Here is a 139,396-nt window from a genome sequence, read left to right as displayed (position 1 = left end):
ACAGACCCAACATTAAAAAAAATAATCTAAGTTATTACCAATCAAAATCAGACTTGAGCAATGAGAAATAAAAACAAATCTTAAAACACCTCCCTTCACCCTTTCCTTCTTCCCAGGCTTAACTTCCCTCCCAAATTCTCTGTGTACCCCCTGCCCACAGCACAGGAGGATGGGCAATGGGGGTTGTGGTCAGTCCGTCAGGCATTGTCTCTGCTGACCCTTCCTCCTCAGGGGAGGACTCCTCATGTTCTTCCTCTGTTCCAGGAGGCAGTCCTCCATGAACTTCTCCAGTATGAGTCCTTCCCACTGGCTGCATGCACCAACTGCCCCAGCATGGGTCCCTTCCATGGGGTGTAGACCTTCAGGAACAGACTGTCTCTCCACGGGCAGCAGGTTCCTGCCAGGAGCCTGCTCCATCTCGGCCTTCCCATGGGGTCCCAATCTCCTTCATGTGCCTCCACCTGCTCCAGTGTGGGGTCCTCCACAGGTGGAATCGGAGGCAGTCCTCCATGAACTTCTCCAGTATGAGTCCTTCCCACTGGCTGCATGCACCAACTGCCCCAGCATGGGTCCCTTCCATGGGGTGTAGACCTTCAGGAACAGACTGTCTCTCCACGGGCAGCAGGTTCCTGCCAGGAGCCTGCTCCATCTCGGCCTTCCCATGGGGTCCCAATCTCCTTCATGTGCCTCCACCTGCTCCAGTGTGGGGTCCTCCACAGGTGGAATCTCTGCTTCTCACCATTCTCCATAGGCTGCATGGGAATCTCTGTTCTGCTTCCTGGAGCACTTCCTCTTTTCCCTTCTTCACTCACCCTGGTGTCTGCGAAGTTTCTCACATCTTCTTACTCCTCTCTCTGGTGGCAAAAAACTGCAGCTAGGTTTTTTTTTTTTTCTTCTTAACTGTGTTACCCAGAGGCAGTACCACCGTCTCTGATGGGCTTGGCCTTCACCAGCATCAGATCCGTCGTGAAACCGACTGGTATTGATTCTGTTGGACCAAAAGGAAGCTTCTAGCAGCTTCTCACCGAAGCCACTCTTGTAGTTCTACTGCTACAAAGACCTTGCCTAGCAAACCCAAAATAGCTTCTAAAGGTAAAATTCTCCGCTGTCTTTCATGATAGGAGCTGAAGACTGGAGGATAGCCAATGTCACTCCAGTCTTTAAAAAGGGCAAGAAGGAGGATCCCAGCAACTATAGGCCAGTCAGCCTCACTTCTGTCCCTGGAAAGGTGATGGAACAGCTTGTTCGGGATGCCATCTCCAAGAATTTGGAAGAGAAGACGGTCATGAGGAGTAGTGAGCATGGATTCACCAAGGGGAGATCATGCTCGACCAGTCTCATATCCTTCTATGATCTCATCACCGGCTGTGTGGATGGAGGGAGAGCAGTGGATGTCATCTACCTTGACTTTAGCAAGGTTTTCGCTACTGTCTCCCATGACATCCTGATAGCAAAGCTGAGAAAGCATGGGATAGATGAGTGGACAGTGAGGTGGGTTGAGACTTGGCTGTTGGACTGAGGTCAGAGAGTGCTGATCAGTGGAGCAGAATCTGACTGGAGGCCTGTTACTAGCGGTGTTCCCCAGGGCTGTAGGGTCCAGTCCTGTTTAATATCTTCATTGACGACCTTGACGAGGGAATAGCATCCACCCTCAGCAAGTACGCCGATGATACAAAGGTGGGATGATACAATGGCTGACACGCAGGAACACTGCGCTGCCATTCAGTGAGACCTGGACAGGCTGGAAAGCTGGGCAAGGAGAAAACAGATGAGGTTCAACAAAAGCAAGTGTAGAGTCTTGCACCTGGGAAAGAATAACGGCTTGTGTCAGCACAGGCTGGGGGATGACCTGCTGGAGAAGAGCTCTGAGGAGAAGGACCTGGGGGTCCTGGTTGATGACAGGTTGGCCATGAGCCAGCAGTGTGCCCTGGTGGCTAAGAGAGCCAATGGGATCCTGGGGTGCATTAGGTCCAAGGAGGTGTCCTCCCCCTCTACTCTGCCCTGGTCAGGCCCCACCTGGAGTATTGTGTCCAGTTCTGGGCTCCCTGGTATAAAAAAGACAGGGATCTCCTGGAGAGATTCCAGAGAAGGGCTATGAAGATGATTAAGGGCCTGGAGCATCTCCCCTGTGAGGAAAGGCTGAGTGAACTGGGACTGTTCAGCCTAGAGGGGGAAATGGCCAGCCGCTTTTCAGTGGTCTGTGGAGACAGGACAAGGGGCAATGGCTGCAAGTTGGAGCACAGGAAGTTCCACACCAACATGCGGAAAAACTTTTTCACAGTGAGGGTGACAGAGCCCTGGGACAGGCTGCCCAGGGAGGTGGTGGAGTCTCCTTCACTGGAGATATTCAAGACCCGTCTGGACGCCTATCTGTGCAATATGTGCTAAGGAGCTGCTTTGGCAGGAGGGTTGGACCTGATGATCTCTCGAGGTCTCTTCCAACCCCCGTGATTCTATGAGTCTATGATTCTATGATTCTATGATTGGCACCTCAAACCAACAGAGGAAGGTAAAAACCTTTTGCAAGTGCAGGTACTTTTGAAAACTGATGTATAAATCACATTTCCTGTGGCTTTACCACAAATGTAGAAGCATACCCTTCTCCATGCACTCAGTCTACAGGTGTAACTATTTATCTTTGCACTGGTCAAACACTGCGTCTGTTTTGCTAAATCAGAAGTTAGTGTTACCATCAATGTACGTGTGCCTGTGCGCACACTCACGCACACACAGAGCGGTTGTGATGTGGCAGTCACTGCATTTCATTCTGCAGTCTTGACAGCCTCAGCCTCGTTGTCTGCAGTAGGATAAACTGCAGAACACTGTTGATGTTTGTGGACTCACACTGATAGAAAACAAGGACAAAAGAGGAACCAGAACCCTCTATTTTTTCTATTTTTCCTATGGATAATGGGAAAAAGCACTAAGAAAGAAATTTTGTCAAAGCATATACTTTAATTCAGTGACAAGTTACTGCAGTTATGAGGTTAATTCAGAAAATCTATTCCAGTCACCATCTAATATCCCAGGCAGCAGACAGAGACGTCCCTGAGCACCCAGGAGCATCACCCACTTTGCTGAAAATGTACATACATGTCTCCTGTGTACGATCATTTTGCACTTCGTACAGTCCTGAAGGAGACATAGCTGATAGAAGTACACGATATTTCTAGCAGTAAAAATAAATTAATGATTAGAGGCATCAGCCACAACATGGAATATGTGTGTTCCAAAAGCTGGTTTTATTTGAATCTATTTAGATTACACTAATTCAGATGAAGAGAGTATGATATGATTCAGGCTATCCAAATGAAACTAAAGCTCTGGAGGAGGATGATTGCTAATCCCGAAAGATGAAGGGATCTTGGCTCTACTTTGGATACTGGTTGTGACAAAAGGGTCTTTTTTGTGCTGGTTTTAATTCTTACTGGGTTAAACCCAGAAATACTAAACCCCAGAAACTCTTAATCTCCTTTTATAGCCTGCAGGAACTATAACACAAGTGCTAAATGCACATCCTTAAGGAAGGAGAAAAATTGATTACTTTTTGGAGTTTAGATTATCTGTTTTTTTAGGACACCAACTTTTATGAATGCAGATGAAGAGACACATTTTACCCTGTGTTTCACCTGAATTCCTTCTTGGGGCCAAACACTCCTTAGGCATTGCAGCACTTTTGAGTACTTCTGTGTAATGCTGCTTAGACCTTGAAAGAGCTGTTTTGTCTGGAATAACTAAGTGAAGAGGCTGGAAGTCCCTGACATGTGATCAAGTAGTATCTTATATCTGTTTATTCACTAATTGCTCAAAACTGAATCTTATTAAAATTCTTACATTTAACTGAGACAGAACTAGTCAGATGAGTTTAAACCAATTGTGGTGGTACTACCTTGACTTTATATTTCAAACTCTCTGATGTAGCAGACACAGAAGATAGCCTAAGCAACTACTTCTGATCAAACAGATCTGAGCTGAGACTTATTAGAGGGTTTTATGAATGTTTAAATCTTTGTCAAGGGGTTAAATTTATCTGTTTGGTCTTCATCTGAAAGATGCACAAACAATAAGGAAATAGGTTTATAAGCACAAAGATTTATTTGTGGGGTCTCTAATGTGTGTCATACAGCAACTGCAATAGTAACTCTTCAATTTGGGCAAAACAAATAAATATATAAGGGAATGAAAGGGAACAGGGAGAAGGAAAAAAAAAGGAAATGGAGTCCCTCTAGATGGCTATCCTCTTTGGGACATCCTCTACAGTGAAGCATTGCCTGCAAATACCATTTTCAAAGTGACTGCAGTTATATCTTGATCTTGCCATTGCTTTCCCTCCCTTCTGTATTGACTCACAGAGTCCCTCATAGACTTGGCTGACACGTGCTTCAGTCAGGAAAAAATTTTGCAGCTCTAAATGGTTGCTGAGCCTTGTGTGCATACATTACTGAAAATGTTAATTGTCTATCTGAACACTCCTATTTACTACGCTGGGTTTGCTCCCCAAGATATGGCTTTAAAGTTAAAATTTTGAAGTGGGGAATGAAACATCAAGGAAGAAAGGAAAGGTAGGTCACATGACAATGGTAATGACTTTTGACAAAACCCCACTGAAGAGCTCTAACAGCAATATCTGAGTCCCCCATGCAAGGCAATGCGGGTAAGAACAGTCTGGAAGACCAGGACAGGGAGAACTGTGAGCTGCAGGTGCAGGTTTGGGGCACCAGGAACAGCATCTCAGTAGAGAGTTTGTAGCTCACCATCCCCTGAACTGAGCACTGCTGATAGCCTACCAAGTGTGAGTGTGCACACAAAGAAGCAAGCCAGGGACAGCAAGAATGCTGTGAACAATCTCACTCAGTTGCCCAAATATATAAGCACAATATATCTCAGGAAACATTTTTTTTCTTTTGTTTTTATTAGCAGCTATTTTAGGAAGGCCTGAGACTCCCACAGAGTCCACATCATACCAGTCATCGCTCATCATACCAGTCATCTCAAATGTCCCAGAGACTTAATGTGATAAGTCTTGCTAGATCATTCTATAACTCCTTTCCATAATTTCATTTTTCAGAACTGGGTTCTTTAATACCAGTGCTGGGCTGAAACCAATGCATAAAGGAAGGTCACAAAGTACAGAAGGCCACAAAAGTCAGGAAGGAGGCTAGTTACCAAGATATTTTGGCTAGCTTCGGCAGAGTTCCTCTGAGACTGTGGCCTTTGTATATCCCAGTCTAATCCTTCTTTGCTGAGAAGTTGAGCTACTTTATTCACAGACAGAGGACTAGATACTTAAGAATTAAATCATTTTCTTTTCTTGCTTCACACCTGAGCCCTTTTATGGAACCTCCCTTAATACTCTTTGTAGGCAGAAGAGAGAAATGAATGAAATGAATACCCATCTAAATAATTCAGTTACAGATTTCTATTAACTCTTCTTACTAATCTCTGCTATGCATTTTTGAACCATTTCTTGCATGTTCCAAAGTAGTGTTTTTTGAAATACTCTCTTGCAGCCTGAACCCTTGAATGGCGTGTTTAGATATTAAAAAGTGTATTTTACAGTTTTCACAATATTGAACTTTTTGGTCCACATGCACCCGTGCAGGAAAAATTTGGAATGCAACACTCATGCCAGAACTAGTAAAGATCAGTGCTTTACAACTCATTGAGTTGCTGTTCACAGTGTAGGAGTAATGTGCAAACCATGGAGCAATCCCAAAAGCAAACAGTGAATAATTTTGAATGAGAAATTAGAGTTAGGTATTTGCATTCAATTTGCAAGCAAATACCGAGCTGAAAGAGGAAACACTATGCAAGGCTTACCTGCAGCTCATTCTTTCCCTATTTACTGGGAGAGGCTATACAGGTCTTTTCCCTTGGGTGTCCTACACCCAAAAAAGGAAATTGGAAGGGCTGAGATCTTCAATTTTTTCTTGCTGTCCCCTCACAACATTGATTCTTGTTCCTTTAGAAAACAAGGGAATGAGACTGGAGTTTTCTATTAAGATTTTCCTGCTGAATGTTTTTTTAAAAGCCTCCTTACTTTCATACATGTGTAGTGCTGTACACTTTAACTTCCAGGCCTCGCCACGCAGTTTCTGCGATGCACACTAGATGGCAATGCAATATCTAGACTGACAAAATTCTCCAAATCTCTCCAGGGTGATACACCCTGCACCGGGATTTGGGTGGATACACTTGGATGTAGTGACACTTCAGCTGAGCCCCACCCCTTCCCCCTCCCCCCCCCCCTTTTTTTTTTATTTTGCATTAATCTGGAGCATAAAATGAGCACTGCATCACTGCCTCACACAGCTTGGTAGTGTCACATCCATTACCTAAGTCGTTCCTATGTTAGCATGTGGCTTCCACGAGAAATAGATGCTACAGAGAATGATTTTTTTTTTTTTTTTAAAGTAGCATTTCAGCTGGTGAAGGAATGGTGCAATATTTGAACTCAGAGAGATAGCTCAGATATTCCCAAGCCTGAGAACAATGTAAAAGATGCTCCACTTGCGATTTGCCAGCTGCTGCTGACCCGGGTGCCTGCTTAGATAGCCATGAAGAACATGAGAAAATGTGCAAGACTTTCATGCCCAGCAAACCTTATAGCTACCCCTGACCATACCACCAGAGCAATAACTCACATTTACCAAGAATCCTATTTTTTTAATACCCCCATTCTTCATCCAGAAAACTCTTCTTCTCTCTTCTTCCTGTGGCTATGAGGACATCTGACCACTTTCAGCATTTGAGTTCAGTTTTACTTACAGTGCTGACATGCCTAGAAATGACTCTGTATGTATTTGTTCTCTCACCATTAACTGTTACACTGCCTTTATTACAAGCTGTGTTTTGCTTGTATAGGAAGGAGGATATGTTTCTATTTTTTGCACTTGAGAAGAACACACATATTACACTTGGCTAGATAGACATGTGTTGAGATAACATGCTTCCATCAACAACAATAATATCCTGTGAACAGAGTGCCCATGGTAGCAAACCCGAATGACAGGAATTAAAAAAAGCCAAACATGTAAACTGAAAACTTTACTTTGTCACCTACCCCCAAAACATGTCTACAGGGTGTACTGTAGGGTTTTCTGAATGAGTGGGATATGAGCCATTTCTGATCCCCAGAGTCAAGCTAACAGTGCAAGCCCTGCTGAGAACCAGCACCTCAGCAAGCTGATCAGGTCCAGCTGAAATTACGGTGAGACCACTTTTTACCTGTTCCCATTATTTATGGGAATAAAGTATTTATCCATCTGTGTGCATTTATTGATTTTACTCATAACTTCCTAGAGATAGGAAGATTGCATAACAGTCTGTCTTTTATTTAGAAAATCAAAGTTATTTTAAGTATATGTTTTTCCTTATATAATCATGTTTTTCAAGCTAAAAATATTAAAAACACAGAAGGTCTTTAAGAAGACTGTTGAGAAGGGAGACTTTGAGAAGACTGATTTATCAAAAAAGTGGTTTCCTTCAAAACAATTTTTTAATAATTATTTCATATAATGATTGGTATTAATATAAATCAGGGAAAAGTAAAAAAATTCTGAGTTCACTCTGAAATTCAATCACACTAAAATCAAAGATATGATTAAAGAGGGCTAAATATGGGGATTTTTGTATTTGACCACCTTGATTTCCAGGACTGATTAGTTGTGGATGTGTGGGAGGGATGATATGTATTTATGTATGTTTTTATATATAATTACTGACCAAAAGAGAAGTGTTAGAGCTTGTGCCTGACAGTGAAATGGCATCCTAATACCTAAGTGAAAGCACTTCTTGTAACACTCAAGAGATCATTTGCAGTGATGGATGATCAGTTTATTTTTCAAAATCAAACCGCTTAAATTGTATGAACAGAGCCAGAACTAGCCTCTTAAGTTATTGCTCAGAGAAATAGGGACTAAGATGTTACAACAGAAGTTATCTGTGCTGCTGAACAAAGTGCCGAATGCTGGGCCTGTTTGCTTCCCTCTCAGTTTCTACTTGCAACATGCACATGTGTATGTCCTGAAGGTACTGTTTCAGTATCACTATCCAGCATCTGATGTGAGGAGGATATTGGGGGTGTGTGCAGTCATCACTGTACGTTATGGAACATCCTGATAACAATTTTATGATGAAGATTTCATCCTAAATTATACATTTTCTTTTTCCTATGGTCTTTGACCACTGACTGAAATTGGCATGCCTACCTTTTACTGAAGAAAAATGAGTTCCTATTATCCAAATTATCTCTGCAAATGAGCTTTGCATCAAGCCTTGCCTGACTGAAGCTCAGCACATGGTAGCTTGGTGCTCCTGATGAAGACTAAACCTTGAAGGACAGTGAGTTTCCAGGTCTGATTAGGTGCTAGAGGTGTGTTAAAATGACAGCTAATGCAATGTATTAAATTTTCTCCATTAGTTTCCTTACCAATGAAGATTTCATAGGCAGCTGCAGTTGAATGAACCCATCTCATCTGCTGGCTCACTGGGGAGCACACACAGCTGCCTTTTGCTACTTCTGTCCCCATTGGTCTGTTTCCTCCAGCCATCAGCAGTGGCTGCTGATGGTTTCTCCAGACAGGCATTATCAACCAGAGAACATGCAGAAAGCCATATTGTGAAGCAGACAGTTGCTGCACATATGACATTATTGCTACATATCGATGTAAATGAGAACAAAAAAGTAAAATTGCACCACTTGTTAAGGTTGGAACTCTCCATTACATCATCTGCAAACACACCCATGACATTGTATACTACATCACACCCTCCTCACCCTTTTCTTCTGCTTTGATAACCACCTATTGCTTTGATAAGGATTGTTTTCCAGCTCTCTGTGATAATGTATCTGAAAGCCACAACTACTCTTTTTACAGTGGCCAAGTCAGATAACTGCCAGTGAGACAATAGAAACCCGTTTGAGATGACAACAAATACCATGGCCCTTCAGCTAGGCGCATCCCCACACTCTTTACTACACAACCTTACCATCAACAAATTGAAAAGCAAACACAGAGTAGACACAGAAACACATCTTGGACATAGTCATCTCTTTTTCCTGTGTTACTCAGCCTTGTATACAGGACTAATAAAGTCTCTAAGTATCCACCAGCTCCTTTGCTTGAAGAACTCCATGCTTCAGTGAAAAAAACGTGTGTCCAGGGCTTTTCCACACAGGGTAGTAGTAATTTAATCAGTGTGTGCCAACAGTTTGGTCAGAGCAAGAGGTGACACGTTGGTGCAGAGCCTCAGGCAGGCAGCCTCCGTGCACTCACAGCCTGACAGCCCTTGGAACTCTGTTGGGGAAGAGCACAGGTATTTTCAGGTGGCATTGATTTCTGAGCTTTACAAGATTAGGAAAAGGATTTGGTTTATTGGCAGGATTTAGGTAATCCAGTAACTGTGATATCAAAGGATAAAATCTCTTTACTCTTTTCCAGGCCACAGTTCCAGTTTAAGGCGGTTGCAGGGGGACCTCAAACCTGCACTTCTCTCAGTCTAGAAATTTTGTCTTCCACAGCTTAAACCTTCACATACAGGACATTTAAACCCCAAATGTTCAAGGAGATCTGATCACTGAAGTACTGCCTACACCTATGATTCCTATTCCATGGGTCTTAAATAACACCCCAGACCTTGGGCCCAAGGCTCAGGTGGATTTGGTTGTAAAGATCACTGAAAATGTGACCTCAGGGTGATTGATCATAGGCCTATCGATACTCACCTAACCCAAAGCACAGCTGGTGAGTATAAACCAAAGCCAGACTATAATGGTTGCTATTTAAATAGCATAGGTTTAGATGGCAAACCATGGGTGAGCTACTGCAAATGGTGACCTGGTTTGCCTTCAAATCTCTGGCCCACTCCAGCTCCCACAAATTCAGTGGAAATTTTTCCATTAGTACAATCAGTGTTAGCTCAAGACATTTGCCTTAATGCTTTCTTACAAATAAAGTCATCTGCTTCCTCTTGTTTCTGTGTTCAGAAATGGAGTGTTGCAAACCAGAAGGTATGACAGCAGCAGACATTTAGCGAGGTTCCAAATAACACCTCCCAGTAAAAGTTTGTGCTTTTTGCTATATGCATTTTTTTCTACTTAAAACCAGTCATTTGTAGTCAAAAGTTAATAAATGTACCAGCTTTCAGCATCTGGAGAAATCCTATGCTTTACATATTGTTTAGTTCTGGTGTGGTCACTTGATTCCTGAAGAATGAACACATTCTGCATGTGTAGGACAAACTCTTCACCCTAAGAATGCAATCTAGCAAGCACCAGCTGTTTAGGGTTTTAGCCAATAGAACAGGAGGGAAAAAAAATTACAAAGCTAGAAAGCTGTATTTACAGCTGCATTAGCACTTAATACCATGAATGTCTTTCAGACTCATAATAAAACTGACCTTTAAGAGTAGCAAACTTGGAATATAAATGCAAAACATGGCTTGATTATGAAAGCTCTGATATAAAGCAGGTTTTTTTTTTCCTTACAGTGCTTGTCAGGCCCTCAGCTTGGAACCACAAAGCTCTTTGGTTGCCATGCTTTTCCAGGCAGACAATAAATCTGCCTGCTTTGTACAGTTTGATATGACAGCATGGCTCGTGCGATTCTTTTAAGCAATGAAAATATGCCTGAGCCCACAAGATTGTGTCACAGATAAAGGAGCTCCCTCTTGTATTGTATTTTTCACAGGGATGCTAAGGGTATTGAAATGCACATATGGTCACTTATTGATTTGCTCTCTAGATCCAGTTACAGCAAATGACATTATATGCCCTCCTCCCTAATTAGTTAATGAAATCCCCCTGGGCTGCAACAATTTCCATATCAAAGTGGGCGGTTCATGCATAATTATAATGACTGGAGCTGAAGCAATCTCTTAAAAGCAGAGGCATAAGGCCAAAGGCCATTTCCTACAATGAAATTAGGTAATTTAACATCAAGCTGGATCAGGTGGGTTGCTGTAATTGTAGAGGTGTGCTAGGCAGTTTGAGTTACTCTATGAGAAAGAGCATTAAGATTGCATATCTCTTCTGCTCACAGTAGTCTGGAGCAATGATCATTCAGACATGTCCACTTGAGTCAAGAAACTAGGTCCTTACTGCAGCCTTTCAACTGTATTGCCCTGTGACTTGTCCTGTTTCTTATCTGCCTTTCTAACCTAGATGGAGGCCATTAGAGTTAATTACATAAAGAGGCACCTGTGAGTCACGATTCATCTATGCTAAGGCTTGTGATGAGTTATACCACAAATAACAAAGCCTTATTTCTAACCCTTTGACCAAGGAATTGAAAGAAGTAGCTCAGAATGTCTCTCCTTATGATATTTGGTATGTTAAGGGTGGTCCAGCACTAGGGAGAAGGTTTTGGGGTTTATTTTGGAATGAATCTTTCAAGTTGCTGTGCATTCCATGGAATCTAGCTTCAAGAGAACTGGCTCTTTAATACATTGCATCTGGCTCTGGATGCCTAAATCAAAACTCCCACCTGACCTAAGTGACATTTCTTGGCCACAGTCAGCTAAGCATCATGTGCCCACATGCGAGCACCCAAGTTAACTAAGCTCTTGGGAGTTCTGAGGCCTTCAACAGCAGGCATTCTCCAAATTACAAAGCATCAGCCTGTTGTTGTTTTCGGGTAATGTGCAAGCCTAGTTAAACATAGGCAGAGAAAGACCCCTGTCCTCCTCCCTTTTTAGTCACAAGTCATGTGGTAACTCAAATGCCAATCCTTCCCCAACCACAAGAAGTTTTAATCCGCTCCTCTCACCAACTTGAAACAAGCTCCCTTGCTGCATCTTGGGCCGGGATTTCTGTCTTGCTGAGGTTGGCTGGCTTTGCATGGAAAAGGGAAGAAAGGAAAAAAGAATCATAGAATCATTAAAGGTAGAAAAGACCTCCATGATCATCTAGTCTAACCGTCCCCTACCACCTATATTACTAACCATGTTCCTAAGTACCTCATCTAACCTTTCCTTGATCACCCTGAGGGAAGGTGACTCTGCCACCTCTTTGGGCAACCCGTTCCAATGCCAAACCACTCTTTCTGAGAAGAAATTTCTCCCAGTTTCTATCCTGAACCACCTCTAGTGCAACTTACAGCCACTCCCTTTTGTCCTATTGCAAAAATCTCACAACCCGCAGAAACACAGTGCTCAGTGAAAGCACTGGCAGAAAAAAACCCCCCAGCACTCTCTTGGAGCACTGAAACATCCCTTTCGTGCAGACTGCACTGAAAATCCAGCCCAGAGCCTACATTTAGTTCCTACTACATGGAGCAGCCCATGTGGCCTTACACTTGCTCAACATCTCTCTTGCTCAAGAGGGAGAACTGAGAGCAGCAAATCCTACACGAACACATAAATGAGCTGTGCATTCATGTGACAAATACTTCTCCAATAAATTGAAACTTACTCCTCCAGACAGTGTGTTAATGTTTATTTGAAAGCCCTTTGACCTTATTGAGGTGTTGTTTTTTCTCAGTAAATAGGGCAATAAACAGCTGCATCAATATTTACCTTAACAGAAAATGTTTTCTCTGTATCAGTTCTCTTCTTTTTGTGTTTTCTCCAGCACATGGGCTGCAAAAAACCCTCACTGATTCTTCAGTTTTCAATTAGGAGGGTAAAGGGAATTTCCTATGATTTTGCAAACATACAACCACATTCATGGCAATGGCTGAGTTGTGATTGGCTTGCTTGTGTTGCTGGAAAATGTAGTGCAGTGGTAGGTATGATGCTCCTGCAGGCATTACAGCTATCTGCAAAGGTCTAAATGATCTTCCCAAGACTAGTTATAAAATATCAGCAACTGTTTGATTACAAGCAGAGTATGTGGGCTGTATTGGTACACATTGCTTTTATTTGCTATAACTAATTTTTCAGCAGCTCAAACCCTTTTTCAATTTTTGTGAAAAGGCCAATATGCAATTTGGGGTCAGTGGTGATAAGAGAAGTTGAAAATACTGGAGGTTAAATATCCTCTGAGACTTGTATTTTCATTTCAGCTGTTGCTGTGCTTGTGTAGCTGTCCACAGAACAGAGTGTGAGATCTGGGATGACACATACATTTTGAATTGCAACCAATTTCCTGACCAGCCAAATGAAAATATAAATTCAGGCTGTGTTCAGCCGTCTCTGCAGCTCTTCCGTATTAATTACATCACATGTTTCTTCAAGTCAGTGGACCCAAGTGAGTTACAAACAAACAAACAAAGAAAAACAGAACCACTCTGCAAAGATAGCTAGGAAGACAAGGCTCAAGATTTGTGGCAGCAAGGAAAATTAAACTGCACAACCGGTACAAATTCCTGTATTAAGGAAAACAAAATAACCCTCTGAGATACAAAGCACCAGTATATTAGCAAGCAGCTGTTCCCTGTGGCAATGGAAAGGCTTTTTAAAATTTACGTGAAAAAAAAAGATAATTCAGTCCCTGAAATCAATTCAAAATTTAGTAAATGGGGCACTGTTAATCATTTCTGGTCCAGAGCTGTACTGTAGAACTGACTCATTTTACAATCTTTCAGTGCGGAGGCACACAGTGAGACCAAGTTTTAAGTACTCTCTGATCAACTGTAAGGAGAATATGAGCCACATGCTCCTTAATGTAACACAGAAGTGTATTCTAGCACCATCTAGCCAACTTCAAAGGCAACTTCAAGTAAGTAAACAGGCCCGGACAGTCACATATCATTGACTTGGCAGTTATCGGTGTTGCTATAGTTCTGGAATAAACAGTATAGTTACATGACAGCCAGGGTTGCAAAGTCATGAATGCATCCCAGTTTGGTTCAAGGCTGCATCCACACCTGAAAAAATGTGGCTTGTCCTACAAGAGACAACTTGCAGTAAAGAAAAGGTTTAGCTCTTACTTACTACCTGGAGTGGGGGAAATAATCTTGGGATCTGAGTGGTTTGAAGTATGGAGATGATGAAAAGGAATACAATTTTCACACCTGTGACTGATATTTGTCAAATAAAATGAGTAGTGGGGTGAATTTAATTTTTTCTTTTTCTGCATGCCAGAATCTGTAGAGGATTATTTAATTCTGATTTTGGTTTTGATTTTTTTCCTTAATACTACTGAGCCCATCTTTCTCTTGTTATTGATTTTCTAAAAAAAAAAAAAATCTTCTGAATAATTTCTCATTACTGTGTTTGTGATAGCCTGACTTTGTATATGGTTACTATGGCCATAGTAACCTAAACCAAATAACACAGAAAATACATGTTCTCCTCAGTGACTCGGAATGAATTTACGAGGAGAGCACCCACGATCAGGTGGTGAGACAGCTTTCAAATGCAGAATAGCTTGGACACTGGAAAAAGGAGGATGAGCATGATTCTCAGAAAGCTGGATCCCACAGGCCTTATTCAGCCTTCTCTCATCCAAGCTGCGTAACTAACGGCAGTAGGCATTTTGAATAGGAACCTGGCTTAAAGCACTGAGAAAGGGAGTACACCGGACTGGGCTGCAATTTAATATGTCTTCAAGGAAATACTTGCTGGATCTTCCATAGGATCTGAGGATGGTAACTGCTGGATGTTGCATGAGTTAGCCAAAGAGTTTATGACATTGCACAAGATTCAGGGTATTTTAGAATGAACTGTGTTGAATTGAATTCTGATTCCTATATGAATTATATATTTCCCGCTCTTTTCCTGTAGCTAAATTTCAAATTCAAGGTATGCTATTTCTCAAGGACTGTCTTGTTTGGTGAAATGCAGTTGGCATTACAGAAACTGTTCTTCCATCTTACAGATGAAAGAGGTCACTACCAAGTGTTGTTTTAGATTACAGCTTTCCTGGTTATTACACAAACCTTCCCAGTGTTGTGTCCTTCTTCAGGATGCTGGTAAATCCTCAAGCTGTCTGTGGAACTTAGTGCTTTGTCCTGGTAAAGGGACTTAAACTAATGGCCTAGACCCCATGGTTACTTTGCAAAACTGTGGTGATGAAAAGCAGCTGTGAACTGACTTAATCAACCAGTTAAATGGTGTTTATGACTCTTTCAGCTTTCTGGGACAGCAGAGAGTAGCTGGACTGAACCAGAGGAGAGGCCCAGAGTTGCCAGACTGAGGCAAAGGAAAGGGAGTTGCACCATCTCCTCTTCCCTCACTGACAAGTAAGGCAAAACCTGGTGTAAATGGGGCCAGGGGGATGCAGCATCTGGTATGGCATGACACTGTCTGCCACGCTCAGCTCTGCCTTCACAGCCAGTAACAGCTCAGTCAACAGCAGTTACTTCAGAGGTTTCCCTCAGAGTGAGATTTATTCTTGGCATCCAAACCTGAGTGCTCTCAATGTAGGGAGACTTGTACCATTTCCAAGATTTCTGCTGGCTGACTTTACAGTTGGCTGGAGGATGCAGGGGAAGTTTCTGTTCAGCTTATATGGTTTTCACCATCGTGTCGTTAGCTCCTTTCAAAATAACAGCTTGCCTTCTTGACAGGAACGAATAAACTGGCAAGGCAATTCTTTCTTTGTTAATCTCTAACTGGTCTCCAGCAACACTAGAAAATGAACTGTCTCTAACTCCATTTAGGGCTCCTTGGCCAGTGTGCATTGCACCACAACAGCATCAGTGCAGGGAGATGACTTGCATGCTCCGGAGGGCCAGGTGGTTACCAAATGGCAGCAAACACTATTCCCTACTTCTGGATCCCTCGCTAATCCACTAGGCATGTTATTCTCTGCTTAAACTGTTTCCTGACAGACAGCTCCAGGCATAGCTAGGTGGAGGACACAGCCCAGGACAGATCCATACATAGGACAAATCTGTAATAGGTAAATACCAATATGTTTCTAATCCTTAGAAATCTTGGAAAGGGAAGAAAACCTGTGAGCTCCTTTAGTTCCATATATACAAAGGAGGCATCTGGATTTGTTGCTGTGATAATAAAGGCAATTTCTCTTCCATGGTGAAGGCCTTTTATCTTTACCCACAAAAAACCCAGTCTTAGTACGATTTTTTGAGCTCATTGCTTTGGATAGCTTGGACTAATTCTTTTGATTATCAACCTTTCTGAGTTGCAAAATAATTTAACTGAATGTATTTGACTGGCAATCTGTCAAATAGATGTGTATAATATAAACTGTTGATATTTTTCTTTCCATCCTTTATCTCAAGTTCTTCAAAACAGAATCCTTGACCTAGGGTGCTTTTATTGTCAGGCATGAAATAAAGAAGTCTGCAGTATGAATATAGTGCTGAAAAAACCAGAACAAAATATTACCCAAATGTTTTTCGAGGGTGAATATTCAACTAAGGAATCTGGTTCCGATGTCTGGTCTTAAGCTGTAAAGGCTGCCAACATCTTGGAAGTATTTCTTTGTATTTTATTTGTTCATTGACAGTACGAAGCAAAAAAGCTTGTTGAACCCAATAATGTGTGTCATCTTTTGAAGATTATAATAGGTAATATATTTGAGATTATTGGATTGAATGGGGTTTGTAATTAAAACAGCTAAATTAAAATAGCCCCTGTGGGACTACTAGCCTGAGTTCAGCTGAGGAAAGGGAATAAAGAAGAGTCCATGCAGGAAAGGAGGAATAGAACCTTAGAGGAAGAAGAGCTTTTGAAAGAGGAAATGGTTGAATTTTTAACAAAAACTGAGGGGGGCATCAAAGCTCTTGAAAGGGCTCTACTGAATCCTCGTGTTGAGCACCGATGAACTTTGACTTCTGTGATAACTGGACCTTTAACACTGAAAGAATCATATTTTCCCAACGTATAACAACATGCAGTAGCAAGTCAGAGTTACAGTATTCATATAATGGCATGTTGCATTGCTCTTTTTCTGGGGTCGTTTTCCTCTGTCATTTTGAGGAAAGTGTAAAAAATGTTGTATTTTTTTTCCCAAATATTGTATCAGTTGCTGAAATGATTTAAGCAGATAGCATAGATAATATTATATGTAATAATATTTTTACTGAGGTCTTATTAGATAAAAGGCCAGAAAGGGTGTCCTGGGCATCATGTCCTAAGATACTAACTTGAAAGCAAGTATAAACCCTATGTCTCCTAGGGCCCTTTGAAATGGAGACAGAAAGAGCAGATACTAGAAAAAGAACTACTGCAAAGAGCCAAGGACCAACAACTATCCAAAAGAGTTGTGGACCTAAGGTTAAGTAAATGTATTTTTGCTTACTCTTTCTCCATCCTACATAACGCTGTACCTGTTGCTCAGCTAGAAAACAGTCTTTGTTATTGACTCTCATTTCCCATGGACAACAATACTGGCAACTTTTTCATTTGCTTTTTCCAAAATCCTTTGAAAAAGCTCTAGTGTTTTTTAAAATGTTGAATTTTGAAATCCCTTGGCCTAAACTGCCTTGAATGAGGAACTCTGCAAACATTAGTGTTCATTTATAAGGCTGGCATTGAAATCAGGAGTAATGAAGCTGATACATTGCTAAGAGTACGCGAATGCTATTTGCTCTGTAAAGCTGTATATAGAATCCAATAATGAGTCCTGGGATACGGGACAGTCTATCACTGTAAAGTAATTATTTGTTGACTGCTGAGCCAGCTGTGTTGAATTTGCATCTTGGAGTGTTCAGAATGCCAAAGCATCTTTAAATCTCAGTCTTTAGTTTAGATTAGACATGTTAAATGACAGCACATTTTTCATTTCTTACACTGTGCTGGTGTCCTGATGTTAAAAAAAAATTCTGGTTGAGATAGTGCAGAACAAGGTAAGTTAAAAATTGCAATGATTAGAAGAAAGGAGTTTTGTGGATGAATTACTTGTCTTTCAAAATGTTCTCAGAGATAGTAATTGCTCTACCCACAAGCTGTTGATATCTTGGTACCCTGAGGTCTGATTATGCCCATGTTGAAACAGGTAAAGGACATACATTAATGTTAAAGGAAGTTAAATGGATCAGCAAATATTGTATGGAAAGAAAAGTGTCTCTGTATGCATGCAGCTGTATGTACGCATGAATCTAACTGGAACATGCTGGTGAGTATCTGTGTGTAGTTTTACTTGGGCTCATGTCTCATGAAGTCACTTCTCCTCGACCACCTTGGGGTGCATGAGAAGGGCTTAGCAAGCCAGCTGCAGTGCAGAGGATAAAGAAGTATTGGTCTCCTGAGAGCTAGTCCATTGCTTTCGGCAGAAGCCACAATGCCTCAACCTGCTTTTATGGCCTGCCCCACAGAATTACAGCTGCTGAGTCAATTCTGGAGACCACAATTAATTCCAGAGGCAACAATCAACCTGTAGATTTCTGAGCCACCCCACTGTTAGTGGTGCCTCCTGTGCACGCAACATTTTTCACTGATCCCCTCTGAGCTTCTGTGGCTGCATAGAGGAGGCTGCATTTGAGACTGCTTTCCCATAGGGATTCTGCATGAGCACATGCATCACTGCAGATTGTTTAAATGTGTGGGTTAGGCATCCTGCTTTCACTTGAAAAGAGACCTTAGAAATGGTTTGTCACCAGAGAAGAGACTTTAGAAAAAGCAGTAGCTCATGGAGAGGGGGAAAAAAAAATCCAACAGAAATTTGGAATATAATGGAGAAAGCTTAGATCTCTGGAGATCTCACATCTGATGCCCAGAGAAGTTCTGGGTCTTGTTTTGCCACTGTTTGGCACTAAGGAATCAAAGCAGTAGGTGCAGGAACATGCTGTAATCCTGCGGGAGGGGGAAAAGAGAAGGAGGAGATCAGCAGAAAACAGCTGAGGAGGATATAAAGACAGGATGAGATCTGGGAAAGGTTTCTCAGAGTGCAAAATGTTGTAAATGCCCAGCTTTTTTGGAGTCTAATCCAAACATGTGGGAGTGCTCGAAACCTTAGCTTCTGACCCAAACTGACCTGAGTGCTGAGCAGGTAACTATCCAGTGTCAGCACATCTAGGAACCAGCCAGTACGGAAATCCTGGAGTGAGGTAATATTATCCACTCACACCTCATAAAGCCTTGCAGGAGCATATCTATCTGGGAAATCAAAATCCAGGTTTAATGATCCAGAACATTGTTGTGAAGGTCAGTACTTATGGCATTTAATTTTTAATTATTATCCCGAAGAACTGAGGAGGCCCTGTGCTTTCTTGTTAAAACTCATCTGGAAAAACAGACGATAAGAAGAGCAATTACAGCACTTCTTGGATGACAGATGCAGGAGAGAGGAGCATACTGTAGGTGTCAGGCAGGTTATTTCACTCCAAGGACAAGCCAGGAAATGGGAGAGAGCTGCTTGGAGCTCCAGGCTGTGCAGCCCCATAAGCCTCCCACCCTGCAGAGCTGCTTGGAGAATGCCTTCAGTCCCCACTGGGAGGAAAAGCTGAAAGACAAAACTTGTGTCATCAGTGTGATTTCACAGAATAAACTTGCTTTTTGTCTTTGTTTGGATATTTCTACGTATTTTTCCCCCGTGAAATGAAAACAGAAAGCATTTACTCTTCACTCCCCCTTTTCAGTCAGACATTTCTGAGTGACTGGATTCTTCTAGTATAATTTTTTATTTTTTTACAATGAATAAATAATAACCTGCTTATCTGCAAGGCCTTATAAGGGGTAATTTCTGAAAGAATTCAGCTCTGACTCTTCAGGTACTCCTGGAAATCTCAGTGAGCATTCAGCACAGAGCAGGGCTCAGAGCTGATTAGCTGCAGTACCTGACACTGAGTATTTTCTTGGACCTCTGTAAGAAGGGATTGCTTTTCAGATAAAAAAATAAAGGTCCCTATTTTTTAGCATTTATCTACAAAGGGGAAAGCAAATTTATTTTTTTTTTACGTTGTTGCAACACACTTTATTTTGTCAGGCAAATAGTATTTTAGATAATTAAATAGCACTATGTTAAACTACATTTTGTTCTTTCTTACACACTATATAATGCATATTCACTGTAATGACAGTTTCATCATGCTAGGAACTTATACACATACCTACACGTTTAAAAACAAGATTTTCTTAATAAAACACGCATATCTACAGTAACAATTGCAAAGAACACATTGTTAGGTCAAGATTTCAGCAAACTTTACAAACTACACAAATAAAAATAGCCAAAAAAATATCAGTACACAGTGAAGTTCTTAGCAGAGAACATATCTTTACATTTGGTGAAGTTATGCCTAGAAGTCATCTTGCTTTTGCATTTTTAAATGAATAAAATTATATACATTATTTAGTAATCCTTAAAATAGGAAGTATTAAATAGCACAAACAATATTACAATCTTAAGTTTTGGTGTTACCTACAGAAGAGGGGCTATTTTAAACAAACAAAAATTGCATTTTGTCTATTCTGTACATTAATGGCCAAACCCTCAGCTGGTATAAAACACAGTAGCTAAATGGACAGCAAGGAACTTAGATTAGTTTATACCAGCTGAGCATCTGGCTCCTGACTACTCTATACACAGGGGAAGGCTGCTAGAGCATGGAAGCTTGGACCGGTTATGCACTGACAGAAGCTTATTATACATATGCTGAAGTTTTCATGCAGCAGGAAAAATGTTAGTTTAAGTATAATCCCTTAAACAGTCATACCATAATAATGGTATATGAAGCAGCTTTAAAAATATTATTTTATAATCATATGAAACTCTGAGCTATGCTGATTGTTTTAACGGAATCCCTTATTGCCAATATTCTATTAGAAAACAGTGTAACTATAATTTCTGAGGCCTAATGGGGGCCTATTAAAATATCACTGTACCTAACCACTTAAAGGGTAAATTGTACCCTTAAATACCTATTAATCACTGTATTCCATCTGGAAGCAATTATGATCCTCACAATAGACATTAATATCACGCTAACTCTGCAGTGAATCTGCTGGGGAACTAGGAAGAGCATGGCAGCACGCAGAGTATATGCACTAATGTCATTCTAGGAGGTAGTTCTACTTTGCGGCACTCAGTTTTTGGTTTGTCACTTACACACTTCAGAAATCAGTCATCCTCAGAAAAGAAACCATAGTTTGCTGCACTGAAAGTCAGCTGGGGGTGGGAAATCTTATTCTCCCATTTAATTTTCCTTTTTTTCCCCAGAGTCTGCCTCGCCAGCTCTTGGGGCCTGATCCAAGTTCACTCAAGTCAAAGAGAAAGTGTTACGATGGTTTTCCTGATAGATACTAGTGGCTACATATTCCAGAAATATGCATTGAGCTTTTGTTTAAGGAAATCACTTAACTAGATGGCAACATATGACCAGGCTGGCATTGCCATCCCCTTTGAAATAAGCAGGAAGCAGAGAAATTAAATTCAAATAGCTCCCACCAGTGTCAAAGGGACTTAGAGTCAGTGTTCAAGTGGTTTGATCAATCAGGGCGCATTTCACAGCTATTCTGCAACAGGTGGTGATCAAATGACACATCTAACTGGTATCAGATCAATACCAGTTATCTCCATTGCACTAGATCTTAATTCACACTGGCACAAACGTGGAGGTGTTCTCCTATGCCCTGTAGAGTTACAACCAGAGTATTCTGATAGAAGCAGAATCAAAATAATGCCCAAATAGTTTCAACAAAGACCTATTAAAGTGTTTAAAACTATGTCTAAAATACAGGCTCCATCTGTTACTGGCTGGAACTAACAACTTTTTGAAAGTTTTTTTCTTCTCTGGGTTCAGAAATTATTTTCATTGGTATGTTCTTCCACAAATTTGTCCTCTTTTTTTTTTTTGGCTGAACATAGCTCAGTTTTGAGCTCAACATTAGTTTACATTTTTTATATACTATCATGAAATATCATGGAATAAAACCACCATTTCTTGAAGGTACTCAAACACTTTTAATCCCTGTTATCAATCTCTTTTGAACAGACTCAGTGGCTTCAAAAACACTCTTACATAGTCAAATGAAGACGATTTGTCCCCATGTTTTGGCATTAGTGTTGCTCAAAAAAAAAAAAGTGATAGTTTTTCCCAGGATGGCTTGATGCATATTTACCCTATTTTCAACTAAACATAATTTATTAGACCTGACAGCTGCTTCTTAAACAAAAATATTTCTTTTTAAACTTGTCTCTCAAGTTGCTATACTTTTTTGGCTTTTGACCCAAACCCATTTTTCAATTTTTCCCTCATTCTTTTTCTTTTCCTGATCTTTTCAGCAGAAAACTGAAAATAAGAGGAAATTGTGAAAATGGCACTGAAAAGAAAAAGGGTACAAAGACTGGAAAATGGAAATGGTTTAATTTAAAAATTCTAGTTAAAATATTTGCAACTTTGAGAAAACATTTAAAAAATAATATTTAAAATTTTTCAGACACTCATGATTTGTTTCCACACTGCAGACCAGCTCCAATTTCATGATGGAACAGATTAAGGATAATCCATGTTTTTAACTGCTGCGTAAACAATATACAATATACCCATGTTCTGTCCTTTGAAAAAAAGCTTGAGTGTAATTCTTTGAAAAAATAGCTAAAATACCTAAGTCACTTAGGTGCATTTCAAAATTGCCTGTATAATGAACATTCTCTTGCTAGCTTTCTGCCATTTATAAAGCTATGTAGTGTTATAGGACACCCTATTTTAATAAAAATCAATATGAGCAGTTACATTCCAGATCTCATTAATTTTTTACAACTCACTCTATGCACAGTAATCCTCTGATAAAGTGGTGTTTTTTTGGTTTTTTTTTTTTTTTGGTTTTCTTCTACTTCTTCCTTCATTTGACCTCTGAATTAATGAAACATTTTTACTATACTTGTTTCCTATCAGCACGCATTCACATGATTTGAATGAGTGAAAGCTGTAAACGCAATGTTGAAGAGTAAACAAGAAATTCATACTGTGCAGTGCAAGGAAATTGTAGTACCATCCTACTTTGAGCATGGATCTTAACCCAGATTCTTTCACCACCATTCTGGTTGGTACAGTTCCAGAGTTGCAAGATAATGCATTGATTTTGTAAAACTTTCTATTCAGCTGTAATTAAATACTAAGATGTTAAAGATGAATCTGGTTTAACATGAATAGCCAGTTCTGCTTCTAGGACAGAGCCCAACCTAGTGTCCATAAGCATCTAGGAAAGAAAATGCTCTGAATTATTTTCTTTAGCTTAGTTACACTGCATTTTATTGGGAGAAGGATTTTTTTTTTCTGATTTTCATTTAGTTTTTTAATCAGATTTGCTCAAATTTGTTCTCAATAGACAAATATAAGCCCTCTACAGTGAGGACAAAGATATCTACAAGATAAAATTAAGATCCAGGTAATTGATTCCTTCTATTTCTACTTTTCCTGCTATTGATAAGGGCCTTTAGTTTGCTGTAGTCCCCTCTCATCTTCTGTACTTCTTCCCTCTGCTGACCTTGCTGTCTACTGTCTTTGCAGTACTGGTTAATCATCTGCATTTCTGAGTGGCTGAAAGCTCCCACAAAGTCCTTTGGGTGGAACTGCAGTGCTCGCACTGAGCTGGCCCAGGTCCAAGGAGACCACTTGTCAGTCATGATGGCCACCATCTCTGAATCTAACACTTTGAAGTTGATCTTCGCTAAGGTCTGCTTGAAGTTGTTCTCAGTTGCAATGCAGTGGTAAAGCCCCCGGTCACTATCTTGGACAGAGCGAATAAGGAGTCCTTGTTCAGTAGCTATGATCCTCTCATTCAGCTTGACCTAAAGGGCAAAAAGGCAGAAGGAACTTCTCAGAGAATGTTATGGAGCAACACAGTACTGGACCTCTTGGTAAATCACACTTCAAACACCTCTTTCTTTCTTAAAAGGTTTCTTAAAGGTACTATTTTTGCTTTATCACATCACCCAGAGACCATTGTTATTACCACTTTCTTCAAGGTAGGTAACTGTTAAAGAAAATGACTTCAATATTTTTATTTGTTATGTTACAATAGACTTGATCAAGATGAAGACAAAGATGCAAATCTGGAGACTACATGAAAGAAGAGTTTTCATCATGTTCAAAGAGCAGAGTTGTGGAAATGAACTTTTACTTGCCAGGGTTTCACACCCCAAGACTGTCTCTTCCAGCATCAGATTTCTGTGAGTCTCAATGGGAGAAAGGTGCAGAATTAGGGATTGATCTATCACTGAACACAAGGTGACTTCTTGCTAAATATTTTGACTTTGAGCAGGTTCCTGGGGCTAACTTCTTAAGAACTCTTATCTCCACTGCAGAGTCTACAGCCTGGTATAATAGTTTTCATCACAGTGTCCTAAACTGTGACTTGGCTCATGGGAAACCAAGAGCAATTCTTCTACTCTCCTATTTCCTTTCTAGCTTCACAGTCTGTATGGTCCCAGGAGATGTTCACATCATTTGAAGGAAGCAAGTTACCACAGCTTGTTATCAGCTGATTATAAATGACATAATGACAAAAATGAGCATATCAGCTGCGAAGGTAAAAAACTGCTAATTTAACCATTATGATATCAGTGCTAGTGGAATTTGAACATTTTTTCTGTTTTGCCACTGTTCTTTTCATTCTCATGGGCATTAATTTGTTTATTATGATGTTCTGTCTACTTTTATAGACATCATGGAAGTAAGATTTTCAGAAATCTGAGAACCTGAATTGTAATTAACCCTTTGATTGCTTTTGATTATCTGTTGCTATTTAAAACTGCATTGATTCTAATAAAGTTATTGAACATATGAACAAAAAAGGGAGATGTTCTGATGATGCAAGGGGTTCAAGAATTGCACCTAGATTGCCAGGACATGCCTTGAGTCTTTGAAGAGAACAAGAGAAAAACAGCATGAAAGACTCAGTGAAAGGCTTGTAAGACCTTTCTGATTTTGGATAAAAGGCCTGATATGAGAATAATGCTTTTCAATATTTATAATCTATCAACAGATACCATTACATAATATATCCTTTCAAAAGATGTTCCTTTTTATTCATATAGTAACTGCCTTGGATTTGAAATGGACTTTTCCCCCTTTTATATTTCTGAAGGAGGCACATTCCCTATAAACAATCATACTGTATATTAGAGTGCTGAAACTTGAGAGCCTTAGAGAGCGCAGTAATGGAAAATGTGATTGCACCATGGTGGGGAAATGCTTTTGTCAATACGTGTTGTTAGCCTGGACTAGTTTCTTGCTGAAGAAACCTCCGTCTTTTCTCCCACTTCTGTCCTTTATCTCTTCAATAGCACAGAAGGGCTACTGCAGGCTGACTTCTTCCTGACCTTTATATTGCTTTTGCGCCAGTTTCCTCAGACTGATAAGAAGTCCTGCAGTTTGCAATTAGTAAAGTGTGAAGGAAAAACTCATTAACTAGTTCCCTGACTTTAGCGGCTGACAGGAATTTTCTGATAGCTGTTGTGGTCCAGTCGAAATCACTGGGGTTGAGGAGTGAAGTCCCAACTATACCAAAGAGTCTGCCTTTATTTACATAAGTAAAGCCCTTATTTAGATGAGTAAAGTGCTGGCCACTGTCCGGCATCCACAGAAATTCTCCAACTTCACTGTAACCAGACTGATGAAAATGCAAACACTACCTTGCCTTGGCCTGGGGAGTGCATCAGACACTGAGGTCCCTTCCAGAGCTACTGCTCACATTACTCACCTCTTTCCTCCTGTCGTTGTCCTTCTGTAGCAGCCACTTAATAGAAGCCTGAGGAGATTTGGGCGTGCATTCCAGAAAGGTGGTGTTGTTTTTTACTCCATACTGAACTATTTCTGCAGCATTTCTGTATGCTAGAAAGACAAAGAAAGCAGGTGAGGCTCCTGTGAATGGTGATTTGATACACCTGCAACACAGGTAAAATGAAGTATATCTGATCCTGATACTGGCCAATAGGTGCAAATTTTTCAAAGAAATACAATCAAATATGAAGAAGCACATCCAGTTACAGATACCAGTGCTTTCAATCTGACATGGTATGTTCTGAGAAAGTAGGATACGTGTGAACTGGTCAGCTCTGCTGATGGAACAACTGAGCTCAGGGATAGCGTTCCCTGAAAGGATCTCACTCTCCACCACTACAAGAACGCCAGTCTTGAACTATCCAAAGGAGATTGAAGCATTTAATATATTTCTTCATGCTTTACATTTACGAGTTGGAGGAGTACGATTGCAGGACTCCAAATACAGCAGCGTGCCCCAAAGACGGCTCCGTCAATCCAGCTGCCTGCAGCCGCCTGGGAAAGCGTGAGAGGGTAGACTTGGCTCCCTCTGCTCCCCACTACTCCTGCAACACAAGGGAAGCACTTGGCTCCACATCTGAACACCAAGGAATACGTAGACAGGCCAGCAGCCGAGACCAGGACAGATTTATAGTCCTCCAACAACACCTGGGAAAGTGCTGAGTGTATGTCAGCGCTTAGAGCTGTTGTGCCCCTTTACAGTCTTGAGAGATGAATTATTGGCAGTTGCCAGTAGGAACTTTTAGATGCTCATTGCTTGGTCTAAATAATAATACTTGCCCTGAAAACAATACACTGCCAGTTTTAAAAGCTTACATCATATATGAAATAGATTTATTTTTTTTAACAAAGGAGCAATGGACCCCGAATAACATGAGAAATGGAAATACCTACAGATCTACAAGTCTAAAATCTGGATTTGTTTTTCCACAGTCCTGACTGTTTTTGCTCAGACTCTATCTCCCATTCTTTCCAGCTTCTTTCATCAACTGATACATGAAATTGGAATCTGCTCTACTAAAGGAAAGAGGTTTTGCTTGGGTTTAATCCTTCAATGTTTTTAGTGCATTTATGAGATTTCACCAAAATAATTTGTAATTTTTAGGAGAATAATGTGGGAATAATTTGCATCCAAAGACACTAAGCTAGGAAGGAGTTTATCTGTGGGCTGATCTATCTGTAGTTGTGGAACAGGGAAAATCAGAGCTAAAACACCTTTACTTTCATGTGCACTGGAACTAAGTATACTACAGAAATGTTTAATTGATTGATGTATATCTAATTTCTTACCTAATCCATAATATTTCTACTTACACACACTAAGAAAAAGATTGAGAGAACACAAACACATTTTTCTAATGGCCATAAGGGCTAACACAAGTGTTGCAATATTAAACAGCACATTTGAAAAGCAATTATATAAAAGCCCCTTAGTTCTTTTGCAATATGCCAAAATGTTGAATTTATAGGTTCTGAGAGGTCTACACCATGCAACCTATCATGTTTAAAGATTCTTTTCAAGATTATGGTTCCCTAGGAACTTGGAAGATTTCTTGCTATTGCCTGACTTTCTGCTTTTCTGTCATTTAGGTAGATTTCATTTTTTCCCCAAACATAGTATATAGCTTTTCTGTAAATGGCTGTAATTATATTTTGGAAAAGTCTAAGTTACTGTTTCTTTTTATCTTTTTTTTTCCACTGGGCAAAAAACTGCCATCTACTTATGCTATGTGCTGCTGCTGCCACCAAAACATCCTTTAAACTAAAAATACATCCACGGTAAAATAAAATTAAAAAAAAAAAAAAAAGCTTGGAAAACAAGGAACCGGTTTCACAAGACTGTCAAGGTTTAATCATTTGTTTCCCCTCAGCCCAGAAAGCAGACAGTTCACATTCTCACATTTTCCACACTGAAAGAGGAGACACCCACCCTTGGGATAGACAATGGGTAGGTGGTCAGAGCACATGCCTGCAAGGTAGGAGGAGACGCAGCTCAAATTACTTCATGATTCAGAAGCTGAGCTTTAACATGGAGCTCTCAGAGCTCAGGTGCATGCTCTAATGGTGGGGTCATCTTTCGTAATTACCTGTTCAAGCTATCAGCTTCATATAAATGGCCTGACAGTGAGTCATGGGGAAAGACCCACTGGTGCTGTAGGTTGGCAGCTGGAGCAGAATTCATCACGTTTGGGCTGAGGGATCTACAGTTCAGACAGGTGGTCTGTTTTGATCCAGGAGATTCTTCTGAGACCCAGAGACCATTTCAGTGGAATTCTTAATTAACTGAACCTTTCACATGTACCCACTAAAGCATTGTACTTTTATTCAAAAACAGTCAATCAAAAAGTTATAACTGGGTCTATTATTTGGTCTCTGGATTGTACAGGTGAGAATGCACTTCAAAATGCAGGCTCACTGAGGTGGAATGGAGCGCAGTTCTCTAATCTGTGTCCTTGGTTTGATGGTGTTCATTGCCACTGCCTACCTCAGACACACACAGGGTTTAAGAGGATTAAACTGCCCTTATTTATGTGTCTACTCTTACTGTGACTTTGGCTATACTTGATGGGTCTCCATCAATCTGGAGAAAGTGGTAGCTGAGAGGACAGAGCACTGGCTCCTTTGTCCACCTGCACCACACCTGGCTGACTAGACAGTTGCACAGCTGGAAATAAGGGACTTCATAGGGAGATTTAGAATGGTTTATTTTCCCATGGAAAGGAAGAAAGGAGAATTCATAACTCAAAAGACAAGTCGATAACCTGCTCCAAAACATAATATGGCCTCAAATATTCAGAATAATTCTGAGGCCTAAGACTTAAATGCTGGTTTCTAGTCAACACTGTCAGCTTCTCATTTCATGTATGCTGAACTATGTATTTCATGGGTCATCATTTTATAAAATATATATGCACATTTCACGTAATTGCAAGGAAATATGTTAAAATGAAAACAAAACACAGACTTGGAAAATAATTCTGCTTAACCAGTAAACCACACAGATAATGTGAGTTATGATGAATCACATAAAGGAAAGCCATGCACTCTTTATATAGCATGAGGATCTCTAAATTATAGTACCTTTCAGGTTGAAACCTCGGCACTGAGTCAGAGGGTTTCCATGTCTCACATCTTGCCTACGACTCCTCCTGAAATATTTTGCAAAAACAAAATGTTATTCCAAGATACCTACACTGCATATAAACAGTTTTTTGTTTATGTTCTGTTTTTTTGGTTTTTTTTCACAAGATTAAGTTCATGACCTACTCTGAGTGTGCTTTCCTCTTGGCAGGCTTGCTAGTGTGAGGATACTACTGAAGTTAATAACCAAAGAATCATAGAGTGGTATAGGTTGGCAGGGACCTCTGGAGACCACCTAGTTGTCCCCCTGCTTGATAAAGCAGGATCACCTAGAGCAGATTGCATGGGATTGCATCCAGGTGGGTTTTGAGTATCTCCAGAGAAGGAGACTCCACAACCTCTCTGGGCAACCTGTCTCAGTGCTGTCACCCTCACAATGAAGAAGTTTTTCCTCATATTGAAGAAAAATATTCTTATTACTCATATTCTGTTTGTTGAAGCTTATAAAATGGTTGTACTTTTGGTGGGTAAAGTAGTTTTGCAATGGAGGTATAGAGATGTAAGGGTTAGAGGTGATGCATGCAATAGACATGGGTTCACTGTTCCAAGACCTAACACAGTCCTGTGTCACCTGATCTGTCACAGCATGGTTTTGAAAGGAAACATTTGAAAAGTAATGTTTCAAAGGAGTAATTTCTGTCATTCCAAGTATATTTTTGATAATGTAATTGATGTTTACCATCAAAAATATTTCCTCTTATGCCTCGGGATCTTAACCTTTGTGAACTATTTATGTGAGTCAAAGGAGACAGTGAAGAATTTCTGAGTGGCTTTCAGGATTCCTGAGCTCCACACCACCAGAAATGGCATGTCTTGCATTAATCTGTTCTTAGAATGTAAACTTACAGCTTGATATATAAAAAAAATGGTTGAGAATGTGGTGTTTAGAAAATAAAGATAATGTTAGTTAGGTGTTTTGAGGTAAATGGGTGCTGGATGAGGAACCGCAATTATCCATGGGTGACAGAAGTGTTAGAAGCAGCCAATAAGCAACCATGTCCAGCAGATACTACTGTCTAGACTATGGGATTTGGCTCTAATTACCCATGTTTTCTCCTGCGCAATTCTCTCTTGTTAGATAAAGGTACAACTCATTTCCTCTACATACGAAAACCAGATTATTTTTTTTTCCATACAGCTTTAGGTGTTCGTTTGGTTTGATATAAAAAGAAAATTGCAAACAAAATGCCAGTGTGAAAGCAAGCCCCAGTGGAAATAACCAGGGGTGTATGTAATGGTCATGGCAAGGAATCCACTAGAAACCAGGTATACCTGACAGCTCACTGTATCTTTCAGCAGCTATGTTAGTGTAGGAGTTAGGTGACCTGAGACTCAGGGAATTTTCTTTTCTTTCCTCCCTCTGTCTTATGGCCTTTGTTCCATGGAAAAAAAAAACAAAACAGTTTGCAGACCATAGGCTGAATATGCTGAGTGAAAGCAGCAAAAACCCCAGGTGCTTTACCAATTGCTACATTGCCAGCTAGGTTGGGTTTTACCTTGTAGTCTGAAATAAGGAATGCATCGAGAAAACTTGGCAATAACAAAAGTAATTGCCTTTAACCCCAGGGGATGACATTGTCATCAGGGCCACTGGAGCAGCTTTGCCAGTTTCTGTCTACTGTCTCCCTCTGTTTAGGTAAAGGAGCAAAGCTCATTAAGTATATCTGCTCCTCTGCGTCTGCATCCAGGTGCAGGGAGTGAGCACAGCGGCACATGTGGGTAAAGGTCTGGCATACATCTCAAAGGTTTGTCTCCTCCGCAGTAATACCACATTATTCTGTAGCTTTGCTTCTACACAAAGTGAAATCTTAGTAATACAAAAGCTCACTACAGCCTCCTGCTATTAAATATTTCCCTTGGGAGCAGGAAAGAGGCTCCTGTTTTGCATAAGAATTATGAGATGGACTATTAGCTCTGTTGTAAATTAAAGAGAAATTGCTTTCCCTGTCTGCTTTAATAAATCTCATGTCAAAAAGCCCAGATCTGCAGGCATTACATGGAAATCACATTTGCCTAAAATTTTCTGAGAAATCATTCCTCTCATTTAGAAGCAAATGAGGAAAACAAAACCAAACCCAAACCAAACTGAAACAAAAACAACCCCCAAAAAAGACTATTCTTCAGACTGCCCAAGAGATATTTTGCTGTATTTAGGGCTATCATAATTACATCTGTAGTGAGCAACTGAATTTAAGCAAATGAAACGTTTCACTGATTTTGTGTGCATGTGACAGCAGGATTAATATTTATGATTAGGCATGAGTTGGTTGTTTAGGTTTTTTCTTCTTTTCTTTTCTCAGTCCATTACTTTAAGTATGAAAAGACAAGCTGTTTAGCATACACTATTGTAGCACACACTTCTAGGTGATGAACAATGCCAAGCACAACAGCTACAGGCATATTGTCTGTACATGCTCCTGAAAGGAATGACATCCCACTTCTTCATCACAAGACCCTAGGCTACATCGCAGAACAAAAGCTTTCTTTCCTGGCAGGCTTCATTGGGCTGCTTAAATGCTGCTCACCTTTTCCCGGTGGGATAGAACCTGGAGCAGGAGTTGCCATCCCAGGCGCAGTATGGATCTCGGGCGAGGCAGCAGTCCGCGCAGGCGGTGCCATAGATGTGGCAGCGATGCAGGGATACCTGGGTGACCCCTTCGTCTGAGCTCACGTATAGCTGTTGCTGTAGAAGGAAATGGAAAGATTTATTTCAGATGTGGAGAAGCTTCACCCAAGACTCGGTTAATGCACCTAAAAAGCTTTCAATTAACTGTGGAATTAACTTAAAAACCAAGAGGGGAGCCACTATTACATATAAAGCCAAGACAAACAGAAATCTCCCAGGTGAACAGGCCTGTACTATTTCCACCTTCATGTTGGAAAACACTTAGAAACACTGGGGAATGTTAATGATTTTTGGACATTGAGTGTCATTGTTCTGTTCTGGGGCAGACAGGCTAAGTTAATATTGGTCAGATTTAGGAACTGGGTTCTTGTTCAGTCACGATTATTGGCTCATGCCTTTGAACTAAGTATTTTGTATGCATATAGTCATTTCAATAAATACAGAATTCCTAGTTGGATTCTTCAGTGCCTACATTTCCAAGACATAAAACGCAGAGATTATGGTGAGGCTCGGGGCCAAATTCTGATAGCCTTATATACCTGAAAAATAAACCAGCAGAACTTTTATAATAAATGAGAGCTTTTGCAGAAGTAGTTCAAAGTGAATAGGTCATCACCAAAATCTGGGCAAAAATTGCTGTTTTCCTCAGAAATAATTATTCTTAAAATATAAACTAATATTGAACAAAATCCTTGAAACTTCCCATATCTTTTTGCAATAAAATTAAATATTACACGGAATACAATTTAGTAAATAATGTTTACTTATTACTAGCTTCATGAAATATTTAGCAACATGTTACTTGCAAAATCATGGAATATAAATTTTTAGTTTGGGTGCTCAACATTTCGGCAGAAATCCTCAGCTATTTTCATCATTCTTAACACCACTGTTATTGCTAATACACACACATGCACAATGGTACCATGGACCTGACATATCCAACACCACCTTCTTGCACTGAACAGACTTCCAGTGCAAAATTTCTATTTAGGATTTATAGAAAAAAATAGGGAAGAGTAATTTTCCTCTTGTAATATTTTTCCCTTACTTGTCAAACAAAACGATTTACACTTTCAATGAATTAGTAATTATAATGAATAGAAATTGTTTTATCTTAGTGGCTATGGGGCATATAAACAGCTCACAAAAATTTCAGTCAGGTTTCTCCATATTCATTATGGAAAATCTACTTATATTTAGTATGCTGCTGAATGATTGGTGCTCTAACATCTTTAAGTCAATTTATTTCTCAGCTAACAAGAAAGACTAAGTAAGCATTCCACTTCTCTTTACCTTTTTAGATGAAATCTTCATTGTTGTTATAGGAGAATTACTCTGAAAGACAAAATTCCAAACCACATTTACAAGGACTCTCTTGTTATTAGTGTCCCTACATTAAAATTTAAAATTCAATAAAATGTGTCATATCTAAAGAAAACTATATATTTTCATCTCTTGGAAAGGCATCACTCACTCCCACTATCTTTTTGCTATTTTCAGAACTAAGCAAATGATATAAATGAAAGTAACATCTCACCAGATGCATTGGCTAAACTCAACTGCATTATTATTACTTGTGCATCAACAATTTTTTGTACACTTCTAATTAACCTGCCTCTGTGCTACATCAGCAATATAGCAGCAATGTTTTTTGAAACGTTTACTCTCACTTTGAAATAAGAAACAACATTTATTCATTGACAATGATGATAAAGAAAAACCATACAATAGCTCATGCATATTTACAACATGATCCGGATAAGAAGATGTCTTATTTCTCCTACACATTATCTACAGTGCATACAGTTTGGTTACCATCCAGTATATACTTTCAGATTATCGAGGACTAGAATATTAAAAATGGCATGTGAGTTATTGAATGTTTCTTTCCCAGAGACAGCACTGTATACTACTGTGTGTCATCACTGCAGTCTGTTACTGTCTGCGTCCAAACTGAATGTTAAAGAGCTGGAAAAGGAATTATCACATATATTGCCTTAAGCAAGTGAGGCAATTCATTATTCTCATCCAAACAAATGATAGAATTGATGGTAATAAACATGTTCAGCATTTTTTTGAGATTAGCATTTGGTCGGTCAGAGAGGAAAGCCGTAGCAGTGGGCCAGGATTAACTGCACTGGACTACAACAGGCAGAGCAGGGAGGCCAGGGCTAGAAAATCTGGCTGCTAATCATGTGAATTGGCAAGGGTTTGAAGGAGTTTAGAGCTGTTGTAGTATTTCATAAACTGTCTGGAGACTCGAGGTCAAATGCAACACTGAATCTGATGCCACATTCTCCTTTCCTTGTATATAGTCTGGAAAGGAACCAGTGCTTTGCTTATGCTCCATATTTACCAGCACGCAGCCAGTGATCTCATTCCCCCTCTGTTGGAGAAACTCATCAAAATGCTGCCATGTTGCTTCACAGATTGCAATGGCAGAGGTTATGATATCATGATTTTTAGGGTTCAGGATAAAAAAGTCTGTACACAGAGGCCCAAAAAAAAAAGGTTTAGGGTGAAGATTCCTCACAGCCTACTACTTGCTTGCTCTGTTACTTTACCTTTCAGTAGTAATACTTGGGCGAAGGGTACTCTTTAGGTAATGTTATTCACATATATGGTTTTTAAAGGGAAGACTTCAACAAAAGCCTTGGAAGGCTAATTATGCCTTTATGAGGATTAACACAGAGTGTATTCATTTTCTTAAACAAACTGTTAATGCTGCCTGTCTAGATGAAAAAGTTTAAATTTTCCTTTTTGTATCCCCTCAGTGAAACAGAGAAAAGCCCATGACAAAACCCTTATCTCCCTTTATAGATCCATTTACCCTGAGACTACCTGTTTTAAAGAATAGCCCTTTCAAAAATTTTAAAGGCATTTTTCAGTACGAGGATGAATATTTTCTTTAGGTTATTACAAGCTGCTATATGCCAGTGATTGACAGAGGCTATTCCCTTACTTCTCCCTGCAGTTGTTTGTGTTTCTTTTCAGCTTGTGTTGTGTTAAGCCTGTAGCTTTTCTTACTCCAGAGGCATGTGGCTTTGAAGAACTGAAGTTAAGCAGAAAAAACATTAGTTTGCTTCCATTCTGCAGCTCAGAATCAGGAAGATTATCAGATAATCAAAGAAGTACAAAAATCTCAGATTCCATCTGGAAATAGCAACAGCCTCAGCACATGATGCCAATGATAAAAGTTGCCTTCTGGCAGCTACTATAATGTGACCTCGTAAAAATGTGAGTATCAAAATCCTTATAGCCAGTATAATATAGAAAATATACAACTTAAATATAAGGGGTGGGGGGGGGACCCTACCTTAAGCTAGCTACAGCCTTCATAGTGGTGGATATTTTATATTCCTCTTCGGGTGGGTATCAAGCTGACAGTACGCACATTTACTTGATCTTTTATCAAGTCACAGTTGCCCTTGCCAAAGTCTCTTAGAACAAAGTGTTTGTGTGAACATACACATTGGAAGAGTAAAAGTAGGAGCATGCCAAACCTGAAAAACCTCCAGTTCTTCTAAAATGAGTTCTCCACTTGCAGAGAAGTTGGTGGGTAGGACAACAACTTTTTGTACAGTTCCTTGATCTGGAAAAGATGAGGAAAAGTGAGACCATGAGGCAGAGAGAGAGAGAGAAAGGAAAAAAACAGATGTACTATTATCAAATTGGGAAAAGAAGCCATCAAAGCAAGTGCTGTTACATAAAGATATTAAAGACATTCTGTAATTTCTAGGGTTTGGAGTCAGAAAGAAGCATGAGATCATTCCCTCACAAGACACAGAGTAGGGATAGCTTGTACATGACTGCATATAGTGTTAGTCTCCTATGTGAACACGAAGAAGTCATGTTAAGATTGGAGTTACTACCATTACTGTTACCCTTCTACTCCAAAAGATTAATCAAAATCAGTATTTACTGTACTAATTACAGTACAGACACACAGACAGAGGCAGTATCTATCCTAATGATCATAGACTGAAACCACAGCAATATAAACAGGTAAAACAGAGTTATTGCAGAATTTAATATATAATCATATTCATTAAAAAAAATGCTAGCAACTGAAGACATGAAAGGTAAACTTTCCAAAGAATAACTCTACAGCTAAACATAGTAGGGTGAAAGCTTCTTTTTTGTTTTTGGTTTTTTTTCCACGGAAACTCAAACAATAATCAATTTCAATCAATATCCATTACATATCAGTATGAGTTAATATTTTGGTCCACAAGGAAAAAGGAAAAGCAAGGGAGATATACTGTAGCAACTTTATCATGACTGCCCTCTCAAAACTCAGTTCCAAGCCTTTGAAATCCACACAGGTCAAAGGGGTAAGAAGAATGAGGCAATGCAGTGTTTTTGCAGGTTAGAATGAGACCAATGGGATATTTTTGAGTACTCTTCCAATTTTGTTATGTCAAAACATGTGGAGGGGCCTATCTGTGAAGGCTTTTAAACCCTGAGACAGCCACTGATGTGGCAGAAATGTCAGACTGCAGGAGAATCACAAGGACAAATGAGGGGTGTTTTTACTTGGAAAAAGCACAGCACATAGAATTCGTTTTGCCTGAGAGGCCTGGAAATTAATCTGAGTAGAATAAATTTACTTGCTTAATTTTGATTCTGAGGAATAAGACCACATGGTATGGATTCTGTTTTCGAAAGTTTTATGAGCAATATAGACTTGTGTGGTTAGTACAGCACAACATAGGAAAGTATCTATGTGCATTTTTATTAATTTGTGACCGAGGAAAGGAAACCTCAGCTTCCAGTTCAGCAATTCATGATGTAGACAACATAAACTGAAAACCAGCAATTTTGCTTTTGCTTTTAAGGTCAGTGACTAAATTCCATAGCTGGAGCTGTAAGGTAAGTTGGTTACAGTAAATAATTTACATCTTATTATTTCCCTGGAGGAATCCAGAAAATAACAATATAGTTTATATAAACTTAAAAAATGAGCAGGTTTAAAGCCAGAATATTGATAGGCAATGACATGACCACACACACACAGAGCACATTGCAGTATTTTGTCATTTAAAAAAAAAGAAAAACTGAAAGCTCACAAGACTTAAGACGTGTAGCTATCAATTGTTCATGCTCAGGACACGATCGGTATGAATTTTTCATGAGAATTTTCTATGGACAACATCATTTATTCTCATTATATAATGGCATGATAAACCAGTTCCTCCCGAAGAAACTTTACTGAAACTAAATCTTGTGATAGCACAGCTGTGGTCAAGCCTGGGTGCCAGTATTAGCAAAGATATGAGAACCTGAGAGAGATTTACTAACTGCCAGGACCCACTGAAGCTTTAAACTGCTGCAGATGCATCCCTTGCTGGAGCTAAGGAGAAGCATGTGCGTGTGCATGTGTATCTGTATTTCTGCTCTTACTAAAGGGAATAACCCACTCACAAATACAGGCAGCTTAAGCCCAGTCTTCCTCTGCCTCTTTGCATCCTTTTATCAATGTCCTTCCCTCTAATGTTTAACTATACCATACATAATACTGTATCAAAAGTGCAGGAAGGAGCAGCAGCCTTTTGTGGTTTTTTGGGTTTTTTTTTCCAGCTGCCTGCAAAGTGTCAACGACCTGTGTAACCCTGACATCCAAGGCACTAAGCATGTTGACAGTGACCTTACCTGCAAAGGAATGTGAGGCTGCTGAGCCTCTGAAGAACGGGTTTATTTCAATGATCCATTAGCACATGCCACACATTTAAAATTCCTAAATTGTCTTTGGTCCTCAGACATTGCCCCAAACTGAAATCAGAACCTGAGGAGACATTTTACCCTGAGCATTGGCACAGAAAATACTGATAATGCCTGGCGCCTAGTCCTTGTGTCCTAATAAACCTTACTATTTGGAAACCAGGTTCCTATCTGCCTTTTTGTCCCACCCCAGGAAAATGCGCAGAGTTAAGAACTGTTTACCTTGGTATTCATTCCCTTTGACTGAATATTTTACCACTCACTTTGACTCATTATTGTACCATGAGGTACTGATCATGGCAGAAAGGAATGTTCCATTGCTTTAAAGGAAATAGTAAACTTAATACATTTACAATAACTATTGATATAAGGGAAAGTAGAGAATAAAAAGCTATTTATATTTCATTAAATGAAACCACTTAAAACAATGAATTCAAACAGTCTATACAGATACATATATATAATTCCAACAGCACAAGGCTTGTAGACTATAGCCCTCTGCTTCTTCTAAAGACATTTTTTCTACTTTTTCTCAGCCTGTTACTTAATAAATGAAAAGCAAATGTTTGTTCCCAGAAAACACTTCTTATTCCTTTCTCAGTAGCACTGATGTCTCCACTATAAGCACAGTAGCTGACAAATCAAGTGCTTATATGTGTTCATGTCAGAAAGCTTATGGTACATCTCTGCTTTGCTTATTTCCTTTAATGGCAAGGCAGCAAACTGAATTCCCTGGATCAGAGGGAAAGTTGGAAAGGATGTAGCACTGTGCACTGCAGGAGATACATGCAAAGTAGCAGTGCCTGAGCTGTTTCCCAGTGTATTCCATAACAGAAAACCTTTTGTGTTGTAAGCCAGGCATAAGAGATCATCAAACAAGCAGAAGTGATTTTTTTTTCATGTTTAGGTCAAGATATGAAATTATAAGTTAATTCTGTAAAAATCATAAAAGGAAACAAGATGGTTTCCTTCACTGTTTGCTTGTTACTTCCAGAAACCCACTTGCAAACGGTTCCACGCTGTTATGATTCCACAGTCAGGATAAAAGCCATTGTGTCTCCAGAATATCAGTCCACCACAAGAATGTATGAAGTGAAGAGGCAGATTAATGCTCACCACTTCCCTGACTTTTCACCAGGAGCTGTTTGCAGCCTCCCATCAGCCCAGTGATGAGAGGGCTGACGGACAAGAGAGAGGAAACCTCCCTCAAGCTAAGGGCAAGAGGACAAGGGTGACTCATAATGAATGCTTTTCTGTTTCAAACCTGCTTCAACAATTGCAGTCTCCGAGCTTGACATGGAAAACAAGGTAACTGAGACTGTGTTCCCTCTGGAGGATGGAGAAAGAGGGAACAGCAAGGGAGGGAAGTGCTACAATTCTGTAGGCTAAAAAATGGTGTAGAGAGTACACAGAATGGGAAATACATGGAGAAGGAAGGCAGTCCAATAAATCGCTCAGGGAAGGAAGATAAAACAATCATCATCATCCCACCTTCTTTGAAATGCAGAGCATGATTCTGTCTGGTATTAATCAGCCAAGTTTCATTGATATCAGTTGGAGTATGTCTGACTACACTAATTTTGATCTGGGTGACTATGGGCAATGGAAAATTTGTCTTAAGGAACAGCAATGAAAGATCTACAGGTGTTTGGCTGGAATCTGTATTTCAGAAACTGAATCTGCAGGTCTGAGTTTACATCCTGTTCTCTAGCTTTTCTTTCCCCAGCTCTAAGTGAACACTGAAGTTGTCAGCACTGTGAGCGTCAAAGAGGATCAGGAAAAATCCACATCACATGTACAAACTGAACAACACATAAAACCCCTGAGTTTTCCACATCATAAAGAAAATTACTGCAATGGACACCAACTGCTACCCTGCAAGGCGTTTCGCAGAGAAGACTCGTGAAGTAATCCCCCTCTCTGATGTGTCTGACATTGCTGGAGACCCTCTGAAAACTTTTCTCCATGTTGTGCATGACAGCCTGATGGCAGCTTAATTATTTTTGGTCTCTAATCTCAGTTAAACTTGATGCAAACAAGTAACATTACAAAGAAAAAAGAAAGCAAAAAGCTTGTAAAACGCTTAAAATCTCTGAGAAGATGTTCAGGTTCAGCAGAGATGGTGGCAGATTAGCAGTCAGGGCTGAAAGACAGATCCCCACACCCTCTGTTCTTAGGTGTCTGCTGTTTGTGAGGGCTCCCTCCACAGCCACCTAACTTCTTTGTGTTTAATTTCACTTATCTGGTGTAATATTTTTCCAGCTCATAGTATTGCTATCAAACTTTGTAAAGTCATTTCAAGCTGCATCAAAGAACAAAAAGGCAGTTACAAATGTCTAATGAGCTCACACTTGAAGGCAAAACTCTCACATAGCCCCAGCTTGGTCAGTCTCCTGGGGCATACTGTGATCTTGTTTTAACAAAAACTGAACAGAGAAAATAAAACAGGTGGAGCAATGCCCTCTTAACTTGTGTATCTTCTTAAAAGGCTGTGAAAAAACATTGGATGAGTTGGTCAAAGAAAGGTTTTGAATGACTCAGGCAGTATTACCAAGGGGAAGAAAAAAACTGTCTGCCGCCTGTTGTGACCCTGTTGTGCAACATCGTCTTCCTAAACTTACAGACATGAAGCTGCAGCCAGCAAATCTGTGGGGGGCAAGCTTGCTCTTCTGACCAGATTATCTCTCTGAAGCTCATTACATGATTTTGGCTATTGCATTACTGGAAGCTACTGCTGTCAGCAAGGGTTATTTTTCCAGAAAGACAGACATCATGCAACACCATGAAAATGAGTATTACAACCTTATGCTCTGAAGGCACTTACTGCATCCAGACTCCAAAAACAAATGTTGCATCAGAAAAGAAAAGAAACACTGAACAACCTCATGTCACATCAGATGCTCATGGCCCACATTAATCATCTGAGTAAGCCACACTAAAGTTTGAAGTGCCTTTTTGCGACTGTAAGCTAGATCTCTTTACACAAAAACATATCCTATCTTGATAGCAAGGAGCTGAAAATAATCCTTTTGGTGCCCATGGCTGTTTAACGTACCCAAGTTTGACCCAGACATTTAAATATTTTCATAACACCAAGAGCAATAAAAAATCTCATGCATAATCTTATGGTTGTGCAATCTGCGTGTACTTTGACCAAAGGCTTTTGTACTGCAAGCAGTAGGTGGCATGCTTAAAAAATAAATATTAATCTCAGGAAAATGTTCTCATGCTGTTTTACTGCTGTTCTTAAAACTCAAATGGAAAACAATCTACCAAAGGATAAACAGAAAATATTGAATGGTTGGGTTCTTTAGATATAACTGAAATGAGTAAACTAATTACAGTAAAACTCTAAGGAGAATCAAAAACTTCAGGACTGAATTCTTCTCCACCACAGAAATGGGATAATCAAAGAAGAACTCTAAGCTTAAATTCCTGAACTGAGTATGTTATTACTCATTGCACAGGGAAAACGTATCTTAGCATTTCCCTTGTCAAATATGCAAATAATTGATTACATTTTATCCAAGTAAACTATCCCTTGGATTTCTGTTTGGGAAGATCAGCTTTCTCTGGTAGTGCTGTTCTCTATCATTAAAGACCTGCTCCTTGCTCTAAATCGGCTCATTTCAGAGGGAGATGAAGAGATCCCTTTGGGTGCAGGTTTTAAGTGCTTTGGGAGTCTTCAGGTTGAAAAGTATAGAGAAAAGATGAGATCGTTATAATTTGAAAAGCGTGTGGAATGCTGAGGGGACAATGTCCCCGGGATTTATTCTGCTAGCTATGTAGGCAAGCCACTGAGAAATGCAATATATTAACTCTGGGCATAGACCAGGCCCTGTTAACTCAGCACTTTTGTCTGGGGGTGCAAAGGAAACACTACATTTAGTTCACATTCATGTTAGAAAATGATGCAGCTGCCTATACCCTCCCATGCCATGGCTACAAGATGAAGACTGCTGGTGTTCTTGCAGCTTATACCTCTGTTATTCTTCACTTGAATTCAGGAACTGATTTATTACTGAGGCTATAGAGGAGGAAAAGAGGAAAAGCTGAACATTTTGTGTGCTCTGCATCTGGCAAGACATAAAACACTCCAATTTCAAGCATGAGACAGGTCACTGACAGTGACAGACATGGCTGGCAACATCTCAGTTCAGCAGCAGTAACTCATCATCCAAGCCGACTGTAATTGTCACCAGGTGTCAAGTCCCATTGTCTCTGGCTGTGGGGCTCTAGGCTCCTAAGGAAATTATCACATGAAATTCTCCTATACAATGTGGTTTTTGCATTTTCCGGGACAAACTGACACCAAAGCAAATCCCCTCTGCATTCCTTTTGACAGTTAATATCTCTATCGAATCCTCCTGAGTCTCACAGAAAGCAGAGAAGAAAGAAAACAAGTTTCTTCTCTCAGTGGCTGAAACTTGATCACTTTTATTTAAAAGGGCTGAGAAATGCAGTAGGTTACACTGTATCGACTTCTTCTGAGGAAGACCTCGGAAGCTATTAATGTCCTATGTAAAACTGAGGAAGAATAATGCCTCCCCTCCAACTAACTGGAAAGCAGACAAGCATCCTCAACTCTCCAGTGTAACACAGAAGATAAAGCAATGGATAGAAAGTATAGAGAACTGCAGTTTGCATATTTGTCCCATAATGGACTCTGTGCTGATACACAGAAGAGGATTAGAAAATGTAGGAAAAAGCTGAAGTATCACAGATGTATGTGTGAGGCCACACTGATCTAAAAACAGACTGTATCTCCTTCAGATTTATAAAAATACTAAATATCAGTGTTGTGCATTTCCATACACATTTCAAATTTCCCATATATTTCCAATATTAACTATCATTCCTACATTAAGAATCTTATATTGTTTGGAACATTCCACTAATTTTTAGTACAATTTTCCTTCAGTTAACATTAGATATTTATAGAGCATTTGAAAACAATGGCACCACTATATTAAAAAAAAACCAACAAAAACCAAAAGAACAAAACAAACTGCATAAAAAGTTCATTTGAAAGATGTGTACTTACCTACCAAACTAAGCAGTGATTTGAATAGGAATAAATTTAATAGAAATTCAAACTTTCTCTTTTACCAGGAGTTTGTGTAGAGTTGTATAACAGTAGTAGGGACAATACTTCCCATCCTCAGGAAGAAAGTTCTGTATTTAGCTTAATTTGGTAGTTTCCAATGACTCTGCAAGCAGGGTCAAATTGCTTCAAGAACACTTTCAAACTCATTTATCTACTGCCAACCAAGAAGAAAACCCAACAACCCAGATTAAAACTTGAAATTCCTAACATAATTCATTAGCTGGAGGTTCTTCTAGTTTGATTATGCCTTACAATATACCAGGCATTCTCAGTGCAGTAGACGGTGAGCTAGTAAAGCTTTGTTACAAGAGCATGAATAAGGTTTTTCTGTTTTCCTATTTCCTTTTATTCAACCTCAGAACCCTGTAGGCTGGAAGGGACCTCTAGAAGTCATCTAGTCTGATCCCTCACTCAAACCAGGTCCAATTAGAGCCAGTTGCTTGAGTTGGGTTTTGAATCCTTTGAGTCTCCAAGGATGGAGAATTCACAGCCTCTTTGAGCCCTTGTTCCAATGTTTGATCGTGCTGGTGATGGAAACATTTTTCTTTACATCTAATTGCAATGTCCCACATTGTGTCCATTGCCTCTTACTCTGAGAAGAGCTGAGATCTGTTTTTTCCCCCTTATGTAGTTGTAACCACCCACTAGATAGTTGGCAATAGCAATAAGGTCTCCCCTTAGCTCTCTCTGAAAAACCTCAATTCTTTCAGCCTCTTCTCACACATCACATGCCACAGTCCCTCAACTAATCTTTTTCAATGTTTTCCTTGGACTGAGGAACCCACAACTGGACACGTTACTCCTGACAGGAGCCAAATACAGGGGAAGAACACCTTCCAGCAAGCCACTGGCTGGATACACTGCTGCTGCACAGTATGCAGCTGGCCTCCTTCAGCACAAGGGCACCATGCTGATTTTGACAGTTGGGGAGGTTTTACCAACAAGACCGAAGAGATCCTTTTAGTCCTGCCCCTATAGAAGACTTGACAGTTTTTAGAGACTTTTTAGTGCCAGCTTCCTAAGTCTATTATAACAAGGATAGTTATTCCCAGCCCCATGTGAGTTTGCTGGCAGATACGGTTATTCTACAAGCAGAAAACAACCAGGACCCCAGTAACATGTGAGCCATAAAAGCAATGCAAAGCATTTCTGTAATTATTTTCTGATGGTCAGAGATATATTTGTTCTCCTGGAATTCTTTTCCTTTGTTCTACTTGAAACCATCTGTAGTAAAAAAGATTAGCCTTGTGTCTATCAACCTATAGTGCCCCATTAAGCCAGCGGGAGTTTTAGATGTGAATGCATCCTAGGATCGAGCCAGAGTACCTATTCCTCTTGTCTGCTTCAATCAGAAGACTATGATTCATATCTAAGTATTTTAAAAAATCAAAACTGATCAGTACAAGAATCACTTGACCAGTTCCCTGCAGACTTCAGAAGTGTAACTCCACATTCATATTTGATGTAACTAAAAGCAAAGTATAAGTTATGTTAGACAGAAATAATTTTTGAATACATGGATCAAATTCTATGCGTCCACTACTTCTAGGACTCCAACCAATTATTTATTTTCCCCTGCTGAATACTTCCATATTTTTCCTTTTTTTTTTTCTTTTTTTTTTTTTTCCTGTGGAGTTATTATTTCTGCCTTTGTAACAGCCTGATCAGGTTGTGTTTTTCTTCAGAAGTAGCTTGCAGAGCCTGTATTAAATAATGATGACAATATAAAAAAATACAAAGCCAGATTTTGATATTTTTGCTCATGTCAGAGAGAATCAAATTCTAATGTGGAATCATGTTGCAGACAAGCCATATTCAAGGAGGTATTATAATGTAGATCAAATACACTAGTGTTGATTTTTGTCTCACATAAAATTAATGTTAATACATTTTATCTCTTCCATGTAATTAATGTACAGAAAGTAAAAAGAGCACAATGTATGTATGGATTTCTATAGACATTTTTGTAGATAGCAAATATGATTAAACAAACATTTCTGAAAGCTATAAATTGTGCAGATTGGACTTGATTGTGAATTATAATGCAATGAGGGAAAACAACTGTTGCTAAGTTTGTCTTACCTGTTCCAAGAAACAAGACGTGATATCTTCCATCAGCAGCATTTACTCGGTCCACAGCAATCTTTGTGTATTTGTAGTCAGCTCCTATCCGGATGATTAATGGCCTCTTGTGTATTGGGTAAATGGGATTAAACATCAAAGGGTGATTCCTGATGAAGGTCACCACGTCATCTGGAAACTCTTTGGTTGTCCGCATATTAGGTGTGAAGGCTCCTCCTGGACACTGTAAGAAACATGCACAGCAATGCTTAACAATACTTACCATCTTTCTGAGAGTTTTCATCTCCAAGTCATTTACAAATATTGACAGATAGTTGAAAAAGTTCCTGAAAGAGCACTTCAGACTCTGACTGAAAGTAATTATGTTCCACTAACAGGAATGAAGTGTTTGAGTAGCTACGCTTTGAACTCCCATCAATTCAGATAAAGCTAACTCAAACATATTTTTGCACTTCCAAAACCCAGCCTGATGGCAAAGATCCATACTTCTGGACCTATTTCCACATTCTTTATTCTTCCAAACTGCTTGTTTAAAAAAAAAAAAAAACAAACAAAAAACCCCAAAACATTCCACACAATTGATATGGGAAGATACCAAACTTTTGCAGCCCATTTATTATAGATTTAGTACAAAGGCAAAAGGTAAAATCTGATGTTAAGTGTAATTTGGTCAATGCCCCTCTAGTCATTACATCGATTAAGATGATAAAAGGGCCTCTGACTCATTTGAAAAAACAATAATGTGGAATGGATGAGGAGGTCTCATGACAACTCATTGACATCTGAGAAGACTGAATGATTCACAGGATTTTGTTTACTCCTTCCCCATGCCCAAGAAATAACAGAGGTACAGGAATATTCTGGATGCTCCTTTAAATTTAATGAAGAACCATCCAAACAGTCAGCCCTGAGGCATTCTGGACCTCATGAGGAAATAAAAGTAATCTTAGAAATCTCAAGAGTTTATTGAGAATAAATCTAAAAGAAGACTTGGAAGAAATCAGGAGCTATGTCAGTAACTGGTACAATATATTGGAGGTACTTATGTTAATTTATATTACTTTTTCTTTTTTTTCAGCTGCCATAACTGCACTTCTTATTGCTGCTCCTGAGCTTCCATTTTACCCCTTACCAGATTTTTGAAATGTGAAATTCTTCTTGGGAGTATTAGAGTTCTTCAGAAATATTTCAACACAAGAGTTTTCCAGTTGTAAATTGATTTGTACAATATGAAGCATTTCATGGAAACTTGTTTATTTTGATGATGACCATTCTTACATCTAGAATGGAATTTCTGGTCAAAACCACAAACACAATAGTAGTTTAGGGAGAGATTTACCTCACCTGACTTCTGCTGTCTCAAGCATTTATTCTTAGCTGTCTAGGTTTCCTCTGTAGTCAGTAATTCAGACTAGATGCTCTGCTTTTAGATGGCTAAAATTACATAAAATGAATCATTCTCTCAGAGACTAGGAAACTCGCTGGGGATATATGAGTCATGTGTCCAACCTACCTGATGAGAGCAAACAGAACTGGGGCTTCACCTCCCAGGGGATCCCTCTAACTACCAGGCAGAAATGCCCTTTCTACCCTCACTGCTAAAAGCTGTTCCATCTTCTGCACATAATAAACTATTCATCGAGCAATACCAGGAACAAAGTATAGAGGAGACTGCAGCCTAATACCAGGCTGTAGAATCCTCTTCTGGCTCAATTAGGATTTAATTATTTATACGAAGTAGAACAGCTCGGGTAGGAATTCTTTAAAAGAAAGTGCTTTGGCATCAGTTACCATTGGGAAGAAGAACCAGAACTCAGCTGAGGTATGGGTCTCTTTTCCCATACGACATACTTGACAATTGGCTCTCCTGGGCTTTTATTTACCCTGAGGATTTTGGTTTGGTTCTCATTAGAAATGACACTATATGTTAGCCCTCTAAGTCCTCACAAAAATGAATTCTGATTTTTTTGCTTGCTCTATTTCTTTCCTCTGTGGCACTTTCATCCACAGTCTTCCAGGAAATGTACGGACCTATCTGCTAAGATTAGCACAAATGCTGGAAATAAGTACTGTCTTCATAAATTTGTAGACTATTAGCAAGATTATTCTACTTGGTAGAGATCTGCCAGACCCCAGTTTCTCTCCAGAGTGATTCTGTTTCTCAAGCAGTTCAAGTTAAACTTTCCTGTTCCACACAGTGCAGTTCAAAATTACATTTTCTGATACTTTCTTTCTTTCCATTCTCAACTTGGACATCCGAAGAACTTTGTGACATCCTGCAAAAATGTCTGCACTATGGTTCACCCCAGCATGACCCTAAAAACTTACATGATATTGTCCTTTAGACAATAAAGCAAAGCTTTAACAAACATCTTTAACCAATTAATTCCTTTGCTATCCCCTGTATAAACCAATGATAAGCAAAAAATGTTACTGAAGTATCCTACAACTTCTTGCTTTCCTGGAGGGATTGAATGTGTATCCTTCACACCTCATTCAAGGACTTGGCTACAGGATAATTATGCTCACAGTTGATCACCATGCAGTTAGACTGCAGAGAGAATCAGAATTCTTTAATTTACAACGTATTCCCCAACATGCTGTAGGTACAAAAAAATATTCCTGTAAACTCTAAAATATGGAAACTATCCTGAAACATCACTGAATTTAGTAGCAAGATGCCAATTATGTAATTTTCCCCCCTTTCTTTTTCCATAAGTAAATTTTGCTTGTGGAGAAAGAAGAAACCATTGGTATTTAGTGAAGTGCAGCCAAACACTGAGATGATTATGGCCAAATGAACACAGTGCTTTATTTAATCCTGCAGAAACTATACCGATGCCTTGTTTATCCGATGTACTGTGACACAATGAACATTGATTTCTGTCCAGAGGTTTAGTATGAATATCTCTTTAAGCAACAGTGAAGTAGGATTTTCTATGTGATATAATAAGGCATCTGGGTCTAATCCAGAATCACAGGAGCTGCAAAAAGCTACGTTCTAGAGGAAAGAGCCTCATGCCCCATAGTCTGGAATGACAGTTATTCAAAATTAAATCTTTGAACACAAATTCTGATCAGCAAAAACATGCCCAATTCCTGATTTTTACAGAAGCTGTGACATAAGTGAAAAATTGAATTCGCAGCATGCATTTGGAAGTGAAACTTTTGGCGGTAACATAAAAGCAAAGATAAGTCACAGGTTAGAAAATACAGTGTTAAGATACTGTGTTGTGACTGATTTATGTGGAAGCACAGAAAAGTCAGTGATCAGAAAACCAGCAATGATCATCTTTAAAAAATCTCTTTTGGCTTCATAAAGACCTATAATCTAAGAATTTATCTTCAAATTCAGAGCTTATCGGCACATCTAAAAAATGTAGATAATTTCTGTCACCATGTTAAATCAAAATCTGCACTTTTTTTCCTCTTTCCTTTGTGCCGTCCAATTTCTTTAGTCCCATCTGGAATACCTCATAAACCTCCATGAGGGGAACCAAGAATAACATGGCAGTGGTTGAGGAAACACATACAAGTACAATATTCTGAAGCAGCAAGAAACTTTGAAATGTGACTAAGCACAGGAGTGTGGAGCTTCCTGTTTAAATGGGTCATTTATTTTCTTTTTTTTCTTGTAAAGTTTAAGCTTAAAGCCTCAGTGAATTCATGAGATCATGTACTATGTATGAATTAATTGCAAAGAAAGAATAACACTACTATTAGTGGAATATCAGGTAGTAATTAGTTAATTCTAATCTGGGAACATGAAGTCCTAAATCTTACACCTAGTAATAGCTGCACTAAAATGTCATGAAGAATTGTGTGAACAGGAAGAGCTATTCCATGTATCTGAGCATTAGTGTAAAGAACAAGATCTACAGCACAAAGATGAATATGAAACAGTGATATAGTTAAAGGTTCTTGCAGTGACTTGCAAACTTAAAGTAAAATTTAATTTCCTGTGATGACTGGAAAAGCAACAAGGGGTTCATCTAACAAAAATTGTAACTACGTAATTGAGAGATGACTTATGATGCTGTGTACATTTATTTAATTCTGACAGTTAAGAAATTGTAACAAGACTTCATAGGAGTCAGCAAGTTCACATTACTATGCACCATTTAGCAAATATGAATTTAGAGAAGATTCTAGAGAAAGTTCATATATTCTTCATTAAAACTGGAAATATTAGACTTCATACTTCTGCTAAATCTACATGAAGAGTAAATGGAAATAAAGATAAAACATCAACAGAAATTTTTTACAACACAAAGATACAAATAAAAAAATAATGATTTTATTTGAAATATTTTATGGGACATTTTTGTAAAATGTGGAACCAGCTAGCTCTAATGGTGTGCAGAATTTACTGGAAGATTATGGCTACCCCTGATACAGTGAACGAAAGTCCTGAAAAATTTTCAAGGCATGCAAAAATTGTTCTTTACAGGAGGAATGCTATGAACTGACTGGCATGAAAACTCATCTATCTCTAGATCTCTTGTCTAGGACTCAGTACCTTCCAGGGAATTAGACCTAGTCAAACAACAAGCCCCAGAAGCCTTGTTCTCCTACTACATCTCCCAGACATCCCAGTAGTGCGGCAGAAATTTAGAGAACTATGGAAAATTCATGCAGACTGAAGACAGACAGAGGTTTTAATCTGGGCTGTAGAATATACAATGCTATCTTTGTAAATGCACATGTAAAACCCAATATAACTGCTATCTAATGAAACAGTTCTTGCCATCTTTTGAGCAGAAAAAGCAAGAGCAATTAACATTTGCATGGCTTTTAATCTCTAGTTTTCCAGATACTACATGATTTGTACGTCTGGCTAAGAAGCAAATAAAATTGTTCTGAACTGTAACTAAGTGTAATAGTCACATACAGTCCATTCTTTTGGAATAAATAATATTTATGTATTAAACAAAGACAAGTAATTGGCAAGCCTGCATAAACATCTTTGTACTTACTGTGCCAGGTCGTGGGTATGGAATTCTGCCCTGATATGGAATCAGCTGGTGGTTTGGGCCCTCCTTGTGTGCAAATGGCCCATTGAACACGGTCTGGATGTCGGATAGATGATACACACACACAGCTGAGCCTTTAAATATGGAGCTGGAAGGCAGTAGGAAAAGTTAACATTGCAGTCTACCAATTTCTGCATAGCTTTTCTACCATTTTACAAGGATTAATAATGAAAGATACCTCTAAAAGAATACATTCCATACAATTTAATGCTTCTATAGCATGGATTTAATACATTTAACATCAACTAATTTAGCTTCCTAATATACACCAATAATCCTTAAGACCTAACACCTTTTTGAACAGTGAACTGAAAAAAGAGGGAAGAAGGTACTACCTTACTGGTGGAGTAAGAAAATTTCCTAATGTTGAACATCAAAGAAATATAATCTGGCCAAAGTTAATGGCAAAAATATTGCTGACTTCAGTGAAACAAGAGTTTTATAAACATTGTACTGCCAAGCTCAGCACAGGTTTCCAGAACTCCATACCAGTATATTAACCAGAAGACCTCCATGGTTCTCCTAAAATACATGACTAAATTATTAATCAAAACATCCACACAGTTACAATTGGTTGGATCATTACAGTCAGTTGCTAGCCTTTATAAAGAAAATGGGAACAGGTTGTGGCTGAAAAGGAATTACTCCTCTGCAGTCCTCAAATCCACTCACAAAACTGATCTTACAAAGTCCTTAAAAAATGATAAAGTTTGATGCTTCCTGAGGAGAATGAGAAGATAACCTATGGGAAGGGCAGGTTTTTCCACTGCTCCAGGTTCAGCAATGGTCTCAGATGTCTCCTTGGCCAGCACAAACCCTGAATGGTGTCCATCACCCTGTGATGATGGAGGGCACTAGGGAAATAATTGAAAAACTTCCAGAATTATGCTAGAGGCTGATTGGAATGAATTAACTCCTGGGTTTTTTTTTAGTTTTTCTTCTCTCACTGCATATAAGGTTTATCTTAACAAAGTGGAAACTCCAGACAGTCTGAAATCTGCCCGATGTTAATTGCAAGATGAAGATAATCCAAGTCTCCCTCTGTTTTCAATTTAAAAAGAAAAATAAACACTCTAGAAAAAAAAGTGAAAACATTGCATGTCATAGTGTCTAAACAAGGAAAGAACAATCTACATTACTCTCAGCTATATATGGGTTAGCAGGAGGAACCTTTTAGTTGGATTATGGTATTTGTGGAAATTTTAGTAGATATTAATAGATTTTAAGAAATGTATTTACTCTTTCAAGATGTTTTATGTTAGATTTACAGCAGACTATACCACCAAAATAATTTGCTTCAATATTATTTTGTTTCCTTATGAGTGATTTTGATAAAGTACTGAGTTATTGCTTGTTCAGACTTTTCTCTCTTGCTACTGTTATGAGTTGGGTGTCTACAGAGGTGAATATAAAGGAACAGCTAAGAAGTAAAAATTATTATGACTGTTGTATTTAGCTAGGTATCACATCCAATCTACAGTCAAACAAAGAGAAAGCAAGCACAGACCACGTGATTTATGATAATAGAAATGGGTGAGTGTAAAAACCAGTAGAGACAGAAAACAGCTTGAAAGCCAGGAAAATGTGATTTTGTCTCTTTGTTGTCATCTTATATGGTCTTGTGATTCAAACCTCATTTCCACTGCAGGAATACCAGGAGAATTAGGTAAAAGTGTTTCCAGTTCAGGCATGTTGCATCCACAACCTAAACACAAGTGTGGTTTTACTGCTAAATATAATCTCAGCATTTTCTCTTTCTGTGCAGTAGGAATCATAAAATGTAGACAGCACCAGATTTTTACAAGTTATGGAATTCCTTTATCCCAATTAAATACCATAAAAACATGTATTTTCTGTCTGGTTCATACATTTGAGAAAGCAGATCTCTGGATCCACATGAAAAATGACAAAGTGTATTGGGAAACAGGATTTTTTAACTAGAAACTACATTAAAGGAATTGTTAAATAATTTGTTATTGTTAAATAATTTGATAAATTGATCAAACAATTTAAATGAAATAAAAATATCTAAAAAACCTCCTTTAAGTAAAGCAGCAACAACTAAATAATACAGGATAGTGTTTCAGAAATCCTTAAGCAGCAACTAGTCCTACTCTGTATATCAGCACTGTAATAAGTGCAACAGAAAAGTGAAAAAAGAGAAGGTAGAATCTGTTGGTCCACCTGTTGCTCTCTGTGGAGATTTTCAGCATAGTAAGCCATGAGTAGCTCTTCCACTGCCCTTGGGAACTCACTGTGTGCTTTCCGAACTGGACAGTAAGTGAATACTACCGACGGATAATGAAGAGCTTAAGGCTGCAAGGAGGCGATCAAATGCCATGTAAGCATGTCTTTCTGTAGCCAGCTGAAGCTGATATGGGTTATTTGCCATCTGCGTGATCATCTGCCAGCTGAGAGACTGGAAATGATTTGTCTTAATTCATGTAAGAATTTCTAGTTTGATCTTTCAGGGTGCTGGATGTCCTTCAGGAGGTGTTAAATGCTCTCAGATGCCACATGAGTTCACTGTGTTGAAGTCATTTAGCTTTCTGCTGCTGTATGGTAACAAGTGGTCCTCCGTGGAAATGTTTTCCCAGTGCCTGCTGACAGCATGTCAGAGAGCAGTTTGCTCCAAGCAGCAGAGTTTTAACATGGGTACCAACAGGAATGCTACTGACTGTTACTCCTCCAAGCAAACGATGGCCACATGAGACATACAACATTGTACAGAATTGCTTTGACCACATTCCATTCTTTTCAGTTTTTCTTATAGAAAAATGGGCAGTTCAGAAAGGTAATATTTTTCAAATCTCCCCATTTACCTTGATGTTGTAAAAATTCCATACACGAGCGTTGTTCTAGGGTTATCTGTCTCTAAAAGAAACACATCCTCTGTAAGAAAGAAAAGGAAAAAGAAAAAAAATACATTTTGAATACTAATGAAAATTTTACTTTCCAGTTTAATTTATGGCTTTATTCCTGCTGAAGTCAATAGTAGTTTTGTCTCAGACTTGAATGGGAAAAACCAGGTTTATTGTATTAATGGATCATAGGTATAATTCCAGCATTTGTACATTCAGAAACAATTTTGGAAATTAACTACATGTCATGTACCTGTGTGAAGACAGAAGGCAATGGTTTTCAAATATGTTCAGGATCCATATTGCACATTTCTCTCAGCTGGACCTTGTTTTCAGCAGGCTGTTTAACAGTAGGCTAACATTATAATTGCAGTAGGTCAAAGACAATTAGGTGTTTTACTGTCCCATAAACACTCTAGGTGCCCTCACTAGCTCATTTTCAACATGATATGAATTACACAGAGGTTTGCAGTGAAGACACTGAGAGATACAAACCTCTTCAGCTTGTGTAGAGACTTATTGACTGCACTATGCAAAACTGAACCTACTCACTGAACTGAATTTGCCCACCTTTACATTTGATCTGGATTTTTCTTGCCATACCTAATTCATCAAAGTATGTTTCTGTTCCATCTTCATCCATTACTGAGCACACAAGTCTTGCTTTCAAGAACGTTGTCCACTTGTTCACAAGACTACGCTGACCACCTGTGTCATTCTGAAAAGGAATATTATTTTCAGAAAAAAACAAAACAAAACAAAACCACAGCTAACATTTTACTGGTCTTTATCACATTTTCCCCAGCTTAATTTGACTCATCATCTAGACAATCATGCTGGTAAATCAATATGAAAAATACATAAGCCTAAACCAAATCACATCATCTAAATGCTGAAGAAAGATACAGAAAAGATAGAAAGAAGTTTGCTGAGCAGAATTTCTCTCCAGAGCTAGTAGGCATGGGAGGGCTGTGCAGTAGAACTTGTGCAGCAGCAGTGTATGTAGATATGATTGGAAAGGACTGCATAAGTCTGTATCACTTCAAAATGTCTAGTAGTCTTATAGAGCAATGACCTAGTAAACCATGCTAGCTCATGAGGTCAATGCTCTGAACTAAATTCAGAAATGATGGCTAGCATGGATCAAGCTTGGTTTACACTGTTGTACGTTCTGCAAGCTTGGTCCAGGGCTGGGTTGGTCACAGCTCTCAAAGATCTGTCCATCTCTTTCCAGTGCAAGGTGGAAACTACAACTGCTAAACCAGCTGGTGCAGCACAGAGGTGCCTCACTGCTGGTGAACACCTTAAACAAAAGCAGTATCTTCCAAACTGCATAGCACAGTGTCACACAAGGAAAGGGAAAGGGAAATGTAGAATGTGGTTTCAATGAAATACTGTGCATGTTTCATTGGTGCTCCTGGAGCTGTCAATCCTACTTTCTGGGTGACCCATACGGAGTCTTTTTGGGGGGTGTTTTTCTTGGCACCATTGTATTAATATATTTGGCCAGTCTCAAAGGTGTTGATATACGAATATGATGCCATACAAGTATACAAATATGACTGGCTCGGCTTTATTTTCACCGTCTTTAGGATTCTGCCACTGAATGCAGTGTAAGTCTAAACAGGCTGAGGCCTTTCAGAAATCATCTGGGCTTCATTATAGCAGCAACAATAACAAATACAGCTGTAATTGTGTGAAGTGTCTTCTTGCAAAATACCCAAAAAGGCCTTTGGGCACCCTCACAAAAATACAGAAAACGGAGATTATAAAAGAGATCACATGCTTCCTCCTATTGCCAGAGGAGTTTAACACAATCCCAAACACGCCCTCAAACCCATGCACAACAACATCACAAAGCATCAAATTCTGTAGAAAATTCAGATTAGAGATAGGGAATACACAAACTTTCACAATTACCCTCCTGAGCCTTTCTAAAAGAAGGAATGAAAAGGTTAGCAGTTATTGTGCATTTATAATTTTTATCTCAGTAACAAAAATCCATTTCCCTAGAGATATTAATAGCTACTTCAATAATTTTTCATCTAAAGTTGATTACAGATACAAAAAAAGAAATAGGGAAGATCATAAATTAATTACTCCACAGGAGTAGCTGTAACTCCTGAATTTAATTTTCCTGTGCTTATTTTAAAGTTAGGCTCACATATACATCACTGCAAAAACTCAGAAAAGGTAGATAATGTAAAAATGAAAACAATATCTGAATGTTAAATCAACTAATTTAGAAGCTTGACTGTGGTATTTTCAATGTGTTTCAAAGATTTTGAGTGTGTTTGACAAACACTGTCTTGTACTTCAGGTTTTTCTATGCAAAGAATGTACTTCAGTTGTACAGATTTGGAAATCCAACAGTGGAAACTCTTCTGGCTCAGTCAGAGAAATACACAAATCCCCAGATGCCTTAATTTCCACAAGATTATAGGTATAGCCAGATATACATAACATGTTTAGACCCTACTGTGTGTTCAGCAACAGCTCTTCTTAATTATGAATGTGGATGCTGAAATAGGAAATTTGTTTTGAATATAAATCAAAGGATTTTCAATCATTTTGTCTTTTAGCTTATCATGTCACACTAGCACCTTGACCCAAAAACCTGGCAAAAAAAATAGTTCTTACTGGGCATATTCTTGCAATCATGGAATGGACTTGCTTTGTGGTGCCACTGTTGTCTGTGAGCCTCTCTTTGAAGAAGAAGTAAATTTTGGCATCATTTGGGTCAGTGCCATCTGGGATAACATGAGCATCCACAAAAACAGGCTCTGAAATGAAACAGTATAACAAAAAGATAAAATCAAATGATGTATCAATATAAGCAATTAATGACTTGACAGATACTCACTGCTTCAAGGAAATGCTGTATAATGAATTTAGAGGAACTGCTGTGGTAAGTTAAGCTATATGCTTTGGCCTCATATCTGCATATTCCAGATGTCACCACGTAAATGTCTTTGTGCTTGCAGCCTTAACTTTCTCCATCCTCGTATTTTATCCCATAGCAAATGTTTAGAAAAATTATTCAAATCCAGAAGCATTAGCATTGGATTAGTGTACAGATTCTAAGACTTGGAGGAAGAAGAGGGGTGAATCAATGTGTTATCAGGAGCACTTAAGGAAAGACTCATTGAGACAAAACATAAAAGTAAGCGGTTGAGAGACCCATTAGGAAAATTAAAAATAAGGTACATAAATAGGAAAGGAAAATAACTCATGTGACCCAGAAAAGGAATGCAGGATATGCAAATGCATGAACAAATTCCAAATTCCTATCAGATACTGATAAACATAACCAAGTGTACCTTGCAAAACATTGCAAAGGAACACTACTAAGGGACAAAAATAATTTATAACCTCAACAGAGAGCACATAATGGACAGTGGAGGAGTCCTCAGAAGACCTTCTGTTTTGTCTAAGGAAGAAGCGGACCCTAGTCTCTCAGGAAGGCCATATCTTTTGCTTGATCAGCTAAAATTCAGTACAAATCTTGAAGCAATCTGATACGAAGGTTGGATCTCTGTCAGAAATCTCACTTTAGATGGCAGCACTTTTCTATTTGCACGAGCCCATTCACAATTAATATAAAAAGTATCAGGACTGCCTCTAAAAGAATACGGCAAAAAATGTGCTTTTCAAGTACCCCTTCTGAGCATACATAACAGGTAGATTTTCCAGAAATTAGGCATTTTAATGGTTCTTTTTCCTTAATTTCTCTAATTCCAACTTTCAAGTGCACACTTCAGGAAGTGCAGATACATGTAAGAATGTATAGCAAACAAAAGAAAATTTTAGAAAGCGGGCATAGTTTCCTGTTCATAGAGAACCGTATTTATTCTGATTGCAATCGTGTGAATTCACTATAGTCACAGCCACTCAGGAATAACAAGTGTCACCCTAAAAACAGTCAAGACAAAACCCCAGTAACTTTAATATACCTGAAGGCTTTTTTAGATTGGAACGGATATATTAGTTGCTCTATAACTTCTCTGTTCAGAGTGTTGACCATTTAATTAAAAAAAAGATTAATTGGAAGGAGTCTTCTTATCAGTAAAGTCAGGGAGAATTTTACATTCATTTCAGTGAAGACAAGAGTTAAGTGTTTGCACTCAGAAATTAATTTTCCTACTGTACTTTGATAATCGATTCCTTACGACTGAAATAAATGGCAATAATTGTCACTGACTTCTCTGATAATTGAACTCCATCCTGCATACATTTTGAATGCAAGTGGTGGTGACTCTTCTTTAATGAGGTGGATCAGACTGAATTAACCGAAGTTGTTAATTCCTTAGAAAAAAACATACTCAAGCACTGTAACTCCAGGCAATGTCTGATGCAGTAGAGGTGAAGAAGGCAATTCTACAGAAGTCAGATTGTCTGAACAATTGCAATTTGAAAGGTTGTCATATTGCTTTCCCTGGAACAGTTTGGTTCAGTCAATGCAACAAAGGAGATCAAATGGAGTTACATAAGAGATTGGCTCATGCAATGAACCCTTTTTATCTGTGCATTGTCTACAAAGTGTATTTATACACATTTCTTCATCGTTCAATCTCATAAATGAAATTCAGAGAAAAACTTTAAAATACAAGATTTTGTTTGTTTGTTTGCTTGTTTTTATTGAAGAAAACAAAGCAGAATCTCTGTGAAACCCATTAAAAGCTCTAGTAAAACAAAGGTATCTCACCACTGAGCCACTTGGAGTTGTGCTGGTCAGTTCGCACTGCATTCCTCCTGGTCAGACTCCGAAAAATGGCCGCATCTGTCCCCATGAAATCAATATACATTCCTGAAAAAAGCTCTTCATCTGTAAAGAATTGAAATGGAGGGGGGAAAGCAAATACATTGTTATGGCTTCTGGGAAATTTGTATTTATGGATCTATTTTTATTTTAAACTCACCAGCTCTTTATTTACACAGGAGTTTATACAGATAAATATTGGGTAATGGGAATTGGGTTTCCCTCTGATTTATAAAGATGCAGTCTAGAATGCATGTGAATCATCAGATGTCCCTTAAAGATTTGACGGAACTGCACAATTAAATGCAACAGCAGAACTGCGTATGTGCTGAACCATTCTTTGATATAGAATTGCTCTATTTTGACTGCAAAGGATCACTGGAAAATCAGGCTAGTGTTACCAAAAAGAATCACATTCAGTTTTTTAAGTATGTACTTCAAAAAGCTTTTTTTTTTTTGTTATGGGAGTAGACAAAATGACTGGGCTGAATTTACTGCTGGTGTAAACTGGCACAACATCTATTGCAGTCAACGGATCAGTGCCAACTTTTACCAACAGTATTGTCAAGGCTGCCCCAGGCAGCCTCAAGCTCACTTCAGTACTGCAGGGGCCAGACAATCATATTATTGAACTTTATGCAGAGTAATAAGGAGCAATAATTGTCCGCTTTTATGTACTTGATTCTAAGTATAGGGTCATTATGCTTGAAAAGAATTAGGCACGCAACTTTTACGTTAACAGAACTATGAACTTCTGCTCCCTGTGGAGGACTGAAAACGCAGTCCATCTATCAGGATGTGCATCTGTGTTTGTGTGAGTCTCTGTGTGCATAAATATACGTATATGTAATTATAATTCTAATTACATATACTATCATTTTCTACTCCGTGAATAACCAAGCAATTTCCACTGACTAATGACAACGAAACCCCAGAGTAGAAAACAGTAGCTAAAATAAACTCTAGCTCTCAGAGTGGGAGTGGTGGCTGAATACATTCCAGTACAGCTGGGTCCTTTGATTGATGTTTTTGTCTGAATTCCTGGGCTATCCAGAGAGTGTGGTCAAGCTGGCAAGAGTCACAGGTTCAGAAGTGCTTGAGGCTATTTTTGTGCTCTCTCTCTCTCTCTCTGTATGTCTGTGTGTGTGCGCACGCATCAATATGGAAGACAATTGGCTCACAAGATAATTAAAACTCTGGAGATTTTGTTTTTCTGCTGCTGGTGAGAGCCTGAACTGAACCCCTTCAGAGTAGCCAGCAGCCACTCTTGGGCTCTCATCTTTCCCAGTGATGACAAGACTCATAATCACGGGATTTAAACAAGGCGTTCACTGCATGTTTGTGAAGTATTTATTTCCTGACCATGTACTGACTGAATGATGTTAGATCTATACTGATTTTGTAAATTTGATTCATTGCCTCAGAGCTTTATTCTCATTACGAAATAAATTGGCTGAAAGAGACCAGATTTATAGTTCTCACTAAATGTTATGCATAGTCCCATGCATGTACACACACACTTTCAAATAGTATTACACTATGGAATGGTAATCTTGTTACATATCAAAAATATTAGTTATATCTTCCTAAGCATTCCTGGTGTCTGCTTGTTAATCATCCTTCAGATGATATCCATAAGCTCCACTTCCTTTTGGTTAAAAACGTAAATTACATGCTGCACTTGGTCTGTACAGCAAAACTAGTTCACGCTACAGCTTTTTGTTACTGGGGAAGAATTACAGAATCAATGAGGTATGTCTGCTTTTACAAATATTTAAGAGTCTTGGTGGGAATAGAGGCACACATCCTGCACAGCAGTTATGCCAAGCTTCTTCAAAGAACGTTTTTTCATTACTTTGATGCAAAAGTATCTTTGTACAATGGCAAATTCTACCAGGTTCAAATTTGGTTTTACAACATCACATTCCTGTGAAGGGTGAATCAGCTTTCCTGCTGTATTCTAGGCTAGTGATGCCCCAAATTGTGAAGAAATTGCAGCTATATTTAAAAATGGTTCCTTTGTTGTGGAAGATTTACTTGGTCTGGCAGTATATCCCATCTTCTGAAATGAGAAGAAGGAATTTCTTCCGCAGAAGAATGCTCAAAGGAGAGCCCAGTACATGGATCAGTTCTTGCATTTTAACTGAAGCTGTGATTTACAAAAATCTTCCCTTTTCTGGCATGGGTACTGAAGCTAAATTCATTCAAACTTTAAGTTTTTTAAGTGAATGGACTATGTAGCAACAGGGAGAAAATATAAAACTCAACCTATGGGACTCTCTTAAAAAATAATGTGACCTTTACAGAATAATTAAAAATTTCTAGATGAATTATGTCATGAAAAATTCGTCAAAGACTAGGGAAGGTCTCTTCAGTCACATAGCTGAGAGATCAAAGAAGTTAACATGAAATCTACTAAGATGAACAAAGCTGCCATAGACCTATTGTAGAAAAAAATGAGTTTACTGTAGTTACAGTAATTTAGAAACTATGTACTTTTATACTACCTCATAAAATCTAGAAGGAACAAGGAAAGGAAACTTTTTTATAACGATGGCTGATTCACTTAATAAGGCCAGAACAGCAATGAGTAGCAGTGAATTAATCCATCACAATGTTTGAACAAACGTTTTCTTTACAGTGTCTGTAAACACTGACTATAACTGTAAACACTGATGAGTTAAAGACACAGGTGCAGCCAAGGTTTGGAGAGGTACCTAGGTTGCATTTGCTTGTGTTCTAAAGGTGCCTCAGTTCATACCTCTGCAAGTGGAATTGTCCTTTGTACTAAATATATTTGCAATGAGGAATCAAAAATAAAAGTTGATTTATGTTTTGAACAGACTGTATAGAAGAGACCATATGACATTTCCTCTCCATGAGACTCAAACTTTAAAGGGAATATCTGGCATAATAATCAATTGCCATTGATTTCAGTTGAAGCCAAATGGAGAAACACCACACATTGTTCCCTTGTAAACCTTGGATGAAAAATGCAATACTCGTGTGCACTAAGTTTTATTTGCTAAGCAAGTCTGAAAAATCAGAGCAACTGCTGTTTCCTTCATAGCCAAAAATATAGCAAGGAGTAGGCACATGCTGAAAACTTAAGGCTTTGGCACTAGAAGTCTGTGAACATGCTGCATACATGAACGGCTGGGTTACACTAAGTATACATAATGTGTCTCCTGGTTGGGAAAAAAGAAAAAAAAATCTTTTACTTATGACTTAGGTTGCACAGAGCATATGCCCCATTTGAGTTTTCATTTCACATTTGAGGTGTGCCTTAGGCACTTCAGTAATTCTTTGTATGGCCTGTATCTCACAGAGTGTATAGGCACCACCAATTCATGAGAATATCTGAGGTGTGTCAATTGTATCACTTTCTGGCCTTTCAAATAGAATAAAATTGCAAAATTTGTTGGGTATAAAGCCAAGTGAAGAATGAAGAGCCTTGCAATAGCTGGTGGGCTCTACAGCAGAGATGACAACAAAAATGAAATTCATTGTAACGAAAGTCTTCAGGCTTTCTTTCCCTGGGTACTCCGAGATTTTACAAGTAATTAAAGGAGACACAAGTGCAGTCTAGGATGAACAAGGTCAGAAACTGTTCAAACATAAAATGTTAGACAGGGTAGCGTAAAGTTGAAACTAACCCTGGGAAAAAATGTGCAAGCTGGAAAAGGGACAATCTTTTGTTTTCTCTCTCTCTCTCACACAACTTATTTCTGCATTTCATTTTACACCCACCTTTAGGTTCAAGTAAACCTTGAACCAAGGATGGAACCAACCCTTGTGCCCATCAGCCTGACACCAGGTACTGCTCCTTGGAGGCTGAATTCTGTGTTCAGCTCATTTCAGGCATCCTGTCAATACACACCGTGCGTGACCATGAGGATTTAGACCTCAGCAACTTGAAGTATCTTTACTTACTGATCATAACAGACACCGTGTTCACATTTGGGTTGAAAGAGCAGCGTCCCTTTCCTGATTCACACTTGGAGTCGATCTTGAAGATTTGTTCCTGCAATGTAGATTTGTGTGTCACTTCTCATTTCAGAAACCATCAGATGTAAAGTGATTTTTATGCTTGGCCGTTTCCAGCATTAACAATGCTCAGCACTGCTGGGCATTTTTACTGTACTATCAGCAGTTTAGTTTTTCTATTCAGAATTTCATCATCTTTTCAGACAACTTTTTCACCAGTTATTTTCAAGACTTTTGTTATAAATTCAAGACACTGAAAGAAAAAATGTTTCCCTCTAGCTCAGTTATGCTTTCGAGAAGTTGACTGATGTCTGTAATAACATCTGTAGAGATTACCTCTGTGTTTTTCAAGTTATTTATTGTTTATTTGCTAAATGCATTGTGATACTTTTACCAGTTTAGGACTTTATAATAAAGCTACTAGAACAATAATACATATTAAATAAAAAATATTTTATGACAACAGTCATAGTATGAATCATTTACTCTTTACTGAGTTATGAGACCTCCAAACATCCCCTAAGTCATACTTATTTTCTTCAATACCATCTCTTGGATTATGTGCACAGCTCCAATTCCATAGTGGTAGATGATTTATTCATATCGCTTGCCATAGCCTAAAATGTCTTGGAAAATTTTTTGCTGTTTAGAAATCTTGGTATGTGTATTTCTCTGTATTTTGTGTGATTTATAAATAAGAAATACCTTTGACAAAGTAGAAGCAACCTGGACTACAGCTTGAAATTGAGTCTGAACAACTTCAGAAAAATTCACCCATCTTGGTGCATGCCTTCACTTCTCGGTTCCCAGCAATACTGATGAGCACAGGATGTTGAGCAAGAAGGGACTTGAAAACTGCAGCCAGTAATGGCAGAGACATCGATCCAGAGCACACTGACTCACGTACCATTGTCTACCAACAAACTACTTGTTCCTAGCCTCCTACAGCAAACTTCTTTAATAAAAAGCCAAAAGACACAATTGCAAGGAAAAAAAAAAACACCAAAACTTAAACCATTTCTGTTTCAACAGAAAAAGGTAGATGACAAAAATTTCAAAGAAAGGGTTCTGTGATGTAGATGCCAATGTATTAGTTATTCGACTAAGGGCAGCAACTCTTTATATTCCCTTTAACAATTAATGTTCATCACAGGGGAATGCGGATGCCACAGATCACTGAGCAGCCATTTGGCAACAGTGAAACAGATACTCCACCAACCTGAAATGCTCTGCTACAGCAGGAAGTTTGCATATCCATTATCCCCTATCTCTTTCCCCCCTCTTCTGTTTTGCCTAATTTAATCACAGAGATCTTATCTATTGTTTCAGTAATAAACTCCCTAAACAATGTTAAAACGTAAGTATGGAGTTTCTAATATGATCTTGGCTTTTGTGTTGTTGTTTTACATCTAGATTAATATGCAGCTTGGTGTTAATCCATATTTACTACACTGTACCACTATTTACCAATTCAAAATGCCTATTATGGCACTATTAAACTAGCTCCAGGATCACACTTGATTTTAATATATATTAAACTACTTTTTAGTCTATAATTAATTCACATAGTGATTACATTTCCTTCTGTTTGCATTTACTTTGAAATTAGAATGTATTTGAGTGACTAAGAGAGTCATTACCAAACACCAAAGTATCAAATGTGCCAAGCAATAAAAATAATTATTTTAGACCTCTATTTCAGAGAAAAAGGCAGCATTCCGCTTCTTCAATACAGCCACCTCTTTTTTTTTTTTGTGAGTTTATGCTGAATTCTGGAGACAAAAAAGCAAAACAGGCCCAGTTCTTGTGATTGTTGGATCTGACTCTTATTGTCAGGCTTCACATCTTCTAGAGAAAAACAGATGTGCTTTCTAAAATATCTATTCTGCACGTGGAAAATCAGTCTTCTGTGCACTGAAAACCATACACTAAATTAAAAGTGAAATGATAAAGCAGGAAAAAATCAGTTCTACCCAATCCCATCAGCACCTTCTGCTCTATTAATTAGTCATGTGCTGATATATTGCAATGAATTCAGAAGGAAATGCTTGGTTTTAAACTGTTGTGCTATTGTTGGCCTGTACAGTAATGGCTTTGAGCATGCGATGCCTACAGTCAAGTGTCTGCCAGACTCCAGACGCCTGAAACAGCAGTTTATTTTATCAATTGATTGTAGGCATGTAGCTATATAGACAGGCTAAGTGAAGTCACTTCTGCTTTTCCAAGACTTGTATCCTTATTTTTAACTTAAGAAATTTAACATTCTTGCATCATTCAAAGATGCCATTTTCCCACCTCCCCTCTAACCCCAACCTTATTTACAAAAAAACCCAACCCCCCTAAAATAATGAGATTGAGAGTTCTCTGAGCTACAGTACTACTAGTTAAGATGATAAAGGAATATTGCATTAATTAGAAACTTTCCATGTTTTAAATAATTTGTCAAGAAAGCTGACCTCAGTTTTAAAATACACCAAAATGGGTTAATGCCGACTCTGTCAACTAGAAGGATGGATTAATTTATTCAGTTCTACTTGCTTGTGCTTTTAAATCCAGGCCTATGAACCTCTACATTTAGATAATTCATTAGGACTGAAGATGCAGTGATTCAGACTGCATATTCTATCAAAGAGGCTGGAGCCAGGTAGGGATCTACCAAAAGTCACTGAGATCATCTCATGCAAACCTACCTGATGAAACAAGAATTTACGACCTCCCTGGCAATCTCTTCAGTAGTCTTGGGTTTTGGCCAGAAATCCCATCCTACTGCCAATGAAATCAGTGATGAATTTTCCAGTCTCTTCCTAGGAGCCAGCCCAGCTTTTAAAGCTGCCCTCACATGGCAAAACTCCAGGCAGCATGCTCTGATCTTCCGTTCCAATACATCTGCTTCCACATTGTACAGGAAAATATACTGCACACCTCTCTGCCTCCAGACATGAATCTGACTCAAAAGCTACTGAGGTGCTGGGTCTCAGCTAAGTGCTTTTCTTTCTCCTCCTGGCTGCTTAATTTATTACCTATTGCATTTGCGCATAAACAAACATTACCCTTTCAAATCAGGAAACTTGGACACTATACTTACAAAACACCTGCTATGTTGCATATTGAAAATACACAGTGAAACTGCATATAGAAAAAACAGAAATTTATATAAAGAAAACAAGATCTCCACCCTGGAGCATCCCACAGTGATGAGAAAACTTAGCAACTTTATCACAGCAGAATCTACCGAGGCAAACTTGTGCAGTAGGTGAAAGTTACCTGTACTGGAACTGTATCTAGTGAGTATTAAGCTGAAGTCCAGCAAATTTTCACTTGCCTGAATAGTTAGTCCACCTAAGGTCTTCTCCCAGGAATCAGTAACACATGGAAGTTCTAAAGAGAGGACTGCATATTTTACTTTTTATCTAACTATTTCCTGGGAATTTTTCAAAAAAACCCCCAGTAGTAGGAATGAATTCACCAGACAATGTCAAATAAAAAGTAGTAGCAAATGCAGCCCAGCATTTGGTATAACCATGTACTTCTGGACAGATATCACATTTGAGGTATGGCGTTTGATCATGGCTTTTCTTCTTTCATGTAACAGCTCTGAAAACATTGACCTTTGTTCTTTTTCTACTTAAAATGTGTGAGGGAACCTTTTGGGGTCATCGATTTCAACATTTTTTTTAAATGTCAAGTTTTGTGTGACACGAGTAAGATCCACCACAAAACGAGTGGAAAAATGAGGAGAGACTTACCTCGGACCTGCGCCCTCGGTTTACATACACGCACACCGGGCTGAAGGCACCGCTGCCGCACACGTACAGGTGCGTGCGATTGTACGACTGTATCACACGCACAAAATTTCCACAGCCGTGCTGCAGGGAAGACAGGAGAAAAAACAATTTCACGTTGGCAATTTTTTTTTTGTAGTATCATGAAAACAGCTGCTGAGTTTGGTAGTCTCTGGATGTGCACAGCTGTAGACTTCTGTTTTCTTTTCATGCCATTATGCCCTGGGAACTGGGCATTGATAGGACACTAGAGAGCAGTTATAGAGGCGTGCATGTAGCTTTTCCATTTCCACACAGCAATCTAATTTTCACCCACAGTCCTCTATATCTTGCACAAGAAGAAGATGGGACTTTTCAGGGAAGCAAGAAGTAACATTATGGAATTTAGTACACCTCCATAACACTCTTCCCCCGAACCTTTTTCTTTATTTTCATTATAGCTGGTGACAATTAAAAACTAAATTAAGCCCAAATCCCAGATCCTATTATTTGTGTAAACAATTTATCTCAAAAACATTAAAACTCTGAACAACACAAAACAAGTTTGCAGTGAATTATTGCTTTGTATTGAAGATCAATGGTAGCATCTTTAAATCAGCATGAAAATTAAACGAGAATGTTAAGTGTCACACAGTTTCACACTATTGGATTTACAGCTTTTTCCTTTCATCATACCCATTCCTTTTCTTGCTTTCTTTTTTTTTTTTTACTATGTTCAACTGTTAATATATTTTATATTGAAAATAGACTTTATTCTGAATATTTTTCTAACTTAAATCCCAGAACTGCCTTCATATTCAACCATTCAAATTTTCACAAAAGATAGTGAGAATTACATGTGTTTTGTGAGCACAGGATTGGAAACCGTGTCATAAGTCATCTTCATGAAAATCAGTGGAGCTAACCCTTGTTCAGCAGACAGCACAGAATATTTATATTTAAAGGCATTCATATTTTTGGTTCATCAGTAGTTGGTACTGTACTACAACATCTGAAATACTTGTAGTGCTCAGAGTTTGTTGAAGGAGTTTCTCTACAGGGAACACTGCATGCCCTTAGTTAAATATTAGCTCTAGTGATATCAGAAAAATCCTTTAACCTAGTCAAAATATACCCTTTCTCTAAAGTTGAGGGCTATTCCTAAATGTTTGCATTTTCTCATATCTGGCTATCTCAGTTTGGCTTTAGTTATGTCTTGCTATCAAAGTCAGGTTTTTCTCAGCAGTACTACCAATCTGCGTTATGGCTGTGGAAAGGGAAGAAGGACAGATGAGGGTATCCTACTAGTTTATATATGCCAGAGTATAAACTGATGCTTCCTTTTCTAGCTGTTAGCAGAAAATTTTTCTGGAAGATTCCTAGATAAAGGATTACATGCTAGGAAATGTCAGAGTGAAAGTCTTCAGGGATCAGGACCAGAAAACGATGCCTACATGAACAGTACTGGTGCGTGGAACTTGTTACTCTTCATCAGTGGCACTTGCATCAGTACCATGCCATGAGCTTTCCAAAGTGTCTATGGCACTTGGGGTGGTTAGACTAACAGCTCTGTTATTTGAGGACAGCCTGATACATATGGTGTCTTTATGTTTCTCTACTGCTGACTTACAGACAGGTAACACAAGCCGGCTCAATACAACCATTCTCGTATTTTAATGCTGTCCAGCAGAAAGACTATTTTATCATCTCTGAGACTGTCCCGACCTCTCTGAAGTTGAACCACTGAACTCCATTTGCATATTTCTACATTACTAATGTAGGTGCTGTGCAGTGACTCCACAACAAAGAACAAAGCACGAAATTGTAATTTCAGAATATATTCCATGGGACCACATCCAAGAGCACCTATGCTTAAATTTATTTCTCTTTCCTTTATATTGGAGTACCTTATATTTTTAAATCAGTGTCACCTGAGGTAACATGAAATACTATTCTTTAAGATGGATATTTGTCAAAGACAGCAGCTAGATATTCACATGCTGTTGGTATTCTCTTGGAGCCAATGCCAAATCTCACTCAGTGTCCGGGAAATTGACTTACTGTAAACATCTGGAAGTCAGACACCTATGCCCTAGGATCTTACGACGGTAAATGAAGAGAAATAGATGTCATAGTAATGTAACCAGTCAAGTTAGCCTGGTGAACATACCATTTAGTGGTGGCAATTTTTTTCAATAAAGATGAAAAATTCAGATACTGGTGTTTTTCTACTCATAGGTCAAATGAAACCCCCCTCAAATCCCCTTGGAAAAGAATGTGCTGGTGGCATAAGTCCATTACTGGCTGCTCCAAGTCTATCTGTTCCTCTTTTACCTTGTGCTAATCGTTAGTCTCTGATAGGCCAAAAATTATCACGTCTTCACTCTCTTTCCCTCCCCCCTTCTTTTTTTATTTGAAACCCTTAATTCTTCTGAACACATTCTTTGCTTCTCCCATTATTATCAGGAATGAAATTCACAGGGATGCTGTTAAAATTGAGCTATAAATTTAAAGTTGCAAACAGTGATTTAGCATTGGGTTCTCCTTTTCTCATTATTTCAGTGAGCTTTCAATAAGACACATCATTGATTTTAGTGGGAGCAGCAGCTGCTCGTCAGTTGTTTGGGTCTTTTTTTCTTTTTTAAACTTTTGAGGACAAATACTAAGAAACTCAATGCAAACTTCTATTTTTAGAACTTAGTTTTTTCTTCTGTAATGGACAGCTGGGATTAAAAGAAACAGTTAAAGATGAGGCAAAGGGGAATTCTTAATTAACTATGTTACAGGATATTAGCTGTACTCACAATTAAATTGTGGTAAAAAACAGAAGTTCTATCCAGGAATCTAATGCAGCAACATTTGAGTACTTCATTAGGAATAAAAGCTAGGGAAGTCTCACCACAAAAAATACAAGGCTAAAAGTTCTCTGGAGAGTCCAATAGTGTCTGGTTTTTTTCCAGCATGGATCGCATAGTTTGCATACTGCTTTCTGTTAGCTCATTTATATCTATTTTCTATAAAGAATGTATAGAGTAATTGCCAGCTGATTTAGGTCCTTCGGAAGGTGACTGCATTTAGATGGTAGAATAATCAGTTGCAGTGGAAAAAGACTCAACATCACCTTCCCAGGGTCTGTGTTACCTGTGATTCCCGGGAATCCTCTTTGCCTCTTTCTAGTAAAGCATGCTGGTTTCCAGATACTTATTTGGGCATTGGTTTATAGAAGTAATGCTGTTTAGGGAAGTAGGTGTTTAAGGTGCTTGTGGTGTTCCTGAATCTGGGGTCTTCAAGCTGCAGATGGTGGGTACTACCCACCTGCAGAGTCTGTTCCTGGGGTGAGCAGGCAGACAGATCACTTCCCTGCCCCAAACAACAGCTCAGCAGGCTGTTTAGCATCATCCCAAGGACATAGCTGGAAAAGTGCTATTACCTAATTTGACTAGTAACAAAAAAAAAGGGTGAGGAAGTGGACAATGTGTATCTTTTTCCATCTGTCAAAGTCTGAAGGTGTGTTTTGTTTAGATAGCCTGTTTATACATAATTTATCTTCATCATTTGTCCTGCAGAGCATTTGAAAAGCAAAACAGACACTTCTTTCATTTTGTTTTGGCTGCACTCAAGGTGCTCTTACTTTATTGCCAAGTATATAATTTGTGTATGTGTGTGCAAGTGCGTGAAGATTATAACTTACTGTAGGATCTTTGCCAGCCATTTTGCATTCTTCAACCTTGTTTGCTGATGCTGGCCAGAAAATCTGTAAGGAAAGAAGTATCTTTTAAGCAATGTAATTATTAATCAAAACATTTCACTGCCCAACTTAAAATGAGAAGTTAATATTTTGAAATCTTTTTCACCTTGATGATAAATGAAAAAGAATTTTTATTGATAAACGAAATCAGCTATCTGTCATACCACACAGTGAACAAAATAAAGGCCCGGGTTTTTGGCTGATATCTATTTAGTTTACTACATATTTTTAAGATAAGTTAATCGATTTATTTAGGCTTCTTTCTCTTAAATAAGAAAGATCTTTCTTTTTTATTGCCTAAATTATTGTCAATTTAAAATTGAAATTAAATTATTGACAATTACAATTATACTTTTTAATTTTATTGAACTTCTAGAAAGTATTCACACTAGAAATCAGCAGTCTAAAATATTGCAAGAAGGGTTCTTGTAACAGTTTTTCAGTTTTAACAGCAAAGGTTTGGGCAGATTATGATAAAACCTGCTGAAAATCTTAAGATTTCAATATGATATATTGATTTGTTTGCAATGTACCTCATACTAAAGACAACTTTCTAACAAACACCTTGGTGTCTGAATGTTTATCTGATCTATATTCAAACTCAAAAGATTTCGAGCTTCTCCCATTATTTATTTTGATTTTGAAATAGAAAAGATATCCATTAGAAATCTCTCCCAAGAAAAATGTAGTGGGTGACAAAGCATGATAACATTTAGCCTCAAGATAACATAAATAATAGCATTAACACACACACAAACACACACACACACACAGAGCTGTAGGCATGTATGCATATGCACATAGGGTTTCTGTAGAGGCATAAGATTAGCAAAATGAACCTGTTCTAAAACTAAGTAACCAACCAAATGAACATGTGGAATTGCAGAGGCTAAGTCTAAGCCTAATACTAGGTGATTACACTTGATGCCAGAAAATTGTGTGGGTTTGCTTTCTGTTGATCTTTTTCTTTAATTCTTCTTTTTCCAAGCCTAAATAGACTGTTGAAATGTCTCACAGCTTTATATTGCAGAGTATATTTCATGCAATAGGAGCAACTTCTACAGGTAATTAAAGCTGACCTGCTAAGGGAAGGCTGGAGTGTGCTGTGTGAGAACACAGAAGCTGCCAGACAAGGGTGGCCAGATCACTGGCGAGATGGGAACTAGCAAAAAAGGTCACACAAGGCATTTCAGATCAGAGAAGGCAGCCCCATTTCAGAGGGAGGTTTCTGTATCATTAGGAAGAGGAAGGGCGTGTTCATGAGATTTAATTTAAATGTGTAAGTTAGAGTCAGCCTCCCTGGACTCCCTGCACAATCAATTCAGGTAGACAGGCATGTCCAGAGGGTGATTGAGAGCAAAGCCTAATTTAACTGAGCTTAATCACCCTCCAGCGGGGCCTCTCTCCTGACACATTAAAAGCCTTGTCTCTTAAGGAAGGCATTTAACTTCGTTGCTGCAAGCTGGGTATCTCTGCCCCTCAGTACTCCTGAGGTGCGGTAATAAAGCCCATAGATTAATGGATCAGATGAATTTGGCAGAACAAGGTCTTTACGGTACACTTAAGGTACTGCTGTCGCTGTGATAATCTAAAGATAGGCAAGGCAAAGTCTGCAGAGGTAATATCTTAACAGTCAGGCTTCTGGGCACACAAGTACTTCTGCAGGCCGCCTATTTTAAAAGCAGTGAAGCTGGATTTTAACTGGAGACAAGACAGAACTCTGTGAAAGTGGTTTAAACATCTGATAATTTGTTTCTTTTCTCATACAAGCTGCCCATGGCAGTTTGGGGAGGTGGGACACAGAGAATCCTTAGGAAAGGCATCTTGGTAAACAAGAGAAGGAGCCAGAAAAGAGGTGGTGCAGGTCACAGTATAAAAAAAAACCCAAACCCCAAGCAGGGGGTGTTTCAGCTACCCAACAGAAAGGCAAGGGCATAGACAGACATAACAAAAGATTGGAAAATAGTTCTGCAACTAGGCTTCAGAGTAGAAAACAAAAATAAATATAGTCAAAGGTTAGAGGAAATCTGTCCCTGTTGTTTTTTTCCCAATGGCCTGGAAACAATAGCAAGTATTTCATTCTTCCCTAAAGGCTACTTTTTAAAGTGCATCTCTGAATTATCTTAAGGTTTAAATCTTGGAGAGGAGTGGAAAATATCAACCTATACAAATTTTCCTTTTGAGGCCAAGCCATGCTGAATGTCTCTTCAAAATGAATTAAAAGGTCAGTTTTTAAACAGTGTTTGAGGAGCAGCTATGCTAATAGCATTTTCATCTTGCATTACACATAAAACAAGGACTAACAATTAAATGAAGTGCAGGCCTAGGCATCTGCCTGCTGCAAAATAACAAAGCACACATATTTTGTCTTAAAGGCATGCAGGAAAGCAACCTTGGATTCTCAAATCATGAACTTACACTGAGAGGGTCCTGGCTTATATTATTAATATTCAAAGACAAAATATGATCTTTGCTGCCCACGTAGATTCTATCCTGATCTTCATCCATTAATAATATCCTGTAATCCAGGGGACTGTGGGATATTCTGTGATATTCAGAGGTCTTAGTTTCTTGTAGCTCTGAAATAGCAAAGACGAGATGTTAGTAAAGTGATTTGGTTGCCTTTTCACTTCACAACGGCATTTCTTTCTTTGAACACAAGTGGAGTCAATAAGAGAAGAAAAACCCTCATTAGACACTTGGTAACAATGTAATGGTTGAGTTAAAATAAATCTTCCTTTCCCAGTTTGAATACAATTTTTTTATACATTAAATAGCTAGATATATCTCATGAAAATCAGGCATCACTGTTATTCATTCATCTAATTAATTCTTACTTTAATGGATATGATTATTTACAGCTTTGGCTTTTAAGTAAGATTATATATTAAATTCATCAATGTGTTCAATAAATTTTGACATTTACGACAGTAGAAAATCCACAAAATCAATGAAAAATTAATAAACCAGTTTACTTTCTTTTACTAATGGGGTCTTCTCAAAGAATACAGTTTTATGATTTTGAATGTCAATTTTTTTTCATCACTATGTATGGCTTATTTAAAAGAATAAAATAAATTATTCAGTCAAGCCTAAATGTATCTATCTATTCAGTTGTTTGTTTATGTGATTGGGATCAAACTATCAAAACTGTAGAGGTAGCTCTTGTTTTTGTTTTTCCCCCATACAACTTTCTTCAATGAAGTGACATGAAAAACATCCTTTGATCTCAGTAATGCAGGATCAAGCCTCTTACAGGAATAGCACAAGCATCTGTAATATAACTCCTCCTTACTGCCCTTGAGCAAGCTCAGCCTTCCTGTCTTTGCTTGGCCAATAGATTTTGACTCCCACCCAGACTATTTTCCTTTCAGTAATAACATAAGGGATATTTCTTAAGAGCCGAGATTGGAAAAACAAAACTTTAATAATAATTTTCTCCTTATTCAAATATTCAACATATAATTATTCTTTCTCAGCTCATGAGCATTATTATTGAATTGTGTTCACTGTGACTCTAAAAGGGTGGCAAGTACATGGTACATACAAAGAGGAGTCCCTCCCATCAAGTTTATTCATAAAACTAAGAAGTGATTCGACAGCCCTTTTGCAAACTGTTTGGGAGAGTATGCCTTGTAACTGTTGCCAAAGCCCAGGTTTTGTTAAAAGCAGAGTTTTTGCTCATTAGTTTCCTCTAGAAAACAGTAGATGTTTCATCCAAGAATGAATCATCTATGCCTTTTAGACGACTGGATTAAAATGGACTAATGATATTCTGGAAAACAAAGCTCTCAAAAGTATTTTTGTGATATTTGTTCTGATAAAAAAAGCCCAAACAACAACACATGCACTTTCTGTAAAACATATTAGCTGGAAGTATGATTTTTTCTTTGAAAATTATTTGGAGAGTCATTTTTGACAAGCTGTAGACAACATACAGGCAAAAACTGCATTCTTAGGATGCATATCTGTCTACCAGACGTCTAATGATTGAAAGAACACTATTCAGAACATGATTTGCATTGATAAATATGATATGTAACTCCACTTAATTTTGATCATGATTGTTAAAAGTTTTTTAGGAAATGCAAAATAAATCACTGAAGGATATGATATTTTGATTCACTTACAGACGTGACATTTCAGGGAGATAAAGGTTGCCTACATGCATTTATTATGGTAATATTTAAAAAGAAAAAAAGAAATAATACTCTATTTCATATGTCCCTCAGCAAAAGATAAACATAAAATCAAGATTCACAGTCTGCACCCAAAAGCTTAAACTGAAACAGTACTCATTAAATATATATGAACATTGTCCACTTGATTTTCAGATGTCTTTTCTTCAAGTGCTTGAAAAAAAAATCAATTGGTTTACTTTATTTTAATAAATCCTCCCTATAGCTTTTAGCCAGGATTTTCAAAGGCACCTGGGAGACTCACTGGCATAGTGCCATTAAAATGCAGTCCCTTTGCTCCTCTCTGAAAATCTCAGACTGACCTTTCATCACAAGCCTGAGAAGCTAGCGTTCATCCCTTTTCCTGGTGGCCTGATTAACTTTACTGTAATATTTGGCAGCGGTAAGGTAAAACTTAACCTTCTCACAACTGTGCATCTGATATCCTAGGAAAGCACAGATAAACTGGGAAAGGCAGCGGTTTCCCGTATAACACTGGGTAAATGTAAGCAGACTGACTGCACAGCTCTCCTTATTGCTCCAGTAACTGACAATGATTGACAGTGAATAAACCGTGACTGATGTAAAAGGTGATCAAGATCATGATAATTTGTTTTAAGCAAGAGACAAAGATATTTGATTTCTGCTTCTTCAATTTATTAAAATACATTATTTTCCCGGGCTGTTTAACCTCTTTATATTATTCTTTCTAAGTCACCTGAAGGGCAATCTTTCTCCATCAAGCTGCTGATGTAGTGAATGCCTTATGACATGCCACTAGAGTACGAAACTCAACACCATTCCTAAGAGGGAAGGAAAACCCTGAAACAAATACTGTTGTACAGATTTATTATTTTTATTTCTTTCAGCCTACAATTTATTAGCCTCTTAGGGCTACTCAAACAAGCATAGAGGGAATTTATAATGGAAGAAATTTTCTATTCATTTAACAAAATTTTCCACACAATCAACCAAGAAAATTTGTTTTTTTAAAGATTTACTATCTGAGTGTTGTTACTCAGAAAATGCAGTGGCTGGAAAGATGCTCTAGGGTCTCCCACATTACTTTTCATCTCTATAAATTTTGTAAAACAATGATGATTTACTGATCTCCAAAGCAAATTCTATTCCATGCTTTGGGAATTTAACCAAACATTCAGGGCAGTAAACACTGTAGAGAATAATGTTGCGGGCAGCTCCATGTGAATATTAACAATTTTGTTTGGAAGAAAAAAAAAGAATGATTATAATATATTCTATGTGCAAATAACTGTCATCTTTAAGGATACAAGAATAATCTCTGTTCATCCTTTTTTCATTAGTCAGTGAATTTAGTTTTGGCTTTCCTCAATGATAAAGCCAATACCAACTTGATTCCTAATGTTAGAAATCTGATCTTAGAGAGCAGGCTACATAGCTCTTGTCTCTCTTAATGAAAAACAAAAGTACCAGTGAACTCTCTCCTCAGAACTATTATTAATATTACTGTAATTATTACTAAACTAGACAATTTGGAGATGCCAATGACTGGGAATTTCCCCCATACATACAGCTTACTGACAATTAGGCAGTTTAATACCTACTCTTTAATTATCCTTCTAATCCACCACAAAAAAGTTAATGTATGTATTACTTTTTTAAAAAGTTGTGCTGTCACAGAGAAACAACAAAATATTTGTGTAATATCCATTATTAAACTCACAAAGCCTTTGCAATGAAACAGAAGAAAACAAACTATATGTCAGACATCGGAAACCCAGGAAGGTATCTCTACAACTACCTGAAAGGAGGTTGTGGAGAGGCATGAGCTGACCTTTTCTCCCTAGTGACAGGTGACAGGACAAGAAGAAATGGCTTCAAGTTATGCCAGGGGAGGTTTAGGTTGGATATTAGGAAAAGGTTCTTCACTGAGAGGGTTGCTAGGCATTGGAACAGGCTGCCCAGGGAGGTGGCAGAGTCTCCATCCCTGGAGGTATTTAAAAGACGGTTACATGCGGTGCTGAGGAATATGATTTAGTGGTGGTTGGTAGATTAGGGTGATGGTTGGACTTGATGATGTTACTGAAATCAACAGAAATTTTATCAGGACTTTCCCAAAATATAGTTCCTATTTGCAGACTCACTTGTTACTGAAAAGTTTGGTATAATCAAGAAATTACACTACAGAGTTTGTTAAGCTACAGCCGTGGTATGCAAGTATTCCCAGCCAAGTTCAAAGCTGTAGTAACTTATCACCTTATCCACAGATAAGCTCTGGATAAACTACAATACGTGAAAGAGTACATGCAGTCTTCTCTGCACTATACCATTTCTGGGTTTCCAGCCTGGCATGCTGCTCTTAGCAAATCTAGGATGCGCTGTCAAGCTTTTAATTTAGGATCCCCTGTGGTAAACTGCAAGAAATAATATGTTTTCCTGCTGGCATAAGGATTCAGTCTCAGAAAGTTTTTCTTATTGGGAAGTTTAGAGCACAAGCGAAAAAAGGAGTAAAGCGCAGCAGTCGAGTTTCATGTGCAGAACCACAGTGAAGGCAACAGACATAGCTTGCCAGAAAGATGGGCTACATCTCCCCAGGGAACCTCTGCTGCCCAATTGGCATGGATTTTATATAGTTTTAGTGATTTGGAAGTCACTAATACAATGCTGTTTTCTTTTATTCCCTCATGGGGTATGGGGCACACAAATCACAGGCCTTGTGTACATTGAGCAGTAGGCTTGACAACATCAGCTTCTAGTTAAGGACACTGTAAGACTATCTTAAGCCTCATTAAACCTTCAGCTTGTGCCAACAAATATACCAGCCCATGCCAAATGTGAAACTGCAATGTAAAATTTCACCTTCTAGGAACTGGAATGAAACCAATTTTCTTTCCTTTTTTATTTTCTTTTCTCTTTTTTTTTTTCCTATTCTCTTTTTTATTTCTCTAGAAATAAATATTTAAGTAGAATGATATTTTTGCTTATAATATCAAATGGAAATGACACCCTATTATTCACAGGTCCCCTTTGAACAGGTGAAAAAGTAATTTGCACATATAAATTTAGAGAGGGATGATGTACATAATGTTTCTTCAATGAAAAGAATGGTTATATATTTTAAAAATGTGACAGGAATCAGAAGTATCTGTAAAGTTACAAAAAATCATTTTAAAAAATGCTTCAGCCAGAAAAAAACCCTTTGTTTTATTTTAGTTTAAGTATTTTCCTTTCTACTTTGTATTGACTAACTTCTCTGTTTTGGACCTTATTATTTGAAGTGACTGGGAAAAAACCCAGTTAAAAGGTATCATTTCTCATATGAATCTAATTTTAGCGATTGTTTTCTTGGCCTGATTTCTGATTTCTGATTTTTTTGATGTAAATACCTGGAAGAAATAAATGTATTATTTTTATAGTTTACATAGTACCTGTGGAAAAAGTGTGCTATTTATAATAGTGCTTTTCAACTATGTGAAGAGAGAGTGTGCATATTTGTTTAATTTTATATATGGAAAGAGAAAAAGGAAAGTCTGACTATTTCCTTTCAAAACTCCAGAATAAGTCACCTTTGCACTGTCGATATTCTTTCTCTTTGAAGAAATCTGTATTGATTGCTTCTACTTAAGGGGGTGAGATAAGAGACTCGTTAAAGCATTTTGCCACTGCTCATGCAGTGTTCAAACTAAAGCCCAACCCTCAGCGAGCTCTCGAGTGACGCTGATTATAGATGGGTACGCAGCCATTTGGCCAAAGAGCCACAAGTAGCCAGATGTGCTACTAGTCAGTCCCTTGTGTGCCTTAACCACACGGTGCCCAAAAATCTCAGGAGGACCTTTGACCTTCTCTTTATCTCTTTATCTCTTCTTCACGCATGAGAAGTCTTCACACTTTATTTTTTATGCTGTTAGAATGAAATTTGCCTTTTTGTGAAAGGAGGTAATAGGTTTATAAGGACTGGAAATCACAGATGTGCACACTTGCTAGTTTCTGAATCTTCCTGAAAGGATTTTAATTACATTTTTATTAAAAAAAAAAAAAAAGCAAGCCATGAGAGGGGAGAAAATAGATTTACAAGTGCTCATAAAATCACAGCCTAACTAATTAACAGGATCACTTGGTGCATAAGGAGGAAGGGAGTTCAGACATGGAGTACAGGCTGAAACAGGAGCCCTCTTTGCCCAGAGCTAAAATTTATAATTTGCTAGAAGGAAACTTAATTGCTGTATTTGGAATAAGAGTAAATAACATGGAAATGTCAATGTTATCTAAATAAGATCTGGTTTAAATATACACCTTGAATACTTGTTGGTATATTTGCTAAATGAGTTGAGAGTCAAATTTAAACATTACTGGATTGAGATAGTGAAGTCTTTTATACATTGAAATAATAGCACCAAGGTGAAGACTTTGGAGAATCAGGCCTAGAAGTAGCTCTAGCATGTTTGAAGAACAATCTGTCACCTTGGGCAGCTCAACATACACATTAGGAGCAGTAAAACACTCAATAGCTCTTTGTGAAGGGGACCATGTGTTGATAGGAAAAGACACACCAGTTAATAGTTGACCTTAAGCAGAGTGTTCACATATGGCAGCAGGCGAGTCCTTTTTTTACAGTTCACAAAGCACACATAAGTCCTAAAATCATGGTAATGTGTAGACTTAAAAAATCACAGTGGAGTATTAACTGGATTTTGATCTTGGGGCTTTTTAAAAACAGTACTGAAAGAGGAATCACTCAGACCAGAGCATTGTTTTATTAAGCTTATCAAAAACTATCAGAGAACTTTTCATCTTCGATTTTCTGTTTTGAAGAATAAAGGAGGGGCAGATCCACTGAAGTGTAGGCAGCTGCAAGTTTTGTGCAGAAGGAATGTGCTTTCTTAGCAAAGGCAAACACACAATGAGAGAATGTCACTTATTTGTGTGTAGCAAATGTATTGACACAGCTCTGTGGCACATTCATCGACCCAATGTACCCCAAAAGGTTAAGTGCATTTTTATTTAAGCTTTACATTATGAAGGAGAGACACTGTTAAAATGGGCTGGTCTTTCTTTTTTTTTTTTTTTTTTTTTTGGCTTGCACAGATACTGTCATGATGAAATCATACCACATTCCACAAGAGAAGCCCCACTCCAAAACAAAGAGGAAAAACATGTCAACTTTTTCCAAACTGCAATTACATAGCTATTCCAAGTCTTGCCAAATATTTAGGTATTGAGATGCCTTCCCTGAGAATTATGCAAGACCACCCACACCCTACAGCTAGCTAGGCTGGAGACACTTCTTGGCATAATTTTGAGACTATTCTGCCACTTACCTCGCTGTAAACCTACTATACCTCTTCTGAAGATTGTATAGGTATTTCAATAAAACACTGAAAAATGGGCTTCCTGTTTTTTAGGAAGTAGTGTGCACCTATTATTTTACTGATCATAAACTTTATCCCTGTATATAATTGGAATTCGTGGGGTTTATTTCTGAAGATGTCACAAATGATGCCACTCTGTAGAACTTTACAGAATAAGATACCTGATTTTTCAAATATTATGGTAATTTTTTATTAGCCAGTCCAGCCTTTATTCTCATTTTTTGTCTCAAAAAACAGGGACAACTTTGGCAAGCATGGAGAGATGTAAGGACAGGCCAACTGGGTTTAAGATTACTGCTGCTGAGTTAGCCACGTCAAGATGGGAGCCAATCTTCTCTGTGTCTTGTGTATAAAGAGCTTGTGTATAACAGCTCTGCAGTGTGCTAACTGGTCTCCAAGAGTTGTAAGCTGCATACTTCAAAGTCTGCACAGTTATAAAGAGGTTAACCTTTGGTTTCATTCCAACAGACATGAAGAGGGTCCTTGCCACATTGTCTAAGGCTGCACAAGCTCAACCGGTCTCACTAGCCTGGTTGCATGCAGTGGCTTTGCCTTTGGCACTGGAGATATTTTTGCTTTCCAGATGCAGGAGTGAGAAGTTTTCTGTTGCCAAGTATGACATTATTTTTGAGATGGAGCAAGAAAAAAAGCCACACCCATGGAGAAGTCAGACAAATTCCACATTATTTTACTTCTTCTGGGGGCAGTATATCTTTTAATTTTAATCTCTTGTGTTTTCTCTCTTGCTCTTATTCCTAGTGGACGAGCAATCACATAATTTCAGGAATGGCTGTGCTTCCATCTGCAGTGCTCAGTCAAACTGAGCAACGTTCCAAGTAACTATCAGACTAACTGGCCAGCTGAAGCCCTGACTGTATACAGACACCAAAACTCTTTGATCCAAATTTAAATAAATATGAGAAATGGAAGAAAATGAAATACTTTAGTTTCTGTCTGAAAAAAATGAATTCCAAATAAGCTAGTCCTTTTCTCCAACTCAGAACTGGGCAACGACAGGAGATCTGTGAGCTGTTCTCCCAATTCATTCATCTCCATCCCATATGACTAGTGGGTTGAACTCTGAGAAGAGAACGAAGTCTGAATGGTCTTCTCGTTAGTTCTTCACCACATTCAGGCTGTTATCATGATAAAAGCAAACCTTTTTAGGTCTAGGTTCAAGTATCAGACTATTTACTCCCCATAAACTGATGTGCCAGATGATGTCAGCTGGGGTGTTTTTGAATATTTAGGGAAGGAGAGAGAGCACTGAGGAGAATGTAAGCAGGGTTGAGTGAAAGGTAGTTGTTTTACTGCTAGAATTGTCTTTCTTTGCAAGTTTACCTTTCTCTTTCAGTGTAAGAGTCTACTTTGTAGGTTTTCTGAGGTAGACATAACTTTCCCTTTGCATAACTCTCAGAGGCAGCTACTCCCTAAATATGCACATTTGAGGTGTTAATGCATTTTTGTTGATATACCAACAATTGTGCTTCTGAATTGTAGTGAAGAACTATCAAATAACGAAAGTAACATCGTTGTCTCAATTCCTTTTCTGACAAAAAAGCTCTTCACATCAACTCACATGCAGTCTTTCTCTTTCTCTCCAACCATATTGTTGCTAAGTTGCAGAACTACCCTTGTTGCCAGAGCTAATAAAAAGTCATTGAGAAAACAGCTGAACCACTGAAATTTTTCGTTACGGTTTCTGTAATAAAGTAAGAACCCGCTTCAGTCTGGTGAGGCAGAGGAACCCTTTTCATTATATTCCTTGCTATCCTTCAAAGCGCAACCTCCCTGGAGATTCAGTCGATCTCTGTGTGTCTGGGATTGGCATTACTGCCTTGCTGCAATAATCCTTCCCTTTATTGATGTTACCAACTTCAGCTGCAATTTTAGCCATGTCACTTTATCCACTGATCTACTTAAAACATATTAGTCCTTTCCTCGGCAGTCACTTCTCACCCTACTCTACAACTAAGAATATGCAGGCTTGGTAACGGTATAATAATTATTATTATCATTTTAATTAAATTAGGATTTGCTATCATGAAAACATCATGCATAAAGAGATCAAGATAAACTCCAAGTGCTTAGCTTTTATTCATTCTTCAGCAGTCGTGTAAAATTTACTCAGCCATGAGCTGAAAAAAGTCTTGGAGGGCTGTATTTCACATTCAAAAGAATTTCATTAATAAATTCATATGAATAGTTTGGTAAATTAAAGGGTGGCATTTTTAGACAGACAATTCTGAGTACAGAGGGTTGCTCGTAAAAGAAGGAAAGTTGTCTATAGTAAAAATAAGGAAACTGTTACGTGGGGTGGTGGGTATCACATTCAAGTAGGTAAACTACTGCTTCCTTATTTAGTGTGTTTTCTTGTTTCCCATCGGTATCAGTATGCCAGTCAATGGTATGCATATACCTGATGTCTATATACTCTCATCAGATAACCAAGCCTATATACCAAGTCTAGAGAGTTAGCAAGCTCTGCTTTACATCTGGGAAGGATTAAAGAAACACTTATTCTCACTCCACTACATGAGAAAACAAAGCAGCTGGAGGTCAACAAATGGCATCCTCCCTTCACCGAACCTTCAATGAACCCCCAGTTCAACATGATGCCAGATGGGTCATGATATTGGAGATAACAAACTTTACCAAAAGAGATAGCCACACTCAATTCCACAGTTCTTTCACAACTGTATTTACCCAAATCTTTTGATATTTCTACTTCTAGAGAAGAAATATTAGAACAGTACAGTATTTCACCACAATATTCTATATTCCTTTTCTTACATTTGTTCATTGTTCTCTATGGTTAAATTACCCTTTGTAGCCTGATTTGGGCTCTTTGATTAAATTTGATTTTGCATCCAAAAGGCCACCCAGCCTTTTGCAAGCTGCTTTCTGGACGTGGGTGTTTGGAAGTCTCCTGAAGCCAAAGAAAGACTGGTTTGTGAGAAGAGCACAGGTCAAGCCTATCCTTAAATGCTTTCATGTTGTTTTTTCCCTTGAATTACATTTTTCTGGTTTATTAAATACATTCACTTCCACCAAAGGAATAGCCATATGGCTTCATCAGATGCACATTAAATTTGGGGTTTTTTTCAAATTACTGAAATGCCACAACCTGCTTCACTGGACAGAGGGTTCGGCCGTGTCCCCCAGAGGTCAGACACAACTGGAAATTATTAATTGTATAATCAACGTTCATTGCTTCATTGAACACCTAGGATTGTTTCAAATATTTTCAATATTAAGTAAGACTTAGGGTTTTTTAATGTTTACCTCAGAAAAACCCAACAACCTTCCAAGTACGTATACACTGAAGATTATTTTATTTAAGCTTACTTTATTTCTGTATGGATTTGGAAGCTGGAAGTGGGTCTCTCTACTGTTAGGCATAATTTTTGAGATATGGCTCAATGGGAGTAGGAGTGTTGTGCTTCAGCCCTGCAGGGAGATGTGTTCAGTGGGTAGCATGCTTGCTGTTTAAACACACCAGAACGTAACCATATTTCATTCCTTTTTACACCATGAAGACTGACACAAAGAGTGAATTTAGGAGCACATTCCAGAGCTGTGTGCTACCATCAATCTTCAAGTGATCACCAGCTGGTATTTGGGTGCACAATATAAGTCATGTTTAGTGGGCTGAATGTAGCCTGGTGGGTAAGTGTCCACCCAACTCTAAATCCTATTCTGCTGGTATTTTGCTTTTTGACTTAATACATGCCACATAAACTCTCTGAGTAACAAATGTAAAATGGAGGTAACAGTTTGGTATTCATTTGATTTGCTTTATTTGGTGTTGCACTTGCTGATGTATAAAAAAAGCCTTTGAAATTAACATGATATATCTGTAGGAAATTACTTCAAGTGTGTTTGACACGCAAAAAGATAGATATTTTTGTTGTTGTTGTTTGTTTGTTTTAAGTCCAGACTCTTCAGACTTAATATACTCAGCCAAAACTCTGGTTTGGATTTAAGAGATATCTTACCCTTTTCTGCTTAGATTTCATCTGAATGGGAAGTCATTTACATAAATAAATCTTCTCCAGTCCCACATGTTTAAATTCTACTTGCTGTATTTACTTGCAAGATGACCATCTACTATTTGGCCAAAACAAGAATAAAATAATTCCACTCTTGCATGTCCAGTAATATTAAAAAAAAAAAAGCCTACTGGTTTATATTCAACTTTCAGTTATGAAGCACCTCATGATTACAGCAGTACCACTTTTAGATAATGGTAGGCTCAAACAGATGTGAACTATTAATTCATTTGTATGTGCTGAACTTCATCAACGAGAAGAAGGAAGAGAAAGCATTGCTTTCAGGTAAAAGCAGAAGAGTCAAGAAGAGAACCATAGACTGCTAAAGCATGTACCTCTTAACAGATTTAGCATAGAAATAGCAGATTCAAGGAAGGACAGACTTGAACAGCAATCCAGACCTGAAAGTATTTAGATTACTGACAAATGAAAATTGACACACTGAAGGTACAGGATAGGAAGTGGTAGGGAATGACATGGGATAGAAGTCAACCACAGTCAACCACTTATCTCTGTAGGAAACTACTAATTGCAGCAGAGGATGACACAATTGCCCTCAGTATATTATTTTGTATCCTTGATTACAAAACCAAATAAAAATTACATTAATTTAAAATACAAAATTCACAGATTTTCCTTTTATTTATGCTCTGCATTTGTATCTTGGAAGCACAAGCAAAATAAAGTGGCTATTCATTTAAAACATAACGTACAAATATCTAGAACAAAGGAGATTTGTTTCATGATGAGAACAGGGAACTATAAGTCAGAACTCCTGGGCACTTGCTCTCTGACCTTGAACAAATCTCTCACCCCCCATTTATGTCAGTTTAACCATCTGCTATATGTTTATAACAACGCTTACCTGTCTTTCAGAATTACTATCAAGTTTAACTAATGCATGTTTCCTATAGAAAAAACCCTCCACCTAATGAAAGGTATTTCCATGTTCAAGGCATTATTCTAATTCATGTTCCCACTAACCGTTTAGGCTTATTGCATAATACATTTAAATCACCCCACTTTACAGGTACACATGCTTTACTGTTTCTGTGTCATATAAAGTAATGCCGGGTAATGCACTATCCATTTCAGCTCCATTAAGTAGATAATGCCATGAATTCTATCATAGTAGAAAGGAAATCTCTACCATGTGATTGTGAAAGAGTACAGACAGTTCTGAATAGCTTTTAATCAGAATTTGTTTACTAAAGCCACATTAACTTCTCTTGATTTGCACGTGAGTAGGAATGCCAAACAATGACCTTTCGAACTCCTTGCTTGAATGCAAAATATTTTACACAGGTTTAAATCTTTTAGCTGGTGTTCACTTAATAGGGCTTTCACTACTACATGACATATTTTGAGTAGTTTCCACAGCAGATCACGCAGATCACTATATACTTGACCAGTTTATCCACTAGGAAAAAACAAAAGGAATTCTAACAATTTTTAACTCCGTTAAACTAATCTCTCAGTGCCACTCCTCTTCCTTGGCTCTCTTTAGTATACAGTGCTGGGCGATAGGGTGGTTTACTGGCATTAAAAGTTCCTAGACGCAAGGGTCTCTTGCATCAGATACATATTGAGTGTAAAAGAAATAATTTCAAGTTCCTTAAATGTATTTTTGGTGGCAATCCATTGTAAAGCCTAAATATTATCCTCTGAATCCTAAATAATACCCACATTATAATCTGGAGAGACTTATCTTTCTCACTTGTGCTACAAAAGTTATCAAATCTCTTTCTGTGGGAACATAATCAGCCTGGAAACTACAACAATTTACACAGCCCTGGGCTTTATCATCACTGGCCAGTAGTCTATTGACCTGATTTTTTACTGTGTTGCTCCAAATGTACCACTCTCAATACTAATAAAATCATCAAAGAAGCACCGGCATAAAATATAGTAGAGCATTAGGAATCAATTCTTGGCTCTCCAACAAACTGTCAGAAATTCAGTCTCCAAGGTTATAAAATTTACCAGTTGTCTGCAAGTAAAATTTCAAAAATTGCTGAAATATGAGCTCAGGTGAGAGATGACCTAGAAGTTCAGCTGCTTGGGCTCTGCTCCTAGTATTACTACTAAGCTAGAGTGCAGACAATCATTCTTTGAAATGCGATTCTCAGCTTTGCAATGCCTGTCATACTCTCCTTGTACATCAATCTTGAGGCACAACTGAAGAGAGCACAATTATCCAGATTCTTGAATATTTCAGTCATTAGTTTTCTGGGGGTTTTTGTTTTTCTCCTCGCCTCACCTCTCCTTCCCCCCCCCCTTCCCCTTCCCTCCCCTCCTTTCACCTCCCCTCCCCTCTCCTCCCCCTCCCTTCCCCTCCCCTCCCCACCCTTCTCCTCTCCTCTCTCTTCTCTTTTCTCTCTTGTCTTTTCTCTCTCTTCTTTTCTTTTCTTTCTATGTGTTTTTGTTTTTTAATGGCTACCACAGATCATTTGGTACAAGTTGTTAAGGCATGACCATGCATACTGGACTCACCAAAGTATTCTGGCAGAGAAATTATTTTCTTCTGCATGCCGATAAACCCCAGTCAGCCACCTTTGCCAATGTAATGTAAATGGCCACTGTACTGGCCATGCCCAGTAGTGCAGCTTTCATCTATGTTCATTTCTGATTATGAGCTAAGCTGCATTTTCCTCATTCAGTATTCTAAATTGAAGTTCTTAACTCTCACCCAGATGTTAGTTTAGCTGCATAAGAGGTATATTGAATATGTTCCTTGCTATAGTTCCCTTATTCTAACTCTAAGTAGTTGTGATATATCACAACTACTGTGATCTCTTCTACAGGTAAACTCAGTATAGTAATGTCAATTTATATTCCAAAATATGACTCTCAAAAGAATTCACCAATACCTGTTGATTTCATAACAAAGAAAATCACCTGGAGTCTGGCAAAGTATGTTTTCCCTTTGGTATCTGGTTGTGTTTTACACACATCACAGTCAAATGATCATGCACATATGATGTTGCTACGCTCAAAAGTCCAATTCTTGATCCAAACCACAGGCAGAAAAGTGGTCTGTCCTGGACTTGTCACTGCCTGTCAGATGATCTGTCCCTTTATCACATCAAATCAATGTACGGTAGTGCAGAAACAGAACATTTACTGCTTTACAGCTCGTAAAAGACACAAAGAAATTCATATGAAGAGATAACAGAAGGGAAGACAATAAAATATCTGCAATTTGAATACATTTACATTAATTTCCTGATAATATGAAATGCCACCTAATATCCCCTGCCCCTCACATACTAAGCCAATGAAAACAAAAAGTCCTGAAAACACTATTTATAGAAGCAATCAGAATGTGACTTTTCATAGATGCAAAAAAAATAATCACATGAATAAATATTTGCAAGTTCAATCAGGCTGCAAATTACTGACATTCAGATGGTGTTCGTAAAGAGCACTAATACAGTTTTTCTTCTTTAGTCCTGCCTTCCTTTCTCCAGCTCTCTAATAAGGGAAGGGACTAAGTTTTTAGCTGGTATGAACTTGTGCAGATCAACTGAGATGACCTACAGCCCGAGTCCAAGTGTGAACTATAGCATGCTTCCAAACATTGATTAACATTTCTTTTTAAAAATTATAAAACATAGTTTCTAAAAAGCACTTTTTGGGCTGTGCCATGGCCCCCAAATTATTCATATCCTGCAAAAATCTGCTTCAAGGAGCTAGCACCAAAAATCTGTCCAGTTGTTCAAATATGGTATTTTAAATATCTGACATTATTTATATCTGTTGTCCTATTTTAATTAAAATAAGATCTATCAATTACATTAATTAATAGTGGTAGTGTGTGGATGTGTGCCTAACAAGTGAATTTAAAGTGCAATTTGTTTGAACTGTTTTTTCTGCTGTAATGATACAGTTACTCAGGAGACATTAGTACTTGGCTAGATATAATTGAACAAAGGAAACTATGTCAATAGCCTCGGGAAAAACATTCTAATCAGAAATGAATAAGTATTTAAACAAGCTTGCCCATGATAGAATAAAAATAGAAAAGGCATAAAGTAACTGCTGATGATTAAGATATGAGGACATAAAAATGTACATTACCATTCTGGAATAGACAAAATATTAAAATATTCTCAGAGTCTCATCTCTTTTGCGAAATGTCAAGGTAAAAAGCAGTTAATTACTGTGGGTGTGTATGTCAGCATACCACACTGCGATAAGGGACACATTAGTTCTGACTTCATTTCATGACATGGGGGATGATTCTTACATCTTTTGTCTCAGGTTGTGAATTCATTACGTTGACACATTTTTGTCAGTGTCTTGCATATAAAATTATAGTGAATAGTTGCTAAAAGCCAACTTATTTGGCTGGCATTACCCAAGCTTTTACTGAAAAAACTCACATATTTCTTATGACAAAGACCTTATAGAGTAACTTCAGGTGTGCTGCTGGCCAGCTGCATAAATGTGGGTGCATCATTTCATTTGTCTATTTCCCCATCTAGCTTTGTCTTATTTATTTAGATTATAAACTCCTCAAGATGGGGTCACAGACAGCTTCTGAATCTCTGTGCAGACGGGCAGAGACAGCATATTACATAATTTTGGTTTATTGCAATATCAATGCAAAGAAAGTTTTATAGTGGCTTAAATAATTTGGAAGAGGACCCATAAAAATGCCTGTTCTTTTATGATATAGGTTTAAACGGTGCTTTTGGCTGAAAGATTTTAGGTTCTTAACTTACATTTGAACCTTGTCAGAGCAATATTGTTACTGGAATCCTTCCTTCAGGTTGCCTTGTCTGCTTCACTTCGCTGGGAGATCCTGGATAAACACGTTATCATTGCTACTGAGTCACTCAACCACATTAACAACCCAGCCAGAACACTCTAAGCATCATCTTCTGGAGTAAATAACCAGGCAAGGCAACACATAGGAAAGGGATACATAACAAATGCCTTTGAATATTCAACAAAGTGGGTGAGTAGAAGGTCAAAAATATTTCGTATGGCAGCACAAACCACAGGCCCAAAGTCAGGATTGTCACTGAGTTACAACAGAGCTGCAAATGTTATATGAGGAGGAAAAGCTAGGGCATTCTTCCAAAAACCAATAGCTCCATCACCCTTTCTGACTCAGTGAATATATAAGCAATTAAGTAGGGGACCACAGGGTCCTTTTTAAGAACTCTAGTTGAGGGTAAAGACATGGCTTTCTCTTCTATTAATAAAGTCAGGTACTGAGATGTGTGCTTGTGCACACATTGGTCCGGTTGTAGAAAGTCATGGAGTCTGCTGCAGGGATCTAGTTTGAAGTATAGCGTTTAATAAACCATTTTCTAGAAGATCCATATGTTGTCACTGAGACTGAAAAATTAAAGGGTCAAACAGAGCAGGGGAGTAGCTTAGATTCTCCGCAGCTCCCTCTGAAGAGGCATGCCGTGATTTATTGAGTTGAAACAAGGTCTAAAGAGATGAGGATCTAACTCCAGTCTACAAATAATTCTCAATGTCCTTGATTTGCATAAGGGCACTCCTAATGGTGTCAATTAGCCATGAGATCTCAGAAAAGGTGGAAATTATGCCTCCTTGAATAAAAGAACATGGACATTTCTCAAAACACCAGGCCCATGGGTCATCAATTGCATATTTTTTTCCCTGCAAATATGTTAGTTATGACAAATGGGAATAAGTGATGTCAGTATTCTAAAATACACAGCAGTGTCTTACTGAAAGATAGGATGCTAAATTTTAGCTGGAAATTCTAAGTAAAGACTGGGCTGCCACAATTATGTATTGCTATCCCACCAGAGGAAATAATCAACAAGAAATAAGAGGGTTATGGGGAAAAAAAAGAAAAAAAAAGCAACAAGAATAGGAGAAAGTAGTATTCAAGAAATAAGATTGCCAATACAACCGAAAATTGTTCTGCATGCTGTTTTCTTCCTCCTGCCTCAATATGGCCTTTCTGGGATGCACATAAGGACAGACATTTTCATGAGTCCTTTTAAGCTAAGGAAATGAAGAGGGGTAGTGTAAAGATTCTCTTCATATGCCAAAGATGCTAATATATCTATCTGATGATTTATTTGATCCAAAGCAAAATTGCAACTCTTTGTGCAACACAAGCATAAGGCAATCTCCGTCAGGAAGAGTTGCACTTTTGTAAACAAGTTGAAGAAGATAAATCAGAAAAATAGAGAAAGTGACCTGCTAAAAGTCATCCAAGACTATAACTTGGAAGACTACTTACTGCCATGACCCACTTTCATGTCTTGTAACATCAAGGGAAGTGTTTGGCCTTTCCTTAAGCAAAGGGAGAAATCATTTGGGAACAGTCATCCCCAAGGAGGCTATATGTGGAAGATCCAGGATCCTTTCTCAGAACCCCACTGCAAGTTGGATCCTTTGAAGTCTTTCCAATGTCCTTGGAGGGACCAAGCACTCTGGCTGCATATTTGCATGGGTAGCAAACAAACAGCACATCCTTGAGGAGAAAAATGCAGAACCCCTGACTTTAAACAGCCATTAATGGTTTGTGGCTTAACTAAAAATATCAGTGGCTGGAAATACAATCTGAATTTGTTTTTTTCTCTACAGGTTCAAATTATTCTGTGCACTGACCAAGAAATTTCATGAGATTCAGTCCAAAGAGGTTCAAATTTTACTCTTTCAAGAAGGGTGGGTTAGCTGCACATTCCCGGGAAACCAGTCAGAAGGAAGTTGGCTTTTATAAAGCCCATGCTAATATACTTCACTCCCAGCTTCCCACATTATAGAAAATTGAACTAAGAAATCACTCAGTTCACCTGCTTCTCCTACCTCCTAAACATGCTTCCCTTGTATTTACAGTATATATTTTGCTCGGTTAACAGCTACTAATATTAAAGTTTGAGGATCAAGAAAAAGTTTGATGTGGGCAAAAAGAAGTATCTTTTTTCTTGTAAACTAAAAAAACCCAACCCACTAAATCAAACAAAAAGAACAATAAACAAACAAACCAACCAGATTTTTATATTCTAGAAATAAGCATGGACTCTAGAAACAAAATTTTTAGCACACAGCAACCTCCAAGTACAGCACGTGAAACGGCAAAGTCTTGCTACTTCCACACCTTGTCACTGACAAGGAAGTCCACTAAGAACTCTTAGGCTTTCTGACTTGTCTTATCTGATATTTGTTACTCTTTCTATACTTAATGTGCTTTGTACCAAATGTATGCAAAACTGTTTGTTTTTTCTGTTTCCTATTAGCAGAGGATTTATGTCACTGCATTAGAATGCTATTACTATGAATAAACTCATCACCACCCTGAAAACAAAAACAACAGGGATAATAGGAAGAAAAGAAAGAAGAAAACCCAGATGCACATCCGGAGAGAAAGAAGTTCTCTAAAAAATAGATATTTTGGCCATGTATGTATATCTTGGCAAGTCCATGTCCCAAATGCAAAATGTATGGGCTTTGGCCCAAAATGCAGAAGAATTTTTGCAACAGCCACTGACACATCCAATAGTAGAGATGTACTTTAAAGAAAGAGCAAAGAAGAATGTATGCTTGCCCCTGTACGCTCAGAAGGAAGCGTCAGGATACACTGGTCTCCAGTTCACCCTGCCATCTTCTTTCATGTCATCAAAGAAAGGTACAAATTTTCATTATTCTTATAAATATCTCTGTATTGAGGAATATTACATAAGTCAAAAGTTCACGGAAACAATTTTTTTTAACAAACAAATACACTTGGCAGAGAAAGAAAAGTGTTTGGAGCAATCTGAACAGCAAAAGAACATTGGCTTATTCTGATAGGAAGGAGCAGAAGCATGATTAAATTTAATTCAGGACCATTTCTGCTGAAGGAGATCAGCAGCTGAAGATTTAAGAAAACAAATTTACTGGTACTGCAAAGACCATAAAGAAATCATGGAAGCTAGTAAATTATTTCTATATTATAATGAGAATAGAAGGAGATGACTCTATCTATTTAAAATGAAACAATAAAACTTTCTCTATTCCTCTAGAATGAGGCCAGTTACTAAGATTCAAATAAAGTAGGTAATTTCTTCCTTTAAATCTTTTTGTGAATGTTGATTCCCACTGTTCTATGTCTCAACTAGAGGAAGAGCTGGACTCTCACGGGAAATGTGGTAGCACATCCAGTTTGTTTGGAAGAGGAGTGGTTTTATATTTCCTGAAGTTCTGTAATTTTCAGTTACTTTCCATAGCCTTTGCTCTGACATGAACTGGTGTGATTTCAGACAAAGAGATAGTTAATTAGCAACACCCAGTCTTAGACAGGGCTGTGGCCAAGCCCATTAGAGACCTCCCAAGTATTTGTTCCTGAACACACCAGGCTCCACACACAGGGTCGTGTGAATGGTTACATCCCCCACGTCAGGGCACTTGTAGAGGGCGGACAGGGCATGCCGGCCAGAGGCTAAAGCCAAGGACTTCTGCAAGGCAACATGCTTTTCAGAAGGCACTCCTGAGCTCTTTCTGGAGTTCAATATCCTGGTCTTTCTGCTCTGCAAGCTTATTTTCCCAGTGCAGCAGGTAAGCCAGTGCGTACTGGCAGACATGATTCCAGTGCAGCAGATAACTATGACTTGGAAAGAGTTGATATAAGGATGACCATATGAATGATTCTTCTGTATAAAGCGTGTGACTTTCCAGGTATAGTATTAGTGGCAATAGAAAAACTTTACAGACAAATAGAAATGCAACAGCTAATACTGTCAGGGAGTCAGTGAACTGATGTACTCTTTATCAAACAAGGAGACCCTAAATGCATTCAGAAGTAAGTCTGAGAAAGGACTGAGTACAGGCAGAATGAAAGGTGGCCTTCAAACTCCTTGTGTTTATCACCAGCAAAACAAGTTTTGACTTTATTGAACCTCTCTTTCCATCACTGTAACTGACTGAGCTGTAAAAATAGGCCATGTAATTATGAGGGTTTAGATAGTATTTCCCAGCACAAATGGTTCACAGAAGCTTCATTTGTTGCTTAACACTGCACAGGGAAATCATAAATACTAGTTAGAAATATATACGTCTTTATGGGCTCATAACACATTTGTATCTGTTACAAGAAGGATTAAGCTGTATACAACTAGACCTGCAGGCTAAAAAAAATGTAGGTTTAATTAATTTGTTAAAGTCTTATAAAGTATTTAGGTTTCTCAGCACAGCTATTCTATTCATTCAGGCTGACTGACTACCAATAATTGCCTAACTGCAAGTCTAGCTATGAGACAATGCAAGCATTGAAATACCAAAAATTACATGTAGCAAATAGTTAATATGGTAAAACTAACAAAGCAAGTGTTCATAGTGAAAAAAGCGATAGAAAACAGTATATAAAAATAATAAAATGTATGCATTATTTCACTTGATAAATAAACTTTTTGTATATTCAAATTACTTCCTTCTCCCTCCAGGAAAGCACACAGCCTCTCAGCCGGTGTCCAGGAAGAGCTCTAATCCTGCTCAGGACACACATCCAGGGCTAAATCAATGGAATTGACTTGCTTACTTTTTGGAGGTCTTCATCTGGAGTAGAAATGGCCTACTTGATCAGCCAGAAGTCCCTTTCTGTGACCAGATTAGCTGCTTTGACATGAAACTTTGTATCCTTTATTTGAATTTCACTTAAGATGTGAACTATATATATACTATATATAATATACTATTAATTGATTTTTGATAGATTCCATAAGGAAATCTGGTGGAAGGCAAGAAATCAGAACCTGGTGTCCACAGAGTAAGGCTACTGCTCTCAACCTTCTTGCACTGAGTATTAGATTTACAAACTTATGTCATGTATACAAAGAAGTTTAAAAAATACTAACCAACATTTATGTTGCAGAAGGTAATAAAACAGTAACATGCAGTAACACTGCCCCAAGGATGCCATAATTAAGTCCTAAAACACAGCCCAGAGAATAGTGAACACAGTATAGAGATCACATCTCTCAACAAGTAGCTCCAGGTTAAAGGGAATAGCTGTTTCACACCACATGGTGAACAACACTCAAGCTTGGGGAATAAAAATGTATACTTGATTCCAAAGATGCAGATGGTAGGTCAAACCCAGAAGTCAGAGGCTTAGATTTTACACAGCTATGTATGGGCTCATACTTTAAATCTTTAAAGTCTAGTAAATTGACTTCTGTTTAACATTTCACCTGGAGTATATCAACTCCAACAGCACAAAGCCATCAAACTTTACCCTGGTTCTTCTGTTTTAGGTGATGGTCAATCCCTGAATGATCAACCAAACTGCAGCAGCAGCTGGGTGTGCCTGGGTGTGCATCCAGCTCCAATTAACTCCAGAGCTGGCAGCATCCTTGTGTGAAGCAGAGCAGCTGCAAAACCTAGGTGGAGTGATGTCTCAAGCTGTCTGTAATGCACATTAATTTGCTAAGTGTGGAAAAATATACCATGCAATATTTACAGTTAAAAATCTGACAAAGTTATGTTTTGACATTGAAATCAGAGTTCTGTGGCTTTTGAGTATCTACTTGGAAACTTGTCAATAATACCAGTTTGTAGTTCATGTTATCCTCTGTCAATCCAGATCTAGATACATAAAGATACCCAGGTATAAAGGTTTGGAAAACCTTGGCTAGTGTTCTCAGCAGTAATTGCCAAGTCTGAAAATAAGCATTACAGAGATCAACCTTCATGATGAGCAGTAATTAGCTGGCAAAATACTTAGGAAAATCTGTATGCTGCAAATGAAGTAAAAGATTTCCAGATTAACAAAAAAGTCTTAAAAGGAAAATGCTTGCCATGTCAATGGATCAATTTGAACATACTAATGCTCTGCACATTCAGATCTTTCCCCATTTGTTCATTACTGCTTGGATTTGTAAGAAGTACATTGGCTGCATTCCAAAATGTGTATTTATATGCTGACAGTGCAGCAGGTAATCAACAAGCACAACTTAGGGCAGGAGCATTTTAAATGGTGTAACCTGGACACATGGACACAGATTTCTCTTTCATTGGCATGATCTGTAACCATTAACAAATATCTTCTGCTTTTCACACTCAAAATAAAAATGGAATCCACAGAAAGTCAGAGTCCTGGATACTGGGAAAGTTTTTTCTGTCTTTTATTGTCATAGTTCAGTAAAATAAAACCCACTCTTCACCCCTGAAAAATGTCATGTCCCCGAAAACCTTTTTAAACCATCCTTTGGAAGCAATGATGACAGAAAAGTAGCATATTTGTTATTATTCCTTTCTGCTTTGTAGGGGAGAAATCAAGCAAAAAAGAGCATGCTAAGCCTCCATAGCTACAGAACACAGAAAACCCACAATAATCTCGGGAATATCTTTGTTATTTCTTAGTGTCGGCAAATAAAATCAAGCAAACAAAGAGAAAACTCCCCAAAAAAAGCAGTCTATTGTTGTACACTTCACTGCATTGTGAGTATATTCTGTATTTGTGTGTTGAATTACTGTAAAACTCAACTAACACCAAGAAATACTGAATGATTTAATAACCTCGTGATTTTTTTCTCTCATGAGTGTATTACTGGCCAAAGCTGTGTTGCCTGGTGGCAAAATCAAGTCCCATATCCCTCACAGAAATAGGAAATCCAAGCATCACCTGCCAGTCCTCACTGGTAGTCACAATACTTGCTAATTAACTACACAGAAGAGGTCAAGGAAGGAGGGACTGGAAATGAGATTCCTGTGGTGAGGTCCTACATACAAGTTGGTTTGACCAAAACAACTTACATCTGGACAAAATTAGCATTCATACTGCAGATGCTTTGAACTCTGAGACAGCGGCCAAAGTGGCTTGGATGCAAATGTATGTATGTGTGTATATATAAACACAGACCCACACCACTCAAAAGGACGGCCAACCGAGTTTTCTGTAGGGACAGTCACCAAAACATATGAGAATCTGTGTCACATCTGCTAATGTTACACTTGGTACTTCAACCACAGGCAGAGAAAAGCACATAATGGGATTAAGTCTAAGATACATACATCCAAAGAAAAAGGAAAAAAAGGACACCATCATCTTTGAGGACACATCTTTGAGTACTGAGCTTTCAGATGTAAAACACATGGCTAAGGCTTGTAATTTACAATACAAGAGTCTAGAAATGTAAAGAATCTCATTATACCAGCCAGGTTAAACATTTAAATTCCAAAATGGAAAATTATTCACTTGCTAGTTTTCTCCTGAACTTTAACTTCTGTTAACTGCTGTATCCCCATCCTGGCTCAGTTAGAATTGCCAGGACAGTGTACATCGAGTGAGAGACTAGATTTAAGTACCTTCTCAAAGCAGCTTTCCACCATTTACACTAACATTTTCGCTGATTTTAAAATTTGCTGGTTGACAAAGCCTATAACTTTAATTAAATGCTAAATATAAAAGATTATGTCTTCAATATAAGTGGAATAAAGCCAGAACAATGTAACATTACGGCAAAACTGGCACCGTTTCACAGTAACTCTATATAGCTTTCTATATTCAAACTTTAGGTTTGCAACCAGCAAAAGACTTACTGTTAAAGTGCTTGAACACATTTGTCACTCCCCATAAAAGCGTGCAGAGGAAGGACATATGTGACACGTGCTCAGATTTCTTGTTTCCATACCCTTTCTTCAAAATATTCTTGCAAAATATGCCACCAACAGCATGATGCCAAGTGCCTTAAGGGTCACACTGGGCTTGCTTCACAGGCCTGCAATGATTATATCATGGTGGCGTTGACATGCAGCCATGTCCAAACAGCTGCTAAAGAGATGACAGGATACCATCTGTCAGGAAAAACCATGCCCAGCTGCTGTCTAATCTGAAGATTACTTTGCTGACATGATGCAGATGGCACGAAAAGCTTCATTACCAGGTTAGTTAACTAAGTAAAAAAAAAAATCCAGTGTTACACTAGCAAAAGCCTTTCTACAGCTCTAACGATGAGACCTGAAGAAAATGGTGTTTGAGCCATGACACAGCAGAAGGCATTTGATCCACCAGACTGAAGATGAAAGCTAACAAGATACTAAAGGATCTGTCAGCCTCTGCTGTAAGGCACTCTCTGCCAGGATAATTTGCTCTTACAAACAAATTACGCCTGTCCTCTTAAGTTTATCCTTCTCTAAGGCCACCCATGGCACTGGGGTGTACTGTGGACCTCTAAGCAAGGAAACTAGTGGGTGCCTCTGCCCAGGTAGCTGCCATCAGGCTGCTCTGGCTTTGCCTCACAGAGCAAAGTTTAATTTGTGAGAGAGCAGATCTCACCCAAAACACAAGAGAGAACATCCCCATAGGTAGCTTCATCACCTAGGTGAGCAAAGAAAAGGCATCTGTTTTCTGGAATATCAGTTTTATCACTCTTGCTATTGATTTGGATTTTAAATTTCTTCATCACTTTGCCTATTAAGGAAATTGGTAGCACCTCCAAGGACTTCAAAGAGCACAGTTAGCTGATATTAAACAAGCCCACTGCTTTTCTTTCTGCTGCTTCCAAGAAAAAAAAATGTTTGTTGTAGGCAAAATGTTGCTAGTCCCCCTTTCAGTATGTTTATAGATTTGAATTACTCTGATCTTGCTTTCTTTGTGATTCACGTTGCTTGTCTGCTGATCAGAATAAATTACACAGATTACATTGCTGTAACATGAAAAGTATGAAAGGAATTTTACATCTAAAAGGTTTAGCAATACAACTCACTTTCAGTAAGATTTGTCCTGTCAGGCCATAATTGCTTCTGAGGGTTCCACCCTCTAGTACTTGAAGTAAAAAAGATAATGTCATTTCATAACACAGGCATGCAGTATACTGTACTTCACAAATATGTACAGTCCTGTAGCCTCTGCCAAAATCCATAAAATAGAAAAGAGGGAAAGCACTGCCAAATGAAGAAAAGTTACTTTGTTTTAATAATGTATTTAGTTTACAATTAGCAAATGCAGTAATTCCATTTAAGGCTACAAACTGAGGATGCAGAATTCATAGAGAAGAGTGCAGCTAGTAAAGAAGCTGGATGACTAATGCCTTCTTTTGCTCCATTTTTCATTTTTTAAAGAGGTTTGAAATAACAAGGAATGGAAAGACAGTATAGGTTGATCTACAAATAGTAAATTTTCAGAATGCTTTCTCTATATACTACTTTGGTAGGATCATATGAAATACTAATTAAATAAACTGTAAATTGCCCCTCTCTTCCAATACACTCTGTGTATCTGTGAACAATTTGTACATGAGGATACAGGAGCGCTCATGATTAGTGATCAGCAAAGTGCAGGTTTAGGAGCTTGAATTTCCTTTAGATGTTTATGTAAAGCATAACTAGGTACACCTTAAGATGGAAGTAAATAATGGAAATTAAGTCTCAATTATGAACTCTCTGTGGACTGTGTTGACCTAGACTTTGCATAACTGAATCCCAGTTGAGTTGACTCAGATGGAGTCCAGGCATGCACAATAATAAATGCTGTTGTTCTGTCTTCATGCCTACAGTTACCATAATGCTTGTCAAATTTGTAAATGTCTTTATTCTCACGGTATATCTGGGATCTAGCCTCAATACTGATTCACTGATGGGAACTTAGAGACAGGGGACTAAAGTACTTGGTCAAAGCATCACAGCAAAGCTGTTGAGCAGTAGGGAGATGAACTTGCCTCTGCAAGAGGTACCACAGCTGCTTGGTCAGCCCTCTGCCAAAACATATCCAGGCAAAATTGGCAGAAATTTGTTTCTTTAAACATTAAAACCTTAATCAGGGTAGGTAGCACATTCAGAGAAGCAGAGGGGGTGCTGTATCATACTTGTGCCCATGTCTAAAGGAATAATGTAGGGTCTCTTGAACTTGGACAATTGAGATGACCTCTCTGTGCTTCAGTTTACCTACTGGATAACGTTCCTTGCAAAGCTTCTGATGCTTCTTATCAAAATGCCGAATATTGTTATTGTTGCTACCATTCAAGTTTTTAGTCAGCAGAACAGGTCTGAATATCTCACAAACACTGTGTTGAAATTCTTTGCATACTTTTGTAGCGTAGGCTGGATAAATCCCTGTAAATGTTTGGTTCACCCATCTTTATAGAAACTGGAACATTTTCAGCTACTTGGGCAAAAATACATTTTATATTTTCCAAAACACTGTTTTCCTTTTGAGGGTAAATATAAAATAGTAAAACATGTAATAAACTTTCCAGTGTGTTTTTCATAAAATCTAGAACTACTGCTTCATTCAAATATTTGAACGTATGCTGCTAAGTGTTGCTGGTCTCAGTGAAAGCTTTCGTTTCTTTTCTGTGTGCTGTGCTAACAAGAAAACCTACCAAGAGTGAGAAACCTCACTGCACAGTCCAGACAGCATTGGTTGTTCTCTCTATAATATCCTAAACACGGCAGTGAAAAGCTGCCAGTAGCTGTTCCTTTCTTTTTTTCTTATTTTCCCTTCCCCTTGCCGTGTCCCCATCCCCCCCCCACCCCCCCCTGCATTTTATAAAGAAGCAGCAGCTCCAAGAACAACTCTCTGGCAGGGTGCTGGACATGCTGACTTGGAAACTCATCTCTGATTCTAATCCAAACCAGCAGGCTGTAAAGAAAACCATAGTCTCTCAAGTGCAGCACACATCATACACACCCCCCCTCAACCCACTGAGACATTGTGTCATCAAAGATTTTATTGTCTCAGCAGGTGGGGGTTACGTACCTCGCAGATACCAACATTTTCAATTACAATCCAAACACAGTGCATTGGTTTTTAAAGGCACAATTTTCTGTTAAATGGCATGAAAAGCATTCTGTACAGTTACAGAGCTGCATCAAGGCATTTAGATAGCAGAAAGGTCACTGAAGCAGACCAGGAGCACGTCGACAGTCACAGCTGTATCTTAAGAAATATTTCCTCAGATAGCTATAGAACAGAACAGCCACACACAGAAGTGATGTAGACATATTTATTTCAAAACCTACTGTAATTAAAACAATTATGAATCCTCAAGGCCGTTGCTGCCTTTCAGTAAATCAGCTTCAAATACTTGCACAACCAGAAGATCAGGTGTGTGTCAGTACATGCCTGTTGTACCATCTCCTTCTACACTCTGAGTTAGTGCCGAATAATATTCCTTTCCAAAATATTATGTTGCTATTTAAATACTATGCTGATAGACTTTTGTACGTATTTCTGCATTTAAAATGATAGGAGACATCTCCTATCCTGTCCCTAAGAGTATGGTATGTTATTATGTTTCAATGCTTAAGCTGGTTTTAAAACCATTAGCACACCTGAAAGTGCATGGCCTGTACACTGTTTCATTTTTGGTGCATAGATAATTTCTGATATCATCTAGAAGCCTTTAATTACTGATGGGGAAGCCTGGTGTTTTCTTGGAGCATGAGAGAAGTCTGAGATACTAAAAATGATGCTGCTTAAATATCTGAACTCCCTCAACACAGAAGCCCCTGCACTAAGTTTCTCCCTTTTACTCCATATGGGTAACTTCAGTCTAGCATCTACATTCAGAATTACACACCTAGTTCAGAGCTTCCCCATATATCAGTGCTTTTAGAGATGCACTTGATTCTCAGTTCCAGGTATGCATTCTGGCACAAAACTGTATGGAAGACTCAATGTTATCTGACCTGAAGTTTTTAGAGTAGCTGTAGCTGTTTCAGACAGTTAAATAAGTATGTTTCCCCTAGGTCCCTTATATATAATCATGGAAATATTAAGTGATTTTACAACTGGAATCCCACCAGAAAGTAGATGTGGTATACATTCAGCACATTAAGTATTCATCATTCCTTGTGGGAGTAGCTGATAAGAAATGCTAACAGGCAAGTGGATTTGGCATATGTGTGAGCGAAAGGCTGACCTTCACAAAAATGTGATTGATGGAAAAAAAAACCCAACCTGATGCATTTAGAGCTTTACACTGGGGATGCCTCCCTTTTCTGCAGACCCAGCAGGGTTTTTACATCACTAATGTTTTAACCAGGCACAGCATTTACCTTACATTTTAACTAGCCAAGCCCACTTCATTATTAGTTCCCTGTGGCCTTTATTATTCTTTATCAGCATAATGAATCACATCAATCCAGCATGACAAAGACATCCAGCACCCAATTCTGCTGTGCTTGCCTCAGGTGTGGCAGCACAGAGAGGTCAGTCCAAGAAAAACCTCAAACAAAAAACAAAACCCAACTGCAAACCATCAAAAGACCATGTCGACCTCAGCCAGAAGCTCTCACATCCTTCCTGTCCTTCCTTGAAAAAAAAACTATCACTGCTCAATGAGGAATGATGTCTCCTCTTGGTTGATTCTTTCAAAATCAGTGTCATAGCTATTTTTTCATTCCTCTTCAACTCTGTGTGTGATATCACTAATTCAGATCAATCTTGTCTAAAGTTGCACACAGATGCAGCAATAGCTCCTTCCACACAAATATATTTTGTGTGCAAGTGAACTAGAGTGGCTAAATGTCACTTGTAGCATTTGTCTTCAAATTTAGGCGGATCTAGGGTAGCTCATATCTCGGAGGGTGGTGTCACTTAGGCATTATTTGCAGACATAAAGAAGCCATGTTCAAGGTGTTGGCAAATACCAGCCCAACCTCTGCTCTTTCAGCACAAATTCACCAAATCAAGTAATTATTTTTTTATCTTACACCCATAAGTTTGATACAAACAAGTAGTCTAATCTCACAAATGGTAAACATTAGAAATATGGCCTATTCCAGAAACTTGCTGTATAGTAACATTGCTTACAGTTATTACTGACACTTTGTAGAGGTGAAGCCCTTTGAAACACTACCAAAGTGCCACTACACATGTTGTAGTAAGAAAGAATGATTTCCTGCATTTCATTGTTCATAAGTTGTTGGGGTTTTATTGGTTTTTTGTTGGATTTTTGTTGTTGTTGTTGTTGGTTGGTTTTGGGTTTTCTTTGGGGGTTGGTTTGGTTTTTAGTACATGCAGGCAAAATGTTAATTTCATGTGTACTGCACATGGGCAGTAGAAGAGTTTTCTGGAGGGGTTCCATCTAGTTAACTATAGTAATAACCATATTTAAGGTTGAAAGAGATGGATAACACAAGAATAAGCTACTTGTCTTTGAATTTCCCAGGTTGAATATGTGATCAATACATGTAATTTATTGTACAATTTACAGAAGAACATATCCATTACAAAGAATTGTGCGGCTACCAATTTACTCTTTTGCAGATTGCTGAAAGTAACTTGGGTAGGATCCAAAATCCAATAATCTTAATTTAGAAAGGGTGGTAGAGTCTACAGGATTTCATGACCTTCATCTTAAAACAGGGTCCAAAATTTCTAATCCTTCCTTTAGTACATTGCTTTTCAACCTTTTAGCAGCTGGTCTTTAGCTATACGTCCATCTCTTCCTCTCCTGCCTTGTGTCACTGCATCTTAATTCACCCTCAAAGACCTGCTGCTGCATCCCCACCAGCCTTTGCTTTCTTCTTTTTCCCGCAGGGTGCTGGTGTCTGCTGCAGCCGTACCGAAGCTTTTGCCTAATGTGCTGAGAGATCTTACACATCTGGACTGCCCTCCACACTGTGCCTCACTTCCAGTATTGAAGGTGTGCACAGGAGTTCAATATTCATGTTCATCTAATATTGATGACCGAAACCACTCAAGAAACCACAAGCAGCAATGAAAGGTAAGCAAACGCTTGGTATCACAAAGATATTTTCACTTTCCTTTCTGGTATATATAGTTCATTCTAATAGCTCAAGTTGTATCTTCTTTGGGCATACTGTACTGCTCTGTTTAAATTTCTGGCTCAGTTAAAGACAGCGTAAGAACATGGGACAGCCCTAGAGGGAGTCCAGAAATGTTAATAGACATCTTCAGTACAGGAAACTCAAGTCAGCACAATATGATATGGAATGGAAATGGGGGGAAACAAAAAGGAAAAAAATGTGGAAGCTGAATTAAAAATGTGGGAAATGTCAGGCATATAATACTATGCACCACAACACAAACTGTGGCTTCACGCATAGATGGCATTAATCCTGTACCTGTATCAGGAAATAAGAAATCTAGCAAAAGCCACCTTTAGCTTTTTAATTCCACTGAACCTAGTGGAAAAAATTGATTTGATTTTATGTATCTGAGCCAGTAGGCTTAGTTTTGTTCATTTTCACTTTGAAAAGATCCATATAAGAGTGAAAAGTTATGACCACTAGTACATCTTTGGAGGAAACATTTAATTTTTAAGTTTGTATAGATGCTCACTTGTAGACATTTCACTTTTTAATAGGTGGTCCATACAGCCATAACATAGACTTTGATGGAGAGACCATAAAAATGAAATAACTTTTATACCATATATATTATAGAAATATGTGAAATACATGAAATATATGCAAATGTATGGAATTTGTCAGTGGTAATTATTCCCAATGTATGGAAAACATATAATTCATCAGCATCAAACACCAACATCTTATTGTTCTACAAAAGTAGCGGAGAAAGAATATTTTCATAAAAAAAAAAAAAAACAAACCACAGATTGCTGTCAAATACTTGACTAATTTATATTGCAGCAAAGGCAAGAAATGCATATTTTATTTATTATACTACTCACATGGAAGCTATTGCAATAGACAAAGTCAAAATGGAGAACCAGAGGATCACAATGTTACTATACCATCACGTCAAGTTGAAGAAGGCTCAATATGCTAACAATATTTTTCTCATAAATGGGTAGCTCTTTAGGGACCATCACTCCTATTCCTCCAATGCAACCTGTTTGTCTGCACAAAGTTTCTCCTATGAATACCTAGCATAAACCAACTTAGCAACTCCTTGCATTGTCCTCTGTGGATGTGGGGACAAACTGATAAACCCCTGTGGCTATAGCAGTTTTGGAGACTGTTATCACTCCCACACTCTGAGTCTTCTCCTTTCCCGACTAAACAAACCCAGTTATTTCAAACTTTCCTTGCAGTTCATATCTTTTATACCTCTTATCAGTCCTGTTGCTGTCCTCCAGACTCCCTACACTTTGCCTACATCTTTGCCGAGTGCAGTGACCAAAACTACACTCATCAACACGCAGAAGAATAATTGCCTCATGTGTGTGAAACAGATATTTCCATGAATTTATTTGACACATTTATCACTTACACAGTCTGCAAAGTAGTACACCTAATTCCAGTTCTGTGATGTTGCTGCCCAATTTTCTTCCATTTTTCATATGACCATTTAATTTCTTTTCCCTAACTGTACACAGAGACATTGCAGGTCTCCTTATTGAATTTAAATTTATTGATTTCAGACCATTTCACAATTCAGTGAAATTATTCTGAGCTCTGACCTTATCCTCCAAAAATCTTGAAACTCCTCTCAGCTTGGTGTCATGCTCAAATGTGGAAATCCTATTCCATCAACCAAGCTGCTGCTGAAAATGTGTAATGAGAAATAGATTCCAGGCAGACACTTTACAATCACTCCAGAGAAGTCTTTCCTGTTTGACAGCAAAATAGTATCCTTAAATTATTTTCCACCATCTAAGCATGTATTAAGTTAATATAGGCCTTCCCGTAGTTTGCTTTTATGAATTTAAAATGGAGCAACATAGTTGAACTGTAACAGATGCACTACCCCATATCTGTAAAAACAGACACTATTAAAGAACAAATTTCGATGAGACTAACTACTTTAGTCCTTATAAATCTACTTTGTTTGATTCTATTCACTTCACTATCTTTCCAATGCATTTAAACTGAGTGTTACAGCATTTTGGTTAAGAGTTTTTTGGTTCTGGTATAATTGACACAGCTGCACTTTTTTAAACACTGTGTTTACCTCTTCATGAAGAGCAGCCTCACCATGATGCACCATGCCACGATCTATCTGGACATTATTACCTTCCAAGGACTCTTGAAGACTCACTAATGCTGGGCTTAGCTACTTGGCACCAACCATAACAGTGTCAGGCGCCTGTTAGCAGAGTTCAGCACAGTTTAAAATTAAGACTTGTGTCTTAATTTTTAATCACAATATAGGTGACTGCTACTGCTTTTGCTACTTAAGTGGCTTATGCTTTTTATGAACATTAGGGTGATGGTAGAATTTCAGTGGAAAAGGACACATTCAAAGCTTTTTTAACACATGCTGTCTTTTATTTCTTCAGTAACTTCCAACTTACTTTATGAAGGCTTTATTCATTCATTCAGCTTTAATTTCAAAGATACCCACCACTTTTAAAAGGGAATAAAGGAAGACCAGTATCACCTCTGTGTCTGGTAAATCATATTGTAAAAAATCACAGAATCAGAATCACAGAATCACAGGGTTGGAAAACACTTTTAAGATCATCAAGTCTAACCATTCCCATCTTAAGCTAAACTATATCCCTAAGTATCTAATCTACCCTTTTTTTAAAACACATCCAGGGAAGGTGACTCAACCCCCTCTCTGGGCAGCCTGTTCCAGGCCCTGACAACTCTTTCAGTAAAAATTTTTTTTCTAATATCTAATCTAAATCTGGCCTGGCACAGCTTCTTGCCATTTCCCCTTGTCCTATCTCCTGTCACCTGGCTGAAAAGACCATTTCCCACCTCTCTACAACTTCCCTTCAGGTAGTTGTAGGCCGTGATAAGGTCTCCCCTCAGCCTCCTTGTCTCCAGACTAAACATTCCCAGCTCCCTCAGCTGTTCCTCATAAGATTTGCCCTCCAGCCCCTTCACCAGCCTGGTTGTCCTTCTCTGGACTTGCTCAAGGACCTCAATGTCCTTCTTATGGTGGGGAGCCCAGAACTGCACACAGTACTCAAGGCAAATTGTGCCTGATAAATTTGATGACCTTCTACAATGGGGTTACAGCAGTGGTGGATAAGGAAGGGCAACTGATTTCATTTACCTGGATTTGTGCAAAGCATTTGACTCTGTCCCAAACAACATCCTTGCCTCTAAATTAGAGAGACATGGATTTAATGTGTGGACCACTCAGTGAATAAGGAATTGTGGGACAATGGCTTGATGCCCAGTGGAGACCAGTAATGAGTGGACTACCTCAGGGGTTGCATTGGTACTGGTGCTGCTTAACATCTTTTTGTTTGCTGACAATACCAAGTTGTGGAGTGTGGTCAACACACTGAAAACAGGCTGAGGGAGTTGGGGCTTTTGTATAGGATTTTGAGCAACCTGGTCTAGTGGAGGGTGTCCCTGACCCCATTGGCAAAGGGCTGGAATGAGATGATCCTTAAGGTCCCTTCTGACCCAAACCATTCTTTGATTCTATGTAAACTGCAAATGCAAGCATTCAGAAGATGGAATGTATAGTCAAATTTGTCCTCTATGCTACTGTGAAATATAACATGAATGACAATATGTTTCTTAATTACATTAGCACATTTTTCTTTGTACTCCAATTAACTCATTCAGTGCATGGAATATTGAATAACCTCAAAGTAATCTTCATTCCTCAGTGACAGGAATTATTCAACCTCTTTTGAAGACAATACTTTTAATTCACCTGGGTTTTTTCAGTGCTGCTCAGTTTAGTATCTGAGAGCCTTTAGAAATCTTAGCTAAATTACTATTATAACATGTCTATTAACATATAAGATGGAGAATCTCTTATCTCCATGTAAGATGGAGAATGGATTTTAAGAAAAATCTATGTATGCAACTGAGGACACACAGATATATTTCTTTGTAAACTTTAATATTGCATAGCACTTTATATCTCCAGCTGTATGTTGCTTATCATCAAATCTCAAATATAAATATTTGTCACTTCTGCAATCATACAGGAATCTCATCCCTGCCGAAACCACTTTGTGACCAATTTAAAACACTACTTAATGGCCTGGTCTACTATTGTCAGTGAAATCTGTGTGGAACACACAATAAGACGAATCGATTCCCTCAGAAATGCTGAGTTGAAATTATTCTCCTTCACTTTGTACCTTCTGCAAATAAATGACAGTGGACATCCACAGCCAGGAATCACATCTCAGCCATGATTAATTTCCAAGATGCAAGTAGCCCAAAAAAGAAAAAAATGGCACAATGATTTCACAATACATGATCACAAAGCTCCTGTGTTAAATATAGGCCAGCTATTTTCTAGCCTTCTAGTGATTGACTTGATCCTTTGGTAATGCTCTCTTCAGATGGCTGGGTTTTGGAAGCGTTTTGTAAAATGAGTCTAATTCTCACCCCAGCTCACTCATCAGTTCTATTTTCAGGCTGATGTGAAGGGGGAGCTCTGTGAATAGCTGACCTAATATACTAAAAGGCTTCACATTTCACAAGCTCTTATGCTTTCTGATCTTTGATAATATAGTTTGTCAGTTTTTCACTTTTTATCCAACCTGGAATCCTATCGGAATATGCTGATGGGCTCCCTCTGAGATGAGAGCCTCCACAGCAACCTCAGGTCATGGGAATCTTTCAACCGGCTTCAACAGACAGTGGATCAGATTTTAAAAAGATGCCAAAAGTGGGTGTTTCTCGGCATTTCACCAGGCTATGAATGCTTCAGATCGCCGTTCAGACAATATATAAGTGTGTACAGTGAATTGTGGCAACGTAGGGCTGAGTCTGTGAGGCTGCTGTGTGTATGTCAGAGTTCGTCACCTACCCATACACTACAAGAGAGATTCCACAGCTCCGAGCTAAGGTAACCAAAACCTTTGAAGCTGGCTATAAACATACATAGTGCACAAATAAGCTGGTGGTTTCATTTCTTGCTAGAGGAAATTTCCAGTGTATTTATAATGTCTTTTGATGCTCCCTGTAAATTCCCAAACAAGAGGACACATGTCCTTTCAATGAAACTTCAATTGTAAATATATGTAAAACAAGCTTCTGGAAGAGTTTGGAGTAGTTTGAAATAAACAAACAGAAGGAGTTACACATACATCACCAAAACACTGCTTAGTTACATCAAGGCAAGCTTTGGCTCCTGCAAGTTATAAAGGGTTGTTTAAATAGCTCTTTTAAACTAGTTATTTAAACTAAGAACACCGTGTCTGAACAGGAGATTAGAATACACACTGGCTATGTGTTTCAGAACTTTTTAAACAAACCCCCAGAACATCAGAACTAAACAGACACAATTAGGAATGACGGCCCATTCTCCTGCATGGAATTTCACTCATTTCTAGAGCTGAACTAAAAGAAAAAAAAATCTAATGTGTGGTCCTGAAATACTTAGACATTGTTTTACCCTAAATAATGAAAAAGGACTGAAAAGTACTGTCTCAAGACCTCTTGTTTTAATAGATGGATGCAAATCTAGAGAGGCAACTTACATTGGTTGATGCGATTAAGTAGGTTCTGTAAAATAGGCTATATACTACATGCTAAGTGAGAATTTAAATAGATTGATAGCTTCACCTGGAAGTCTGGACATCTTGTTGGTCCCCATTCATGATGAGAGGACATAAATCTTGCTTGACTCAATGAACACGTGTTTTCTAGCCAAAACCCCCATCTTGTCCTTGCTAACTCTTTTGTACTTGGCACTGAAGACCACTTCCCACCGCTCTGAAAGACGTAGTCATACACCATACACTGTACTGGAAGAGGTTTTTTAATGTCTCTGAAAGACAGTAGTGTACGATGTATTCCTAGCAGTGGTTGAAATAACCTTTCTGTGGAAGCAAGCAGGATGTCACTAGTGACACTGTGAATGCTTTCCAATGGGACACCACATATCCATATGATATGCCATCATTGTTCTCCATAACAAACCACAAACAATAACAAGGTAAGATCCTTTTACAAGTCCCCTTTGTTTAGACCTTTCACTTAGGCTTTCTCTTTTCAAAGCATACATAAATCCAGATCTTGATTTGTGAGTAATTTTGTAAAAATCTATCCAAATATCACAATCATGTTTACAATATTTATTCTGGCTTACCAGGTCCAGAGGGGTTGATGCTTGTGCAAGCAAAACCCTCAGTTTATTCTGTTTTCTGCCAGCTCATACGGTAGTGCCAGTCTTCTCCACAAATATGAAAACATCTTGCAGAGAAAAAAGCTCAAACCCTGTACTGAATACACTCCTTGGTAGGATCTCCAGTGTAGCAACTATAGACAGCCTGCTCTTCAGTGAACAAACTACCATCTTGATTAGCTTTTACAAACATTCATCTTTTGCTGCCCCAAACATTTGAATGAGACTAGGCAACCCTTTCATCTAAATGAGTTGGTGTTGCATGGTGTACCATTAGCTTATATAAACCTGCTGCTGTAAGCATCCATTACCACAGCCTGGTAGTGACATATTGATTTTCAAGCTGGAACTATTTCCCTTGAGATTAGAGAGCATATGGCTGTTTGTTAGAACCTGCTGGGTAAAACATGTTGATGGCTAAAAAGAAAAAAGATGGAAAAAGTAGGTGTGATTCTTTGTGATGTTATTTTGATTATTAAAATTCTTAAAATACTAACAATCCATTCCTAGTAACTGCCTTTTTTTTTTTTAGACCAAATGAACTCAGTCTGGGCCTTCCACTGTGCTTATTACTCAGATAGAAATTAATGAGCACTGGAGTTACAATCAATAGTGATACCGAATTGCAACTATTACATTTCGAGCTAAAGCAAAGTATTGAAAGGCAGCACCAGGGACTACTGGAATATATGTGACTGAGGTCATAATTAAACACCTGTTGCACAGAGCCTGGCCAGACAGTCACACCACCATGCAATCTGTAGGAGGTTTTCTATGAAATGTTTAATGGGTGTGATACTAGATCACAAAGCAAGCTGGTTTAGCTCACACCAAATCATATCTATGGAAACTTTGTAGGCTGGACATCTAAAATAAATTATATTAGGTGGCAATGTTAAACATTTCAAAGACATGTCAACTGAGGCACTCAGAAAGGCTCTGTCAAACTCTTTAACTTCCCAATTTTTGACACATGCATGACACAAGTACCTCCCTGATCACACTTCACTCTGTGCAGAACAGGAAGTAGTGTCCTGTTTATGGCAGATACCCGAAATACATCAAGAAAATAAAACCTGAAAATAATTAGGTCAATGCTTGGTAAACTATATTTACAAATTGTATCCTAAATACTTCATTATTTAAGGTGTCAAGTCGTGTGCTGACTTCACGGATGCGAGCTCCAGTCTTCTCAGCCACAAGTGCATTGGAGCTTTACTACCTAGTGAAAACATGCTCACTACAGGGTTCAAAGTAGTTTGGGCAACTTTAAAATTAATACAAAATAAAAAGACTTGTATTAGTGTGGGTATGAACAGGTGAAGAAATCACAAATACAACCTCCAAGATATTTTATTTCTGCTCCAGGCAGAGTTCATAGAATCAGAATATCCTGAGTTGGAAGGGATCCATAAGGATCATTGAGCCCAACTCCAGGCTCCACACAGGGCCAGAGAAGTCAGAGTATGTCACTGAGTGCACTGAACTCAGTCAAGTTCGGTGCTGTTACCACTTCCCTGGGCAGCCTGTTCCAGTGCCCAACCACCCTCTCAGTAAAAAGCCTCTTCCTAACATCCAACCTAAACCTCCCCTGTCGCATCTTCATGCTGTTTCCTCAGGTTGTACCACTGGTCACAAAGAGATCTGCACCTGCCCCTTTGCTCGCCCTCATCAGGAAGCCATAGACCATGATGAGGCTGAACAGACCAAGGGGCTTCAGCCTCTCCTTACAAGACTTTGCCTCCACACCTTTCACCATCCTTGTTGCCCTCCTCTGAACACTCTCCAGCAGTTCTCTGTCCCTCTTGTACTGTGGCACCCAAAACTGCACACAGTGCTCGAAGTGAGGCTGCCCCAGCACGGTGTAGAGGGGGACAATCCCTTCCCTGGACTGGCTGGCCATGTCGTGCTTGATGTACCCAAGGATACGGTGGCCCTCCTGGCTGCCTGGGCTCATGTATAACTTGCTGTCAACCAAGACCCCGAAATCCCTCTCAGCACAGCTGGCCTCTAGCATCTCATCCCCCAGTCTGTGTGTGTAGCCAGGGCTGCCCCTTCCTAGGCATAGAATCCAGCACTTGCCCTTATTAAACTTCATGTTGATGATTGCCCAGCTTTCTGATCTGTCCAGGTCTCTCTATAAGCCTTCTCCATCCTCATTGGGGTCAACAGCTCCTCCCAATTTGGTGTCATCTGCAAATTTACTTAAGACACTGAAAATTTTAAAAAGAACTGGACCTAAAATGGAACCCTGGGGAACTCCACAAGTGACTAGCCACCAGTCCAATGTTACCCCAGTCACTATCGTCAAGTGTTCATTACAAGCATTACACAGCAGAACCAAACTCTGCATTACACCCTTTTAATGATTTAAAGGAATTCAATGCTTCTGAGCTTCCACTGCATGGGCACAGAGAAGCAGAGGCAGTGAAAATAGTCCCCCGTACTGGAGGGTGGGCACAAAGGTGGGAGGCAGAGCAGAAACAGGTACGGTGAAAGAGCAGCATACACTTGAGCCCTTTGCAGGTGCCAAACTGCATGGGAGGAGAGGTAAAAGCCTGCTGTGAGAAGACAGCAGGCACCGTGCTGTTCTTCACAATTTTCTCTCCCTGTAAATCTCTTCAAAATACTCCCATAATACCAAATTGTAACACAATTATATTTCTAGTTTGATACATGAATGCTAAATCCCCTGAGAAGCAAATGAGTCCCTCGTGGGAAATACTTGGGAGTATTACATAAAGAAAAGGTGGAACATTTGAAACAACAGGAAATTTTTATTCATCTTCAACGTGATTTAATGGATACACAGTTCTTCCTTCCTTGGAAGCCAATAAGTGTCCCACTGAGATTAACTGAATTACACTCCACGACAGAATAACCAAAGCTTTTCATTACTCCTTTAAAAAAAAAAAAAAAATCAATCCAGCCCACTACATTTGTTTCCTACTTAAATTCAGCGCAGCACTTTCCTGGCAAGTCTGCTCATTCTGAAGCAGGGACCATTTCTGCCTTCCTCCCACCATCATTCCACGCTCTTCCTCTCCAGCCCCCTCATCCCGCTGCTGTGGAGCAGAGCCTGCCACTGTGGCCCACTCACCAGCAGTGCTAAATGTTTGCTTAGCCCACATCATTCCAGGACATATCACAAGCTTTAATCCCTTTAAATAGTATATGCTTAAAAGCTCTTCTTTACTAGCTGGGAAATATTATATGCTTAAAAGGTCTTATTTTGTAGAAACCTGAAAAAGTATTTTAATCACATTTAACAAATGACAGGAGTTTCTCATGAGCAGCAGTAAGTTCTGGAGAGGAGGCAACTGAATCAAACCAACCTAAAGTGGTAAACTTGATCCACTTAAACTCAGTTAAGGCCCATCAAATGAGATTTTATTAACACTGTCAGACCAGCGGGTTAGAAAGCAAGCACTCAAGTGCTCAGTGCCTCCTGAACTTTTCCTAACTACTTCTGGCACATCTTTAACTGTAAAGTTCAGACACTTCCAAAAATACACCGCATGAGATGCAGCTGCCTGCTGGCAGAGTCATCTCCGGCTGGGAAGGCTGCCTTGCACCATGCCACAGGCAGGGGGGTGGCTGTGACCCCATACCGGAGCACAGGGCAGCTCTCCCATCTGGGCAAAAACTCAAGTGAGCTCAGCCCTGGTGTGGGCAGTGGCACCACAGAACAGCCTGGGATCCCTGTCCCACTGCCCCACCATGCTGCTCCCACATGAATGTGAAGGGTGGCAGTTGGATATAGCCACACATTGACCACCCCAGTAAAATTCAACATCCTGCTCAAACACAGGTACGTGCAAACTGTAAGAAGTACAGGATCAAATCAGCCTCAGGAACAATGATCATTAGAGTTGCTGTAGCATTATTACATGAAACTCTTCATTTAATTTTGGAAAGTAACAATGGAGAGAGGGAAGAGATAAAATGACATATAATGTCACTCAAGATTAGGATTGATTTCCCTTGATCTTATTTTCAGTTCTGATGTCTAATCTACATTGTAAAGTGATAGTAGAGTCCTGTTTTCCTGCAAGTCTTACAGATCTTCATGCCATTTCTGTAGCTTACTCAGTGGCTCTCCCACAGAGAACCTCCTGAGATACTTAATATTGCACAAGGTTCTCATCCAGGTTTTTTGGCTTTTATGCAAAAACTCTTCACAGTAGGTGATGAAGAACAGCTTTAAAACCCAAGGACAAATTCTAACGATTCCAATGAAAATATAAGCATTTTTAATTTTATTTCATACTTGTTCCAATGCTTCTTCCAATATTTTTCATACCTTCAAGAAAGTGATAAAGCTAATGGGCTCAAAAGGTATAGCCTACATTCATTTACTCTACTTAAAACCCAGCACCATTAAATTAATTAAATACCCTTAATTATACACTATTCTCTATTGCATACCTAAACAGTTCTGCACTTTAAACCTGCTGCATGGCACACAGACATGTAGCAATAAAAAAAACGAATGAACAAACTGGAAATTCTTCTTATTTTGCATATACCATAAACCTGATTTTACAATCCTTTGAAGCCTCTGAGAGTTAAAACTGCCTCCAAGCATCTTATGCACCTAAAATGTGAAAAACAAACAAACCAAAAATGAACTCACATAAGTCCAAATTACTGTATTAGTTTGATTTCCCTGGGTCAAATTTTGCAAGGATATATTTTCTAGAAAAAGAATATATTAAGCATTAGAGAAAACACAAGCTTTTCCTGGTTTTTTTGATTTCTATTGTCCTTTAACAAAAGCCCGTTCACTCCATCCAAGCTCTTGTTCCTCTCTACCCTTTCTAACTTCAGCTCAAAGAACTGTGGATCAGCTAAACTTTTTCTCTTTAAGGCTGAAAGTTGCTCGGCAGTGCAACTTCTTTTTTTTTCGTTTTTTTATTTAATGTTACATAGTAAACAGCAGGCATAAGGAGACGATTTAACATGCATATTGCACAACACCAGTAAAGACTCCTCCACTGAACTACACTTTCATCTCCTTTCCATCACTATCTGCTTTCAGGGCATGCAGAGAGGATGAATAAACACAGAGACTGCTTTCCACAGAGTATGCTTTGGTGCGCAAAAGTGGCCAGGGTTCTAAGTTGTGTAGTAAGGAGTGCTGGCACTGGTGACAGTTGTCTGAGTGAGCAATATTGCACAAAGCCTTAGGTTCACACCAAACTTCAGAACTAAATATCCTTGCTGGTTAAGTATGAGGTTGTTCAAAGCTCAAGTCTATACACCCAAGTCAAACCCCTACTTTTGAAGGAAGCCCTTGACAGAACAGATGTACCTATACATGGGAAGAACATAGAGAGAAAGGGTTCAGAGTTGGCAGCAAGCCTCTGTTATGAACAAATCTGATTAAATCTGCTTTCGCTGGAATATTCCAACACTGGTAAGAATACTGACAGTATCAGTCATGGAGTGAGAAACACATAACCGGTTCCTACACCAGAAAGCCCCTATTCCAGTTTTACAACAGTGTATCTGGAACTCTCTGCTTCTTGTCTGCATATACCAACCACAGCAGGCTGCCTTTACACCTAAAAGCAAGGTCACCAAGTGCTGTGGGGAGAAGCAAGGAGACAACTCCCTGAAATGGAAGCCGCCTAATGCAAGATCGCTGCCTGCTCTTAGCAGTGACCCATCGTACCACGGTCTCCTCCATTACACCTGACAAAGTCATCCTGTCACAGGCATCAGTAAGGAAATTGAGTGACCTCCAGGTACGCGACTTCAGGTGTCATTTCCTTGCATAGCTAAAACCTGAGATTTCCACACCCATTTGATCAGAATGGCAAAATCTAGGCTAAATCACTCTGAAAACCTCCTAAACAACATACCCTCTAATTCACACTTCTGTCCTACTGCACACGTGGGCAAGAACAGGCATGTGAACTGAGAGTGCAGCCCCACACATTTGTAGAGCTGTTGAGTCAATGGCAAAATGACAAGCTTCAGGCAACTGCATGCACAGAAGCATCTGAATAGAGTTGTCCAAAGTGTTGGCTTTGCTATTTCATTAGTACTGTGACAGTGGTGATGGTAGTGTGCCTACAGACTTGGCACACTGTATTGTTACTATTTCAAATCTAATACCTTAATACACAATTAGGAAGGTGATGCATATTCACTGACTTCAAGGGAGTTAGTTTGGATTTGTACACATTAAATTACCATTAGAACAATAGAAGTGTTTGCACCTGCAAGAAATAAATTAAAAATGCACTGAAGTGTATTTAGCATTACTCTGAAGCCCACCTGGAGGAATCCCATCAGTGAACAGCCCTTTACCACCCTGAGATTATCCACAGACTCATTTGCTAAACTCTCCAGTATTAGTAATGTGAGGGAAAATTGGCAAGATTTTGGAATGCTGTAAGTATTCAAGAGACTGAAAAGACCAGATTATGAAGGAAAATCAATAAAACATGAACAAACAAACAAACCAAAGCACGGCCAGCAAGGCCAAAAAAAAAGAGTGTAAAGCAACAGAACAGTTCTGTGTGAGTGCTCTGTGCTCATATGGGGCAGGATTAGGATGGTGCACAAAAGTATAATTCATTGTTGCAAAGAGTTACAAAAGAGAAAACAAAGACTCATAGTTGAAAATAATTCTTCTTCCTGAAATAACAGCTCAGAAAAGTTTCTGTGCTTAGGACATTCGTTACCGAACAAGAGAAAGCAAAACAAAAATGTGCTGGAGCAAACACTTTTCACTAAAATGAAGTGGATTAGAGTAGCTAATGATTTCTAATATTTCTGATTTAACAATTCCTACATTCATATGACATCTTTTCATTAGGACCAGATTCAAGTATTGATTGGGTCTGCTGCTTAAGAGAGATGTTTCACAATGATATTTTCTGTTTTGTGTATATACGTGTGCACATGTAGACAAAGGGACAGAGTGTGTACATATGTATGTACTAGCAAGAGAGAGATATTTAGATATCCTTCTTACTTGAGGCAAAGATTATAAAGTGTTCTGAATTCACAAGTATCTTGAATAGATATCTATCCTGTTGCTTGAGGGAATGAGACATAAAAGCTCCAAGAAACAAGCAAAGTTAATGAAACAGAGCCAAATTCTCTGCTAGCGTAATTTCATTAGAGGTAAATGCAGCTGCCCCCACATACATGGCTGAGAAGGCTACTTGAATGACGAAGAGAGACGAGGGAGTCAGCATAAATGTGTGGCTTCAAACTGCGTTTTTCACTGTCAGCACAATTTTAATTGCAACATAGGGCAATTTTTTATTAATTACACACTTCAGAATTAGCTTATAAGTATGTATAGCTCTGCATTTCATCATTTTAAAATTAGTATCTTCAGGACTTTTCTGATACATGCATTTACTACACAGTATGATTTATATCAAAGACAAGTACAATTTTCATCCTGACTCTTGGTTTATCTCTTTTTTTCCCTTCTGTAAAAATAGAAACCAAATTCAGTCTTCTTCATTTTACAGTTGCTTTCAGTGCAGTAGTTTCCTTCAAGTCATAAAATAAATTGTTCTTACAAACACCAAACAACAATTTAATCAACCTTAGCAAAGTTTTAAAGGAGATATTCACCAGGGCTCAAATCCCTTCCAGAACACAGACATGTCTATATGTCTGCACAGCATTTGGGGCTCAATAGCATACAAAGATAATGGGACACAGGAGTTTCTGTTGAATAATAATACCCAAATTGAACTCAGCTTTAGCATCTGTGAGCCAGCCTAAAGCCAGGACAAAGTGTTAGCACCCTTCTAAAATCAGGTATTTCCCAATATCCAGCCTTGGAGATGCAACACGACAGCTATTCTACAGGCCTAATCTACACAGAATACAGTTAAAAAAGAGCTTCTGGGCCAGGCAGCTGATGTGTCACTTCAGTGGGCTACAGGAATCATCTGGTGGGTGTGAAGAAGGGAGCAGTGGCTCGTGTCAGCTCTGGTCTCTGCTTTACGGAGCTACCAGTTACTAGAAAATAAAGTTGCAATTATGAAAACAAGAAATTTAATAGGACTTAGGGCTGATCTACTGCCCTTTATTCTTCTCAGCCTACTTAATTTCACATTATTTTTGTGTATAGTGGCAGAACTTAGAGAGGAGTGAAAAGTATACTTCTCTGATTAACTTACCTTACGTCTCCTCTTTAACAACAATTAATTAAGATACATGGACTGGATTTTGAACTTTCTCTCTTTGCTTCTAAATTAAAATGGAAATTAAACCATTTTATTCCTCTCTTAACTATATGCAATACAGGAAGAAAAAAAAAAAGGAATCCCTGCTCAGTTCTTTTAATGTAAACTATGCAAACTGTCCTCTTCAGGCAACATGGATTCCAGGTTGATGAAGGTATCTCCCAGCAGACCTGAAGAAGACAACTAAATACTAAGATTTGTGTCCTATTCCTGTCATCAAAGGTTATCCCCTAGCTATTTCCAGATAATGTTTAAAGAGCCGTGGTGATTTTTGGCATCATTTGTTTATTTGACAGGGCCGCTTCAGCTCCCTATCTGGCGTGCCTAACTCTCCCCATGGTCTCAAGAGCAAGCACAGACACCTAACACAGCCTGTGAATTCCACTCCAGGAACCAGTCACATAATGTTTTTGCCAGACTTTCAGCACAGTCCTCACTTTGTAGTAGTATTTGCATGCAGTCACTATATTGTGCACTCCAGCATGTAACATACAGCGAGTGGCATCATTCATTGCTAAATTGTCCATTCAAGCTCATCATACATATAAATAAAGTGTTCAAGTATTAATGTTAATTGCACATGACTGTGCCACTTCACATGAGCTATTATAGTTTGTAAGTGGAGTGAGAACAACTCAAGTTCTCAAATCACAGCTCATCAGTTACCACAGGTATATGTCACTCAACTGCAATGATTCCTCCTGCATCCTAGAGCTAGCAAGGCCTGGGAAAGTGTGTTGCAAAGAGGATGCTTGGGTGAGAGTTTAATGTTGCTACGGAAAGCTAATCCAATCTATCCAGACAAAAAAATGCATTAATTCTTGCCGCTTTTAAGCTGAGCTACTTGTGCACCTATCTAAGAACACTTTGAACATATATTCTTATTCTGGTTCTTATTTCTTGCTCTAAGGTAAATACTTTATAGGCATGTTTTTGTTTATGTTATGAGAGATATGCGTGCTTCCACTGGGTGCTAAGTACATTAAAAAAGCCATGGTATGTAGCCACCAGGCTTACACAGCATGTAAACCAGACTGTGAAAAGTGACTGTATTCCTACTCAGTGGTTAAATGCACAAAAGAACCATGGGAAGCTCAATCCAGCCTTTATTTTTGGCTTCAGTAAAGCAAACTCTAATTCTTAGTTGTCAAATTGCTATCTGTTACAGTTTGAACTTTCCTTAAGCTTTACTCTGCTAATGAAGTTTAATCTGCCTCTGGCTTGAAGCAAAAGAGCATTGTGTGTTCGTGTGTAGGCAGTGTGACTGTGGTTTTGCAGAAAAGGAAGTCTTCTGAATCTTGGGGGCTAAAATCAACGCCACATGGAAGCCAGCCTATTGCCCTTGTTTTTCCAGCTGTCAAATTTTACTCTAATAAAGTAGATAGTATTTCTTTACAACCCTGTTAGTTTTCCCTAAGCAAACTGACAATACCATTTACTGTTCTGTGAACACAATCTCCGTAATTTATGCTACTCTTCTTTGAGAAATACACTGAACACTTGTAAGTAGAAAAAGGAACCTTTCAGTAGTGTGTTCCCAAACATCTCTTCTACTTTATTTTACTTTTTGACTTGGGATAGGGGGCTAGATACAGAAGGGAGCACATGTAAATCAAATTGGAGGAGACAGTAAGCATGAAGAATTGTCAGGGCAACGCTCATTTTAGCCTGGCAAAACAGTCTGCAGTCTCTTCAGGAGACTAGAAATAAATAACAACGGATTTTAAAGAAAGGGAAGGACATTAAAGAGATCAGTTCTATTAATTTCTTCTATAATTATACTATTTGAAAGGCAGCCAAATTAGTGATAGAGGAAGAGTGTAGAAAGCAGGAACTCCTTTGCTATGTGAGACAACCTACAATTTCACATAGGATCTTCATCTATTAAACTTGTAACTACACAGTGAATCAACAGTTTTCTGACCAATGGCTTTGTAATGTGTGAAAATTTCTCAGGTGCTGCACTGTTTAAGATCCAGCAAGTCTAGCTACCAACAGGACTCAGCATCAGAATAGGAAGAAAAACTTTGCAGCTGTAGAAATTCAAGCTTGTATTTGTAAACAGTACAGTTACCCCCCTCAGTACTTACAGGGTCCTCATCACACAGGTATCTGTAAGTCTCAGAGTCACTAATAAATCTTATTTTTCCAACAGCCCTATGAACAGGGACAGCATTAGCATAAATGGCCACAGATGTACGAGCAGCATTGCAGTATTAAAAAGTTTATAAACATTTCTAGGTATGTCCTGTTTCCTATGAAGCATCACTGAGGTGGTTTCCATTAAAGACACTCTGTAGCTGAGTGTTCTGTTCTTCATTTCATTTAGAAAAATCTTTATTAGATTTTAACTCTACATAATCAAACTCAAACTGGTAAGGCTGGCATTTTTCAGTTCCTCTAAAGATTTGAGATGCTGGGAGAAATGGTTCTACTCTCAGTCTGTTTCAGAAGAATCTTATTATTATCATAATGGAACAAAAAGGAAGCTTTAATCAGTTAGGTATGAGACATATTTAATTGACTGCAGGAAAGACAATAATGAATTATTGCTTCCCATCCACCCCCATATTATTCCCACTGACTAACACAAGTGTTAGTGCTGCTCTGCTGAAAAAGTGAGTATTTTGCTTTTGACTTCACCTTCTCTTCTGATCTGTAGCGTAACATTCTCTCAATTAGGAAAATTAAATATTCTCAAATGCGAAAATATTAACTAACTGTATGAGACAGCGCAATTACAGAGAAGGTCTGTTTCTCTAACCTTTGTCTGAACTTGTAAATTACTGATCTCTTTTTGTGGTAGTTGCTTGACATGCCTCATTTCAGTTGCTGCCAGTTGTCCTAAGATGGCAAAGTACACAGGAATCTTTAATTCTGTTTCCACCAGACAAACCTCAACAAAAAGTTTGGGTGCAGTCGTGTGAGGTAGCGGCTAGGGAGAAAAGGAGAAAAACAAACCTGTGAACCAACTCTGTCTCTATAAATAATACAAAGTGGCAATTACTGGCATGGGCAGTGAAGAAGGGACAGCAGCAAACATGTACACTTGTCATCACTGCCAGCAAACAGCCAGGCCCATCCCAAGATGCTAAGTGCCACCCTCTGAATGCATCCCCATTTCCATGGGCTCTGAAACCCCTGAACTGGATAAATGATTCATGCTGAAGTTGGGATGTAATTAAAAAAAAAAAAGGAAAAACGGATTCTAATCTATTTTGTTCTCATTCTTTCATTAGAAAATTGAATGCTCTTACAGTGAAAAAGAAATCATTGAACAGTCTTGTATCTGTGCTCATGACTTCTCTCATTTGTTTAGGTTTTGAAACACAAAGTTCTGTAAAACAATCATACTTTCATTTGTGTCCATAAAATTGAACTCAGAATGACAGTTGGAAGAAACAGCTTTTCCATGTCCTTTTCTCATCAAGAGTTTCCTTTGCTTTTGACATTTTGGCTTGATTATTTCTGAGGGCCCATTCTATCTAGGACACCTTGGTTATGCTGGAGGAGCAGTTTTCAGTTGTTGAAACCCTGATGTAGGAGAAAAAAACCCAAAGCAACCCATAATAAATAAGCTTGCAAGACTTATTCCTACATTCTGGATCTCCAATGCGTGTTGCTAAACTAGCCAAAACCATGCTGAGAGACCACGTCGTCTACCCTGTGTTAAATATGAGGGTAGAATTCCAGTTGGGTGGGATAGGTACATTGAAGCAAAAGCCTTAATCCTGTAACACCATTTACATTAATTATGGTGTACAAGCAGAGCAGCTCTAAATCGGTTACCGTCTTTACCTTGCTTTCAAGCCTCTTTTTTCACATGCAGAAGGAGACAAGGCAGAGAAGGTGTGGCAGCTGGGCAAACAGAAGCGGCATATTTTGCTGTGAACTGTGACCCCCAAATCCTAATCAATATTTGTGGGAAGAACAATTGCTTCACCCGAGAATGATCTTGTTGGTATTTTATATCAATAAAGAAATTATCAAAGGATTTTTCCCCCCTAACTTAATTTATAAAGAAAATAGTTTTATTTGCTCTTCAAAAAAATCTTAATCTCGTCTATTCTTTCTTATCATTAGCATTTATTACAGTAGATAACAGCTGCTGAGAGCCTTCAATCAGAGAGCTTTGAAAGGCTGATGGAAGCATCAAGCTAATATTTTCAGTGGCTCTGAGATCTGAACCCATATCCTCAGGATTAAGGCAGATCAAATGAAAATGAATACCCCTTTACAGACAAAATCCACCTACCCTTTATCCCATGAAGAATGAATTTGTCTGCACAAAGTAGTCTAAAGAAGTGAATCGAGATCTTTTTTGTTATTATTCATACACAAGGTATTTTGCTCCTATTTTGATATTACCAAAATGATACAATGCTTTGGCTTCCCCAATGACAAGACTTAATGCCCAAAATGTAAATTAATAGGGAACTGGTAATAGACAGGCAGTCATTTCCTTTTAACTGCTTATATGAATTGAGGTATGGGTAGGAATCAAAAGGTATCCTCAGAAAGTCATTGAGAAATTTCTCTAAAAATGGCTGGCAGAGGAATTACCCATGGTATTTAACTTCATGAAATACTCAACAACTGCCATAGGACACCATGTTCATTTGTTCATGCTCTCTGGAAAAAAAAACAACCCAAACAAAAAAAACCCTGATCTAACCCCACTGGAGCCAACAAAATCCTCTCTTTTCTTCCCCAGCTGGACACCGAAACAACCTAATAGCCATCAAATACACACAGACATATATAAGGTCCTCATTCTGATCTTACTCAGTCTTAAAGTGGCTGAATGATGAAGTACTGTAATATGAATAGAGTCAGACTCCGGAGATGAGCCTGGAGAGGGGTGGAGAGATGGTGAGCAGTTACTAAAGTGAGCAGATCACTGTTAGAATGGAAGAACCACTTTCCAAGACTAAGAATAAGCCAAAAAATACCCCAAATAACATTATATTATAAATTAAGTTTTAATAAGGAAAGGAATAAGGGGAAATCTTATTGTTGTGTACATTGACCTACTAAGAGGCTACGGGAACAGTTATGTCCCTGGAGTTTTTCAAGACTGAAGTGGACATGTCTCGGAGCAACCTCATCTAATCAGACCTGCTCTAAGCAGAGTGTTGGCTGGAAGTCCCTTCCAATCCATCTGATCCTGTGATTAGATGGAAGAGAGGAAAAATACAGTGGTTTTGTTAAATAATGTCAGGAAGAGACAATTACAGCCTTTCAGAGAGGTTAAAGGAAGTTTCCCTACGTCTGTGCAGCTGAACAATCAATGGACTTCTGATGACTTATTCAAATATTCAAAATATAATACAGCATCAACCACGACTGATAAGAACAAGCTCAGAAGAACATATCATATTACTATTTGAATGCTTGTTGTACACGTGTATGTGTGTGCGTGCGCACATTTATCATTGAACAGAGCACACATTTACCATTAAAGAAACTCAGCCACTGAATGAAAGACAGTACCATAGTTTGGGCAAATTTAGGATGATATACATATGAAACAGGATGTGGCCAGGTAGTTTAGAATTTTTTACTCTGAACCTTGCAATTTTAATATCATTTGTGCAAGCTTTTTTTTTTTTCCTATACATCTGCCATACATAAGATAACATAAAACTTGCCCAGAAGTAGACACATATACCTCTACAAGCATGGTACGCACTGTGGATGTCTACCTTATCTGTTCTATGTAACATTATACACAGGTACAGATACAAACTTTGAAAACAAACTAGAACCAGATGTCACAGTAAGAAAAGACCTAATATCTGTTCTGATTTGGGCCCCTAACTACAAGAAAGACATCGAGGTCCTGGAGTGTGTCCAGAGAAGGGCAACCAGGATGGTGAAGGGGCTGGAGAGCAAACTTTATGAGGAGCGGCTGAGGGAACTGGGGTTGTTTAGCCTGGAGAAGAGGAGGCTGAGAGGAGACCTTATCAGTGCCTACAATTACCTGAAAGGAGGTTGTAGAGAGGTGGGTGTTGGTCTCTTCACCCAAGTGACAGGTGATAGGATGAAGGGGAATGAGCTCAAGCTGTGCCAGAGCAGGTTCAGATTAGACACAGGAAAAAGTTCTTCACCGAATGACTTACCAGGCATTGGAACAGGCTGCCGAGGGAGAGGCTTGAGTCACCAACCCTGGATGTATTAAAAGATGAGTGGATGAGGTGCTTAGGGATATGATTTATTAGAGGACAGGTATGGTAGGACTCAATGATCTTAAAGGTCTTTTCCAGCCTTGTGATTCTGTATACTGTGAAATTTGGTCAGAAATGACAATTATTTAATTTAATCCTAATTTTATTTTGGTATTAAAGGACCTCAATAGATTTTTTAAACAAATAAATAAATTCTGCACCTGTAAATTTAGTTACATTCTGCACACTCAATCATAACCTGTAGTGATTTACTTGTCATATTATGAATGAGCTCAGTTTCACAAGGCGGCGGTCTCTTTTTCTTAAACAAGAGAGCAAAGATTGATGTACAGACAGAATCATCTGACATTGCTTTCATGTCTTTTTATGTAATGCTGCATATCTAGGGTTTCTGCTGTTCCTTAGAAGACAAACTGTTGTATTTTACTGTGCAGCTACAGACAGATCCATGCTTCTCCATTCCACACCAGGGAAATGTATTGTATTAAACTGTAAGATAACAATTTCAAACTGAGAAACCCACACCTTAGGCACAATAACTTGCTGTAAGCATCTAAATAAAAATTCTTGATGCTGAGTGTTTATAGCTTCCATTGTGAGCACAGGATGCCAGGTCATCTGGGTCTGATTTCTGACCTTTTTGAGAAAAACTTTCTTCTTCAGAGCTGCTTTAGTATAGAAGCTGTGCTGGAAAGGCTGCCAAAATAGATACCAGCATGTTAATACTCACACCTGCTGATTGCTGATAAAATCAGAGAACCGCAAAGCCCACAGTTGGAGAGGACACCTGAAGATTGTGTCAGCCAAAATCCTGCTTAAAACTGGGCTGGCTACTCAAGTAAGATGAGTCTGCACAGGACCTCGTCTAGCTGTTTTGAATACCTGGAGAGATAAAGAGTCCAGTGCTTCCCCATACAACCTGTTTCAATGCCTCATTATCACAGAATCACAAGGTTGGAAAAGTCCCTTGATGATCATCAAGTCCAACCAATCCCATCCTAAGCTAAACCATATCCTTAAGTACCTCATCTACCCCTTTTTTAAACACATCCAGGGAAGGCAACTCAACCACACCCCTGGGCAGCCTGTTCCAGGCCCTGACAACTCTTTCAGTAAAAATTTTTTTCTAATGTCTAATCTAAACCTGCCCTGGCACAGCTTCATGCCATTTCCCCTTGTCCTATCTCCTTGCTATTTCCTCTCTATACTCTCCCCATCAAACAGTTCATACAGACATGAGATGACACAAGTCTTTTGTTCTTCAGGCTGAAGAAACTCATCTGTCTCAGTCTCTCCTTGTCCACCACATGCTCCAACACCTATAACAGCTTAGAAGTCCTTATCAAGCTTCTTCCATTTTGCCAGCACCTCTTATGATGGGAGGCACCGAAAGTGGATACAGCAATCTCTTTCCCTGATCTCTCCACAAATAAAAATAAATAAATTGGAAGAGTTGCATAAAACTTTAACATAAAAATGACACAATAGGCCAGGACCATGCTTATGTCCTAATGTGGAAAATTAATCCTTTGCCTCCTAAGTGAGCCTAAAAAGAATACACGTGTATTTTCTTCAGTGTGAGATCATCTGGTATCAGATCCTAAATCAGCCTTTAAAGGAGCTGGAGTATACTCCTAGAGCAGACACTATGGGTGAATGTTCTCATACAATGTGATCTGGGGTGGAGTAACTTCATTCCAACTCCTTGTGATTGTGAATAACCTCCACAAAATCCTTTTACATCTTGGTGAGTGCTACATCACCCCCTTGCTCTCCACAGAGAAATAGTTACTTTCTTGAAAGGGCCTTTTAGAGAAAAAATGTCCCACAATGTGCTATTTCTCTCTCACACATTTCTACGTAGGACTCACACCTATCAAGCAAGTATTAGAAACACTTTGAACAAAACTCATTTCTAGCTGTTCAGTAAGCAGGTTGGGGCTATCACAGAGACAGAGCAGGAAAAATAAGCAAAGGGAACAGTAAACAGTAAGTGGCCTCCTTGTTTATTCAGAGTTCTGTGGTTTATTGCTGTTACACAGTCTCAACTTTAGTTGATCTTAGTCGTTAGATGTTTTCTTTCACATCCAACCTGATCTGAAAGAGACTTTTCTCCAGATGGCTAGGGAAGCTTTCAGCAGCCATATGCAAGCCATAAACCCCTCCCAATGCCATTGTTTTCTCAGAAGAAAGAGAAATAACCCTCTTGTAGAAAGAGAATAACTTTCACAAAGGTCCTTCACATTCACCTTAGCCAAGTGAAAAGAAAAAACTCAGCTGCTTGCCTGTGGGACAAGTCCAGGCAGACTTCATCCATCTCTTTAAAGACAAGGTAAGAGAGAAACAGAGTATACAAGGACAGGCTGCCTTATAAACAGCATTCAGTGCCTGACTCCAATACGGATACTAATACCAAAATACCAATACCAATAACACACACGTGATAGAAGCACAAATGTAACAACAGCAACAACAGTAATGATAATAATAATAATAACAACAACAATAATAATTATAGTATAGAGAGGCATCTCATCGCTGTGCTGCAGTGCTGGATGTATCTGGAGAGCTCTTATGAGGAAAAGTTCTTTGGCAATGACACCCTGAGAATCTGGAATGAAATGTGTCTTTTTTTTTGAAATTGCAAACAGAAATTAAGTCATCATTTGTGGCAGATTCCTGTATCTGCAAACAAATCCAACTCAAGAAAGGCTGGGGTTTTTGGGGTTTTTTTAAAAAACTAATTCTGTAAGATCACTCCTCGCATCATATCTATGTAAATTACCACAGTAGGTATGAAACCTGCCCAAGTATTGATTCAGCTGGCACAACCTTCCTCTATAAAACTCTCTTCAGAGCTCCTGCATCAGGGTGGTCTGCTCTCCCCAGCTGCCGGGGAGATGCTGAATTCCTGTGCTTGCCCCTCTACCCCAGCGTCTGCTTTTATTGAAGGGGACACAGCAGCAGCTTTAACTAGCACAGTCGCATATATACACACACAAATACCAGCAAGACTAATGTTCTTTCTCTTCTCTAAGTGCCATACTTGTGCTTCTTGAACTCACTGCTCATCTTCAGGGTGCTGGGCAGAAGGAATAATTCATCATTTGAGGAAGCACACATTATGCAAGTTAAGATTCTCTAATGTCTCCAAGGAAGACAGAGAAGCAGATAAAAGCCTGTTGTTTGTGACCTGGCTGGTGGGCCAGACCATGCTGGCCAAGTTTGTAAGGCTTCTCCTTACTTCACTTTCTGAACATGGTTAGTGCAGATATTGGAACGCTGTTACTGCAGATATTGGTATACCCCACCACATCTGAAAGTTTCAAATTAGTTTTGCAATTTTATGCAGTTTTGTGGCTTTAGGAACAGACTTTTTCAGCTGCCTGTGTAAGCTTAAGAACATGTTTACCGAAGACCAGGAAATAGGAGTGAGAGTTTGAAGAAACATCCACTGAAATAAAATCACAGAGTATGTTCACAAGTATCTGTAAGAAAAAACAATGTTTCTTCTGGAATAATGACACCCTCCTCGTTTTAGAGGGACTTACCAAAGCTATAAAGATAAGTTATTAAATCACAGGTAATGACTTTACAGGCATATTCATTTTCATACATTATAGCTATGTGTGCACAGCTTTATTTCCCTAATGCAAACCACAATAAAGCACCTCATGAGGGGTTTAAACTCTTTTGTCTTCGCTGTAGGTTTGTCTGGTTTAGAAAAAAAGAAAAAAGATGGTGCATTATTTTCAACAGTGGCAGGAAGTGGGTTTTCAGCCGAATCAGCTTAAAAAATTCCAGCTGTGTTCATGTTGAAGCCATCGAAAAGTCTAAGCCCAGGATCAGCTCTCCATGCCAACTAAATCCTTTTCAGGCCCCAAAAATTTTTGAAAAAATGCCAACCCTCTCCTTGAAAATAACATCTTAATTGATTGATATTAAAAAAACAGTAAGTGCCATTCTGAAGATGCAAGTGCTTACGTTTTTGTGGACTAATTTGATATCATGCCTCGTAAGAGCACTCAACTTAGTAGCACAGAGACCGTCTTGGAAAACTGCAATGACAGGCATGCAGACTGGTTGTTTCAGACAAGGAGGAATTTCTAAGAACTGTAGAAACTAAATGCATTATGAACTATTCTGGGCCATTGAAAGTGGCCAAAGGAAGTGTGTTTGCCCCAAGAAAAACTGTCTCATTGCCTGGCTGGCTGTGGCTCAGTCAAGGATAAGGGAACGTCACTCGCCTTCTGAGATCGCTAGTTGTTTTCAAGGAGTTTCTGTTACCAGTTTTAGTTTCACACCTAGTAAAATGTTTGGGATAAAAAAGCAGAAAATGCAGGTGTACATATTGATGTATGTATGAGATAGTGTTTCGAATACATGTCTTTTCACATTAAAAATAAATTGCTCCAGGATTAATGAATACGTCTATTCTACTATCTTTCCCTCTTTGTTTTCTCTTACACTGTTATTTTTTTCTGTACATGTATACCAAGAAACCTATCTTCTCCCTCGGCTGTTCCAAACTTTGCATTCTTGATCTGCTATGTGAGAAGGAATGAAAATGAACCTCATCATTCATAGACACTGAACTGAACTAGTGAGCAGGCACTTGACTCACATATTTCCCTTATCCCTGTAAATCTACCTCTGCAGGTCCTTTAAGCTGGGAGAACCAGAGACATAGTCTGATTTACTCAGATGTTAAAAAAAGCCAAATATTTGCCAAATTTAATTTGTTCTGAGCTGACAGCAATTGATATATTCTGCATAACTCAAAGCTTTTAAAAGCAAATGTATTTTTCATTAAGAAATGGAATTAAGCAAAAAAAAACCTCTAAGAAACAACAACAAATGATCAGAAAAGCAGGTGTCTGAGGAAGCCTGTTACTCTCAGGGAAGGGTTTATAAGATTTTTTTTTTTCCAGTTGCATATACAAGACAATATAGAAAGTATGAAATTGCAAAGGAAATACTGAAAAGAGACAATAGTTGAGACAATAGATAGTTGAGATTGAATTTTAACGTGACACATTTACTGTGTAACTCTAAAGTAAAGTCCCTTTTCTTCATTTCAGAATGCCAGTCTGACCTTAACGGCTGAAAGCAATGCCTTTAATAAAAGAATTTGGTTTCATCTTAATTTTGGGTGTTTTTGTGGGTTTTTTTAAAGATAAAATTAACCGCCAAGACACATTTTTTTCCCATTAAGCAACTTGGCAATCCAGGGTGATTGTGATGTCTCCTCATCCACATTCTTGAAGATAATTTTGATGATCATTTATCCCAGAGAAGTGAATAAGATTAAGTAGAACAGTTCAAAAGTCTGGGTATTAATTCCAAACCATTTCTAAACATTACATTTCATGAAATCAAATTTGCATTTGAAATAGGTACTAAAAGTAACAACTTTTCATAAAAATAGGGTGTATTTTACATGAAGTATTTACATAGAGTTCCCAAATAACAATAAATAAAATAAAAGTAAAACCATTTTTCCTTCCCTGCGACTACTATGTCATTAAAAATGTTATATTGCACTCCTGAGATGGTGGCCAGATTATGAGTGGGCAAAATTAAGAATTAAGAACTCAGCCTGAAAGGTGCTCGTAGACCCAAGCTCTAAGCTTGTGGTGATTTGAGGACATTCATACACTAGATCAGAAATTCACTTTCTTGCCTTAATAAGGATGAGAAGAAAAACTAAATTCTCTGAAGGGCCTGACTGTCCAAACTCCAGAGAAAGAGTGATTTCGTGGGAAAGGCAAAGCAATCACTCCTTATCTTCCTTCCACTGTGGTAACAGAGTCTTTGCTCCAGTAAACCAGTAAGCAGGATTTCTGTTTCCAGGAAGAAGCCTTATCACTGGTAGATGAAGCAATGATGCAGATGCAATTGTACCAAGCTTGTATTGAATAAGGACAGAGGTATGAAGAGAACAGAGGAAGAACAGATGGTGTAAACTCTCTATTAATCACCATCATTCACTTTATTACTGGAAAGACACACTTGTCTTGATTTACACAGTTCACAGTAAGACAGAAGATCCAACATCACACTGATTCATGCAGGTAATGGAGTACTCCTCAGAGGCATCCCTGAGGCCCCCAGCTCTGTAATTGGATGAACAGAGGAAAGCATGTAGCCACCTTTTTAACCTGGTGTCTGCTGAAGCCATGGCAGTCTGAATGTAAGATGAGATGAGAAGGCACACTGAATCAGCAAACTGTGTCCCTATGACAAAGATCTCTCCCTGAAAAAGAATGCCTAGTCTTTTTTATTAAGGAAGTGTTATGGAGAGCACTGAAAAGTCACCACCAAAAAGAACAAAATACACATGTTGAGGAAACAGTCAGTTCAAATGACAGGATAAGGTCTCGGTCTACGTATGTATTCATGGAGGGATCTCAGTCAATATACTTCAATAAAATGAGTAATTATTCTGAGTCACGTCACTAATTACATCTTATACACAAAAAGGCTTGTGCAGTACCACATATCAAAGTGCACTATGAACTCATCCAGTATGGGAATGGCTCACAGAGGAGCTCTTGTTACTCATTCTCAAAAAGCCCTGGAAAGATAGGGAATTAGAAATGTCTATGTCATTTTTCTCTCATCGCATTTTTTAAACATAAAAGAAGATGTGTTGTACAATAACCACAATCTAACTGCCTGTGTAGGGGCTTCAGCATTTGCCTTGGACAGGCAACACAAGGGAGAATTGTAATGAGAGAGCAGTGGAATTGGCCAAGATAAGCTGCTTTTTTCTATGACAAGTAAAAAGAGCTTAGATGTGTCAAATCTGTCAAACTGTCCTAAGATAAGGTTTTATTTTTCCATATAAAAATTAAAAAAAAAAAGAAAAAGAAAGAGATGGTTTAGATAGGGGTCAAAATAACTGAGTTGGGGAACAGAAAGAGATTCCAATAAGTAATCTCTTGGATAACACATCTACTTTTTAGTATGCAAGAAACACTCATGCGTTCTTGAAGTTTGGAAAATTTGGATGAGTTCTTCATCCAGGAATTGGATTAAATTTATAAACTTATCCCCTAAATTTGGGGCTTGATAAATAACTACCTTGAAGATCACATACTTATTTGTGCTCTCTTATGAGAGTAGCTCTTGTACGAGCTTCAGAGAACAGACAATGAACAGGACCAAACCTCTCCTGTGACTTTAGCTTTACTGCATGATAGTTTTAATAATGGAAGTCACACCACATGGCACAATCCAACTTTAAATGCAAAAACAATACATGAGATTCTCCTCTCCAATACACTCATGTCAACAATAATGACAGTGAAGCCAAGTCAGTGACACTGACACTGAACAAGAGTAAGTGTGAAAATGAGCAGATTCAATGTCATTCAGCATGTGGGACCTCTGCCCATGGAACTCTAGAAAGAATACTGAGCTTTTTACATAATGTTTCCTTGAATATGCTTGGTTATTTTTTTCATTTAACTCATAGCCTATTCAAGTTAAATTTCTGTATAAATAAGATTTATTTCATTATGTCTCTAGCTACAGAGAAAAAAATTAAGCACTAAAAAATTCCAAATACGGAGAAGATAAAGTCTAAAAATGCCCCCCAAGGGCTTCAATGTGCAAAGTAGGTATTTGTCTTTAAGAACAAATACAGTTGTCCATTCTGTCAAATGTAAAAATACCAACTTTACTATTAAAGATCAGAAAAAATTTTGTTTTAGTGGACAGTATTTAAAAGCTAGTTACGGTTTTAGATCTCCAGTTGGAGACAATTGAAGGGGAAGTAATTGCACATGGTCAACATTCCATGCTTTATAAATTGCTATTAAGATCTATGAAGCTGTGAAAGCCACAAATCAGTTACTTTTGAGAAATTCTGACCCACAATTTCCTGAAAATTGTGCAACTATTAAAAAAATAAATCAAGATATTTCTGTACGAGTTCTGCATATAAACAAAAATAAACGCATCTTTCTCTTTCCTCTCTCTCTTTTTATTTTTTTCCTCCTTTTTTAACAAAATTCTTTACCTCTATTTCATTTTACAAGTAGTTTTCATTCCATGGACACCACCAAAGATCCAATCAACTATTAGAGCATAAACCATTGCCTACTGGACTGTCATCAGCACAAAGTCTCCCAAATAATAAATGAACTTTTTATTAACTGTGGTAACATTAACATTACAATGAGGGATTGTTTAAAAACAAGTTGTACTGCTGTTGCTCAAGAGCTCAAAGAAAATGGTTCTCAGTTCCTTTATTTTTCCTTGAGGGTAACCACAGGGATTGCATTAAATCTTTTAAAATATGTTGACAGTTGAATAAGTGCTGCTGTTGCTCTGGTGACATTTTATGCTTTTTAATTGTCATTAATGAAGCTGACTGATACTTTCTTAAAAGTGCTTTACGTGTTCTAGCAATTTTATTACAAAAAGAGGAACAAAACCGTCTGCAAATTAGCCTTGATCCACTTCTCATAGGGAATTTTCACTAGAGACAATGGGAGAATCTGCATGGGAAATATCTGCTTGACCAGACATCTTAGGTAGGAATGCATGAAATGTTCACAGTAAATTGTGAAATTATCACTTGGTTGTGCATCTCCATATAAATTCAAAGCTCAAATTATTTGTTAAGGGTGTATTTGCAGAAATAAGTACTAGTACTGCTTTGACTGATTCAGAATCTGATGTTAAAATGGTAAGGCCCAACATTTTAGGTTGCAATAAAGCCCAAAATGTAAATGTGATTTGGAATGAAATGAAAGTCTGACACTATTGTGAAGTCTAATAATTCCTTTCTTATTTTAATAATACTCCCCCTGGATCTGAGAAAGGTTTTGCCCTTGTAAAGACCGAAGGATACAGCTCCCAATTATCTGTTCGGGAACGTGCAGTAACAAGGAGGAATGCATGTAGCTTGAGAAACAGCAGGCACTATACTTGATAGTTCATAAACAGATAAGGTAAGTCTTTTGCTATGGAGAAAAAATAAACTATGGTGCTTTAAATTATGATGAGTGATTTAAGTAGATTAAGGAAGATGTATTCTGAGGACAAGGAGGTAAAGGGAGGGAGGTTGGTATACTAATAGTGTAGGGAGCTATGTTGGGTCCTTTGCTTCCTCAGTCCCCTTGCTCTCATACGTTTCATGGTAACATAGTAGATGAATCCCCAACACCACTTTGTACCACAGCCCTCCCATCTTTACATCTTCAGAATCAGAAAAAGCTGGAGCTACCTTTCTTCATCTGGGGCAGCTCCTTCAGTGCAGACGTTGTACAAATACCGATGGTCCAAGCCACCGCAGCTGAACAGGGCAATTAGGTTATGACAAATCATCCCAAGCAAACTGAGAACCCCTTCCCCTGGTCCTTCATGGGCCTACTGCCATGTATACCCACATGCACCTGTGCAAAGCATGTAGTCCAGCTGCAGCCTAGGTTTTTCTTTCATCCATGTAAATGCCTATACAAGGTGCAAAGCAATAGAAATTGGGCCTCGGGGATCTATACAGCACTGTCATTTTCAAGAGAGTCAGGGTGCAGACAGCAGTAAGTTCCACACTCACATCAGGTGCACATTTAACAATCTCAGCTAAGTCATGAACTACATTTTAATTAGACAAGGGGCCAGGCTTTTGATTTCAAAAATAGAAATTAGGGTTGCAGTCCTTCAGCCATTGAAGTTAATTGCAAAATCCCTATTATCAGGCTCTTGAGGTATTACCCAGGCTTACTTTTTAATTACATTTGATTCTTAATGAAGTTGTGGCAAAAAGAAAAGCAGCCCATGATTCAAATGATTCTCATTTTTATCTTTCCTGATGAACAACAGAATAGGTCAAGATACTTGCTGGATTTTCCCATGAGAAATGCTGCGATGTGAATAAGCTCAATTGACTTGATCCTGAAGGAGCAGGTTAGCTTTGAAAAGCATCAGTCATTTTCTCCTCTTGTATACATTCTACCCCTAAAACTTATGCAATGTAATTATAGACACCAAGCCAAATCCAATTCAGAACTTGAAAATATCATGTAAGTATCCTAAGCTTGAATGACTTGTCTTTATTGTCTAATGTCATTTAAAACATAAGGAGCCCTAATTATAGTTTTATTTTCAAATGATGCACTTCAAAAGAGTGGCAATTCTCCATAAAAACTGACAACTTCACAGGACATGGAGACAGCCAATAACTTGGTATTTCTACGCGACTTAAAAACAATAAGCTATGAAGCGGCTTACGCAGACAGAATATGTTATCACAGTTGGCTAGAGAACAATACAAAGTTTCACTTTTTCTATTTATTCTTCCCCATAAATAAGCGAAGATTTATCAAACACAAGTTCATACTAAAGGTGGGGCCATTACCTTGTTATACACAACAACCTGCAAACTCTTTTCACATAATGAAAGCTGTTTCTTACCATCTGGAAATCAGGCTTAAAAATAAAATCACTGGGTTTATGTTATACAAAAAAGCTCAGCTCTTTATTTAAGATATTACATGTCTTAAAGGTATCATTAATCATTTTGAAAGACCTATTAAAAATCAAGGACTTGAATTTCTTTATTTGAAAGGGTGAATGTTGAGATAAGCTTAGAGAAAGTAAAATGTCTGTTTTAAGAGAGTACTGCCAGGCTCTGGTGACACTTACTTTCCCCTAATTTTCATTGAGCCTAGAGACTCAGTTTTACCCATGCAGAGCATCACTTTCAAAATCAAGGAGAGAACATGGGACATGCAACTAGACTACACGACACTGCAGAATCAAGCTGTAGTGGAGGCAGCTCAGCAGTGTGACAGCTGGGAACTGGAGGGCTGTGGCTGTTCCCCCAAGGAATGGCCTGCAGAGGTAATGCTCTTGGGGCCCGGGAACCTCACCAGAGAAAGGGGTTGCTGTCACATAAAGCTGTGACAACCCCTTTTAAAGGAAGGAGGGGCAGCTTCCTTTCAGAGAGGGAAAGGGAAACTAAGGTTTCAATTTGCCTAGTCATTATTTTTTTCTATACTCCTAGGTTTGGGGGGGGGGGGGGGGGGGGGGTTACCCTGTGGGTCGTTTTGTGTTTCAGACTTGCAGGATACCTATGATGAGCCAAGCAACCAAGTAACACAACTCTCTTGAGTCCAGGTTAAAACTATTTGCTGCTCATTACAACTCTTCCCCATTCTCAATGCTGAATACCACAAAACCTGAACACTTCCTACTTCATGCTCATACCAGAGATCAATAGAAGACTACATTGCTTTCAGGGCCACCATGGATATGATGTGGAAATCAGAATCAGCCCCTTTTGTGTAACTGCAACAAACATAGAGGTGTAACACAACCACAGCCAAAATTGCTTCTGCGTTGAGTTGTGCTTAATCAATACCACCCACAGTAGTGTGGTGATGCTTAAGCAAGGAAAAGAAATTCCTACTTCTTTATTTGGAAGTTCCCTCTTGGAATGCAATTTCAACTATTAATTTTACTGGATCCATGGTACTTTACACCTACTAAGTATTGCACTTGTAAGTTTAGTGCCCCAGGTAATAGACAGTATCTTTTAATTGTTCAGTCCGCTGGTTGGCATTTGCAGGTCTATCATGGCAGGTCTTCCTGAGGTGCCACGATAGACCTGCATCACAGTTATGATGATTGTAAAGCATGGAGATACTTAATACCTCTGAGATACTTACTACCTATGATTATTTCTAAAGTGATTCTTTAAGGACTCAGAGCACACAGAATACTCCCATGGCAGGACGTGGCAGTTGCCGGACACCCCTGCACTTGTGAACCATTAAACCTGTCCTAAAGCAGAGAGTACTGGCACAGGGAGGAACAGGTCCTCATGCCTCAACAACAACTGCAGAAAACACAAGAGGGCTGTCAGTGCCTCTGTTATTTAGTGACAGAGAGTTTCTGTTCAAATCTAACAGACCCAGCAAGCCCAAAAAAAACACATATCCTGGAGCAGTGGCTAAAATGAGTCTTTAACACAGGGATTAATACTGGAAGAACAATCTACCTTTCTATTAAATTAATACTGAGATGATTGCACTAATAAGGTACTGCTCATCACCACAGAAGTAAAGGCACCTTTCTTTCAAAAATAGTAATTGTGATTGCTTTTTACGGTACGGGGTCATCAGTGACTGTTACATGCTCTGTATACCCCACACATTTTACAAAGTGCACAAGGGATGATATTTTGTCAGACAACTGTGTCTCGCTAAGTATCTTGGTAAACCTTCAGGCAGCCTGATTTTCAGCGTATAAAGTATCTCAGTTGGGCACCAAATGAAAGCAACTCAAATCATTAATAACTTCCACTACATGTCATGTGCCTTGTGCTATCATCTTTCCAAAACAAAGTTACAGATGAGAAATAAAACTTTGGTTGTTAGCAAGACATAATAACTTCCCTAACATAGAGAAGGTATTACTAATTATGTACCTATATAGCTATGGTAGCAGTGAACTTCAGGTAAAAATCAAATTTAGGCTGACAAGTACAGCAGCAACACAAACCAAAAATAGTAACTGCAGATTCAGATCAAAAAAGCCGATTTCTTTTCAGTTATTGAATTTAAGGGGAAGAAGAAAATGCTCTATCATAACATTTGCTTAAGAATGTTTATCTTCTTTCTTACCATTGAACGTTAAAAACACCCTTGCTTGAGGCTGTGAAGATCCTTTTACACTGCTAAAGTAAATAAATATCCCAATCAACACGTGCAGTGCAAGAAATGCCATCTCTTCAGATTTGCAACTTAACATCCAAGAAATGAAACCTGAAAGACAGAGATATCACATTACTGTTGATACGCAGTTTTGCAGAACAAAAACACTAGAGAAAGAACTGTGTTACAAAGCTCTTCCAGCTAGAGCCATAATATATGATAACATGAAGGAGATACAGCACTTCTGTTTTGCCTTTGTAGGTCTGAAAATGGTTTTCTTCAGTGCTCTTCTGTGCTGGCACAAAAGGAGCTCTCTGCCTGTTGGTATTAACCAGCAAAGCCTGAGTTTTGGACAAGGCAGACTACAGCATTAGACTCAGTTTATTTAAATAAGGACAATTCCACCTGCTGGAAAAATAATTACAGTAAATGTCAAGGCAGAGCAAAGCAAGGACAGGAGATAAAGTTTCACGAATAAAAAGCTGGCTGATATTTTTAGATGTCTCTTCTTACTTTACATCATATTTGATCTCCCTCCCATGTTGGACACACACACACACATATTTAGGTTGTTGGTTGTTGGGTTGTTTTATTTTTTCTTTTATTTTAACATTTGAAATCAAATGTGCTTCAAAATGAGCTTTTAGTACATTGAGTTCTCTAACACCCTCTGGATCTTCTTTTAAGATTAAATCCTGACTACGTACGTCACTAATTTCAAAACCATTGAAACCAAAAGTATTTCAATATGCTTGAAACTATTAGTCAACATTTGCTTTTTGGGCTAGCTTCTTTCAGGATACTTATCAGCTCTCCTAGACTTCTACAGAGCAGTAAGAACACCCAGTGTTGGACAGTGCATTACACTTGATACTTCTGCTGCTGCTCCTGTACATCTGCTGAATCTACATTCATTTTATTGGGTTTAGCTGCTGAGAAGATTGAGCTCCTCAGAGCATCAGAGAACACCCCAAATCAAATCTGCACCTTGTCATAGCTCAGGAAAGGCTGGAGCTCACTGGAATTAGTGGCACTTTCCTATCAATGCCAATGGACTTTCAACCAGACTCATAAAACCCAGCAGATGTCAGGAGCCAAATATTGCATATCTTTAATGCTCCTAAATGGCATCTCTCCAAAAACTGTTTAGTCTAAATTTAATTTCACCTATGATAACAACTTTGTTCTTCAGCTCAACTGCAAAAGTGCGAATAAAACACACCTTTGTTTTAGGCTCATTCTACTTCCCTGCTTATACTTTTTTTTTTTTTCTTTAGGGCATCAACAGCCCTTCTACTAGACATCACTTCTAGTTATTCAGGTGATACACTTGATTCTGTGGTAACCAGAAGATACAACACCTACATCTAGAAGACATCATTAAAGGCTACATATTTATTTCACAAAGAGTTTAATTGTCTGTGCAATCACCTTACCCTTCTTTACTTCAGCTTTACTCCAGCACTACAGCCCCTCCAGTGGAAGCCAATATTGCTACATGCTTCTTCATTCAGTCCCTCTGAGGTTCACACCTGTCCTTAAAGAACTGTCTGTAACCACCACAGCATGGCAGGAACCAGCTGTCAGGCAGGGATGACTTTAGGTCAACACCAATTTGGGTTGGATCCACACCAATGACTTAGCGGTAAAAGCCCATATCTCATTACTGTTTCGGTCATTCCCCATCCACTCACTGTAAATCGTTTCAAAAGGCTTGTCTCTGCATGAGAGCTTCCCACTAAGTTGGAGCTGGGTTGAAGAACATGTGAGCAAGCACACAGCTCTGTAGCCCACACTCTAAACTCTCCTTCACAACTTGATCCGGGAGTACTGAGAAATGCATGAAAATCCAGTAATGCTACATCTCTGCTAATTGACAAAATCACCAGTGTCAGAAATTTGCCAGCTACAGATCTGGTCTACACAAGAAACATATCCATCCTGGCCTGGTTCCAAATTATCTCTAAGGGTCTGTTAACTAATAAAATGATACTTGCAGAGTTTTCGCCAAGAATAATTTTTAAACAGGCTGCCGAACTCCAGTATTAATGCTGCTTTGCAGGCTTTAAATTTAAAACCTTGCAACTAGCCCATGGGATATCATTTAACTTACCCCTCTTCTAAGAGAGAAATGCCATTAAATCCTGATAAAATTTCTCTGCCAGGCCAAAACAAATAGCCAATCATACTGGGCATGTGATTTAACAGATGCAACGGGATTAGTATTTTACAGTAGTAGCACCACACTTTCTTTGCAGTAGAGATGAAAAGTCAAAGAGGAACAAATGTGTGGCTTTCTCTCTTTCTTTAAATAATATTGTAGGAAATAATAATAAAAAACCCCAACCCTCTCGGCACTCTTTCCCTCCCACTCTTCATGCCTCCTGCCAACTTCAGTGCAATCAGTTACAGGAGTGAAACATTGCTACATTTCATTGCTCAAATTGCAGAGCTTCACCGTTAACACACAAGTGACAGGCAAATAGGAGATTCTAATTCTGCGCCGCATGGTTCCTACCCAGCTGTTAGACACATAAATGATACACACATGTGGTGCCAAAAAAGATACCTCAGGGTGCCTGACATGTGAGTTACCTAATGGAAATAGGTTTAATTTCAGAGATTTACATACCTGGTAACTGAACACAAACTCACTGCAGGTTCGAATCTCGGTTTGGGCTTATATCCCAGTTCTGAATTTATCTCAGTAAGTCATGATACTATATTCAGCATGCCCTGTGCACATGATCCCTGCTGACAACCCACAGACCTAAAACCTTGCAAGTACTTTTAAAGAATCTTTTAGGACAGAGAAAAAGCCACGTCTAATCACATTTCTGTCCTTCCATGCCACTTGAACTATAAACAAACCTGCAAACCTCTACCAAAGTGAAGTGGTGAAGTTTTACTGCCACGGAGGTCGCTTTCAGCATGCTGTACTGCTTTCAGAAAGTATTATATCCCTTTGCTGCAAAGTGCTGTGCAGGTGTCATCTGCTACAGACCGAGTCCTACCCTTAAACCCTGTAAAGGAAAATCATTCAACAGAAGAAAGGAAAGAAAGGAAAGGAAGAAAAAAAAAAAATAAAGCAAGCCAGGCACAGAGTATGCTAATCTGGAAAATATTGCTTTAACTATCTGTTAAAGCAGGAAAATTCAACCATCAAACACATTTCACATCTATTATAGCAAAGAAAGAGAACTTTCAATCATGCTTACCCCGCTACTGGAGGAACCAGTAATACAGATTTCTATCTGGTTTCTATCAGTTTATGGACTCCACTCCTGTTAACAGAATATTTTAATTCCAAACCGGGCTCATTGTAGGGGAGGGGGGAATAAAAATATAAAGAAAAGTCTCTCTTTCCGGTGGTTGCAAAGGTACTCCGGCTCCTTTGTAAAATAATCCTGATAGCTGGGCTCTGAAGGCACCAGGAGCGCTTCTGCCCAGCCCTCAATTAAGCACCTAGGAGTGAATGGAAAGTGGCCGGGCGGTGACGGCGAAGCTTTGGTTTCCAGTTACAGGCGCTGCCCTGCCCTCGCCGCCGCCGCGCTAGCGAGGCGAGGCACCGCGGCCTCCGGTGCATCATTAGCTGAGCAAATAGGGGCTGGAGCTCATAAATAATGGCGAGGCCACACCCCGCTGAGCGCGGCGGTCGCTCGGCCCGGTCCGGCCCGCCCCAGGCAGCGCGGAGCGATTGCGGAGCGACCTTGGGGGCGCGGAGCGCAGCGTGTCTGCGCGGCGCTTCGCTCTGCGCAGTAGGGCGGCACAAAGCAGTCAGGGGGGTTTTAAGGAATCGGCTCCTCCGGCTTGGCGCCGACGGGGTTCAGCGGCAGGTAGCCCCCGATCCGCATCCGCGCAGTTTGCGCGCCCGCGGGACTCGCTGGAAAGGGGAGGGGAAACTCGCCAGGAAAGTTTCTGCCCTTCTGTGCGGGCCGTCCCGGCGCCCCGAGCGCTCTCGACAGCGGCGCCGGGGCTACCTCCGCCGGCTCCATACCGGGGCCACCGGCCGAGCTCGGGGGGAGGCGGGGAACGGGGCCGCCGGGGAGAGCGGCCCCGCGGAGAGCGGGAGCCGGCCCGGGCGGAGCCAAGCTCCCGGGAGCGGCGGCGGGTGGAGAGGTTCCGGCGCAGCCGGGAGCTTTCGGGGAGGCCGGTAGATGTCAGTGTGAAGAGAGGGAAAGAGGCAGGGTGGTGGTGAGGAGACCGGCTCACATCCAACCCCGCTCTGAGGGGTGGAGGGGGGGGTGGGGGGGGGGAGGGTATTTTATCCGCACCCCCCGATTTGAAACTTTATAAGAAAATAGGCGAGGAAGAATTGGAAAGGAGTGTTAGAGCACTGGTTCGATTTGTAGTTCGTTCTCCTGATTGCTCCAGGAGATTTACCACAAGCTTTCAGAAGCTCTTTTGCAGTTTAGGAGACTGGGAGCTGCATTTGCTCAGGCTCAGGTTTTCCCCAAGACACTGAGCGATTAGGTGTTGCAGACTTTCTGAGTTTGGTGAGATTTATGCTTTCACGGCAGGAGAACAGCTTTGAAAATTTTGCTCAAGGTTTCTTGAAGATGTGAGCTGCAGCGTGGCTCTGTTAGAGCCAGGAGGTTTGTCCAAACAACAATATTTGGGTTCTGGGTAAGATTTTCCTATGTTGTCTTGCAAGCATACTCTGTTCTGATTTGACCTGCTGGGTCTAAACTTCCAAAGATTTCCACTCTTGCAGTGATCCAGCTGAGGTGGCGTGGGTTGTATGGCAGGGTACCATCCCAGCAATGCTTCAAGGGAGCACATCTCTTGATACTTTTTGCACCATGTCCCACAGGAAGAAAGAAGTATGTTAACAAGTAAACACATACGCACAATGAACCACTGCATGTGCTCAAGTTACAGCTTTGTTTCCAACTCTGGCCATGCTAACCAAAGCAATGATACTAATGCATTATGGCCAGAGAGCATGCAGTAGCCTGAATACAGTGCCCTTACTAAAACAACTTTGTCTCTAGGCGTGGATGTCTTTATGGACTGTGTCTACAGGCTACTTTGTGTAAAAGCTCATCTGCACGAGTTAGGGTCACGCATATTTGTAAGAAAGTTTCTCCTCCAGGCTTCAGTGCCAGCTCAGTGAAGTTAGTGCTTTCTTCAAGCAAGATATTCAAGATATTCCAGCGTTAAAGGCGTTTATAATCCCAGAGAACACAAAAGTATGGGATGCTCTTTTCTCTGAAATATAACATCACATTTACAACTGATGTGAGAGGAAAGATGGGTCCAGAATTTTGAAAAGATTTGCCCTCTTCAAAATGTATCTTGAGGACAAATGAGCTGATGCTGTCAAATGAACTAAACTTTCCAGGTCACAAGTCCTAAAAATATTGATGCTCTTCCAGTTCTCCTCCTTAACACAAATAAACTATGCAGAAATACAGGAACATGTGCTGT

At 38.8% G+C, this 139,396-nt stretch overlaps 1 protein-coding gene across 1 annotated transcript; it reads right to left on the bottom strand.

Moving 5' to 3' along the window:
- Positions 1-19,748: 19,748 nt before the first annotated feature.
- Positions 19,749-134,039, bottom strand: SEMA3C (semaphorin 3C; the record flags this gene model as incomplete). The annotated part of the gene is made up of 17 exons (XM_084274727.1): positions 19,749-23,584; positions 25,498-25,628; positions 28,659-28,726; positions 31,244-31,401; positions 32,641-32,682; positions 34,851-34,939; positions 44,258-44,480; positions 49,234-49,378; positions 52,113-52,182; positions 52,755-52,869; positions 54,792-54,934; positions 56,857-56,976; positions 60,844-60,934; positions 64,644-64,763; positions 68,350-68,412; positions 70,825-70,985; positions 133,937-134,039. 17 exons carry the CDS (start codon positions 134,037-134,039, stop codon positions 23,171-23,173), a joined length of 2,256 nt encoding a protein of 751 aa, XP_084130853.1. The 3' UTR covers positions 19,749-23,170.
- Positions 134,040-139,396: the final 5,357 nt, after the last annotated feature.

The sequence above is a fragment of the Gallinula chloropus genome (assembly GCF_964237585.1).
Source record: "Gallinula chloropus genome assembly, chromosome: 1".
Classification (NCBI taxonomy): Eukaryota; Metazoa; Chordata; class Aves; order Gruiformes; family Rallidae; genus Gallinula; species Gallinula chloropus.
This window is presented reverse-complemented; position numbering and strand designations above follow the sequence as displayed.